Below are 144,179 nucleotides of genomic sequence, written 5' to 3'. Positions count from 1 at the left end.
TTGGATCGAGAATGGATTACTCTAACATTCTCTATCTCGGCCTGCCAGAGTATCTGCTTCAAAGGATGCAGGTCGTCCAGAACTCGGCTGCACGGGCCATTTATGGATTATCTGGCCGTGCTAGGGTTCCGGGCCTACTGCAGTCACTCCACTGGCTCCCGATCCGGAAGCGGATAATGTTTAAGGCGTTGACCTTGGCTCACAAGGCTTTATATGCTTCTGGAGCTAAATACCTTCAGAGAAGGCTATCCTTCTATCATCCGGCAAGGACTCTGAGGTCCGGATCTTTGTGCCTTGCTGTGGTTCCTCGGATAAAAAGGGCACGCATTGGAGGTCGGTCTTTCAGTCTGCTGGCTCCGCAGTTGTGGAACACCTTGCCAATGGCACTGCGTAGTACCTCCAATTTGTTGGCGTTTAGGAAGGGCCTTAAAACTTGGCTCTTTACCCTGTAGGTAGCAGTTTCTCTTTTTAGCTAGGTTTTCTGTTTATCTTTTCTGTTCTGTTTTTGCCTGTTATGTTGTGATTTCAGTTACAATAAAGCGCCGGGACACTCTATGAGTAGCCGTGCGCTATACAAGATTCAAATAACATAACAAATAACATAACAAGTGCCAAAGAGGTTTTGCGTTGAGTACAGACAAGCTGGATGGTCAATGGCAAGTTTCAATGTCCCAACCACTCGGGAATGTCGCCAGGGAAAAAGAAGCTGGACCTTGTGTACAGATTCACTTAGACCAGCACAGGCATGCAGAGAACTGGTCCGGATGAACAAGACCTATTGCAGCAGGAGACGCCGTCCCCCAAACTGCAAAACACCATACGGGATGCGCGATTAGGAGCGAAGGCAGAGGTCCTGTGCCGCGCTGTTGGGCCGCCCATGCAAAGCCACCAACTATGCATAACACTCCGCTGCTCAAATGAACATGACCGGGTACAGATATTCCCGACGAGCAATCTTAGCAGGGGTTTAAAGAAGTCAACACGAGACAAGATACCATTATGTAGGTGAGCCATTAGTTAGAATAATACCCATCACAAGGTTCTATCCTTGTACTGCTTGTAAGGCGTGTTAGAATAGCATAAAGGTTAAGGATTAATCTGATCCAGGCAAGAAAGTGAGATGGAGCATCAATAGATTTCTTAACAGCAACTCACATTTTGTGGTGTATTGCTTGGTTTGTCCATGCGGTTTCCAATATATTGGAGGTACAGTTCATCCAGTGCAGAAACGTATATTGGAACATGCACAGGCAATAACTAATCAGGATAATTCGTATCCAGAGGCCAGACACTTTGCTGAAGCCCACAGTTCTAGAAGTGACAAATTAGAATATTTCTGTTTGGATCAGGTCTTATTGGAAGAGAGGGGAGGTGATAGAGTCAAGGTACTGAGACAACTAGAGGCAAGATACATAGTTGAGCCACAGATTTGCGCACCCTGGGGGCTGAACAATGAGGAGGAACTGTGGTCATTTGTAGGTTGAGAATGCACAGTGGATCATGTGCCCATTCAGGGCGCTATCCAGCCGTAGGTTTCTCATGCACATATGTTTATTGTTGAATGCACTTTTTATCGTGTGGCAAATTATTTTTTTCTTTTACTAGAATGAGGATTGCAAGTATAAATCTATTTGATTAATGTGATTTTCAACCATTGTGAATTGGCCCTTACAGGGCATTATTGCATGGATTGAGTTATACTGACTCTTGTAACCGCTCAATGATGGATTTTGATCGATACATTTTTAATTGTCAAATTATTATGGTTGAACATTATTGGGTTGCAGAATATTTACATTTGTTAAACAATGAATCAATAATGCACCTCTGCATACCAGCTTATTATGATAAACCGGAGGCTGTTGATATACTTACAATGTTCTACAGGTATATTTAAAAATGGCCGACACTTTTGTCTGAAATGCATTACCCTTGTTTGATTCCTTTTATTATTTTCATCATAAATTATAATCCAATGTATTTGTTATAAGGTGAAACAACACAAATATATTCAAACAAAAAGAGAGGGAGGGTAATGGGAAAGTGGAACCACTCTTAGCCCCCCTAACAATAATATATAAACAACAGAAGAGTGATGCCACAAGCAGTAGAGCCAGTGAGTCAGGGGACTCAAGAAAGAATTATTTCTTTCTTTAAGGCTTTTTTCTGACCATATTGGCCAGGAGCCACAGTTATAAGCTAGGTCTAGGAACCCAAAACTTTGGGTTTATTATTTCTTGATTACACGTCTAAGGAGGGCGACCTAGTCTTGCGTCCTCCTCCTCCCCCTACTTTATGTACTATATATATATATATATATTCACTGAAAAAACCATAGGTTATAGACCATATATAGTTAGGAATTAGCATTTACAAAACCTTGAAAATTCACTGAAAAAACCATAGGTTATAGACCATATATCGTTAGGAATTAGCATTTAAAAAACCTTATTTTACCCACACAAAACCATTGAAATTCCATATATAGTTAGTTGCACTAACTATATATCGCGCACCCGCAATCCACTGCTGATGATGTCACATATTACATCATTCATGACATGGTCAGTGACATCACTGATGACATCACTGATGACATCTCAAATGACATCACTGATGACATCATCCAGTGACTGTGTGTTTCTGTAAAGTTTAAATATGTTTTACATATTGAAGAATGAGTAGATGTAGAAGTGTCTGGATGAAGGATTTAGTAGGTGCGTGACTGACTGTATGAGTGAGTGATTAAATGTGTCTCACTGAGTGCATGGGTTAGTGACTAAACTGTCTTAATTTGTGCATCATTATGTCTGTTGTTCTGTAAACTGCTGCATGTGTTGATCAGTAGCTATATGAGTAACTATATGGGTTATTGATTGATTGCCCAAGTATTTGTATGGGAGACTGAGTGTGTGTGTGGCTGGCTGGGAGGTGTGTGACTCTGTGCAGATCAATGTGTACTTGTATCAATGATTGTATAAGAGAGTAATTATGTGTTAGTATATGTTTCAAAATGTAAGGTGCTCTATGTTTAACTGTATAGATTAGAAAATGGAAGTTTGATTGATTCTTTACAGGACTGACTAGGTGTGTGACTAACTCCATGGATGAGTGACAGAGTGTGAGAGTCTGTATAGGTGTATGAGTGCATATGATAGTGTTGTAAAGATGAGTGATTGTATGTATGAATGATTGTATGGGTAAATGAGTGAATGTGTGTGTAAACATAGGAATCACTGAGTCCGTATGTAGTAACTAGTATTGGTGTGTCAATGGTTTAAAAAATTATACTCTGTATTTAACACTGGGTGTAACAGAGGTGATATTAAAGTGTGAGGAGATGCATTGTATTGTCACATGAATGATATCATCAGTGATGTGGTCATTGATGTCAAATGAGATGTCATCAGTGATGTCATCAGTGATGTCATTTGAGATGTCATCAGTGATGTCATCAGTGATGTCACTGACCATGTCATGAATGATGTAATATGTGACATCATCAGCAGTGGATTGCGGGTGCGCGATATATAGTTAGTGCAACTAACTATATATGGAATTTCAATGGTTTTGTGTGGGTAAAATAAGGTTTTTTAAATGCTAATTCCTAACGATATATGGTCTATAACCTATGGTTTTTTCAGTGAATTTTCAAGGTTTTGTAAATGCTAATTCCTAACTATATATGGTCTATAACCTATGGTTTTTTCAGTGAATTTTCAAGGTTTTGTAAATGCTAATTCCTAACTATATATGGTCTATAACCTATGGTTTTTTCAGTGAATTTCAATGGTTTTTTAATAGCAAATATCATAAGCTGTCGAATGTCAAGTACGTGGTACGTAAAAACATTTTCGTGTTTATGCACACTGATCTGCTTTGAATGCTGCCCCCCCCCTCATTTCTATTAGGAGTACTCTCTCTTTGCAGATAGTGAAAGGTAGTTAACGCAGGCCTTTGCCCCCGTTGTAATACGTTGTGCCTGCTTCTCTCTCCATTTGATTGATTGTTATCCAAGCATTTACTGTTTTAGAATTGGTTCTCTTTGGTTCATTCTCTATTTACAAACAAACACAGAGTCGCAATACTCTGTTTAGTCTTTGCAGATAACGAAAAATCGTGTAAAAAAACAAAAGGAATCGAGCAAAATCAGTAGGCCACTAATGGGATCTCTTTTTGACCTCGCTAAATTAGAAACATTAGGAACAACCCCTCATGACAAATACGAAACTAGTGAGATGAACTGAACTCCACACCATGATGGCTGCAATACAGCTCGGCTCCGCCACCCACCCCGCCCAAAATAACGATAAAGAGCGGCTGCCATGATTGCTCGCGGAATGGCCACGACGGAGCTACGAAATGGTGGTGCTCTCATGCTAACCCCAGCTTCAGTCTGAAACATCCAGAAACACTGTAGACTACCAATTCGATCATTTCCGGTAGCGCCCCAATGTAACCCGGTAGAGAAGAACTAGCCCTCCCCTCTTTGACTGATGGTTCTTGTTGCCTGTCCCTTCTGTTGTCATTTAACAGAACTATTTAGCCTGCTGAAAGGGGTTGTGTTCCGACCGCTGGTTGGTGGAGACATTTTGACTATATTCTGGACCTGCGTTGTCGCGTAATGCGTCATATGACGCGCCGCGTTAGCGCATCCGGAAGTCATCCGGGGCGCGACGCGCAGCGCGTAACGTAAGCATAACAGGTCATGTGACTTGTTAATAAAACTTTTCATTGGTTCATTTTACTTTTCTTATTCTAATGATGAAAGGCTTGGTCATATGACCTAAAAATTACGCTTTTTATTACTTCCGAACATTATTTTTTCTTAAATATATGTTATAATGTTCCAGGCTAATGTACTTTCCCGGAAAATTTACAACTGTCCTGCAAGTAAAATATATTCTTTTTTTTCGAGAAAAAGGGCGTTTCTTCGTCCCATGACGGAGCCGTTGAGCAAAAGAGGGTCGACCTGCTGTCTTAGTCGCCGATACGCCTGAATATGAGATTCTTATCGATCACTTTATGTTGCAGGAGTAGAAAACACAACAGCCCTTGACCATTTATCTTTACTGCGTTCCTGTGTATTATACCTTTTACCCTTCATGTAATTGGTCTGCTTTATTTCACTTGCCTTTTAATGATTCTAAAACAGTGACTATTATTAAAAACTTTACCAATGTATATACTACTACCATGTTTTCTTTTAAAAACCTTTATTGTGAAAATTTCATTAAACAAATACGAGCCTATAACCATGTGGGCCGGCCACGGAGCAAACTGTAATCGTATATGATGAGTAGACATTTACACTGTAGAGGAACGTAACGGGCGGGCCATTAGGTTGCAAGAACTAAGGTGTCTAACAGTTGCGGAATCGGTGGACGTACATTTTATAATTAAAATACGACAGGGCCAGTTACAATAAAATTATCTAGATATACATTTGCGGGCAAGTACCATGGGTGACGTTAATTCGAACTTTCAATAGTACAGTAATCAATAACACATCAGAACTTAATATCAATAGGGATGTCAAAATACTCAATCAATTCTCGTCCCTGCCCGCCATGTGCTTCAAAACTGCATACGTATCTCGTGATTTCAAGGTTCTGCAACAAGTACACAACAAGGAGTTACGAGTCCCATTTATTCCGGCGCCATTTTGGGCGAGGACGGACAGGTCCAGGATATAGTCAAAATGTCTCTACCAACCATCGACTATGATGATGTTCATATGCTGTATTTATAGAGTAACACTCATCTGTCCACATGAAATTAATTTGCCACAATCTAAACATGTCATTTTAATCTTTCCAAAGTTCTTCTAAATATTTGGGACCGTTTCCCTTGCCTCTGATGCTGTCAGTGCCACTTCTTTGATGAATGTACTGGCAGGTCGGGGGTTCTCCTCCAAATCTCTCTTTTATGCAGCACTATAATTAATTGGTGCCACCTCTCCATATGACGATGCATGGTATAGTTACCATAACTATATTTTTTTTCGGTTCCTCTGGAGAGTACATCGTGGCAGATGAAGCGTATAACGTACCGGGCATTTACCTTTTTTTGCATGTAGAGGAAAGGAAAAAAAAATCGAGCGTCCGAGTTCTAAGGTGTCCCAGGGCCATTTTAGTGGACCAGGCCCAAATCCAAAGAACAGGCCGCCATTTTGAGAGTCCTGTTGCAGCCGCCTGTCGCTGTAGCATCAAGAGCGGCCGAAACTCAGCTGAATGGCAACTGAAACGGTAAAGGGGCGCCCCACTACAGCAGACGAGCCTCCACCTAGGAAGGCCCGTTCACGCCGCCCCCCCCCCCCCCCTTCGGGCACCCCACGCCGTTATTCGGAGCAGTATTGTAGGATGGCCACACCAGTGCAGCAACTTGCTAGACACCACCTCGGTGGTAACCGAATCTCAGCGCCTTGTGGTGTCTTCTATTCAGAAAACATTGTTGTGCTGCCTTCGACCTATTCGCCGCAAGTGCGCACGCAACTCAGCTGCATAGCTTGCTAGACACCACCTCGGTGCTAACCGAATCTCAGCGCCTTGTGGTGTCTTCTATTCCAAAAATATTGTTGCGCTGCCTTTGGCCCCATTCGCACATCTGTCCGCTACTGACGCCATCTCACAGGCCAACGGGGCGCCCCACGCCGACTTTAAGCATTGTAGGATGGCCACACCAGTGCACCTTACTAGACACCACCTCGGTGCCATCCGGATCGTGGCATCTCAGCGCCTTGTGATGTCTTCTATTCAGAAAATATTGTTGCGCTGCCTTTGGCCCCATTCGCACATCGGTCCGCTACTGACGCCATCTCACAGGCTAATGGGGCGCCCCACGCCGAGTTTCAGCATTGTAGGATGGCCACACCAGTGCGGCAACTTACTAGACACTATTCCTACATCTATTCGCACATCGGTCCGCTACTGACGCCGCCTCACGTGCCAACGGATTTTCTACGCTTTTTATACCCTATGCCGCATAACAGGTCATGTGACTTGTTTATAAAACTTTTCATTGGTTCATTTTACTTTTGGTTTCCTAATGATGGAAGGCTTGATCATATGACCTAAAAATAACACTTTTCATTGGATGAAAAAAAATGTTTTCCCAAACGATGAAAGCCCCACCTTGTTTCTGGATGTTTCAGACTGAAGCTGGCGTCACCATGAAAGCACCACCATCTCGTGGCTCCGTCGTGGTCATTCCGCGAGCAATCATGGCAGCCGCTCCCCACCAGAAGCCTGCAGGAGTCGGGGGCCCCCAAAACTTTTGTTGAATCCTCAAGGCGGAGGGGACGCTTTCGAGAATGGGGTCCAAGACCTAGCAGACAAGCGTCCGATTTCCAAGGTGTCCCAGGGCCATTTCAGTGGACCAGGCCCAAAAAGGAAAGAGCCTGCCGCCATTTTGAGAGTCCTGTGACAGCCGCCTATCGCTGCACCGCAAGAGTGGACGCAACTCAGCTGAATTGCGGCTTTTGACACAGTGGACCAAAAGCGGACGGAATGGCAACTGAAACGGTAAAGGGGCGCCCCACTACAACAGACGAGACTCCACCTTGAGAGGCCTGTTCACGCCGCCTCCCCCACCCCCCCGGGGCGCCCCACGCCGTTATTCGGAGCAGCATTGTAGGATACCAAAACCAGTGCGGCAACTTACTGGACATCACCTTGGTGCCATCGTTCTGCTGCCTTGGAACTATTCGCACAACAGTTTGCTACTGATGACCCACCCCCCGCGACGCCCCACGCCGGATGCCGAAATCAGTGCGGCACCCAGGCAACATCACCTGGGTGCCGTCCAGAAATCTGGACGTTGTGCTGCGTTGGGACTATTCGCACAGCCGACCGCTACTTCGTTGTTTTTCCCTAAAAAATGTTTAAATGTTTTTACTGTTTTTGTTTTGTTGTATATATTTATAAGTTATTAAAGTTTTATAATCTTACTACTGTGTTGGAGTGCTATATATTTTTAATGTGACACATAATTGTAAAAACTTTGATGTACAAAGAGTCATCCCTGGAATCTTCCGCTTCAGGCTCGGTCCCCTCCCCAATCACAATACAGGATGGTTTTCAGATAGTAGGAACGCGTGTGCTGTGACGGATCTCATCGAGTGTGGGCCTTGATCTACTATAACTCCTTTGAAGAGGGGTGATTCTTTACAGCTGGGGCCATAAACTACATCTGCAGGGCTAGCTGATAGCCTAGGACCGGCCTGGACAATCGGACACAGAGGAAAAAGAGTGTCAGAGGGTGCGGTAGTGAATAGGGCGAAAGGGAGGTGTCGGGCGGGCACAGGGTGTGATTCTCAGGGAAGAGCAGCGCAGATGGGGGGAGGTTTATTACCCATGCATAAGACAGAGAACGGGGGTGACCAGTGCCTGGGGGAGATGCTTGCGAGGGTGGGGAGCCATGCTAAGGATCGACAGCGTGCAGAGAGTGGGTCTGGTCAAGGCATCTAAAATGACTGCCGTGCACGACAAAAGTGTGGCATTTGAAAAAAGGCAAGATGGCGCAGACAATGTTTTTCAACACTTCCTGATTTCCTTCGAATCGAACGTTAACAGACGTTGGGGCATATTACCAAAGTTAAGCGATATTTATCCCTAACGATGCTTAGCAACGAATTTTTTACCGCTAAGCATCGTCAGAAATTATCGCAGATAAACCTTGCTATTATCAAGGTTTATCGCAAATGCGATAAAAAACGACCGCAATGCATTAATATTGCTGAAAACTCAGCGATATTCATGCATTACCGAGCTAATGCTCTTAGCCATGTTATCCACCTCCCATTGGATAACATGGCTAAGAACTGCTCAGGGCAGGTGGTAGCTTTTGGAGATATTCGCGCTTATCCAAAAGTTGCCCACTTTGCATGTCATTAGTGATAAATATCACTGACATGCAAAGTGGGGCCCAAGATGGTCGCTATCTCCTACTAGCGGTCGCTAACTGGTGTTAGCAACAGCTAGGTAATACAGAGATAATTTTATCTCCGCGAAGCGGAGCGCTGTTACAGATATATATCTTTTTTTGAACGCTAATTTCTCAAAATCCACTGAAGCACATATATTGAGACCTAGCAAAGGCACATCGAGCTACCAGTCCCTACAATTTTGCCAAGTTTCGTGCAAATCCATTCAGCCGTTCGATTATTATTATTATTATTTTTTTTGCCCCACGGGGCCCTTTTAAAACCTCCACATCAAACTTAGGGGGTCAGGGAGGATCTACTATGCCCCCTTATGGTCATTTGCCCCTTCGCTTTGGCCTCCTCTTATCTCTCGATCCTACCGAGAGACAAGATGGCGGCCGCTACGGACTGTTTGGAATGTTTACAGACGCCGGAGAACCAATCAGCTTCGCAAAGCTCCGTTACGCGAAAAGTACGCGAAGCGGAGCGCTGTTACAGATATATATCTTTTTTTGAACGTTAATTTCTCAAAATCCACTGGAGCACATATATTGAGACCTAGCAAAGGCACATCGGGGTACCAGTCCCTACAATTTTGCCAAGTATCGTGCAAATCCATTCAGCCGTTCGATTATTATTATTTTATTTTTTTTGCCCCGCGGGGCCCTTTTAAAACCTCCACATCAAACCTAGAGGGTCAGGGAGGATCTACTATGCCCCCTTATGGTCATTTGCCCCTTCGCTTTGACCTCCTCTTGTCTCTCGATCCTACCGAGAGACAAGATGGCGGCCGCTACGGACTGTTTGGAATGTTTACAGACGCCGGAGAACCAATCAGCTTCGCTTCACAAAGCTCCGTAACGCGTAAAGTCCGCGAACCGGAGCGCTGCCTGGTCCGCTGTTACAGATATATATCGTTTTTTGAACGTTAATTTCTCAAAATCCACTGGAGCACATATATTGAGACCTAGCAAAGGCACATCGGGCTACCAGTCCCTACAATTTTGCCAAGTTTCGTGCAAATCCATTCAGCCGTTCGGGCTAAAAGTGAGGCCAACCGCCCTATGGAAAACTCAATGTTAAAAACACGTTTTGGGACCCCCCTTTTTTCTCGGCCCCCCCTTGACGAACCCCCCCCAAATTTTCAGGGGCTGCTCAGAAACAAAATGTTCCATTTTCCTGAAAATTTCAGCCAATTCCGTCCACAAACGCCAAAGTTATTAGATATAGAATTTTCAAAAATCCCATAGAGAAAAAATCCTAACTATATATACCTACTGGCGACCGCCAGTAGGTAATATATATATATATATATATATATATATATATATATATATATATATATATATATATACATAAAACAACAGCAACCAGAGACAACCGAAACGGCAACCGAATAAATTCTGGCGCAAATAAGTTCTGTTGCCACTGAATCATCTCCCAAAACAGTGATCAATCTAACAGAGGTGGTTCTTAATAAAGCGGAAGAACAACTGTTAGCTCTGGGACTGTCATTCTGTCCAGAGAGCTCTATCGACTACGCAGCTACCAGGGTAGACATTTATAAAAGTGTGCGGAAGCTGAAACTTCAGAAGCATTTTAAACAAATCAATGTGAAAGAAACTATCAAGATACCATGTATCATAGATAACACCATTCCGCAACCCAATGAGGATAACGTAGAAGCCAAGAATACAAGGGAAAAACAATTGGAAACTGTACTTGAAGCACTTTGTGAGGAGGGTGATGTTTCCTCTATTGACCGTGATACACAATTCTCTCCTGCCAATGTAAAAACTATGGTTCATACTCCCTTCAAACCGCCGTCTACCTTTTATCCAATCATGCTAAAAGACACTATCAACAGTTTTCAAGACCAAGTAGTGCAAGATTAAAAAAATGTAAACAAAAAAATCCAAAGCACCATTGCCTGCGGCACAAGAAAAAGGAAAGACACAAAGGTGCTCCAGTATCACCAATTAATGACTAAACTCAGTAAGGATAACAGTATAGTCATAAGGAGCGCAGATAAAGGCGGCAACGTCGTCCTATGGAAACGAGAGGATTATGTCCGCGAAGCAATGAAACAACTGAATGACACCGACTGATATAGTCGCAGTTGCAAACAAAGTTTAATGACAACACATGGAAGTTATAATTTGAAATTATCGGCCTGGAGAAGTACAGGATTGCTTTCTACGGATGAATATAAATATTTGAAAAACAACAACCCTGTGACACCTATTTTATACTTCATCCCGAAGATACAAAAGGATGCAATCAACCGCCCAGGTAGGCCGATAATATCAGCCAGACATAGTATTTTTGAACGAGCTTCAATTTATTTTGACTTTTTTCTTCAGTCTCATGTTCAATCCTTAAAGTCATATATCCGCGATATCGGGGACTTCTTACAAAAAATGTTTGATTTTAAATGGTGTGAAGACTTTTTGTTGATTACCCTCGATGTGACATCTCTTTATACATCGATTAGACGCAATGACGGCCTTAGAGCTATTAGGTATTACCTGGCATGTAAGGGGCCCGAATATAATGAACATACAAATATGTTGTTAAACATGATAGAGAGCTGTCTGACTAACAACATCTTTATCTTTCAGAACAATTACTATCAACAGGCAAGAGGTGTTGCCATGGGAGCCAGCTTCTCCCCCAGCTATGCTTGTTTGCATATGGGTTGGCGGGAGGAGCTGGTTCTCATGGTGAAACACCATGTATGTATGTATTTTGTATGTATTTTATTGCTTGTTAAGCGCAGCTGTCACCCAAAGGGCATCCTGGCGCTGAGACCGATCCAGAACCATCTATTGCATAACTACACTACCCTTGGAAACAAATGGGTCTTTAAGTCCCTTTTAAAAGTGAGTAGATCAAGGCTACTCCTCAATGTCAGAGGAAGAGTATTCCACAACTTGGCGGCCGTAAAACTAAAAGCACGTCCGCCCATCCTCACTCTATGTATCCTGGGGACCCTAACCAGGAACGCCGAGGAGGATCTCAGCGGTCTGGTAGCCTGGTACCACGAAAAGAGACTCTGAAGGGGTAGTGGTCCCAGTCCATGCAGGGCCCTGAAGACAAGGCACGCGGCCTTGAATGCAATTCTCTGCTGGACCGGAAGCCAGTGAAGATCGGCAAGCGCTGCCGATGAAGAAGAGGAGCGCGGGCGAGACAAGGCTAATTTAGCGGCCATATTCTGAATCCTTTGGAGTTTAAGGACCAGGATCTTCGGAGCTCCCAGAAGTAGTGCGTTACAGTAGTCTAACCTACTGAGGATGGAACTACGCACTACCTCTGCTCTGGAGCCCCGGGGAAGAAGTGGCAAGATTTTCCTAAGCGCACGAAGCAGGCCCATGCATGTCGCTACCGTCCTATTTACGGAGGCATCCAGCTGCAAGTTGGGTTCGAACAGAACTCCCAAATTGCGAGCCGATTCTGCCGCCTCCACCGAACCCGGGATAAAAGATGGCCAAAAATCAACCGGTAATGTACGAGAAATTCGGTCCGAGGAGCAGTACAATACCTCCGTTTTCGACCCATTGAACTGCAATGAGTTAGCTCGCAGCCATGCTGCTGTTGCCAACATGCAGCGGTGAAAGGAGTCCCTTGATATTGTCTCCGGTCCCTCGAAAGAAAAAAGCAACTGAGTGTCATCGGCATAATTGATGACTGATATGCCGAATGACTTTATCAGTGCTACCAAGGGACGGAGATATATGTTGAATAGGATTGGGCTAATTGCCGACCCTTGAGGGACTCCTTGATTCACCAGCCGAGTGGCTGATCGAAAAGGTGGTAGTGCCACAGCTTGTTGCCTATTATCCAAATAGGAAGTTAGCCAATTCAAAGCCAGACCACTCACTCCCGCACTCCGAAGACGGCCTAGTAGTATTTTATGGTTCACCGTGTCGAACGCGGCCGACATGTCAAGTAGCACTAAAAATGCAGACTTGCCCCTGTCGACCCGCGTTCGTAGCTCGTCCAGCACGGTGACCAAGGCAGTCTCGGTGCCGTGAGCCGGTCTGAAGCCAAATTGAACAGCATCCAGGCAGAGATTAGTTTCCAGGAAGTTGGATAAGGCCCTTGTCACCCATCTCTCAAGAATTTTTATCGCGAATGGTAATAACGAAATCGGCCTATAATTGGCCGAGCAGAGAGGGTCCAAAGAAGCCTTTTTCAACAAAGGTGTTACAATTGCCATCTTCCAACTGTCCGGGACTGTTGCAGTTGTCAATGATTGGCAGCAGATGGAATGCAATGGGGAAAATAGCTCATCTTGGAAAGCCTTCCAGATTTTATGAGGCATTGGATCGAGCGGCGACCCAGAGGATACGCCGTTGGCCAGGGTACAGAATTCCTCCAACGAGGGAACTGGAAAGCAGGACAGCTGAGGCAAATCATTTCCGACATTTGCCCCCTCGGATCCCAGAGTATGAGAAGGCTCCGAAGAGGGGGATGTAGACGACAAAGACTGTTCAGATCTAGTAAGTCCAGTCAAGATATTCCTGATTTTCTCCTCGAATGCAAGGGCCAAAGAATCGCACAGTTCCTGCGAGGCCGGTATTGTGGGCGCCATACAAGATGGATCAGACAAACTCTTAACAAGCCTGAACAGGGTCTGTGATTTATTAGAGGCCTTCGCCAGAGTGTCTTCTAGGAACTTGGCCTTTGCACTTCTTAGCTGGGCCTTGTATTCATGCAAGGCCGCTTTATAAGCCGCCTTATCCTGTTCCCCGTAACCCCTCCTCCATGTACGCTCTGCTTGTTTGCAGCGAAGTTTATGCTGCCCTAGATCTTCACTAAACCAGGCATTTAAGCCTCGAGGTCTGTCTCTCACCTTACGTAAAGGGGTGAGTGCATCCAGAGAGGATGTGATATAACGACAGAGAGATGTATAACTCTTGTCCACATTCTCCTCCACTGTAAACATTCCCGGTAGCAGGGCGGGTCGGCTCGATTCCCTAAGGAGACGGTTCCATTGTCGGTTCAGCTTCGTACCGCCCTGTCTGCTGGGTGTCAGCGGGACAGGCAAGGTGAGAGACATAACAATCAGTGAATGATCCGTCCAAACCTGGTCCACGACCTTCTCCACCACCACCAACTTCTCCTCCGCAAATACCAAATCTAGTATGTGCCCCTTAACATGGGTGGGTTCCGAAACCAATTGAGCAAGCTGAATATTGCTGCAGGCTTGGCAGAGTTCTCGAAAAGCCAAGTCATGTGGACCAGAAGGCCACAAATTAAAATCACCCAGTACCAGAAGATTAGTATGTGAGTTGGAGAGATCGTAGATCAAGTCGACCAGAGCTTGATGGGCCACTGAGGAAGGCGAGGGTGGCCTGTAGCATAGGAGGCCTGTTGCCAAAATACCTCCTTGGGCCGCGATAGAAAAGCCCATAAGCTCAAACCCTGCTACCTTTTTAACCACCAACTCGGACAGGGAGATTGAATCTCGAAAGATATATCCTATCCCACCACCCCTACCTGAGAGTCGGGGAGTGTGCTTTATAAGGTAGCCAGGCGGGCAAGCCCAACCCAGTTCCACGCTACAGTCCATTGTAGCCCAGGTTTCGGTGAGAAATAGTATATCCAGCCGAGATGCTTCTATCAGCAGCGCGATCTCAGCATGATGCTTAACAAGGGAGCGGACATTCAGCAAGCCGCAAGACAGGGTCATTTGCGAAGATGAATTAGCCGAGTGATTCTCCCCGCCCATAATAGGCTCCAAGGACTCAGGAGCAGCGGGACACGGGTTAGCCAGATGGTAAAAGGCAGGTGCGCCAGGGGCGCCCGGGACGCGAACGGGCGCAAACGGGCTTACCTCTGGCGCACCTCCGGCGCGTCTACGGCGCGTCCGCTGCGCGTACCCGCTGCGCGTCTGCCGGCACATGTCTACTTATCTTATTACGCCACGCGGACTTCCGGCTGCTGGAGCCTCTGCCCCCAACCAATATGGCGCCTGAGAGAATCCCAAGCGTCACAACCTACTCAAGATGGCGGACGGATCACTAGGACCGGGGACCCTACTACCTAAGTCCCGCAAAGAGCGGGTGAAGGCACAATTTAACTGCAGGTAAGCCTGACTATGCCCCAGGTGACAGCACTAGCAAGCGCCCAGCGAAAAATACAGCCAAAACAGCAGCGCAGTTACAGCGGCGCAATTTTAAAATAACAATCTAAGTGCAGTTAAAATCTCTGTAATGCGCGTGGAAGCTGGAAAGATCTGAAATACGTTGTCCGGGAGCTGCTTTAATAAGCTCTCCAATACGCGGACTTCCGGCTGCTGGAGCCTCTGCCCCCAACCAATATGGCGCCGCGACCATGATACCGTGGTCAAACATATTAGGGCCTGGAGGAGATTTATCGATGATCTCTTTCTGGTTTGGCAAGGCACAAAACATGAGGCAGAAGAATTCATTGAGAATATCAATGTAAATGACATTAATTTAAATTTCAATGCCTGCATCAGTGAGAAAGAGGTTAATTTTCTTGATATGGAAATCTTCATTGAACAGGGCAAACTTGAGACCCACCTGCATCGAAAACCTACTGCAGGCAATTGTGTTCTGCATGCTTCCCATGCCTATCCTGGGCACCTAATCCACAGTATCCCCTATGGAGAGGTATTACGTTTAAAACGTATATGCAGCAACAAACAAGATTTACTATTAGCCCCAGGCCAGTGCATAAAGAGATTTCAAGAGAGAGGCTACAGTAAAAAGTGTTTAGACGAGGCCCTCATGAAAAGTTATTCAGTTACTAGAGATGAACTAGTAACAACGAAACACAGTGATGTAACCAAAAGTAAATCAAATGAGGATTTTAGATTTATCCTAAGGTTTAATAAAGAAGAAGGTGCTGTTCGATAAATAATTAAGAAAAACTGGCACCTTATAAAACAGGACCCCATTATAGGCAAAACAGTTCCCCAACACCCGGCAATAACATACCGCCGTGGTAAATCTATGAAGGACACTTTGGTCAAAAATGATCCTTGTGAACCACCGATAAAAAATACATGGCTATCACAACGTACTGGCTTTTTTAAATATAAGACATGTAAGGCGTGCTAGCATGGGGTGTCGATGACCAAATACAAAACGCCCTTCAGTGAAAGAGAGATTGTCATCGACAAGGTATTAAATTGCAAATCAGACCATGTAATTTATGTATTAGAATGTCCTTGCAAACTAAAATATGTTGGGAGCACTGTATTACAATTCCATACAAGAGTGTTACTGCACATTAGAGCGATTAAGAATAACAACCCCTCCTATCCGGTGGCACGCCACTTCAATGAAAGACACAATGGGGATTCGAAGGAGCTACGTTACTATTTACTATATTCGGTCCCTATATCCAATAGGGATGGGGACAGAACAAAGGCCCTTCGTAAATTGGAGATGCTGTACATTCTCAATATGGACACCAAGTATCCGGGAGGCTTGAATGCAACCGGGGAATTTTGGTCCAGCCTTGAAACATAAATATGACCAGAATGGGATGATAGACTTGGTTATGAGATCTAGCTGTGAACATCGATTTAATAAGAAGGTGACTGCTGCATATGCATAGGTGTTGAATTTTAAATGTTTATTTATGGGATATATACATGTATATTTATATTGATATTTATGTTTATGTATTTATTCAACTAATTTTAGTGAGATAAAAAGTATATATTTATTGTTGCACAGTTTACGTATGCTAGCAAGTTTACATACTTTTATACCATATCCCCGGTTTCACAATACACTAGTTCAATGAACCTATCCAGTACTTAACAAAATCAACAAAATGAATATTTATATGTATACAAAAATGTAAAAATATTTGATGATGAGCAGTATGTATATATCTTACTTGGTTTTTTTTCTCTCTGTTTTCTCTTCTCTCTCTTTTTAGATTTTCCAAACAGATTTGAGCATTAATATCAACAGAGCAGCTGCTCCCTGTCTCAAATTTTTACAATTTCCAATTTTACACTGGGTTTTACACAGTTGACATTTAAATCACTTTTTTAATATATATCACAAGGGATCTTTATAATTTCCCGGACATTCAATTGTAATATATAAAAGTATTACAAATGTTTTAAATTATGATAAGAATAAATGTTGAGCGAATGAGGAGATGACCACAACAATAACTAACTGCATATATACAGATTATGAGGAGTTCCATTTTGAAACAAAGATCAATCCCAAATGATAGAAATGTTGTAAATTTTGGTGGACAATGATAACTACTCATTGACACATGGTGATTGATATGCATAGACCTATATCTATGAAATGTTGTAGATATCAACTAATAAGTATTTATGAAAACAGGATCATTTTAGATTAATTTTTTATATGATAAAAATGTATTTTTTATGTGAATTATTCATATGAATTGGTTGGTTGTAGTATTTTTACAGTTATTTTCATATATATATATTTATATGTATATTGTATAGCAGGTTAGGTCAGAATCTCCATGCATTCACGCATCAATTTTGATTTGAAACAAAAACAATTATTACAAAAGAAATTTTGTACAGGAATGTAATGATTGTACTATCACTTTAATTCACTATTTTGCACTAGCACTTTAAGGTATAAGTCACATGGTATAAGCATTAGAAAAAAACTTAAAGTATTTAAGCCAACTGTTGAACCATGAGCGCGTCATGTGATCACGTCCCCTGTGAGGGACGAAACGCGTCATGGCTGCTGCTGCGCTTCCTATGGAATACCAATAAAACCGCAGCTGACTAGCCACAGTGGTCCGCGCTCTTTCTTTTTCAAAAAAGAATTTTGTGAAGAGTTTTTCTATATATATATATATATATATATATATATATATATATATATATATATATATATATATATATATATATATATATAAAAATTCCCTTGCAGGCATAGAGTGACACATAAAGACTTTGCAGTACAAATGGCAAAAGACTTTGTCCATTTCTATCTCGCCGTGGATAGCACTGTTCTAATCCTATGCTTAAAAACTTTGATAGAAAAGCAGACATTTGAGGTGAGCAAATTTAGAGTGTCGGTGGTGTTGAGGGTGCTCTATACAGGAGCTGCCTTCCACCTAAACGTGGGAACTACCCTAAGTTCTCTCCCTCTTTTTTGCATAATTTATGCGTCACTCTATGTCTGCAAGGGAATTGTTTTGACTTATACTGGGTGCTCCCTAGTGTCTGGACAAAGCTAAACCTCTCTGAAGAGCTGTAATGACAGCGAAACACGTGTCAGGGGTTGCTTTTATTCATTTCAGGTTGGCTTGGATGGTATTTTACCAATCCAAAGATGTAATATTATGCCTGGAGTGGTAAATGGCTTTTACCATTTTACAGCTCGGCGTGGATAGCACTGTGCTAATCCTATGCTTAAAGACTTTGCTGTACAAATGGCAAAAGACTTTGTCCATTTCTATCTCGACGTGGATAGCACTGTGCTAATCCTATGCTTAAAAACCTTGATAGAAAAGCAGACATTTGAGGTGAGCAAATTTGCGCCATTACCTGCAGTCACATGTGATATTTTGTCAGCACTTGGCCTTGCCCGTATTACTAATGTACTGTATATTTTATTACAAGCTATGGTTTTAATGTTTTAGTCTCTGCTGTACAACCAATTTTTTGGGCTTTTTACTATTTATTTATATGTTTCATATGAGTTGGTGGTTTTAGGCTATTTATTGGCGTATTTTGCACAGATTTTAACATTGATTTAGTCACGTTTTCGACCTTCGATACTATTTATTGAGTATAATTACAGCTGTAACATCTGGACTAAGAGGCACCTCTTGGGGTTCATCTGGGGGGCTCCCAAGGTGAAGAGTCACATGAGACCTTATTCAGGATTGACCGTGCGTACACATAGGCATCAAAGCACACATTGATACGGTGTACATATATGATTAGATGCTGCTTTTTGTACATTGTATTTATTTTTCTTAATGGTTTCTTTCCCAGAGGGGTTTTTGTATTCTTCAGCACATAGCACTTTTTTCACTTTTAGGCTGTCAGCTATAGGTAAGGCAACTCATTTTTTCAATTGTTTTACTCAATATATGCTTTATACATTTTAACTGTAGTGGATGTTTATGACTGCTCATGTGCATCGGTCTATTATATTGAGTATTTGTACTGTATTTTTGTTGGTTCACATCAATTTATTCCAGGTATAATCTGCATCATGCCACCTGGATATAGTATTTGGACAGTTATCACGCACATTTTCTCCACAGAATGTTTCATTTATGTTGCCAGTGCCCCACATTTAAGAATTTAAAAACATTGATAGTATTTTTACTATGTCTACTTTTGGTCAGGTGAGAGCATGTCACATGGCAATCTGGGATGGTTTAAATATTTTCAAATCACTGGATTGGCGTTTATGTGAGCAAGGCGACTGGGATTGCCGAAACACATCATGACGGCTTTGCACCGATGGATTTAATTTAATAAAGACTATATTTCAACCTGCAACTTACAGCGTATCGAAGAGTCCGTGTTCTCTGTTTGGTGCCTGCAAGCATCTTGGAGTGTAACCTGATATACATATATATTTATATATATTGCACCTCTCAAGTAGTTACCCACAAGATTGACGAGACTGTGTCCTGGCCAAAGAAATGTATTTATAGTCAGCCCTCGGACGCGTTTCGCCTGACCAGCAGGCTTGTTCACCGAAGCTTCATTACATATTCCTCGCCATTTTAAACAACGTGTTTCACAAAATGATCATGTGATCCAAACTACTGGGAGAAGTAATAGTGAAGAAAGACTCGTAGTTTTACACAGAGCTTTTCACATACAAATAACTTATGTAAAGAAATAAAAGCCTGGCAAATTGAAGCATATTACGATGGCACATACAAAGTATATTAACTTCGTTTTCGTATTTCCAAATACTTTTTTTGGTACATTTTATGAAAGACAATTTTGACAAAACTTTATGTTTATCGTGTATGTCTAAATAACCTTGCAGTAAAATATATAACAGGTCTCAAAATTGTCTCACGCCATGATTATATTAAGTCAACGCGCCTTCAGGATTATTAATAGATTCAGCCCCAGTGGGCATGCATTTCTCTGTCTAATCATTAAGTATTACTATACCAGTTCGCCAGGTTAGTTTACCGTAATCTCTATTTACAAACTGCCCAAGTGGGCACCCAATCACTCCACATTACCCCCAGTAGAGTACCATGATATGTGCAGACATCGTACTCAGACATATTTGTGCAACATTTAACAAAAATTACATTAAAAATTGAGGTTATCACTGCTCTCTCTACATTCTCAACAAAACTAATCTACAGACTTTCAGTATCTATTGGTGCCTGAGACTAATCTTTTACCTCATACAAATGTGTGCTCAGATCCTCTTCTAAATTCAAACCTCCCGGGGCCTTCGAATTAAGCTCTAAAATGTATCGAGACTCGAGGCGTCTTAATTTCTTCAGCCTATCTCCACCTCTTACATTTCGTGGCACACAATCAATCACAAAATAGCAGAGCCCTGCCTCATTTTTGTTGTGTTTCATTTCGAAGTGGCGAGCCACTGGGTAGGCTTTGTCAGTATTGCGGATCGCTCTCATGTGTTGCAAGATTCTTATATGCACTGGATGAATCGTACTGCCCACGTACTTCAGACCACACGGGCACTGAAGCACGTAGACAGCATAGTCTGTCTTACAATTAAAAAAGCCTCTTATTTGTTTAATTCTTTTGGACAGGCCACCTGCATATGACTGCGTATTTACCCCTAACTTACAGGCTTTACACTTCGTGCATCTTAGAAACCCTGGTTTCTTTTTCAGCCAATCCGCCCCACCCCCCTTCGGTTTCTGCTTAGGTGGGAGCATGTTTGAGACAGGCATCTGTTTAAACGATCTCGCTTTTCTAAAGGTGATCGCTGGTCTCTTTTGGACTATTCCTTGAAGAATGGGATAATTCGCTATCAAATGCCAGTGCCTATTTAAGATTTTACTCACTTCTTTGTGTTTCTTATTGTAGGAGGTGATCATTCTGACTTGATTAGACTCACTTTGCTTTTTACTATGAGGTTGATTTTTATTAAAAAGGATATCTTCCTGCTGCGCTTTTTTGCCTTTTTAATACAACTGTTTATATTTTCTTGAGTGTACCCCCTGACTTCAAATCGAGACCTCAAAGTATTTAGCTCTTTGTCCAGGTGCTCTTGGTCACTACAGTTTCGAATAGCCCTCAAACTTTCCCCATACGGTATGCTTCTAACCAAACTGTTTGGATGGAAGCTTGCCGCATGCAGCAGCGTATTGCCTGCTGTGGGTTTTCTATAAAGATTTGAATGCAGTCTTCCGTTTTTACTGAAGATAGTAAGGTCTAGGAAGTTGAGGGAGGTGGGACTGATTTCACTCGTAAACTTCAGATTAAGATTGTTACTCTGAAGTTTATCGATGAAGTTTTGTGCACTTGCTTCCGTCCCTTTCCAGATTAGAAATAGGTTGTCGATATATCTACTCCAATGGAGGATATTGGTTTCCCACTCATGCTGGAATTCTGCTCGGACCACCTGCTCCTCCCACCAGCCCATATGCAAATTAACATAGCTGGGGGCGAAGCAGGTGCCCATGGCGGTTCCACAGATCTGTCTGTATAAGATGTCATCAAACAGGAAATAGTTGTTATTAAGATAGACTGCTACCATTGCTAATAGCATTTGAGTGTGTAGCCAAAGATTTATGGGGCGATTTTTCAGAAAGTGTTTGATGGCTCGAAGACCATCTTCATGCCTGATGCTGGTGTATAACGTTGTAACGTCAATAGTCACCAGCAAAAGATCTTCTTCCCATGGTAAATGCACTGCTGATGACGTCACATATTACATCACTCATGACATGGTCATTGACATCACTCATGACATCACTGATGACATCTCAAATGACATCACTGATGACATCATCCTTGTGAAACAGTGGCAGACCTCCTCTCACCCTAATATAACCTTTGATACACATATTCAAAAATAGAACCTAAAATTTTCAAAAAATTGAGATACCAATACCAGTTAGAACAACCTGTACAGTAATTCCAGAATTTCTAAGGTTTTTTAAATGCAAATTCCTAACTATAACGTGGCTGAAACCTATGATTTTTTCAGTGAATTTTAAAGGTTTTTTAAATGCTAATTCCCAACTATAACGTGGCTGAAACCTATGGTTTTTTCAGTGAATTTCAAAGGTTTTGTAAATGCTAATTTTTAAAAGTATTAATTGTTATATTTTTTTATACTCATTTACTACATTGTTTTAAAGTATTTATTTTTAGATATTTTATTGTTTAAATTACATTACATATTTTTGTCAAAGAAGGTTTTATTAAGTTTTTTTGTAAACAACTCATGGCACAATCCGCCCATGTTCCCTCACAGGGGCGATCTGGTCAAAGGCAAGCAATCAGACGAACAAAGGAAGAACCCAAAGATCTAGGTTTACGTACCCCGATCCCAATGCACGGCTCTATTTACAGGTTACAGAATCTGAAAGTAATGGGTACTACAACAAACCCTTCTCAGCATAATTGTCAGTGGGAGCTCACTTGGCTCTGGCGTTCTCCAGGAAGAGTCTGTGCTCCATATGGGTCCATCAGTGGGTAAAGTCTATTGTTCGTAAATAAGTAGGGATCGCCCCCTGGGGCACGGAAGAAAGAAAAAGAAAAAGCAACATTGGAAGCAACCATGAGGTAAAACAATTAAACTGAACTCCCTCCCTTCCCTCCCCCCAAAACCCTCCCCCCCACCACCCTGGTGGTGGCAGTAGCCCAATCTGGTGTCGTTAAAGTGGAGTTCCTAGAGTTGGAAAATATGTAAGGCCCGCACTGTGGGGGGACATACTGCTGAGGGCAAACCCTGAGAGAGAAAGGAGACCAATGGTCCCCACCTGAACTCAAAGTTCTTGAAGTCCTCCCGGAATATATCTGACATAAGCTCCATACTGAGTAGCCTCCAAAGACGGGAATGCCACAGGGACATCGCCGGTGCCTCTCTCTTCTTCCACGCCGCCGCTATAGTGAACTTAGCCGCCCCTATGCAGAGCCACATGATTCTCTTGTCCGCCCTGGTTTGGTGTTCTAGCATAGGGTCTCGGACACCCAAAAGAGTCTCAGCCATGGAAGTCGGTATAGGGTACCCCAATAAGTCCTTCACCTGAGCTAGAATTTCTTCCCAAAAGGGTCTGATAGAAGGACAGTCCAACCAAATGTGCTGGAAGTCTCCCAGGAAACCACACCCTCGCCAGCACCTATCCGATGTTCCTGGGAAGATTCGAGCTAGTTTAGATGGATATAAATACCAATCCATCATCGTTTTAAAGTGTGCTTCCCGCAGGTCCGTGGATTGATTGAATTTGAAAATGTCTGACCATAAGTGTGATCATATAAAGTGAAGGAGGCCCCCTTATCTTGTCAGTCTGGGACAGGGGAATAATGGTAAGGAACAAGAAAAGTACCCTTGGCTAACCATAAAAATAGCTATTGTTAATCTGGTGGTGCCCAATACATGTTTTTGAAAATACCAATCTCACAATAGATCTAAACCTCACAATTTGCAGCGACAAGCAAATCAATATATGTCAACACTGTACAGAAACTAATACATATCACATAAAATTACTCATTATTAATCAACCTTGTCTAAATTTGATTAATAATGAGTAATTTTATGTGATATGTATTAGTTTCTGTACAGTGTTGACATATATTGATTTGCTTGTCGCTGCAAATTGTGAGGTTTAGATCTATTGTGAGATTGGTATTTTCAAAAACATGTATTGGGCACCACCAGATTAACAATAGCTATTTTTATGGTTAGCCAAGGGTACTTTTCTTGTTCCTGACCATAAGTGTGCCCACTCTTCATCAGTAATGTCCCGTTGGGCCATCCCCTCCCACATTGTCATGTAACACGGACGGGGGGACGGTGTTGAGGATAGTAGGAGTTTATATAGGAAGGAAATGGCGCCCTTCACAGTCGAGGATCTAACCAGGAAGGACTCAAACTTAGTGAGGGGTCGGGTTGCCCCATCACGCACCTGGGGACCTAGAGCCCAATGTAGCATCTGAGTGTAGTGGAAGCATTCAGAGTCCCCTATGCCATAGTCTCTTTTACAATTTTCAAATGTGAGGGGATCATAATTGTGGAACAAATGGGTCAGAGCCAGACATCCCCCTTCCCTCCAGGCGTCAAAGGGTCCTTCTTGGAGTGCTGGGGGGAAGGCCGAGTTGAAATGGATAGGGGTGAAGGGCGAGGGAAAGGAAGACCAGTCCTCCAATGTCGCCACTGAGTCCCAGACTTTTAGAGTGGTACGCGTCGGGGTGCTAAGATAGGTGTTCTTGGGACTGTCTTGTTTCCCACGCCAGATGAGGTCCCAGATCGTTCTCCCCGCTACACTACGGTCCATATGGAGCCACTGTTTCTCAGATTCTTTTTGTGACCATTCGACAAGGATTCTGAGTTGGGCTGCTTTGTAATAGAGTTGCATGTCAGGAAGACCAGCTACCCCCTCCCTCTGAGGACGTCGAAGCATTTGGAAAGAGGATCGTGCACGCCCTCCCTGCCATATAAAGCGCAGGATCATTGCTTTCACACGTCTAAAGAAATCCTTGTCCAGCTCTATGGGAAGTGACTGGAACAAGTACAGCAATTTGGGAAGGAGAGTCATCTTTATGGCATGGATACGTCCCAGCCAGGAGAGAAAGAGCGGCTTCCACCTCGTGAGCTCCGCTTGGATGCGAGTTAGGATAGGAGGAAAATTGGCCGCATACAACTTCTCCACTTTCAAGGTGAGCTGCACTCCCAGGTATTGGATAGAGGAGGGCGCCCACGCTAGGGGCGACAGTGCTTTAAGGTGACAGGCCTCTGCCGGGGAGAGAGGGATATTGAGTATGTAGGATTTAGCTAGGTTGACTTTGAAGCCAGCCGCATTTTCAAAGTGACCCAGCGCCGTCTGTAGGTGCGGGAGAGATGCTATTGGGTTGGACAGGGACAAGAGGACGTTGTCCGCGAAGAGGGATATCTTATGGGACTCACCCGTGAAGGGTCGACCCTCAATTCCTGGATGCTCTCTGATGGCTATGGCTAAAGGTTCTATACTGAGGGCAAACAGTAGAGGGGATAAGGGGCACCCCTGCCTAGTACCTCGGGAATGATAAAAGGGAGCAGACTGAGCGCCATTCACCGAGACCCTAGACCGTGGGTGCCTATAATTAGCTTGAAGCATGTTTATGAATTTGGGGGAGAAGCCAAACGCCCTGAGTGTAGCCAGAAGGAACTTCCAATCGACGTGATCGAAGGCTTTTTCTGCGTCGAGCCCGACCAGGATAGCAGGGATTTTAAATTTGTTGGCCTTCTCAATTAGGTGTACAATGCGTCGGGTGTTGTCGTGTGTTTGGCGTCCCGCAATGAAGCCTGATTGATCTGGGTGGATAATGAGCGGCATAAGGCTGTTCAGTCTTTTCGCCAGGATAGAGGAGTAGAGCTTGACGTCGATGTTTAAAAGGGCGATAGGCCTATAGGAGGCGCAAAGCGTGGGGTCTTTCCCCGCCTTAGGGATTACTGAGATTACTGCTTCGGCCATAGAGCCAGACGTGTCTCCGTCAGCGGCCATCTGGTTGAACAGCCGTACTAAGTGATGACCAAGGTCGGCTGCAAATGTTTTATAAAAAATTGCAGTGTACCCATCAGTGCCCGGCGCCTTGTGGGGTTTCAGAGCCTTGATAGCAGAGAGCCCCCCTTCTAGTGTGATCGGAGCTGTTAGTTCGTCATTCCAGGCCGGGGAGACCTGTGGGATGGGTAGGTTCTTATGGATATCTTGCTGTGTGCTATAGTTCAAAACGTCTGCAGAGTACAGGGTCCTGTAAAAGTCCCCAAACAGATCCGCTTTGTCCTTGTCCCTGTGAATAAGCACCCCCGAGGGATCTTGAATACCACCTATGTACTCCCGTTCCCTTTTATCTCGCAGCTGCCTCGCAAGATGTTTCCCTATTTTATTGCCTTGGGTGTAGGATAGGTTACGCAATTTAAGGAGAGTGAATTCAGCTAGATTATTATAGATAGCCCGCAGCTTGCCCCTGATGGCCGTGAGGTTGCGAAGTGTTTGTCCGGTGGGTGTAAGTTTGTGGGCTCGTTCAACAGATACTAATTCCTCCTCCAAAAGTTCCCTATCTTTTGTCCTTTGCTTATTCAGGGCTGAGTTAAGCGCTATACACTTACGCCGCATCACAGCCTTAAAGGTGTCCCAAGTAATATATTCAGAGGTGTCTTCCGGTTTATTATGCTCATAAAAGTCCTTGATAGTCTCCCGCAGGAGGGTACACGAGTCCTTGTCCCGAGCTAGGGATGCCGGGAAATACCACTGGGCCGGTGATGGGGCATTGCCAAGCCAGGACAGGCATATTGAGTACAAGCCGTGATCGGATACCGAGATAGGGAACATCTTAGCCTCCTGAAGACTGCCCTGCAAGGACTGGCTGGCGAAGATGTAGTCTAGCCGAGAGTAGGAATGATGCATGTGGGAGAAAAAGGAGTAGTCTTTGGTGTGTGGGTAGAGGGCGCGCCATGTATCCAAAAGGCCCATATCTTGAATAAGCCTCTGAGTGTCAGTAGGGAAAGAGCGCAAGCCAGAGCGATGAGTATGTGTGCTGTCAAGTGAGGGGTGCCAAACTAGGTTAAAATCACCCAAAAGAAATAAAGGGCCCTCAGCAAAACCCGTCACCTTACCCAGGAGTGTATGTAGGAAGCCATTCTGCACACTATTGGGGGCGTAAAGCGTCACAAAGGTGCATAACTTCCCCTTCAGATGCCCTTTGATCATCAGCCATCGTCCGTCCTTGTCATTTAGTATACCCAGAGGCTGGAATTGAGTGGAGGAATGAAATAAGAGTGCCACCCCCTTGTGCTTGGTAGGAGCAGAGGACTTATAAACAAGTGGGTACAGTTTATGTTTCAGACGAAAGTCCTCAGATTTCATTAGGTGGGTTTCTTGGAGTGCTATTATATCTATATGATGGTCTAGGATGTACTTCCAAAGGTTCTTCCGCTTCTGAGAAGAGTTGAGCCATTTAACATTCCAAGTACCTATTGTGATCAGCATTGCATTATAGAACCCAGGGCTTCTATATTGAAAAGGCTACTCAAGCGCCCACTCACATACACCTCATTGCGTCTCCCCCATTCACCCCTCGGGTGTCGTCCAAGTGTCAACCCCATTGCTATGTCAGCATCCCCCCCTGTGTCGCAGCTAAAGTCTCCGTTGCATCCCAACCGCCCCGTCCTCCCCCCACCACTCTGCTCAAAAGAATCATCCAGCAAAGGTCAAATTAGGCAGCCTCCACCATCCCCCCTCCCCCTTCCCCAACCCCCAAAACTATCAACAGAATAAACAAACATAACAAAAATTTAGAGTACTGGATTGGTCGCCGCGTGGGGTGAACCACCCCACGCATAGACTGGTGGGGACTACGGGTCCTGGGACCCAGTCCGCGCAACACTTCAGCGGCATCAGCAAAGAGTCAATGGAACTTAAAGTCACTCACAGTTCAACCCAGACATCGTAGCGCTAGCCAACCATGCTAACGGTAGTGTCCTCGGGTGGCAGAGACAGCGTAGAAGTGTCCTCCATAGTGAGAGGGAGCCGACCAGGATCTCCGCGGCCTCCCTATAAGTTAGGAGAAATGCTCACCCGACCTCTTCTTCAGCGGTTTTTCTTGTTCGTGTTCTGCGACCAAGGCGAGGTGGAGGCCGTACCTCCCGGAGGGGTCTCTGATATGCCCGACGAGGGGTCTCCCTCCTCCGCCGGTAAACCCAGTAGATGCAGACCTTCTCCCAGGGTAGTGAGGTGATGTCGTTTGTTGTGTAGTTTGAAGCTAAGGCGAAAGGGGTAGGTCCACCTATATTTAATTCCGTCTTCCTGAAACTTAGATGTGACAGGGCGCAAAGTTTGTCTCCTCGCCAGAGTAGATGGTGCGATGTCTTGAAAGACGGAACACGTGAAGTTCTGTAAGGAGACGGAGTCCTTGGCCCTTGCTGCCTGCAAGACCTTTTCTTTCACTTTATACGAGTGGAATTTCGCCGCGATATCCAGAGGTTTCCGTTGTTCGCCTCTTGGGGGGGGCCCACTCTGTGCACCCTGTCGAGCTTTATTTTGAGCACCGTGGGATGCAGAATTTCCGCAAAAAGGCCTTCCATGAACGCCTCTAGGTCGGGCCCCTCCGCGCCCTCCTCCAGGTCTTTGACGCGGATATTTTCCCGCCGAGCGCGGTTTTCCAAGTCTTCGGTCTTCAGTTGCGTTTGCTGGAGCTGTTCCTTTAGAGATCGAATGTCGTCCTGGCATTCACCCAACGCGTGCTTGTGTGCTTGGTGGTGGGTTTCTAAGTCGAGCACTCTCGTACCCACTGAGTCCACATCACGTTGAAGCGTGGCCATGCGTTCCGAGATATCCGAATGCAGTTGGTCAATGGAAGATTTCATGTCTTGGCTCAGTTCTTTACGCAATTCCGACTTAAAGTCCTTAAACATGGACTGGAGGTCCGCCTTGGAGAGGGCCATGGCTGTCTTCTCAGTAGAGCCCTGGAGAGCCGGTCTGGCGTCAACAGAAGCGAAAAAATCTGATACCCTGCCAGTCCCTTTGTTTGTGCCTTTCTTCGGAGGCATAAGGAGTGGGGCTGCCCTCCACGCCTTTTCCAAGCTTACCGGAGAAAACTCTCATGCCCTTCAGCGCGGTGCCAGAGATAGAGGAGTGTAGCTGGTAGCCCTTCAGCAGTGGTGTAGCGTTCTCCGGTAGTCTCGCCACCCTCGGCCCCAGGTGTTATCTCCTCACCACCTCGCCAGTGTCCCAGGCAGTCAGGCCGCTAGGCGCGCAGTTCCCGAGGCATCCCGGCACAGGTCCACTCGAGTCTCCGCTGTTCCCAGGCCCCGCCATCTATCAGTGCTGCTGCCGCCCAGGCGTAATCAGAAGCTGCATACCTTTGCCAGTCTCTTCCATTTGGGCCAAGTTCTGGAGTGCAGGGAAGCGGCAGAGCCCCACGAGGTTGGCGCTTATTCAGGGTGTTCCAGCGCCGCCATCTTGAAGTCAGGCATCAGGAGAGCCGTCTCCGTGGGTCACGAGGCCAGCCAGTCGGTGATCGGGCATTGGTATTAGCCCCAAGGTCTCCGGCAGCACCGCCGACTCACTGCTCACCTCCTGCGCCGCTGCGGCCGGCGCTCCCGGTGGCCACGCCAGATCACGCGTCAGCCGCCATCTTGCGCCCAGAGCACGGCGCTGATCAGGAAGGTCGAAAAGCGGAGCTCCGGTGCCTCGAGGGTCATCCAAACGCCAACGCTACTTGCCTCAGCCGTTCCGACGTCCGTGGCGCTCCATAGCGATGTCGCTCTTTCCAAATTACACCTGGAAAAGTCCGCTGAGTGTCGCGCGGACCGGGAGCCGAAGCAGGTCACATCTGCTCGGCCATCTTGCCCGGCCACCCCATTACATATTTTTAATATAAATTGAAAATATTGAAATTGTAATATATTTTTTTATTTAATATTTTTTTTTATTTATATATATTTTATATAGCAGTCAATGATATCCTATGGAAGGAAATTCAAGTTACTGGTAAGTACAGTTAAATTTACTTTTCAGGAATAGTAGTGAGCTGAAAGATGCAGCACTGAGGTATCTCCTGATAACAGGTGAGTAAATTGGAATTCGTAGTTCGACTGATTTTTGAGGAATTTCTTTAAGTTCCAAAACTCCACACTTAGAAGAATTTCCAAGTGAAACCACTCAATTTTAGCCTAAGGAAGGTAATTCAAGTTACTGTAACTTCGATTAGAATTACTTTTCATGATCAGTAGTGGGCTGAAAGATGCAGCACTGAGGTCTCTCCTGATAACAGGTGAGTAAATCGGAATTCGTAGTTCGGCTGATTTTAGAGGAATATTTGTACGTTTCAAAAATAGACAGAAACTTTTCTGTTGAAAACCACACAATACATTCCTATGGAAGGAAATACAAGTTACTGGTAAGTACGCTTAGATTTACTTTTCAAGGTCCGTACTGGGCTCAAAGATGCAGCACTGACGTCTCTCGTGATAACAGGTGAGTAAATCAAAATTCATAGTTCCGCAGATTTTAGAGGACTTTTGTGCTCAATAGTGAAGGAAGGGGGCGGGGCCTGAGGTAACATGTGTGCAAACAAGCCCTGTGGCGCGTTTTAGATTGGGGAATTAATTCCTATTCAATCCTGAGGTCCCCTGTAAGCCAACTAGCCCACCAGGTACCTCCAGTATGCGCCAGGGAGCTGTGTTGCAGAGAGGTGTTCAGAGGGCACGCCCCCTTTTTACAACACGCTGCAACGCAGCTCCGTGGCGCTTAATGGGAGTACCTGTTGGACTAGTTGGCCCCTAGGGAACCTCTGGATTGAAGAGAAATTAATTCCCAACTTAAAACGCGCCACGGGGCATGTTTGCACACATATCACCTCAAGCCCCGCCCCCTACCTTCACAACTGTGCAAAAGCGCCCCATAGCGCGTTCTAAGTTGGGGGATTAAGTCCCCTTGCATACTGGGGGTCCCTGGAGGCCAACTAGCCCACCAGGAACCTCCAGTATGTGCCAGGGGGCTGCGTTGCAGAGAGGTGTAAAAAGGGGCGTGGCCTTATTACACCTCTCTGCAACGCAGCCCGCTGGTGCGTTTGCAGATGGAGAAGTAATTCCCCTTGCATATTGGGGGTCCCTGGGGGCCACCTAGCCCACCAGGAACCTCCAGTATGCGCCAGGGAGCTGCATTGCAGAGTGGTGTAATGAGGCCACGCCCCTTTTTACAACACTCTGCAAAGCAGCTCCATGGCACTTACTGGAGGTACCTGGTGAGCTAGTTGGCCCCCAGGGACCCCCAGTATTCAAGGGAAATTACTTCCCCCTCTGCAAACGCACTACGGGGCGCATTTGCAGAGCGGTGCAGAGAGGGAGAAGGGCTTGAGGTGATGGATTGCACAACTCTGCTAACGCGCCCCGTGGTGCGTTTGCAGAGGGGGAACTAATTCCCCTTAAATACTGGGGGTCCCTGGAGGCCAACTAGCCCACCAGGAACCTCCAGAATCCGCCAGGGGGCTGCGTTGCAGAGAGGTGTAAAAAGGGGCGTGGCCTCTTTACACATCTCTGCAAGGCAGCCCCCTGGTGCGTTTACAGAGGGGAAACTAATTCCCCTTGCGTATTGGGGGTCCCTGGGGGCCAACTAGCCCACCAGGAACCTCCAGTACGCGCCTGGGGGCTGCGTTGCAGAGAGGTGTAAAAAGGGGCGTGGCCTCTTTACACGTCTCTGCAAGGCAGCCCCCTAGCACATACTGGAGGTTCCTGGTGGGCTTCTTGGCCCCCAGGGACTCCCAGTATTCAAGGGGAATTATTTCCCCCTCTGCAAACGCGCCAGAGGGCGCGTTTGCAGAGTGGTGCCTTAATCTTTTTTTTGGCCTTGGGGGTCCTTGTGGGACCCCCTGAGCAGGCCTAGGGGGTCAGGGTATTTCTACCCTGCCCCCTTTTTTTCGTTTTCACCTTTGTTTCCCTGTTTTCTTGTGACTCGGTTCTACCGAAGCACAAGATGGCCGCCAACTCTATCTGGTTTCGAGTGTTGACAGACAGTTGACAGCCAATCAGCATGCAGCTCGCGCTCGTAATTGAACGGATCTCCATACGCGTGTAGAACTGAAGGGCATATTACCAGCGTTAAGCGATATTTATCGCTAACGATGCTTAGCAACGAATTTTTTAACGCTAAGCATCGTCAGAAATTATCGCAGATAAACCTTGCTATTATCAAGGTTTATCGCAAATGCGATAAAAAACGGCCGCAATGCATGAATATCGCTGAAAAGTCCGCGATATTCATGCATTACCGAGCTAATGCTCTTAGCCATGTTATCCACCTCCCATTGGATAACATGGCTAAGAACTGCTCAGGGTTTTTGGAGATATCTGCGCTTAGCGCGAATATCTCCAAAAGTTGGTAATAGGAGATAGCGATGTTAGCGACTGTTTCCAGTCGCTAACATCTTGGCACGCCCACTTTGCATGTCATTAGTGATAAATATCACTGACATGCAAAGTGGGGCCCAAGATGGTCGCTATCTCCTACTAGCTGTCGCTAACTGGTGTTAGCGACAGCTAGGTAATAGGGAGATAATTTTATCTCCGCTTTCTTGGCTTTTAAAGCCAAAAAAGCGGAGATAAACCCCCTTGATAATATGCCCCTCTGTCTCTAGATATCGCTATGATTTTACTTTTAATTTTCTCAGAAACTACTGAACGGATTTACACCATTTAACAAAAAGCACAATCTGCGAACCGAACTTTACCTCTCTGCCAAATTTGGTGTAATTCCGTTTAGCCACTCGGGCTGTAGCCCTGGCTAAAGGTCCCTATGGAAAATTGCATGGGGAAAACGCATTTTGGGACCCCCCTTTTTTCTCGGCCCCCACTTGATGAATCACTTTCAGGGAAGGAGTGGAACTGAGCAGGTCATTTTCTTGGAGAAATTCGCAAAGATTCGTCCACAAGAGACAAAGTTATTCCAAATAGAGTGTTGTGGATTTCCTATGGAAACTAGGTTTTAACTATAACTAGGTATATATATATATATATATATATATATATATATATATATATATATATATCTTCTGCTCCTGGTGGCCAGTGGGTAGTTATATATATAGGATTTGGTTTCCATAGACAAAGTTTATTTGTTGTGCTAATAACTTTGGTGCTGTTCGATGACTCTTCGCAAGATTTACTATACTAGTATGCCAATTACTTAGCTGCTGTCAAGTGGTAGTAGAAAACAATGAGGTCCCAAAATAGGGTTTCCCCATGCAATGTCCCATATGGTTATTAGACACAATGACAGCCCAAATCACTGAATGGAATTGCACCACATTTGACAATCTTGGTTCAGAGAGCATGCTTTTTGTAATGTTTGTTTACATTTGTTTAGAAGTATTGTAGGTATTAAAAAAATAAATATTTATAGATATCTAGGGATATGGATCCATTGCATCTATGCGCCACCAGCAATGCGGTGATTCGCTGGCCACAACTGGAAAAGAAAGTTGCAGCGGCGATTTTATATATCAAGACACGGTCCCAAACCTAGAGGTATGCTGACACCAGTAGTGTGCTAGAGGGGTTTGTGAGGGATCCCTAATGGGCAAGAAATTGCCCAATATTTTTTTTTAATGAATTAGGATCTGTGGGTTTGTCGCGGCGCTTAGCGCTTGCCTGTGTGAATCCATGACAGACCGGTAGATTCAGCGTCCAATTAAAAAACTATACCCACTCACAGACCCACCTTCATACCCACACAAGCACTCACACACCCATTGACAGACTCAGACAGCCACTCACATAACCAATCACATGCCATCAGACACTCACACACATCTACATAAGTGCTCACACACCTACTCACACACCCATCCAGGCTCTGACGTATCCACTCATAGACCAACATAACCACTCACACACCTATCCAGCCCCTCAGACACACACTCACCCATCCACTTAATCACCCACAGAACCACTCACACGCCCAGTCAGGCACTCACACACCCACTTATATCTCTATGTAGAGTCCCCAAGACCTCATCTATTTCAACTCATCGACGCAAACTACACTGGCTGAAAATTGAGAGCCGAGTAAAATTCAAAACACTCACCGATATGCAGAAAATTAAATCAGGAATTGCCCCTAGTTACCTTCTTGCTCTGGGTAAGTCATATATCCCCTCCCGTAATCTACGATTTGTCACCCAAGGAAGGTTTGTCATCCCTAATTTCAAACTGGCCCAGATGGGAGACATATTCTTTTCACATTTAGGGCCCTCACTCTGGAACTCAGCTCCCGTTACTCTTCGAAATGAGGCCAACTACATCACCTTCCGCAAGTCACTTAAAACTTGGTTGTTTGATAAATAGAATGCTCCAGTTTCTATTCTGCCTTGACCAATCTCTCTGCGTGGGGAAACCCTCATTGGGTAGCTGTTGCACAATACAAATTTTAAAAACGAACTAACTAACTAACTATATCAGTACTCACACACCCACTCATACATCCATCTGGGCTAGCACATCCCCACTCATGGGCCCACACAGCCACTAACACTCCAACTCCCAGACCCTGCAGACACTTAAACATTCATACCAATACTTACATACCCACTCCCACTCAGCCATTTACACAACCGCTTGCACACCCAACCTGGCTCCCCCAACACACACACACTTATACACCCACAGAGCCACTCATACACCTACTCACACACTCACTTACACATCGACACATCCACTCATATACCCGCTCACACACCCAGTCACACACTCCCTCTTCCACTTACACATCAACACATGCACTCACTCACTCACTCACCTATCTAGGCTCTCACACATCCACCCAGCCACTGAAACACCCACCTACAGACTCACAAAACTACTCATATACCCACTCACCTTAAACTCAATCACAAATCCACTCACAGACCCACATAGTGACTCACACACCAACTCACAGACCCCACACATACTTACACACCCACTCAAACATCCATACAGTCACCCACACAACCACTCACATACCCTCTCACACACCCACATAGCCACTCACACACCCACTTGTATACCCAGTCACACACTCACAAATCCTTACACATCCACTCAAGCACTCACTCATTCACTCACACACTCATCCAGGCTACCACATATCTACTCACACATGCATCTAACCACTGACACACCTAATCAGACTCACAGACCCACACAGCCACTCATACACCAACTTATAGACCCTTTATACTTACAAATCCACTCGCACACCCATACAGCCACTCACACACTTGCACGCACCTATGCAGCCTCTCACATACACTCAGACACCCATCCAGTGTCTTAGACACCCACTGAGACATCCATGCTGCCATTGATACATCCACTTACAGAGTAAAACAATCACTCACATACTGACTCATAGGCCAACACAATCAATTACATATCTACTCACAGACCTAAACAACCACTTATTTACTGACTCACAGACCCTGCATATACTTCCACAGCTACTCACATGCCCATACAACCACTCACATACCTACTCACAGACACTTGCATACTTATTCACAGACCCACAGAAGTTGTCACACTGCCACTCACTAACCCCGCAGATACCACATACCCCTTTAGCCACTCAGACACTCACTCACAGATCCACATTACCACTACTATATCCACCTACACACCCACACAGCCTCTCACACTTCCAGTGACACACATCCACATACACATCCACAGAAGCACTCCTACGCCCACTCACAAACTCATCAAGGCTCTCAAATACCCACTCACACACCCATCCAGCCACTGACATACCCACTCACAGTCCCATACAAACACTCACACACACACCCATGCAAGCACTTACACATCTACTTAGACTCACCATACTACTCACACACCCACTCATACACCAATAAAACCAGTGACACTCCCACTCACAGATCCCACAGCCACTCCCACACTCTTCCAGCCACTGAGACACACACTCAGACATCCATACAACCACTCATGGACCCTCTCACAGATTCACACAGACACTTACACACCCACTCACACACCCATAGAGCCACTGAAACACTAACTTACATACTCGGCAACTTACATATCAACTCATGGACCCACACAGTCACACTCACAGTGTTAAATGTGTTGTTGTTTTATATTGAATGTGTGCTTTTGCATGGGTTGGGAACGGATCTGCAGATCCGTTGCAGATCTGCCTGCTATATAGCTGGTATTCCTGCTGTTTGGTTCGAGATCTGCACCCACTCAAATAGTCAGGCAGGTACTTACACACCCAGTTACACTCCCGCAAAAGCACTTATGTACCCACCACTCATATGGCCAAACAGTGACTGACACACTCATGCACACACCTGTAATACTATTCATGCATCCACTTACACAGTCTTTCACATGCCTACACAGGCACTGACACACCCAATCACACACCTTTATAGCCATTCATGCACCCAGTTCTCAGACAGTCAGTTACACATGCACTCACACTCCCATACATTGAGTTACACACTTAGCCACCTACTCGTACAGCCACTCACATACGTATTTATAAAACCATACAGCCACTCACACAACTAGTCAAAGAGTGATACAAGCAGTTACACATCCATTCACACACCCACATAGCACCTATGTAACCAACACTAATAAAACCTGTTGCATGCACAGTAACACGCATAAACACTCACTAAGGGCCTGATTATGAGTTTGCCGTCCATAGGACAGCCGAACCTGTGGTGACGATCCAACCATCACCGCACAGCTGTATTATGACTGTGGCAGTCAGACCACCACAGGACCGCTGCAACCACCAGGGATTCCGGATTCTGCAGCATTCACACAGCAGTCAGAGGCAGAATAATACTGGCAGTGCCTCAGTGGCACCACCAAGCATATTTCAAGTTGCCTCACCACCACCCTTTTTATGGTGGTGAACCCACCATGAAAAGGGTGGCAGTGAGGCAACTAAGGGGGCCCTAATACAGCCCCCTTCTGCCTCAAGGCCCAGGGGGTGCATGCAATGGGACATATAGTGTCCCCCTGAGTTTGTATCTCCAGCTCCTGCACAGTGTGTCATGTATGCCACACCCTGCAGGAAGGTGCAGATGGTGCTCAGGAAGCAGCGATCTGCATGTTATGCTCTTCGATGAGCCTTACAAACCACCGCTGTCAGACTGCCGCACAACTGCCCGGCAGACTGGAATAGAAGTCCTACTCTAGCAGTCGGTTGCACCACAGGTTTGGCAGTCCTACAGCAGACGGAGCATTGCACTGTCCGCTGTAGGACCACCAAACACGTAATCGGCCCCTAAGAAAGTCAGTTACCAAACCATACAGCCATTTACAGATCCACTTAGATGCACATACTCAGACACTTACAGAGCCTATTACACATAGATATAACCATTTATGTAGCTATTCTGTTTCTTATACTGTGTAATCTAACAGTATGTAATTGTAAATTAAATGTATTCTACATTTGCTTTTCAGACTCTAACTGTGTTTAAAGAGTAATGGAAGATGGAAGGATGAAGAGAAAAAGATATAAAATATTATACCTCTTGACAGCATCCATTAAGTGAGCAACAGAAGATATACTTAGTTTGACTGGTATGTGACATTTTCCTCATTGAGACACCATATCTTACAGTTTGTGATGAAGCAGTAACAATGGTAAGTATCTGATCAGATGTGAAGGGTCCTACAGATAGTCCAACTGGTGATGATAATTCGCCACCTTCTGTCTATCTCATCATACTATGATACATCCTTGTATGTATGGTTTTCAGGTGTTCTGAAATAGATGATCTGCTGTGTGAACACTTATTCAATGTATGTCTTGGCAGTCTCTTACGGCATGTATTGATTTAGAACCTTTTTGGAATTACTAAGTGTTCCAAGATGCAACTTAAATACTCTCTTCTTTTGAAGGAAAATACACTCTACAGAGGAGCTCTTCTGCATAGTCTGTCTCCAGAGATATGTGAAACCTAAATAACTGATTTACGGTATTGTTTTTAATGTGTATTGGGGGCCAAATCAGTTCTGGCACCGCAGTGGATCTGCAGCTGCATCAAAGAAATTGAAAAAAAGGTTGAATGTGTAAATAGTTAAACAAGTCATGTTTTGTTTATTTGTTAATTGTCTGTTTTCAATTCTATTATATTGTTTTAATAAAATGTATTTATAAACTTATAAAAATGTACTTCGCTAAATTGAATTCATGCGTCAATTTGTAGTATAATTTATATTAAAAAACAGTGAAGTTCTCTAAAAAAGTAAAGCATATGGGGACATTAATTTTTGGAAATAGCATAAAAAATGCAGTAAATCACAGAAAAAAAAAACATTACAGGGACACTATAGTGAGGAAACACAATTTCAAAAACCTTAGAAATTCACAAAAAAAGAAAAGGTTACATGGATGTAATAGATAGGTTCAGATTTTACGTGGACAAAATTCACCAGTTATAGTTACCTGAGCTAACTATAACACTCCTGCAATGCACTGCTTATGATCTTACACACTGCATCACTCATCACATGGTCAGTGACATCACAGTTGAATATTATATATATTATGTATATATATTTTTTAATGATCATTATCCCCTTTTCCAGTCAGAAACTGACACAGTGATGTTCCTGACATTTTTCAAAAGTGACCTATCTTCGGAAAGTGGGCCGCTGAGATTGAGGTGTGCTAAAATTCCTGTGCCTCTAAAACCCAGGCATAGGAATGACGCATTGGCAGTAGCATATGTATCTGACCAGCCGAAGTGACTTGAAACAGTGTAATCTGCAGTCCAGTCACATCCCCATAACAGATAAGTGCACACATAAGGTAGGTAACACAGCAAATATCATATCACCCACCCTCACAGACTTGTATGCACTCACATTGTACTTTCACGTAATATGTCACGCATACATAGGCATAGTGGTACACATAAGTACACTATGCCGACTTGTATGCGTGACATCCAGGACCAAGGTAATAGAGTGCAAGGTGACTTTTCACCTTTGCACGCTCTATTACATTGGTACCCACACATGAGGCTACTTGTGTCAGTCAAAACGGACACATCTTCCATGATTTCTGATGCTTTGCTGTAGTTGCACCAGTCTTCTGACCAACTGCAGAATGTGCCATTTTCGCCTGATAGCCTGAGTACCCTTTGAACTAGTTCACAAATACTCTGTAGGATACAGCAGCTTTTTCTTTGTTAAAGGCATGTTTATGACAAAGTCATATTTTGTGTAACCCAGGCCAGGAGAAATACTACAGAGATCAGTTCAGACATTTTAAAACATTTATAAAGAAAATCCCAGAGCCCTGGAGCACAATGTTGTTTTTTAGATTTTAGTTAGTATTGGGTTACAAGTGCCCACAAATCACTAGCTAGGTGCATTGTCAAATAGCCTTCCACCCTCAGTTCCACAGAACACAACTGAATCTGGGTGAGATCAGGAGAAAAACAAGAAAAGGATACCAACTTTGTGGCTGCCGGCTTGCCCAATAAAGGATCGAAGAAGACTCTCCTTCTACTAGTACCCTTTCTTTGGAAGTCTTCACTAGGGTTTGTCTGACTGTCGCTCTTTACCCTTTAATACAGAAAATGATGAAGAAAGGGGCTTTACCATGGGAACACCAAGTGATTAGTTGGAGTTGGACTGAACTGGACTTTTCTGTAGCTCTTGCATAATTTGCTTCTTGAATCTAACATTGTTTCGGAGTTGCTTATACAGAGCATAAGTGTAGCTCTAAGGAAAAGCATGATGTTTTCTCTATAGCACCAATTTAAATAAACATAACGCATTTTGAAAAAGGGCAGGCTCCTGAATTAGCTCCTGAGTAGCTGTATTTTTTTGCATTGAAAAAGTTTATTGAGTTAGTTTGTGTGAATCCACATGCAAGCCACAGGGCAGAGACATCACAATCTTGAATGAAGTTAAGATGGAAGTCCCACACAACATCACAAGAAATTACCGCAAACATAAACAAGATACACTTAAGATGAGTATGTTTGGAATTAGCACCCTGGAAACACAATGAAGTATATATTATTAACATGACATCATAATGAACAATTTGTTTTCACTTTTCCCTTTAATTTGCTAAAGTTATAGAAGGGTTGTCCATGAACTTTACACTGTGGGAGGAGAGCATGTATCGAAAGTATGGTGAAACGTATTGCTGCCATTGCTGTAATTCCACTTTACGCTCACTTCACTCTTAAAGATGGATACTTGATTTTGTTACAAACATTTTATGAATAGGACCTAAAATAAAAATATATCTGGTTGTGAAAATAGCAGAAATATAGGGGAGTGCTTTAAAAATGCATAGACTGAATTGTATTTAAAGATAAACACCTGTAAGACATTGCTCCATAAGATGTACATATTTTCAAATAGAAGTGGCAATGCAAAATAAAGTAATAGATTCTGACATAATCAACAATTTAAATGCGTTACTATTTCATTGTGCGCATTACATTGACGTTTATGTAAGTGTGCACATCAACACATAAAAACCCTTTATATTTCTCTTCTGGAATCTAGGCCAATTCCAGTTTTGGATTGCAAATCGTCCACGTTGATTCTTGAGTTCTATCAAATGAATCTTTGCCACTCGCCTTTTCAGTAATAAATTGGAAACTTACATATGAAATGGGCATTGTTGTCAATTAAAGCTTTTTTTTTTAAATCTCAGTACCACTCACTAATGATTACCCTTGCTCACCAAGGGATACCTGTCCTGGAAGCAAGAGAATGCTCACAGAAAATATGTAATTTGTTTGTTACAAACCAACCAAAAAAGCAACCAATAATATTGGTAAAGAGATAGAAAAACACAAATCTCTAGGCAAAATATACTTCAAAGAGCAAAAGAAAAATCACACAAAATTAAGAAACTAGCCTATTGGGGTAAAAGGTCATACGGTTCTAATGGGATGAATGACCTCACTACAATTCATAGGAATTACATTTTATAAGTCAGCCTTTAGGAAAAGAGACAATTTGAAAACAATTGCTATGTGTCTTCATGGAGGTATAACAATGATCTAGACACCATGTAAGCTAAGTCACAAGAGCAGGCATTGAGAATTAGGTTGGAGGTTTGCCCCAGTAAAAAATTTTATGTTGACAATTGAAAGCATTTTTTTTAAAAAACATTTTCCAGAGCGGCATATCTGAAGTTATTGTCCAAAAGTGACTTCACGGTCTTGGATAAGCTGTCTGAGAACTCTCAGTGAACTCTGACCATCTGATTAAAAAAAAATTCAAGGGAGCAAGCGGGATGTCCACAACACAACAAATCCCCAAATATTCACGAGTCCCTAGTGCAGAAATTCAGGAATCACTCTTCTGGAGTCTCTTAAGCACGAAACACGAGGCTTCCACTCACCATGTGGAGAAATTCAATGTTCTTCACCTATCCTTTTGTGATCAAGTAGGCTGTGCATGGGTTCCTAAAGAGTACAAGGTACGCCAAAGTATTCGTGTTGGTAAGGGTAACCCCGCCATGAAAAGGTTGACTGAAAGGCAGGGAAAAGGGCCTTAAACAGAGCCCGGGCCCCAAGGCAATTTTGTGCATTATGCAAAGTGCATGTGGGCACATTTTGTGCCTTCCACTTCTTGCACTGTAGTGCGTACACTGTGTGCCATGCACAACATGGTACATGGTACACAGTGCACTCGTCGAGCAAGTGATGCTGCCACGGTGGTGGCATAATGTTCAGGCTCGCTATAAACCAAAGAATGCCACTGCTGTGGCTCCCCTGACACAACACTGCCAGCCAGGCAGTATAATCATAATACAGTGATTGGGATGCCGCCAGCTTGGCAGCGTTCTCCTGACCGCCGCAATGGCTGTCCCGCAGTCAGCCCGCCAATATCGTAATCATGCCAGAAGAACTGTTTAATAAGCAAATGAGTACAATGGAATTTTAGCAGTTTCCAATATAACCCAACAACATCACCAACTTAGGGTCTGATTCTGATGCGGTTAGGAAAGCATTCTGACCTAGGGCCTGATTCTGATGCGGTTAGGAAGACCTCCTAATAGCATTTGCTCCTTCCAAATCGGATCTGGAATGTGTCCTTCCGACCCATGGCCCAATTATGATGCGGTTAGGAACATATGCTCCAGTTGAAGTCAATAGGAGTCCAACCAAATCGTATCTGGAAGCATCCGGATGCATCGTACTCCGTCAGTCGGACTCTCCCGATCCGAGTGGGTCGGAAACCATTTCCAAACCGATTCGGTCGGGAAGCTTTCCAACCTGCATCAGAACTGGCCCAGATAAGGGAGCCAGTGAGCCTGTCATTACAACCAAACTTTCCAAAGTTATAGGCCATTTATACAAAGTGGTCAAAGCAAACAAGTACAAATTGGCTATGCGTTTAACTGAATGAATAACATCCAGTTCAAATTTGTGCTGGAAAGAAGGTCATTCTAAACTATTTGCATGCTCCAAATTGATTTTTCTCTGGCCCTGACAGTAGTTGTTTAATAAATTACCCTTTCTGCGAAAAGAGAGCTGAATTTGCTCTCCCATTTCTCAACCGCTATTAGAGATTAATAATTTTCATGCATTTATTGAAGCATTTCAGACGAAATGCCATATCTGCTCTAAATATGAATTAGGTATTTGGCAATGGAGCCGAGATAATTAAGCATATATGTAGCTGGGTTGGTTGAAATAGACTAATATACCTAGCCTGCAAAGTGCTCGCTATTAATACTTGGAAACTTCCGGTGACAGCCAGCTGACATGTTAAACTGGCCATTCCGCTTTTAACAGTGACTGGGCTTTGAGAGAAAAAATTAAAACCATCTCAACAGTACACATGTGGATAAGATCTGGCCCACAGCATTCAGAACACAGATGAGTAGAGAGGCCCTCATAACAAACAACTTGAGCAAAAGAGATAGGCAGATGTAACTCTTTGCATCGTCAAATAACCCTTTGATGCAATCTGCTGACTTATTTAAAGTTTCATTGTTTTGGGAAATCGGTGCCTTGTCACTTAAAAACATACGCTTCCAAATGTTTGCACTGTGATCTGGTTCAGAGGGCAGCATTCTATGCAGGCCACTGTTAACAATGCTCACAAAACATTCAGTCCTAGGTCATGAGGTCTTTCTTATCCTGTGAGTCAGGCTGGCCACCTTTGAACCTCATGTGGACCCTCTTGGCTCATTCCATTTCAGAGGAGTGATATGCGGAGAGTATGAGTCTCTTGTTCTCTGAGATTGGGCAGATGTCTCTTCGGTGAAGGAGCTCTCTTGGGTTAGATAACAGCAGTCTCTTTACCTAAATGAATTCTGTTTTGGAGAAGCAAATCTGTTGAGTGCGTTATTTCAGATCAACTGTCCCTGGAGCTAGATGGTGGCATTCTCTTGAGTTACATAATTCTCTGTTCTTGAAGGCAGTCTCTTAAATCAGGTGAGGCCTTTATCATTGCAGGCAGTATCTTCTATTAGGTGACATCCGTATTAATGGAGGCGCTCTCTTGCATTAGATGCTCTCTCTATCAATGGAGGCAGTCACTTGCATTAGGTAAGTCACTTACAGTAAAGGCAGCTTCTTGCATTCAGTGGAGACGGCCTCTCACTTAGGCATCTTTTTCAGTAAAGGAAGTCTCTTGTATTAAGAGTATCCTACTTTTGCTCAAGGTTGTTTCTGGCATTGGGAGAATCCTATTTTTCTTAAGGCCATCTATTGCATTAGATGAAGTCTCTGAAGGCAGTCTCTTGCATTAGGTGACGTCTCAACCAGTGTATGTAGTTTAGTGAATTCAGGAAAAGCTTGTTTTTAACAGCTGTATTCCGAGTAGCTTTATGGTTAGCATCTTGGCGTCAAAGTAGGTCTTTTACATTCCAAACTCCCATCATTTATTGCCTTCTTTCCCAAAATGTGTTTAAATCGCATTGATGCTTCTTACCCCCAGATGCATCAAGAACCCATTTTGCTATTCCTTAATAGCAAAAAATAACGATTCGCTATTAAAGAATAGCAAATCGCAATGCATGAAAAAATCACAAAAAAAATAGCGATTTCTTAAAATGTCTTAATTGCGACTCGCAAATTGCGAGTCGCAATTAAGGAATACCTTCCCATTCATTCCTATGGACCTAGAGGCCTATAAGAATGAATGGGAAGACATTCTCAATTTGCGAATCGCAATTAGCGAATCGCAAATGCAATTTCAAGCGTGCAGGGGTGTCCTTTGGACACCCTGTTGCACCCCTGAAATTGATCTGTGCACTTATGTTGCGCACACACATGCCCTTAGGGCATATGTGTGCGCAACATGAAACTTTGAAAAATGCATTTTAGTGCATTTTTCAAAGTTTTTGCAAATTACCATGAAGTTGAACTTCATGGTAATTTGCGAGTCCTATTAGTGAAATCGCTATTTTTTTAAACTTTAATGCATTGCATTTAAGGAATCTCAATTTGAGATTCCTTAAATACAAGTAATCGCAATTTTGCGATTTCTTAATTTGCGATTTTTGCATTTGGAATGATGCATTCCAAATGCAAAAATACCGGTCGCAAAGGGGCAGATTCTGAGAATCTGCCCCTTTGCGAGCGGATTGTACCTTGATGAATCTATGCCTTGGTATGTAACTAAATATATTAAAGTCAACAAGGGGACCCCAAACGAGTCAGCACAGGACCTCGGGGAACATATTATTTCAAAACAACAGTGGACCCATGCATACGGAATACTCAAACAAAATAAATATAGCACAGTCGGTTCTATATTCAATTTGACATGTCCAGCCGGACAGAGGTCTCAATCTTTACTCATTGAAAGATGCACAGAAAAAGATTCCTTCAGCAATTCACCGTGGTGGGGCACAAGCCTGTACCCAAACACATACAGATCAATACAGTGAGTGGAGCGAAGAACAGAACCCCCCCCCCCCCCTCCCAGCGCCTTGAGACCCTACGGGTGAGTAGTGCGCTCTACAAATGACCTGATTGATTGATTGATTGATTGATTGAACAGGGCTTTTAGGCAAAAGCAGCAATTTTCTGTAGTTTTACAGATACACAGAGTTTTCAAGCAGGCACTTTCACATATTCATAATACATAACATTTTTATGCGTAAAGTGCTCAAAAGGTCGACCGCGTTTCGGTCCCGCTTTTAAATCATGGGGACCATCATCAGGACATTATTTAAATGCCTAATAATAGAAAGCCTCTATTGCCGAGGTGGAAGCCTCGGAGGGCTCGGGTTGAGCCGGACGTCTACCTCGTGTAGGCAGCCTAGCTGGGTATAAGGAATGTGCAGCCCACAATCGGGTGCAGGTCTGGACCGCGATGACTCGTGGGTCAAAGCGCGGTAAAGTGGAAGTGCCGGTTCAGTCGGCTGTAGTAGCAATAATGAAGGGACCCCCTCAAAAATCAATAAGGCCAGGGAAGGGAGGGGAATGAAATAACACAACAAAGATACAATTTTCCCTCTATGGCCACACAAATCTAATGTACATATATCTCTAATTTATAACAAAATAATGGTGACAAGAACAGAGCAATTCATTTACTTCACAAGGTGAAAAGTTTATTTTATTTTGTCTAATTTATTCATAGCTTGTTTATATAAAGATGTCTTTTCTTCTTTTTTTATACATATATAAAAACATTTTTTTTACCATTTTATTAGAAAGGAGTTTAAGAACAAATGTTTGAGATATATACAATGCAAAACCATACATAAGAAAAAACTTTTATATACAGAAAAACCACCTAGATATATACGTCCCTGGTAACAAAGACTCAATCACACCATTCTTACACATTCACACCCTAACTGCATACATCACCATACTATCTGAAATAAAGATACTGGATCTCAAATGGCAGAGGATCTCTGCCAACAAAAAGGTCTCAAGAATGAATTTTGAGACCCCGCACTAGGTCGATGCGCGTTTCGGTGGCTCAAGGCCACCTTCTTCAGGACCTCTTCCAGATCGGACAATCCAGATATCCAGGGAACCTATAATATATGTAAAATATTGTCACCAAAAAGAACACCCTAATATTTCATTGTTGAAAACAACACAAAATATCCCACCGTGACCAAACACTAAGTGAATTGAGGAATCAGAAAAGAGAAGTACACATATATACATATGTACAACCTGGCAATCCTTTTTGTTTTTTAAAAACAACACCAAAAAATTAAGGAGAAAAATGATGTTATTGTAACAACTCTCTTCCACATATCTCCTGTTTAATATAGCTGGTCAATTCAAAGAATATGTGTAACAGCTAAATCTAATCTGTGTTATGAAAAAGATATATACTTACGAAAATGGGATATGTTTATATGTATTCAGAAAACGATCCTGCGATTAACTCCTATATTTATTGTGGGTTTCCTGAATGATGCCTCTTATAATACAGCATTCTGTGGGTAGAAATATTTAAGCAATAAGGCCATGATCTAAATATAGCTTGGTTTTTCATAGTTGATTATCCAATTTCCACATATATCTTACCCCTAAGGAGGAGGATGGAAAATCAAATAGAAACTCTTCACCAGGTAGGGTTGTTATATCATCTTCAACTAAGAATAAATTAAGAAAAAGGGGAATGAGGAATAAGAAGTGATAATAACTGCAACATAATATCTCCTATCTTGTTTGCGTCCAATCACCCGTACCAACCTGTTGGGGCCAGCTCGTTATCCTCTAGTTTTGGTATCTCTTCAATAAATGACTTCTGTGTCCAATAATACGTAACAATGTCCAAACGTCCATGTTCGAGTATCAGAACCTCCTATCAAGATAAACGTCAAGATCTTAACTCTAAGAAATTTAAAGCAAGTCATGGGTAGAACTAAAGACACTGCCTACTAAGCATGATAATTAGAAACTAAGTCCAGTTACGCTCAAGGGATCTTATTCATGTTAACGTTATATCGCAATGTTGTCGCCGATGTATATTAAAGGTAATGTCATTATCATGGTATGGTTACCAATGGCATTTGGTGATAATACCGATATCCATTTGAAATAAGATCGAACTAAAAGTAGTTAATCGCTGGCATGTAAATACGATATTTACAAATGCAATATTGCCCTTTCAGTGACTCAGGTTCTGTTGGCCGTTGCAATGTTATAAATAAAGTTTTTGCAACGAGACGTGTATCTCTAACCCACTGAGCACGCTACACAAAGTAGTAGAGATGTAACTAACAATGCGCTGTTGCCATCTCGAACTTACTTAGTTTCAGGACGTGAATACGCCGGCATGTTCCCGTACTTGTCACCCCGGTGAACGACGAAGAAACACTGCAATTTTACCGCGGTGTTTAAATCCTTGAATCAGGGACAAAGTATCGCGATGTCAACGGAGTTGCCAGAAATGGACCATGTGATCGTATGGGGGTCCGTGAACTAAAAATAGAAAATGGACTATAGTCCCGCCCGACTGGTGATCTTAACTGATGTTGCGGTACGGTATACATCATGATTATTTGGCAGTGCATGCTGCCACACATAGAGAATGAAAACGGACTATACCTGACAACAAAGTAATCAGTTTTAAGAACAGGGTTTATATATGAAGCAATTATATAACGTAACGCTTAGAAAAAAACAGAAAAAAAAGGATTTTTTATTTAACGATCACAAAGGGGATATTTACAAATAATGCACGGAAAAAGATTCCTTCAGCAATTCACCGTAGTGGGGCACAAGCCTGTACCCAAACACATACAGATCAATACAGTGAGAAAGCCTCTATTGCCGAGGTGGAAGCCTCGGAGGGCTCGGGTTGAGCCGGACGTCTGCCTCGTGTAGGCAGCCTAGCTGGGTATATGGAATGTGCAGCCCACAATCGGGTGCAGGTCTGGACCGCGATGACTCGTGGGTCAAAGCGCGGTAAAGTGGAAGTGCCGGTTCAGTCGGCTGTAGTAACTTCTTTTGCAATGCACGAGGCAGACGTCTGGCTCAACCCGAGCCCTCCGAGGATTCCACCTCGGCAATAGAGGCTTTCTATTATTAGGCATTTAAATAATGTCCTGATGATGGTCGCCATGATTTAAAAGCGGGACCGAAACGCAGTCGAACTTTTGAGCACTTTACGCATAAAAATGTTATGTATTATGAATATGTGAAAGTGCCTGCTTGAAAACTCTGTGTATCTGTAAAACTACAGAAAATTGCTGCTTTTGCCTAAAAGCCCTGTTCTGTTCTTCGCTCCACTCACTGTATTGATCTGTATGTGTTTGGGTACAGGCTTGTGCCCCACTACGGTGAATTGCTGAAGGAATCTTTTTCCGTGTATCTTTCAATTGGTATGTAACTAAAGTACAAAAACCTTTGGGTATACCTTTGTATATACTTTAGTGGTTCAGTATGTAACCGCTTATGGAGTTTCTAGGAACATCTTTGTATCCAAAAAAGTGACACATTACAGTCACTGAGGTTCGCAAGAGGAGACAATTTCCTTAATATTTATATTGGTGCAAAAATGGAGCAAAAATACTCTTTTGCTCTGTTTTTTACATTGCCTTTTAGGGAATGGTGCAAAGAAAGGTTTGTTCTAATTAGTGTTACAGAAATTGTTTTTTGACCAAATCACAGAATAGTGCAGATTTAATTTGCTCTATATATGTTTGGTTTACATTAAAGGAATGAAGCAAATGCGTTGTCTCCATATTTTAAATCTATTTTAAAGCAAAATCGGTTTGCTAAGGTTTTAATTAGCAAACTGTTGGGTGTCTCAAGTTGGCACGGGTTTGCACCTTTGTCCAAGTAGGGAGCCTTCCTTCTAGTAAGGACCAGGGAGTTACACTCCTAAAATAACCCCTGCTCACCCCCTTGGTAGCTTGGCATGAGCAGTCAGGCTTATGTTAGAGGCAGTGTGTAAAGCATTTGCACATAACAAACAGTAATACAGTGAAAGAACTACAAAAGGACACTACACCAGTTTAGAAAAATATCCAATATTTTGATATATCCAAAACAAGACCAAAAACCATAAAAATCCACTATACAGATCTCAGAAATTTTCAATAATCAAAAATAGACTTGAAATACAGTTCCTTGAAGCTGATAGCACCATCTGGGGCAACTACGGCGTCGTAAACAACAAATCCAAACAGTTCTGGCTGACCGCAGCATCGTGTGGCCAGCTACGGTGTCAAGAAGAGCCACAAAACAGTAACTTCAGAAATGCAGGGCTTTGTTGACCTCTCTATGAGGCCCCAAAACCAGCGTTTGCAGGTGTCGGTTCTGCAGGTTGGTGCAGGAGTTATTGGGCCCTTGACGTCATACGCGTTGCAGATCGAACTCCCTGCAGTTGAAGTCGGGAGAGATGGTGGGCGTCTGGGCTGTGGTGCGAAGTGCAGCGGTACTGCGTGCAGTACCCTCAGGTCGCTGTGCAGGCAGCAAGTTGGTAACGGTCTCCCAGCGGCATCGGTGAGACCAGCGCTGCGTGCAAAGTAATGCAGTGCTCGTCGCGATGCTGGCAGGTCACGGTGCAAGCAGCATCGTCGTTGTTCCTAAAACGCTGTCGTCAGCTGACGAACTGGAGTCGATGGCACCGGTGCCGGTGGGCCCAGACTGTAGTGTGGGATGAGGATAGTGCATTGTGTAACAATCGAGCGGTGCCCTCGAACCACGGTGCAAGCAGCAGTGTCTATGTTGGCATAGAGCGTCGTCATTGAGGATACAAAGGTGGCATTGTGAAGTGAGGTGGTGCAAAGTGCAGTGTCCACAGGTTGCGGTGCAAGCAGCAGCTTGTGGCAGCATCAGGTGGCATTGTCAGTGAGACCAGGGTTGTGGTGCGGAGTGCGGCTGGGCCCTCTGCAATGCCTTCAGGACACGGAGTCGGCAGCGGCGTCGTAGACGGCATCAGGTTGCTTTTTCTTCTGTTGCTGCACAAAACGCATGTACCTGATGGCAGAACAACTTGAAGTCTTTGCTCTACCTGAGACATCTTGACAAGGAGGCAAGCTCTACCTCAAGCACTTGGAGAAACTTAATAAAGAAGTTGCAGAAAGTGTAGTCCAGTCCTTTCGCTGCCCAAGACAGAAGCAGCCACTGCAGGCCAACACAGTAAAACACTCAGCAAAGTGGTAGTTCCTCCTCACAGCTTCTCCAGCTCTTCTTCTTGGCAGTCTTCTTGGTCCAAAAGCGTTCTAAAGTTCTGGGGTCTGGGATCCCCAATATTTATACCCAAAATTCCTTTGCCCCCTTAGGCATAGAGTGTCTGTTTTTAGTCCAAAACACTTTGGTCATCTCTGGGCCAGCTTCCCAGCAGGAGGCAGAGACAGCATTGTCTGTAGCAGACCAGGCTCATTCAGGTGCAGGAAAATCTCTGTCCACTACTCCAAATGCAGCCCAGGGCTATGCAGCCCAGCCCTGACTCATCCAGAATCTCTGGGGCCACTGCACATCCCCAGCCCCTGTCACTCCGAAGCCAGACAGTCAATACACATCCTAGCAGAGGCACACAGGATGGCTAAGCAAGAACATACTTAATTTCTAAAAGTGCTATTTTGAAACACAGAATGTAAAAATCACCATTACTAAAAGATGCGTCTTTAGATTCTGAGTTCAGGCATCTAAACTGCATTTTCTTATCTGGTCCCAATGGGAAGTTATATTTATAGGATGATATAAATTAACTCCCATGCTTTCCTATGGGCCAGATAGCCTTTCAATAGTGAAAAACAAAATTGGCAGTATTTCACTATCAGAACATGCCACTCACATCAGGGCATGTCCTACCTTTCACATACCCTGCCCACATGGGTACCTTGGGCCTACCTTACGGGTGACTCACATGTAAGAAAAGGGAAGGTTAGGGCTTGGCAAGTGGGTGCACTTGCCAGGTCAACATGGCAGTACTAGACTGCACAGAGACACTGCAGTGGCAGGTCTGAATTACCTTTGAAGGACTGCTTGTGTGGGTGGCACAACCAGTGCTGCAAGCCCACTAGCAGAATTTGATTTACAGGCCCTGGGCACACACAGTACACTCTACTAGGGACTGACTAGTAAATCAAATAACCAATCATGGAATCACCAATCCATAGCAACAATTTACAACAGGAGCACTTGCACTTTAACACTGAACAGCAGTGAGAAAGTGCGCAGAGACCCTAAACTAGCAAAAACAGAGTCAAAACTGGGAGTTCAGAAAGCAAAAAGACAGGGGAAACACGTGAAACGATGCCAAGTCTAACACAAACCAAGATAACTTTTGAAAAATCAGTCTGATTCAATTTAGTGCCTGATTATGACTTTGGAAGAAGGAGTAATGCCCATCAGGGTGATCGAGTAAATTACTACGTTGCATTGACAGGCATCCTGCTCCCAAATTTAGAGCTGTCTGTTGGCCCGTGGACATTTCTTAACATTGCCAGGAATCGCTACCATACATTTCCTGTCAATGTTGTAAAAAGTTGACAGATGATTCCATCAAACAGAAAGGCTGCCCATCAATGTTTTTCATTTTTCAAAGACAAACTACCCCAAACAAATAACTCCCGCGCCGTGGGACCTTTCTCCCAAGGTGCATGGTCATTTTTTTTTTTATTCCCTCCCCTCCTTCACCTGGCAGTGACAGAGAGCAACAATTGGCCAGGCGATCAGATGGCTAATCTCAGAGGGACGGATCTCCATCAGGCCTTTCAAGGAGTATATGAACGTCAAAGCCAGAGTAGGCTCTGCCATTGGCATACTTTCTGCCCACCTGCCTCGAAATCGTGTGGGCACAAGATGAACTTGAGAGAGACAGGTACTACGCTGTCTGCCAAACTGTACAGCAGCCCCTTACTAACATGATTATTCTCCGATCAGGCTTGTTTGGTGAAAATATGTTACACTAATGTGACATAAGCAATAGAGGGATCATTTATTTGTTTTTGTTTTAATTGATTCACAATTGCTCGATTCTTTGATATGAACCGTAGCACACGGTTTGGACCAATCTCAGCACAAACAGGAAAACAAACTTGTGCTGCATTTTCCTCCATGCCTACTTCAAGTTATTTCATTTTGAAGCCAGTATTTCTAAAGCCTGGCTTCACAAAATGAATACACTGTGCTTAACTTAGTAAACCACTTCATCTCTCTGTGCCCCGGTTCCCGAACCAAAAACACGAGAGTTTGTAGAGATAATTAAATGCCAACTTTGTGATGTATAAGAAAGGGCATTAATTCATTCAAGCATTAAACAGTCAAAACGAGCAAGGCATATGGGAACACAAGGCTTGCTACAGACCGACTCTAAACCAAGGAAAGAAGAAACGATCGGAAAAGAAGGCGAACAAAATTAAATTAAATAATAATGTACCCCCTTTTCTTAACATGACGCGCATTAGCTGCCGCGAAGGTCTTGCAGGCAGCTTGCCGCCTTCCCCTTGTCTCCCGGAGTCGGAGCAGGACGCTTTAATTGCCACATTTTCAATCTGATGCAATGCCGGCCATGTCTTAGTCATTATCTTAATGAGATCACACCTCTCCTGCTCTCAACCTGCTCATTATCGCGCCTCTTGTTCAAATCTCAAATGCAAGGCTCCGTTCTCAAGGAATACGCCTGGAGTCCTTGCTGCGCCAGTCCGACCGACTCCCTCACAATAATAACGTGTAATGCGTCTTTAGGCCCACAACTAATACAGGCCCAGGAGCAATTAAAGCGCGCCGAAGAGCCCTCTCCCAGAAGGGGGAGGTCGCGTTTGGGTGCCGCTTGAGGACTTCTGCTCTGGGTCTCGGTCCTGACCGCTGCCTGCTGAGGGGCCAGAGCGATTCATTTAAACGCCAGGGCCTGGGGACACATACGCACCACTTAGAGGCCCGCGGTAGTATGGGGACAGGATTAGGTGCAAATGGAGGCCTGTGCAAAGAGGCTGCGACTGAAGAGGGGGCAATATGGTACCCGGGACAGGTGGCATCTCTGTTTCCCTATTACGATCTGAATAGGTGTCAAATGGGTTGTTAATACGCTTTTGTACTATAAGCTGCACCAGCGGCGTGATTCGAGGCTACGTGTGCCCTCAACATCAAGCTGGTGTGTGGGACTTTTATCCAGCGACATCAGTAGCAAATGTGCACCTTTGTCCTTCATAGACACCTTCACAGTTACTTTCGAGATTCACAAAGGAAATTTGGTTCACATAGATGTATACCTAATCCTAGAGATACATCTGCATCTCATTGCAATTCATTAACTCCGGGTGGAGATTTCCGCCTAGTAGTAGGGCTGTGTGTTCAGATTTAGCTAATAATATGACAAAAGTCACTTCCAGTAACTTTAGGGCTTTGAGTATTAATCTGCCAGATGTAACTGTACTTAACACAGGCAGAGATCTACCGCCTACTCTAGGCAGAACTATGATTTGAAAAGAAGAGGGAAAGGAGTATCACTGAGGAAAATAATAAACACATGAAACATCACTAATGGGCAAGAAAGCAAAAGACACAACAAGGATGGGTGGAATGCGGAACAAATCAAACATTCATTCCCAGTGGAGATCTGGGTTAAATCCATCCTTCTTTTGCTCACAGAAGGGTATGCCCAGATGTGGTTCCCGTGGTCACCATGCCACTGGATTCAGGCTAGCCTGGCTGATGAGGGGTAAAACCCCGAAACTAGTCCCAGGATGCTTGTTTCCGGTCCAGGGTGGACCTTGCTTGGCAGTTCGGGCTGAACTGTTCCCATGGAGAGCAGGGCCAAGACTGATTTGTATATGGCTGGGTCTGAACTGGAATGGCGTGGTGAGCAAAAGAACGATGGAATTAGGCCCAAATCTCTGTACTGGGAGTGAATGTTTGACATTGTTTCAGCATTCCGTCCATCACGTATTCATTTTACATTACGAATGGGAGCACACAAACTTACAAAGAAACCTGAGTAAAGCACATCTGGCATACACATCTAAACAAGTTCACATGGGGTTAGTTATTTGCAAAAAAAAGTTTGTTTCAAAAAAGTATTTGAAAGTCCTATGTGCGCTCATCCACATATTGTGACAGCATTCAACATCAAGCTCCCCACATCGAAGTGGGAGCTATCCTTACAGTCAGTTTCTTGGTATGGTATGCTAAGAGTGTAGACATAACTCAACATGTTTGTGTGGAAATTTAACAATGCAAAGTTAAATTGTGTATGGGAGCGGCTTCTTGTCTGGTATCACTTTTATGTTTGTACTCCTGTTCATAAGGTTGAAAACAAGGAGAACTATAATCTACACCGCCCATATCTATGTGTCAAGATGGCCTACCGGTAAGGACCTCCGTCCGGGGGCTCCGTGGCTAGGGATTGCCTTTTGGCATAAATCCCTGAGAAAACCTCCCCATCAAGCCACCTCCAACCCCTGTGTTCTGTAGACTACGTTCCCGCGATTTCCCAGGGCCGCTCAGTGGCTATTGCTGATTAGTTGAAGCCGGCTACAGCAGCAAAAAAAAAACCAAGAAAGAATGCCCCCAGTGGAACCCAAGCAACATGGCCGAAGCTCGGTTGAGCTGCTTATGCAGCTGAGAGGAGATGGGATGGGGATCACCCCTCCGGTGCTATGCACGACCATCACCTACCTTCCAGGCATGGCCACCTTTACTCTGCATCCCGTTACGACTTCCTCTTTCTAGCCTCACATAGCTGCTGCTTTGGTGCCCAAGTCACTTTCCCCAGACAAAACAGTGAGTGAACACAGGGATACTGTCGCCCTTGTATCCCCGAGTGATCCCTTTAACGAACCGGGAGAGAGCAACGATTTCCTGTCTTCCCCCCTCTCGTCCCCGTGACTGCCACCCCCCTCCCCATCGTATCCAACACTCAGAAGTTGGTTTCTTCCCTGATTTGTGATTGGGGTTTAAAGGATCTGCAATTCCTCCATTTTATACTAAAGGTCTATGGGGCTGAGACCTGAGGCCTCCATCTTGGTGGCGTTAATCGGATGCAGAAATTGCCGCATGCAGCCGGTCTTTGTCATGGTTCGCCAGCCTGTGTTTCGCCTCATGAGAATCCCCCCCATCGGGACGCCTACAACCTATTGGCAAGGATGGTCGGTGCGAGACATCCATTTTGCCCTCTTCTTTTGGCCCTCTCCGCAGCCAAGGCACTCCAGCGCGGAGAGCGAAACCGACCCCGGGTGCTCTAAATTCCACGACCCTGACAGGACAAAGGCTGGGGCGGCCTTAGGCATGTGCAAGCTGTGCACCTGCACAGGGTCACCAAACGCCAGGGGCCACCATGCCAATATATATCCTTAAAATAATAATCCTTTGAGGATAGATACATATTTGCGTGGCGGCCCCCTGGGAGGGATTTGGCGGCCTCCGGCTCTGTTCCACTTCCAAATATCCTTACCCCCTCCTCTTCAGTGGCCTCCGCGCTCCGCCCCGCACGGACCCCCTCTTCCGGGGCCCCCTACCTACGCTCCCTGCCCAGGGCCGCCATGACCCTAGAGCCGCCCCTGACAAAGGGTTCATAACATTAACTTTAAAGTGTCTCCTGATGTTTATCCTTCTTCATTGCCGATGTGCCTGACTTGAACTAATTTCCAGCTACTAGCTCAATCCCCCTCCCCCACCTCCCTCTATGTTCCTTGTGACTTGTTTTTTGTCTTGTTTTGTTCTCTTATAACCGATGTAACTAATGTAACTATTTATTTACTCCACATCTATGTAAAGCTCTCTGATACCACCGGGTCTAGTTAGCCCTGTATAAAACTATACAAATTTCTCAGGAGTCGACATGTTTCAGTGTCATATGAGATGTGGCCATTTCATCAGGTCTAGTTTCAATGCACAACAAAGTATACATATACCATTGACCTCTTGTTGTGGAGCCTCAGAGCAGCTTCATTGGTACAAGGCGTGCAGCTCATAACTAATACTTGGAGAAAAGAGCAGGGGCCATGATGCAACTAGTGGACCTTCTATTGAAGCAGGTCAGCTCAAAGCATTTCTTGACAGTATTGTGACTTGTGCAAATAAACAAAAACATTAAACCTTTACATTTTATTGAAAATATCGTGGATGGCTTTTGACTTCAAACACTCACCTTTTGCGTTGCTGAGAGGTCATCAGGGCATTACTCTTCAGCTTCAAGGATGGCACCGATGAGGAGACGTGTGTTGAGTATGTTGCTGAGGATAGTGGAACAAAAGGACAGATTCGAATTTTCATAGCAACATCAAACTCACACATGTAGTGTGTCTTTACAGCGAAACAGATACGTGAGTTACCAAGGTCCGGATATTTAAGTCTCCTAGGGCCAGATGTAGGTAGGGTTTTACCGGTCGGTAACGGCCGAATTACCGACCGGTAAAAGGAATTTGAGATGTAGGGGGCAGAATCGGTAATTTTACCGTTCTGTAATTTACCGATCTGTAATTTTACAGAATCTGTAAATATACCGGTCGGTAAATTTACAGAACGGTAAAATTACAGATTCTGTAAAATCGATATGTAGGTGGGACTCTGATGAGTCCCACAAGGCCTAAGAAATCGGTATTTTACCATCAAATTCAATTTGATGGTGAAATACCGATTCAGGTGAGCATGCACATGTGTGCATGCACACCTGTGCCATATGACAGGCAGACCTGCCCTTAGGGCAGGTATGCCTGCCATATGGCCCCCGAACCTTTTTTGGGGGTGCTAGAGGGTGTCAAAGTGACACCCCCTGCACCCTTGCCAAAAATCTGTATTTACCGATCGGTAAATACCGACCTGTAATGCCCCATTCATTCCTATGGGCTTCAAAGCCCATAGGAATGAATGGAGCATTACAGGTCGGTATTTACCGAATCGGTAAATACCGACTTTTAAAGAATCGGTAAATCCACATCTGGATTTACCTACATCTCGGTACATCTATTTTACCGACTCTTAAATACCGAATCGGTAAAATTCGGTATTTAAGTGTCGGTAAAATAGATTTACCTACATCTGGCCCCTAGTCTTTGAGAATGATAATAGCAGGCTTGTTGTGTACACTATGTTTGAGTTACCAAAAGGCACCAAACCAGATATAATTATTGATTTAACTGATATGAATATATATTCATTTATAATGATTTAAGATTGAAATATTTCCAGCTCTTATCCTTTTGAACCCCACAAATATATAATACGTTTCGGTGTCTAGATGTTTAGGTGTTAAATGCATGTAATTTCCCCCTGAACACATTAAAAGAACAGTTCAGGAGACTGATTTTAGAAAGATCTTACAGAAATTATGTTTAGGTCATTCATAGTTTGGGAATAGAGATGTTTCTAATGTCCATTTGACACCTCGGTAAAATTATATTTTTACAATTTTGTTTTCCCTATGGAATATTCGGTTATTATCCTACAGTATGATAGCCAGGATGCCTGTCGCAAAATGTCTTGATTTTAAAAAAAATTTCTATCATAAGTTTCCCACCAGATTACATTTCTTTCTTCTTTTCCGTTCTTGACAGAAAAATGTGAGTCTGAAAGTATCAGCAACATATCCCATAGCCAGGTCGTTTCTTTAAAGTAGAGGACAACATATGTAGATTTTCTTTAGGTTTGTATTTGCTGTATTTGTTAAACCAAATGCCTCACATGTGAACCATTCCAGAAAAAAATGGTGTAGTAAACTTTTGGACATGCCCAGTGCCGGTCAGTGCAGTACCCGAAGGGCATGCACTGTGGCAACGCCCTCCAGCACTTTTGCTATGTCCTTTCTTCAGTACACATGTTCCCATTTCATTATGTCTGAAAAGCTTAAATAAGTAGAGCATACATTCTGGCCATGCCCTGTGACAGCTATGCACGTCGTGGTTTTAGGTAATTCCCTGTGTTTAGTAACCCTTTTAACCATGCCCAATGTACATTTCTTTATTTTATCTATTTGCATAGGTTCTGTGAACATCAATATAGCAGGTGGAACCCTGAGAACATTTTATGACATCCTTAAATGTACATTTGCGCCTGCCCTAGGTTCATGAAATAGGTTTGAGGTCCACGGAGTCTACAAGCAAAAATGTACTTTTTATTTTTAAGTAAGACCCTTTTCAACATTTCGGAGGAGTGCCTGTTTCTGCTCGTGGAGAGAGTGTTTTTAACTTGTTCCCAGCAGTAAGTCAAAACTGAAGGGTGTCCTTGGACCCACCCTTGGTCCTTTGGTTTTGGCCACTAGACTCTAACAAAAGGAGTTGACCCACAGCACAACAAAAAAGCGTCACATTATAGATGTCCACAGCACCTCAGACACACACAGCCCAGTTGCACATCATCCAAAGTAGGAGATGGGGCGAAGTTGGGAGGTGTTTTAGTGCGATTTAACTCTAAATTCATTACTGTTGTTTTCATTTCCACAGATTTAAGTGACTGTGTCTCTCTTGTTTGTTTTGTGATCTTCATCCTAGGTTTTCATTCCCATGGGTCATCCAATAATGACAGTGGATTAAGTCCATCAGGTTTTGTGTTGGCCTGCTGATTGTGGAAGGTTGCTACAACTCTAGCTACCAGAGGTGAGACTTCTCAGAATTTCTTCCACCTTATATGGCATATGAAGATTACAAATAATGTGTATATGCCAGACATATATTCTTTCTTTTGACTAATACATATCGTATTGTGGATGAAAGAACAATCGCAAGTGGCAGGAAGAACAGATCATTTAAAGAAATGTACTTTCAAGTATCAAGCAGGCAATGAAAGGAGAAAGCGTAAAAAAAAGGTTGTACCAAGTACAGGAGCCTTGCTGTGCAAATCATCAGATAAAGACATTTGGTAAGTGTGAACAATATAGTTTATGCATTAGTTAAAACGAAATTTTAGTAAAAAACGTAGATTTTGCCTTTGTTTATGTGTATTATTGAATGTAATATATATATAAGAAATATTAGGATTTAAAATGGGTACAGGATAGTTATTTAAGACAATGGTTACAGTTTTAGTTTGCTGGTGTGATAAAAATATATCACCTAAACTATTATTTAATTTCCTCCTCTCCACTCTATTATGTTCTCTAGTTGTGGTTGTAAGATGTATTGTCATGTAAATGTAATTTCCACCGTAGTAGATTTTATTTTTGGTGGAACGTATGGTACATGCAATGGCAAACCTGTCCAGCACTGTACAGACACTCAGCCTGATAATTATGCATGCATCACTTTCTGATAATTCTGGCAAAGAAAACTATGGGCTTGATTCACAAATGAATGCACACGCAATTGTATAAGTTTACTCTTTTTCAGGCCAACCATTTTATGCACAGAGTTCTCCGTCGGACTGGGAAGTCTCAGTAGTCATAAAGCTACAATTACATTGCCGTTTTGTGAATACCAAAAAGAGTAAACTTACACAAACATGTAAGTTTATCTTTGTGAATAAGTCTCAGTGTTGCCTTATTCCTACTCCTTTTAGGTTGTGAAATACACTGACAGAGGAGAAAATAATAGGGAAGTTGTTGGAAGAGCAACCTGCTCAGGAATATAATACTATTGAATTTATATGTTTTGGAATAACATTTGAATACGCAAAAATAACAAGAATGTACCAATGAAGTCACTGTCATATGGCGTGTATAGTTATAGCAGATATGAGAAGCTGGCATGTGAATTTCATTTGGGGACCCAGAGAATATCTGAAGCTGACTGTGAAATATCATAACACCAGACACACAAAGGTGATGAGAGGAATGCATGTAATTTTGCCCGGCCACTGGCAATCACTTGGGGCAGTACTCCAACAAATCGTGCTTTTGCCCACAATGCCACTTCAGATCAGACCCAGCCTTATGCAAATCAGTCTTGATCCTGCTCCAGTAGGAACAGTCTAGCCCAAACTGCAAAGCCATGTCCTCTTTGAACCAGAACACAAGCAATTGTCTGATCAGTGTTTTTACTTTTTCTACTCATTTAGTCAGTCTGTAGTTGCATCACACAGAGCATTCGTTTACTAAATATACTATAAGGATTATACAAATGCCACTAAAATATTGTTAAACAATGTTCTTCATTTTTAATATTAGCGGCAAGGCTAGTTTTATTGTAATTTTGCAACCATGAATTTAATTAAAACAAATTAAAGGTCATGGATAACATTACAATATTTGTTTTGTAAATTTAACACATTAATTACAGTTACAGTACTTAGGAAGAATGTATTGATGAACATGCAAGCAAATGTTTTTATTTAAATATAGGGCTATTTGAGCATGGGGTGGAATGTGGTGTATACATTTATTTGAGCATATATTAATTTAAGGATGGGTAAACATTAATTGCACGTATTAAAGTTAATTTAATGTAACTCCTTAGAATTTAACTAATGTTCAGGTTATGGATTTATTCATAATTGTCATAGAGTAAATCATTTTTAAATGTCATTCTATTGATATAATAACAATAGGGGTTGCGTTTGAATTAATCTATTCTAATCTAAAATAAAACATTTGAGATATTTTAGACTAGCTGAGAATTGGGGTTCATGTTAGAATAAAGTAACCTAATATTTAAATTACTTTAAAAGAAATACACTTAATTTAGTTAGATTTACAATGAGGGTGAAGATTAGTATTAATGTAATGTAATTAAATTAAAATTACATTACATTTAGGCAAATGGTTAGCACTAGAGTGAAGTTATGGATGAGGGACATAGTAAAGACAGGATAAGAAAAACAGGACAATGTAAATGGCATTTTAATTTTGAGAATAGTTGGGTAAAGTAACTGTATGATGAAGAAGACAAGGGTAAGGTCTGGGGAAGCAAACTGAGCCTGGTCAGAAAGTTGTTTGGTGCCCTCACTGTTGCAACCACTTTCATGCAATCAAGTAAAGTAGCTGCAACGGGGTCAAGAATCACCAAACAATAGGTGATCAGTATGCAATTGCTTCCATGCATCTCTGTCAGCAGCCTTCTCTTTCACTGCACTACAACACAAAGGGCCTCATTACGATGGCGAAGGCCCACCTCTAGCAGCCAGTCGTGGCGGGCCCTCCGCCATTGTACTGCTGTTTCCCCCCGCCATCATAATATGGCGATGGTTAGGCATGGTGGTCATAAAGACCACCCACCATGTTTTTGACAGGCGGCCCTTTTCCGACTGCCTGTCTAAACAAAAGCATTGGCTAACATTGCAGTGGTGCCTTGCAGGCACTGCCGTAGGGATTATGATATCCTTTTCCTCAGTTTGTTTTGTGACGGTCAACCTGCCGCAAAACGAATGGCAGAAAGGGATTTGGGGGCTGGTAGTGAGCCCCCCTCAATCCCAGGTGCAGGGAAATGTACCACGGGGGCACCTATGGTGCCTCCCTACATATCCCTGCCCCATGTGGCAGGCACCGCAGGGTGCCTGCCTGTAGTGCTGGGATGTGTCTGCACCCTTTATTTTGTATTGTGGCGGGGCTGCTGACTGCATTCCCACCACAATGCAAAATATAGGTGATGCGACCACCGTGGTGACAGTCGCATCGTGATGAGGATTGTGTGGAGGCTGCCTCATAGGCGGCCGTTCCCAAATCCGTATCAATGGCGGACAGACTAAAGTCCGTCTGCCATCGTTATGAGGCCCAAAGTATTTATTGTAATCAGGCATTCCCAATGCTGGTGCCCTGCAAAGGTTTTCTTGCAGCACAGTGAAGGCCGTCATACAACTGCCATCCCAAGGTACCAGATCAGACTCATCTTTGTGTGTTAACCTCTGAAGATGTTTGGCTGTCTAAAAAAAGTTTGGGGGTAGATTTACAAGCCCCTTGCACCACTGGTGCATCACTTTTTGTGTTGTACCAGTGGCTCATTTTACTGCTCCATATTTACAAGGACAGAAAAAGCCACCCTGCGTGACTTTTCCTGTCCTTGGAAATATGACCCCTTTGCACGCAGCACTTTGCGAGAAAGGGGTGTTCCATAGTTGTTGCTGTGGGTGTTCCCACGTAACACCCATGGAACCAGACACATTTTCAGATTTGCGAGGACTCGTAACTCTAGAAATGCGTGTGAATGTTACGCCTCCACAGAAGAGGCATAGTGAGGCTCAACGAGGCAAGATGTATCCATTTCTCCTCATTCTCTTTTCCTCTTTCTATGCGTGCTGCATTTTGCAGCACACATTGAAAGAGGAAATCACCTCTAATGACTGTTTATGTACAGGAAAGGTTCCCTTCCTGCACATAAACAATCATTGAAACACTGATGCAGCACACAAAACTGGGACCCTGAGTCGATAAAGTACGCCGCCATTAAAAGCGCGATAAAAAAACAGGTTCGCCTCTTCTCGCGCATCTCGGATCTGGAATCATTGGAAACCAGAGGCTTCCACGAGTCTTTAAAACTCCCACATACTGTACAGAATGCCAAACTCCACCTTACCCAGGCGGTGGGCAAACAAGCGTTAAATAGGATCTTAGCGCTCAGACTACATCCTCTCCCTCTCAAAGAACTTTACCCCTCGAGGTCATCCTGGACAAAGCATCCGGAGTGTCGGCTATGTAAATACAAACATGATAGCTTTGCTCACATCTTATTTTGCTGCCCGGCGCTGTCCTCTGAGCGTAACCTCTACCTAAAGCCAATCTTACATACATGCGGGATTAGATCAATAAAGGAGGCTGTTCATCACCTATTTACAATGGAAACAGTGAAAGATATGGCTATGTTCAGCTAATTCATCCAACAGTCCCGGCGGAAATTGATGGTCACCTACAGCTAGGCCATAGACCAACTCACATACCATCAAGCCTCACCAGCCCTTCTGAGTGTGACCAGGCAAGACTGACGGACAAGTACAAATGGTCCAATGAACTTTAGGTTTTAAATAAGTCTACTTCTTATCCATTTTAACCCTCCTTTTATTTTATAACACTGCCTCTTTTTTTTGTAGTTTGTTGTCTTATATTAATGGTTTTGAGTAACCACAAATAAAATTTAATTAATTAATTAATTCATTCATTCATTCATTCATTCACTGATGCAGCACACATGGAAGTTGAAAAACAGCATTTTAGATTCTTTTTGTGCTGTAAGGGAACCTTTCCTGAACAAAAACAATCTCCCTATGACACAGGCTCCCTTGCACCATGGTGCACGGGTGCCTGTACAGGGCAGCAGTTTGTGCACCGGCGCAGGGGAAGCACAGAGATGCAACATATTGTTGTAAATATGTCACATCCTTGTGCTTTGAAAGTGAATCAGCACGGCGCAGCCAAATGGCTTGAATCACTTTCTTGTAAATCTGCCCCTCAGAATCTATTGCCTACAGTAGCCCAGCATGCAGACTTGTTGGATGGTTCATGTTAAGAACTGCTGAGATTCTTTCCTGTGACTCTTTCCTCGCTCCTTTCTCAATGTGATGTCCTAAGTGCAAGACTTCTGTTTTACAAAACTGTGAATTAGTTGTGGATATTTTCTGTCGATTCTCTGCCAAGTGATTCAGTAGTGCTAAAGTATCAATCCGGCAAGCTTCTTTCATATTTTATGCCACCCGTAGGTTGTCAACGCACTGCACTAACAATGAATGCTTTGGCATTTCTAAAGTCTCAAGATTTCTTTGTAAGTATCTGGTTAAAACTTGAAGGGCTCTCCGCATGCCCTTGTGGGACTTGGCACCAAGCTAAAACATGACTGCCGAAACTGAAAGCAAAAAAGTATTAAATGGAATTGAGAAAAAAAGCCTGACATAATTCAATAACGGAAAACCATTCGGCTTCACATAGATTTTGGAACAATATCACAGCTGGATTTGGTACCACAGGACAAGATGGAGCAACAATTGAGTTGAGGGGGGTGAATTTCTGCCGAATCCAAGCCACACCGGACTGGGAGACTCACCTGTTGGACGCCACTTAACTCCTGGGGCCCTGACGCTGTGGTCTCGCCGCTGCCGCTCTACTCCATCTCACGGCTGGCGGCGGCTGGAGACTACAGCTCCCAGAGGGCTTAGCGTCCACTTCCGGCCACTTCCTGCCGCTGCGCGCCCGGAGGCGCTATAAAACCGGGACGCTCCCTCGGTGGAGCGGGGGGTGAATTTCTGCCGAATCCAAGCCACACCGGACTGGGAGACTCACCTGTTGGACGGCACTTAACTCCTGGGGCCCTGACACTGTGGTCTCGCCGCTGCCGCTCTACTTCATCTCGCGGCTGGCGGCGGCTGGAGACTACAGCTCCCAGAGGGCTTAGCGTCCACTTCCGGCCACTTCCTGCCGCTGCGCGCCCGGAGGCGCTATAAAACCGGGATGCTCCCTCGGTGGAGCGGGGGGTGAATTTCTGCCGAATCCAAGCCACACCGGACTGGGAGACTCACCTGTTGGACGCCACTTAACTCCTGGGGCCTTGACGCTGTGGTCTCACCGCTGCCGCTCTACTCCATCTCGCGGCTGGCGGCGGCTGGAGACTACAGCTCCCAGAGGGCTTAGCATCCACTTCCGGCCACTTCCTGCCACTGCGCGCCCGGAGGCGCTATAAAACCGGGACGCTCCCTCGGTGGAGCGGGGGGTGAATTTCTGCCGAATCCAAGCCACACCAGACTGGGAGACTCACCTGTTGGACGCCACTTAACTCCTGGGACCCTGACGCTGTGGTCTCGCCGCTGCCGCTCTACTCCATCTCGCGGCTGGCAGCGGCTGGAGACTACAGCTCCCAGAGGGCTTAGCGTCCACTTCCGGCCACTTCCCGCCGCTGCACGCCCGGAGGCGCTATAAAACCGGGACGCTCCCTCCGCGTGGCGGGACGCGCGCGGACGGAGCCCGGGCAGAGGGCGGGCCGTCTGTGGCCGTCCGGGGACGACCAGGGACGGGACGGGCCACCCCCCTTAGCATCACTTGTGAGAACGGCCAAGTGGTAATCTGTGGAACTAACCTTGATTTTAAATTATTTGCTGTTCGTGACTGCTGAACTACCCCCATTATGTCTATCCAATCCACTCTACCAGATAACTATTTACTGAAAGTAGTTAACAGAATTAATAGCGACAGAAGGAAATAGCTAGGTAAAAGTACTTTGCCAGACCTCCCTTTGGTTATGCCTCTGGACCCCCATAATGATGGTATAAATACGACCGATGACACTGTTACCGCAGCTGAGGCTGATAATACCAGTATCAATGTCGAATCTATTGAGGCCCCTGATAACGTGACAGTGGTGGAAGATGATCCAGGTGAGACCTATGAAGGTACCCCTCAACAGCCCACCAGGGCCACAAAATATATGAGAGCATGTAGGAAAACAGCTCCCAAACGGGGAAATCATCATTCTGGCAGAAAAAACAAAAAAGACATCATACACAAGGAGAACATTGAGGAAATAGGGGCATCATCTAATGACAGTTGTGTTTCTATTAAGTCAGATCAAATAGACTTGTTAGTGAGTACTATCGACAACAAATTGAAAATGATTGTAGAGCCCTTGTTAGCAAAAATTGATGGTCTGTGGGCGGAAGTATTGAGATTAAGGGATGTGGTGGACCAGCATTCAGTTAATCTGGATAAAACCATATCAACTATCAAAGATACAACGTGCCCAAACTTAGTTCCAACACAGGATAGGGTACAACCACGAAATATAAATAGTGCCCCAGCTACTGCTATTACTGGGAAACAATTACCCAAAGAATTACCTGTATTAACACGCCCATTAGCTCAGGATGTGGGTCGACCTTCTCAGCTGCCGGTAGCAGGGCTAACTAGTGGTGTGACGGCTATCCCTAATCCGGATGTAAGATCATTATCAGCATCAAATAGGGAAAAGACAGTTTTGGTACCAGCTGTACCAGCTGCACCAGCCGCCACAGGGGGGACTAATAGGGTACCTGTAAGGATAAGCAAGCGTCCCGTAGACCTTCCCCCTGAATGTGTACCCTATGTTGTGGTTTTAACTAATGTCCCGACCCTAACTCAGGCCCTATATACCCAAGAGTTGGCGGACTCTCTAAAAAATAAAACAATATCCTGGCTAAATTGACACTGTGGTTATCCTGTTGGCTACTCTGATCAAATTATTTCTATCAGAAGAGTCAATTGGATAGGTAACACTAGGAAGACCTGTGGGGGTGACTGCGTGATTATTAACTTTAAACATCCGCAACACGTTGCGACGGTCCTACTTAGAGCGGCCTCACTCACGCAGTACGAAACAGATGTCGTTGCAAGACCATTGGGCTATTTCTACAACCATCTTAATAGGCTGCCCTCTGTAAGTAGCTGGGAGGGGGCAAAGAACAATAACAATTACCCATCAATTGTAAATACATCTGGGTTATCTACTCTTTGTCCCGGTCCCCAGGATGGCACACCTATCCCGCCGTTGCACATGTTGAATCTTGCCCCTGGCGGGAATAGATTTATAACACACGCCCCTATTTTCTCCCCAGCATGTGATAGTACTTTTTCACCTGTTAACGGGATGTTTTACCAAGTCCCAACCCAGAATAGGTACCAGTCGCTGAGTTTTCTGGGTACATATACTAGGAGTCAAGAGGGAAGTACAGGACTAGGTCGCCCTCCACTCGGTCAATCAACAATCACAAAAAGACCTAGTCCTTAGGGCAGTTTATCTTATGGACCTGTGAACATCTATGGATAGTCAAAAGATCATTCCAGCTACACCTCTAATTCTAGAGATTATTACCATGTTCCAGTCTATTGCCAAGATAAAAGATAGCCATTCTCTGATCAACATGTAACCGGACAGCACAGGACATACATTCACTAGAAGGACAACATTTGAAAAAATGTGAATAGCTAGATGACACCTCACGGGCGCACCACCAATGGGACCCCTGGTTGGTACTCACCAGGATGGCCCTGTTCTCATCATCGGTGCCACCTAGCTTAACGTAAACGTGTCCGAAACCCAAAGGAAAAGAGACAGTGAATGGTGCAGTGTACGCAAAACTTATATGTGACAAGGACTAACAACGTTCAACATATAACAAAAAAACTACTGTGCAAACAAGATACAGAAACCTTTTACTCGCATTCTCTTGTTGCAAACAGTAAACACATATACATAAAAAGGAGAGATGCGAATACTACCTATCGATTCGCACTCTGCTCACAGCCGACATGTTTCATTGCCTTGGTCTTTATCAGGCAATTTCTTCAGGGCAAACAGTATTGAGCTGCCACTGCCAGAGGCACTGTGCTTTGAGTGCTGTAAATCAAAATAGAAGTGTACATATGAGGGACTGCCTGTAGTTCCACTGTGTAGTTAACACAGCGCAAACTTTTTTGAATTACACCATAATGGACAATAATTACCTAGTTGGCCAATTTTTCTTTCATACCGTTCAAGAAACACCACTTTCTAAAATCAAGTTACAACTCCCAATCGGTGAGTGTGGTCTTGTCTCCCTTCAATACTTTTATCTGGGAAAAAGAACGCCACACGGGCGGTAGTTAAAAACGGTATTTCTAGTCTCACCAAAGTTGTCTTATATTACCCCACCAAATCTGTCCGTTTCGCAGCGTTTACCAGTGGAGAATACTCGTTCGGCGTCTTCTCAGCACCGGAACGCCGAGCGAGTGATGTCCGCTCTATTTACTTTCCAGACGCCGGCCTTACTCGGCTCTGATTGGTAGATACAGTCACATGGCTTGCGTGACTTAGGTTCGAGCTTTGCCACAATATTTACATATCTTTTCCTTAGCATTTAGTTTTATCAATAAAGCGTGTCCAGGTACAAGAAGCGAGTAGTACACATGGCTGATCGGCGTAATGTTTACTAGTGCCGATCCTGTCCATTACCGGCAAAACGAATAAAGTCAGTTAAATTGTGCGGCCATCTTGGAACGGTCTAGCGAGAGTGAAAGTTAGTGCTGTGTGTCCCTGCAACCCACTAATTACACTAAAGCCAATATCGACAATCTCATAGCTGTATTGAGTATGGATTGGAATCATTGAGACTGAGTACTCCAACGAGTGCACGTGCTTTTACTTCTTAATGTGGGAATTTACTTCTTAATGTGGGAATTTAACATGCAAAACCTCTTGTATATTTAGGGATTCAGGTAGTGAATATATTCACAGGTTAATCGTCACTCTTTTAAGCATATCGCTAATGGTCATTCTCTTTCTAGATATACCTCATTAATATGCAAATTAAATTTAAAATTATGCAGTGTAAATCATTTTCACGCTAATGCATGCTTATTAAGGCTATGTCCCTAAGTTTATAGGAGTAATAGTTCAAGGTATATTGATTCACGTTGCAAGGTTTAGACAGCTAGGCCAACGATATAGAGGGTGTTTAATATCAGAATTGAACAGTAAACCCATTATGTTATATGTTTGAATACCGGGCATTAGATTGCTGAGCCATGGAACATCTGTACAGGTTGTTCAACGTAACTTATTCCATTCCAATAGTTCATTTAATCCTCGCTGTTCGCTTCGTTCCTGGTATATCCAGCGTGCTTCTTTTGTTACCAGGCGTCTTTCCATAGACTGCGCCTCGCCTACCACTCTTTCCAGGACCACCCAAGTGAAAGAGTGTTTATTGCGGTGGCAATGTTGCACCAACTTGGTCGTCAGTTTACCTTGTCGTATTGTACTCAAGTGCTCTTGTATGCGGAGCTTGATCTTGCGTGTCGTCAGTCCGATGTACTCAAGACCACATTCACATCTCAGCCTATACACTACATTAGTAGTATTACAATTACTGAAATGATTCAGTGTCCATACCTTTCCCGATTGTAGCACAACTGTAGTACTTTTGTTCGTAAGGTGGCAAACCGAACAATTCCCACACGGATAATGTCCGTTCGGTACAGTTGTTGTTTCTGTTTGTGTTTTCTCTATCATTCTGGTATGGACCAGTTTGTCCTTAAGATTGTGGGCCCTTCGGAAGGCAAAGCGGGGTGGAGGCATCTTGTGATCTGGCGTGGAAAGGATGGACCAATGCTTTCTGATGGCCTGGCGAATCTTCGAAGCCATAGGGTCATAAGTCATGACCATAGGTAGACATTCTGATTTCTCTTTACTTTGAGATTCTAAAAGGGCTGTCCGAGGAGTATTCAAGGCCCTCTTGTTCGCCTGACGGATTACTTTGCATGGATAATCCCGTGATTTTAACCTACTACTCAGTTCTTTGGCTTGTTCTTTATAGACCTCAGTAGAAGAACAATTCCTCCTGTATCGCATGAATTGGCCCACTGGGAGGTTGTCCCTGAGGGCCCTCGGGTGGTATGATTGGTAGGCCAGTAATTAATTCCTGTCAGTAGGTTTTTGATGCACGCTGGTGGCAAACTTTCCTTCAAAGGCCTCAATATCCAAATACAGGTAGACTGCACTTGTGTGATGGTATTTCCACGTGAACCGTAGGCTCATGTCCTGCGTATTTAGCCAGTTAAGGAACTGAAGGAGAGAATCTTCTTCTCCTGACCAGATGAGGAGACGTCATCGATGTAGCGCCTCCACAGGCGTAGATGATCTTTAAAGGGATTATTATCAGATTCGATGACGTGCTCCTCAAACTGTCCCACATAGATGCATGCCACGCTTGGCGCCATCGTGGCACCCATTGATGTTCCCGTCACTTGAAGGAAGAGGTCATTTTTGTAGCAAAAAAAGTTTCTTGTAAGCGCCAATTCGACGCATTGTAGGATGAAGCTCTGCGGCGCATCGTAAAACCATTCCTGTTTTCTTAATGCTTTAGCGATTGCCACAAGGGCAGCCTCCTGTGGAATACATGAGTATAGGGACTCGATGTCGATAGTCACGATATACTCAGTGTCCGGGTCAAAAGACATGGAGTCAAGGACGTTAAGAATGTCTGTGGTGTCCTTCACGTAAGATTTTTGGGTTATCACCGATTCGCGAAGGTAGTAGTCTGCGAATTGGGAAAGAGGTTCCAGAATGGACTGGATACCCGAGACAATTGGCCTGCCAGGGGGGGGCCTAGCAGGCTTGTGTATTTTCGGGAGGATGTAAAAGGCCGGAGTCCTCGGGGTGGTATTAATGAGGAACTCCGCCTCCTTCGCACTTATCCATTTCTTTTCCTTCGCAGTCCCGACAAGTTGTGTGATGATATCCTTCAGTTCCGGAGTGGGGTCTCTAGCAAGGGGTTGGTAGTTAGTACTAACGTCTAAAAGTTTTCGTACCTCCACTTCGTAGTCAGGCGTATTTAAAATCACAATTGCACCGCCCTTGTCGGCGCTCTTTATAGTTATTTTGTCGTTGTTCTGAAGGGACTTAATGGCATCCCAATTCTCTTTCGTCATGTTTTTGAACCCCATTGATTCGCTCTTATTTTCTATAACTCCAATCTCTTCTAAGACCTTTGCCTCAAAAACTGCGACTTCGGGACCGATCGTGGCGTTAGGAGGACAAAAGGTGGAGGGTTTTCTTAGGTTGGAGTTAAATCCCTTACTTTCTTCAGACGGTTGTTTCAAGAAGAATTTCTTTAATTTGATTCTACGCATCGTCTCGTGGAACTCAGTTCGACATTTGAAAGCATCATGGTTAGGCGTGGGCACAAAGCCTAATCCCTTATTTAACACCTTCTCTTCTTCAGGTGTCAGAAGGTGATTAGATAGATTGACTACAATGCTCTTCACATTGGTTTCTTCCCTCTGCTCCGCGTCATCCGTGGTGAGGAAGTTTGCCATTGTGGTTGTGGTCGATTGCCCCGTCCTCTCACTCTTCCTTGTTGTTGTTGGAATCCCGGGCCTTTGTTGGATGCTTGGCCCTGCTCTAAAAAATTCCTCAGGAGTGTATTTAAATCGGTGTTAGATGGTTCTGATTGATTAAATCTCACTCTATTAGTACTAGGGCCTGGTTCAGGATCTTCTTCGCTTGACGTATTAGCAAACAACCAATTTGAAGGTGTTATTTTATGCTGTTGGAACCGGGCCCCCCTGCCACTTCTACTGCCCCCAGTATGTTGTTGTTGTTCTTGGGCTGGTTGATAATGTGAGTCGTTGATGTAAGGGAAAGCCCACTCGTGTGTGTAGCGTTGAAGGTTACGTTGTAGTCCTCTGATTTTCTGTTTCACCATGTATTGCTTATATTCTTCCAGATCTATTTTGATCTTTTCTAGATGTTCCTTGGCATCAACAAAGCTACTGTCACGATTAATGGTTTCTTCTAGTTCAACGATTTCTTTCAAAACCTCTTCGCTTAGTCGCTGGGCTGTACTAATTATGAGAATTAACCAGTCCCTGGTACACTTATTTGCGATATAACTCCAATCGCATCGGAATTGTTTATCATCCAAAAAGATGTGTGGTTCGATTCTAACTATTAGACTAGCAGGGGAAGCTCCCGCTTGATAATATTCAGACATAAGGGCTCCATGTAAAGCAATTCTTATATGCTTCTTTTTTAGATTACTTAGTTTCTCCCATTCTTCCCTTACTTTATTGGTCCCTGTTAGGGGGTCATCACCAAAAAGGGAGGGACCTGCTAGAATCGCTGCAATTTGCGCGTCCGAAAAGGCCAGGCAATTCTTATCCATTACAAGTTACTATGTCAGTGTAATAAAATTCGGCAGTTTCAATGAAATAACAGCACTACTAAAAATCAGAGCAAACACATATGGCTATTAAGGAAAAAACTCTCACGGCTAATCCGCCGTACTCAATGTGTACATATACTAGGAGTCAAGAGGGAAGTACAGGACTAGGTCGCCCTCCACTCGGTCAATCAACAATCACAAAAAGACCTAGTCCTTAGGGCAGTTTATCTTATGGACCTGTGAACATCTATGGATAGTCAAAAGATCATTCCAGCTACACCTCTAATTCTAGAGATTATTACCATGTTCCAGTCTATTGCCAAGATAAAAGATAGCCATTCTCTGATCAACATGTAACCGGACAGCACAGGACATACATTCACTAGAAGGACAACATTTGAAACAAGCATTGGAAATGCAATAGGTCTCGCATTAGGAAAGTTTGACTTTTTTTATTTATGTGTTGGTTTTGAAAAATAGCAAAATTAATAGCTTTGTCAGTTACAATGTCAATAGTTTTAACTTTCGCAAATGTGACACCTATAGCATTTGTAATGCAATGTGTGTTGGATTTACGTGACTTAGATGTATTGATATTACAAATAACAATGGCTTTTAATTTTGTGAATAATTATTACTTACATAAAATGTATTGTAATTTATAATGGCAATAGCTTAAACGTTTGTAAATATCTTTTGTGAAGATTATGTTCAGTGTATTTTATTGTGACGAAAATCCAAGAACCTTGCATTTGCACCTCCACACACACAGAGCGACATACACACACACACACACACACATATAGATGTGGTGGTGGTGGATCTGGGGGATATGGTGGTGGTGGATGTGGTGGTGGTGGTGATGGTGGATGTGGTGGTGATGGGGGTGGATGCGGTGGTGTTGGTGGTGGATGTGGGGGTGGATGTGGTGGTGGTGGATGTGGTGGTGGTGGATGTGGTGGATGTGGTGATGGTGGATGTGGTGATGGTGGATGTGGTGGATGTGGTGGTGGAAATGATGGTGGTGGGTGTGGTGGATGTGGTGGTGGTGGATGCGGTGGTGGATGAGGTGGTGGATGTGGTGGATGGGGTGGTGGTGGATGCGGTGGTGGTGGATGTGGTGGTGGTGGATGTGGTGGATGTGGTGGTGGAGGTGGTGGTGGATGCGGTGGTGGATGTGGTGGTGGATGTGGTGGATGTTGTGGTGGACGTGGTGGTGGGTGTGGTGGTGGGTGTGGTGGTGGGTGTGGTAGGTGTGGTGGATGTGGTGGTGGATGCAGTGGTGGTGCATGTGGTGGATGCGGTGGTGGTGCATGTGGTGGATGTGGCGGTGGATGTCATGGTGGATGTCGAGGTGATAGTGGATGTGGTGGTGGATGTGGTGGTGGATGTGGTGTGGATGCGGTGGTGGATGTGGTGGATGTGGTGGATGCGGTGGTGGTGGTGGATGCGGTGGTGGTGAAAGTGGTGGTGGATGTGTTGGAGGATGTGGTGGAGGATGTGGTGGATGATGTGGTGGATGATGTGGTGGTGGTGGATGTGGTGGTGGTGGATGTGGTGGTGGTGGATGTGGTGGTGGTGGATGTGGTGGTGGTGGATGTGGTGGTGGTGGATGTGGTGGTGGTGGATGCGGTGGTGGATGCGGTGGTGGATGCGGTGGTGGATGCGGTGGTGCATGTGGTGGTGCATGTGGTGGTGGTGCATGTGGTGGTGGTGGATGTGGTGGTGCATGTGGTGGTGGAGGATGTGGTGGTGGATGCGGTGGTGCATGTGGTGGATGTGATGGTGGTGGATGCGGTGGTGCATGTGGTGGATGTGGTGGTGGTGGATGTGGTGGTGGATGTGGCGGTGGATGTCATGGTGGATGTGGAGGTGATTGTGGATGTGGAGGTGGATGTGGAGGTGGATGTGGTGGTGATGGTGGATGCGGTGGATGCGGTGTTGGTGGATGCGGTGGTGGTGGTGGATGCGGTGGTGGTGGTGGATGGGGTGGTGGTGGTGGATGGGGTGGTGGTGGATGTGGTGGTGGATGTGGTGGTGGTGGTGGATGGGGATGTGGTGGTGGATGTGGTGGTGGATGTGGTGGTGGATGTGGTGGTGGATGTGGTGGTGGATGTGGTGGTGGATGTGGTGGTGGATGTGGATGTGGTGGTGGATGTGGTGGTGGATGTGGTGGTGGTGGATGTGGTGGTGGATGCGGTGGATGTGGTGGTGGACGTGGTGGTGGGTGTGGTGGTGGATGTGGTAGGTGTGGTGGATGTTGTGGTGGATGCAGTGGTGGTGCATGTGGTGGATGCGGTGGTGGTGCATGTGGTGGATGTGGCGGTGGATGTCATGGTGGATGTCAAGGTGATAGTGGATGTGGTGGTGGATGTGGTGGTAGATGTGGTGGTGGATGTGGTGGTGGATGTGGTGGTGGTGGATGTGGTGGTGGTGGATGCGGTGGTGGTGGATGCGGTGGTGGTGGATGCGGTGGTGGATGCGGTGGTGGATGTGGTGGTGGATGCGGTGGTGGATGCGGTGGTGGATGCGGTGGTGGATGCGGTGGTGGATGTGGTGGTGGTGGATGCGGTGGTGCATGTGGTGGTGCATGTGGTGGTGGTGCATGTGGTGGTGGTGGATGTGGTGGTGCATGTGGTGGTGGTGGATGTAGTGGTGGATGCGGTGGTGCATGTGGTGGATGTGGTGGTGGTGGATGCGGTGGTGCATGTGGTGGATGTGGTGGTGGTGGATGTGGTGGTGGATGTGGCGGTGGATGTCATGGTGGATGTGGAGGTGATGGTGGATGTGGAGGTGGATGTGGAGGTGGATGTGGTGGTGATGGTGGATGTGGTGGATGCGGTGTTGGTGGATGCGGTGGTTGTGGTGGATGTGGTGGTTGTGGTGGATGGGGTGGTGGTGGTGGATGGGGTGGTGGTGGATGTGGTGGTGGATGTGGTGGTGGTGGTGGATGGGGATGTGGTGGTGGATGTGGTGGTGGATGTGGTGGTGGATGTGGTGGTGGATATGGTGGTGGATGTGGTGGTGGATGTGGTGGTGGATGTGGATGTGGTGGTGGATGTGGTGGTGGATGCGGTGGTGGTGGATGTGGTGGTGGATGCGGTGGATGTGGTGGTGGACGTGGTGGTGGGTGTGGTGGTGGATGTGGTAGGTGTGGTGGATGTGGTGGTGGATGCAGTGGTGGTGCATGTGGTGGATGCGGTGGTGGTGCATGTGGTGGATGTGGCGGTGGATGTCATGGTGGATGTCGAGGTGATAGTGGATGTGGTGGTGGATGTGGTGGTGGATGTGGTGGTGGATGTGGTGGTGGATGTGGTGGTGGTGGATGTGGTGGTGGTGGATGCGGTGGTGGATGCGGTGGTGGATGCGGTGGTGGATGCGGTGGTGGATGCGGTGGTGGATGCAGTGGTGGATGTGGTGGTGGTGGATGCGGTGGTGCATGTGGTGGATGTGGTGGTGGTGGATGTGGTGGTGGATGCGGTGGTGCATGTGGTGGATGTGGTGGTGGTGGATGTGGTGGTGGATGTGGCGTTGGATGTCATGGTGGATGTGGAGGTGATGGTGGATGTGGAGGTGGATGTGGAGGTGGATGTGGTGGTGATGGTGGATGTGGTGGTGGTGGATGCGGTGGATGTGGTGGTGGTGGATGCGGTGGATGTGGTGTGGTGGATGCGGTGGTGGTGGTGGATGCGGTGGTGGTGGTGGATGGGGTGGTGGTGGTGGATGGGGTGGTGGTGGTGGATGTAGTGGTGGTGGGTGTAGTGGATGTGGTGGTGGTGGGTGTGGTGGATGTGGTGGTGGATGTGGCGGTGGATGTGGCGGTGGATGTGGTGGTGGTGGATGTGGTGGTGGTGGATGTGGTGGTGGTGGATGTGGCGGTGGTGGATGTGGTGGTGGTGGATGTGGTGGTGGATGTGGTGGTGATGGTGGATGTGGTGGTGGATGTGGTGGTGGATGCGGTGGTGGTGGATGCGGTGGTGGTGGATGCGGTGGTGGTGGTGGATGGGGTGGTGGTGGTGGTGGATGTAGTGGTGGTGGGTGTGGTGGTGGGTGTGGTGGATGTGGTGGTGGATGTGGTGGTGGATGTGGTGGTGGATGTGGTGGTGGATGTGGTGGTGGATGTGGTGGTGGATGCGGTGGTAACCACCGGCTCAAATTATGCCCCTCTCCAGGTGCCTGCGTTACGCCCCTGGGTTAACAGAACCCCAAAAGCCTGGAGTGTAGACACAAAAAACACTCAAATAAGTTGTAAAAGAAGAGACACACGGTAAACAGCGTAAATTCGTAAAGGCGAGGACGGGGCAGTAAAGGCAGAGTAGGCAGAAAAAAAGAGAGAGATGGGGGGGGGCAGAGTGTGAAGGGAGCATGGGGCCGAGAGAAGGAGTGGGTAAGGGAGGAGAAGGTGTTGGAAGGGAAGAAGTAACAGGGAGAGAAGAGCCGATGAAGAGGGGAGAGCATGTGTGTTAGGGGGAGTGTAAGAGGTAAAGCATGTGGGAGATACCTTGGAGGGTAGGACATTGTTAAAGGTTGAGGAAGGTGGGAGGAAGCAAGCGAGTACGATGGATGGAAGGCTTGGGCTGTGTGTGAGGGGGTCGTCGAATGACAAGTCAGGGAGATGAGGCAGAGGGAGGAGATGGGAAGGGAAAGCCGGAAAGATGGGACTAAACAGGTATAAATGTGAGAGGACGAAGAGGAGTCCGACAGGTGAAGGAGCAGGGAAAGCGAGTGAAAGTGTGGAGAGCCTGCGTGAGAGGGTGTAGTGTTAGAGAGTAGGGAAGAGTAGAAGTGCAGACGTGGAGAGTTGAGGCGTGGGGGGTAGCAGTTTGTGGTACAGAGCAATTTGCGCAGTTAGTTAAGAATTAACAAGCTCTTGGCACTGCTGTGGGGGGCATGGCGGGAGCGCATTGCTCCAAATGGTGGGTTGTGACGTGGCTGTTGTTGTGCTGAAACAGTTTCACCGACCAGAGACTTGGAGACCAGAGTTCGAGCCTAGGCGTTGGCTCAACGTTAATCTCCTAAACTACTAATTTAAATACACAAATCACGGGAATCGACTAATTAAATAAAAAATAAAAAAATAACAGCGATCTCGAAGTGTTGGGGTTAGGGGGAGACGAAGTAAACAAGCATTGGCCATGAAAGAGACAGGCCTTGAAAGTGCGGCCTTGAGACTTGGTAAAAGCTTGCGAGAATGAGAACAAAACAAGGAGAGCGAGGGATAGAGAGGAGGCGGGGCGGGGAGCAGAGCCGGGGAAGTACATGCGAGTCATGGCCTGCGGCCGTGAATAAGTGACGGCTCAGGATCGGGGCCGGAGTGGTGCCGAAGGGTGTGAAGGAGGGGGGTGGGCGGGGAGCGTAGGGATGGCTCAGGCTTGGGCCGAAGTAATGACAAAGGGTGTGAAGGATGGGGGTGGGTGGGGAGCGTAGGGACGGCTCAGAGGCCTGAGGCAGAGCGCACCATATGGAGAGGGAGGGGGGTGGCAGTGGGATGGTGATTGATGGGTGGGGCAGTGCTGGGGAAGCCTTTGATGTGGCCTGGCGGCCGTGGAGAAAGTGCCCTGAAGAAATGCGACACGGCAGACAGGGGAGGGGGCGGAGCGGGGGTGTGGGAGGAGTGCGGCTGAGGGAAAAGACATGCAAGGCAGGCGGCTGGGGGCATGTGCACGAGCTTTTAATGTCAATGCGCATGCGCATTGAGCTTGAATTTCACGGGCACTGCAAGGAATCTGACATTTGAAAGCATCATGGTTAGGTGTGGGCACAAAGCCTAATCCCTTATTTAACACCTTCTCTTCTTCAGGTGTCAGAAGGTGATTAGATAGATTGACTACAATGCTCTTCACATTGGTTTCTTCCCTCTGCTTCGCGTCATCCGTGGTGAGGAAGTTTGCCATTGTGGTTGTGGTCGATTGCCCCGTCCTCTCCCTCTTCCTTGTTGTTGTTGGAATCCCGGGCCTTTGTTGGATGCTTGGCCCTGCTCTAAAAAATTCCTCAGGAGTGTATTTAAATCGGTGTTAGATGGTTCTGATTGATTAAATCTCACTCTATTAGTACTAGGGCCTGGTTCAGGATCTTCTTCGCTTGACGTATTAGCAAACGACCAATTTGAAGGTGTTCTTTTATGCTGTTGGAACTGGGCCCCCCTGCCACTTCTACTGCCCCCAGTATGTTGTTGTTGTTCTTGGGCTGGTTGATAATGTGAGTCGTTGATGTAAGGGAAAGCCCACTCGTGTGTGTAGCGTTGAAGGTTACGTTGTAGTCCTCTGATTTTCTGTGTCACCATGTATTGCTTATATTCTTGCAGATCTATTTTGATCTTTTCTAGATGTTCCTTGGCATCAGCAAAGCTACTGTCACGATTAATGGTTTCTTCTAGTTCAACGATTTCTTTCAAAACCTCTTCGCTTAGTCGCTGGGCTGTACTAATTATGAGAATTAACCCGTCCCTGGTACACTTATTTGCGATATAACTCCAATCGCATCGGAATTGTTTATCATCCAAAAAGATGCGTGGTTCGATTCTAACTATTAGACTAGCAGGGGAAGCTCCCGCTTGATAATATTCAGACATAAGGGCTCCATGTAAAGCAATTCTTATATGCTTCTTTTTTAGATTACTTAGTTTCTCCCATTCTTCCCTTACTTTATTGGTCCCTGTTAGGGGGTTATCACCAAAAAGGGTTGGGACCTGTTAGAATCGCTGCAATTTGCGCGTCCTAAAAGGCCAGGCAATTCTTATCCATTACAAGTTACTATGTCAGTGTAATAAAATACACGAGCACTTGAGTACAATACGACAAGGTAAACTGACGACCAAGTTGGTGCAACATTGCCACCGCAATAAACACTCTTTCACTTGGGTGGTCCTGGAAAGAGTGGTAGGCGAGGCGCAGTCTATGGAAAGACGCCTGGTAACAAAAGAAGCACGCTGGATATACCAGGAACGAAGCGAACAGCGAGGATTAAATTAACTATTGGAATGGAATAAGTTACGTTGAACAACCTGTACAGATGTTCCATGGCTCAGCAATCTAATGCCCGGTATTCAAACATATAACATAATGGGTTTACTGTTCAATTCTGATATTAAACACCCTCTTTATCGTTGGCCTAGCTGTCTAAACCTTGCAACATGAATCAATATACCTTGAACTATTACTCCTATAAACTTAGGGACATAGCCTTAATAAGCATGCATTAGCGTGAAAATGATTTACACTGCATAATTTTAAATTTAATGTGCATATTAATGAGGTATATCTAGAAAGAGAATGACCATTAGCGATATGCTTAAAAGAGTGACGATTACCCTGTGAATATATTCACTACCTGAATCCCTAAATATACAAGAGGTTTTGCATGTTAAATTCCCACATTAAGAAGTAAATTCCCACATTAAGAAGTAAAAGCACGTGCACTCGTTGGAGTACTCAGTCTCAATGATTCCAATCCATACTTAATACAGCTATGAGATTGTCGATATTGGCTTTAGTGTAATTAGTGGGTTCCAGGGACACACAGCACTAACTTTCACTCTCGCTAGACCGTTCCAAGATGGCCGCACAATTTAACTGACTTTATTCGTTTTGCCGGTAATGGACAGGATCGGCACTAGTAAACATTACGCCGACCAGCCATGTGTACTACTCGCTTCTTGTACCTGGACACGCTTTATTGATAAAACTAAACGCTAAGGAAAAGATATGTAAATATTGTGGCAAAGCTCGAACCTAAGTCACGCAAGCCATGTGACTGTATCTACCAATCAGAGCCAAGTAAGGCCGGCGTCTGGAAAGTAAATAGAGCGGACATCACTCGCTCGGCGTTCCGGTGCTGAGAAGACGCCGAACGAGTATTCTCCACTGGTAAACGCTGCGAAATGGACAGATTTGGTGGGGTAATATAAGACAACTTTGGTGAGACTAGAAATATCGTTTTTAACTACCGCCCGTGTGGCGTTCTTTTTCCCAGATAAAAGTATTGAAGGGAGACAAGACCACACTCACCGATTGGGAGTTATAATTTGATTTTAGAAAGTGGTGTTTCTTGAACGGTATGAAAGAAAAATTGGCCAACTAGGTAATTATTGTCCATTATGGTGTAATTCAAAAAAGTTTGCGCTGTGTTAACTACACAGTGGAACTACAGGCAGTCCCTCATATGTACACTTCTATTTTGATTTACAGCACTCAAAGCACAGTGCCTCTGGCAGTGGCAGCTCAATACTGTTTGCCCTGAAGAAATTGCCTGATAAAGACCAAGGCAATGAAACATGTCGGCTGTGAGCAGAGTGCGAATCGATAGGTAGTATTCGCATCTCTCCTTTTTATGTATATGTGTTTACTGTTTGCAACAAGAGAATGCGAGTAAAAGGTTTCTGTATCTTGTTTGCACAGTAGTTTTTTTGTTATATGTTGAATGTTGTTAGTCCTTGTCACATATAAGTTTTGCGTACACTGCACCATTCACTGTCTCTTTTCCTTTGGGTTTCGGACACGTTTACGTTAAGCTAGGTGGCACCGATGATGAGAACAGGGCCATCCTGGTGAGTACCAACCAGGGGTCCCATTGGTGGTGCGCCCGTGAGGTGTCATCTAGCTATTCACATTTTTTCAAATGTTGTCCTTCTAGTGAATGTATGTCCTGTGCTGTCCGGTTACATGTTGATCAGAGAATGGCTATCTTTTATCTTGGCAATAGACTGGAACATGGTAATAATCTCTAGAATTAGAGGTGCAGCTGGAATGATCTTTTGACTATCCATAGATGTTCACAGGTCCATAAGATAAACTGCCCTAAGGACTAGGTCTTTTTGTGATTGTTGGCTGAGTTTTCTGGACCAAAACGATTGACATGAGATTAATTTGGTTCAGGGCAGAGATGACACTGGAGAGTTAACTATGTCCGTAAATGAACTGGTTAATAATGCGAATGTGGATTGTATGTCTGTTGGGGGAGAACTTAACGTATAACATAGAGCTTTTTAACCTAGATGACAACATGTCCGTATCTATTGATGGAATGCCAATTGCCAGCCATGTTAGGGAAAGGGTAACCTGTTATATCGCCAGCTGGAATATTGCAGGCCTGATGGCCAAGGAGGATATGCTAGGATGGAAAGATTTCATCGGATTATTTGACATCATTTGCCTACAGGAAACCTGGTGTAAAAATGTTATGGGCAGTGATGGTTTTGTATCCTATGAACTTCCTGCCTTGGCTTCGCCCCATGGTAGAGCAAAAGGAGGGCTGTTAGTTCTGATTTCAGTAAAGTTACCTATTTCAGTGAAAAAGCATGTAAAAGTGGGGGCTCATTCCCAAATTCTATGGCTAGCACAAGAAGTGGGTAGAAATATACTTTTGATTAATTTCTACAATAACATATTTGATGGCACTAGGCACATAGCTATTAATGATTTAGATAAAGCAGTGTGTAATCTTGTGAAAAATTTTAACGGTGTTTATGAATTTATTTTTGTGGGGGATTTTAATATTTCAGTTTGCCCCTTATCATCTCAGAAGTTATGTGGTGTCTATAATCGTTCAGGGGATGCTGATGTTCATTTTCCCCACCATTTGTATGGTGAAACCCTGAATAACTTTTTGATAGATTATGACATGGAAATCATGGAAAATGTAAAGGACAATCTGGGAGAAAAAATACCGACTTTCAAAGGGAGGGGGGCCAATACTGTAATTGATTTTATATGCTTGTCTACTAATTTAATCCCCATGTGCTCAGAGCCCAAGGTGGTTGACGTAATGTTAAGTGATCATAACTGTTTAGTTACTGAAGCAATGATTTGGAAACCTGTCCCTACACCTGATACGGGTATTATTGTCAATATCGAACCCCATAGACCAAATGGTTACAGGTTGAGGTGGAAAGGAGAAAAAGCCTATGTAACATCCGATTCTATCATCAATAGTTGCTTGATGGAAATTACGGCAATCTTCGAACAGGTTGAGACTGTGGCTGTCAGTATTGATCACTTTGATAGAATTAATTCAATCATCAGCAAGAAGTTCACTAAAGAGGTAGGGCACAAGAATAGACAAAAAAGGGGATGGTTTAACCTCGCCTGTTCTAATGCCCGGAATGATCTTAAAGAAGCTTTAGCAGTTAAACCAAGAGACAAGAGTCTAGTGATTCAACTTAGGCAGGATTATAAACTGATCCTTAAACGCAGAAAGGCTGAACTTCAGCAGGAAGCGTGGGACAATCGTAACCAAGCAGCAGAACTAAAGAATTGTACTTTGTGGTCATGGCTAGCATAAGAGCCAGTAAGGGAGGGAAGGCCCAGGGACCCTATGGGGTACCCATAGATGTTTATAAGACCGCCCCGGAGATTTGGGGCCCGTTGTTGGTCAAGATTTTTAATGCAGCATTTAGCTGTAAAATACCATCTACCTGGGCAGAATCAATAATTATCCCTATCTATAAGAAAGGAGACCGGGGCGATGCCAAAAATTATCGACCAATATCCCTACTGGACTCATCTGTTAAAGTTATGAGCCGGGTCCTTTTAGTCAGATTAGAGGAATGGGCGGAGACTAATGAGATTTTAACTAACAGTCAGTTTGGGTTCAGAAAAGGTCGTGGTACCATTGAACAGTGCTTGAATTTAGAACTTTTGGTCGGGAAGTATACCCTGGCAAAAAAAGGGTCACTATATCTATGCTTTGCTGACCTAAGCAGTGCTTTCGATATGGTAGACCACGCCATATTGTGGGCTAAACTGATTGAAATGGGAGCTCCCAAAGGTATAGTCTATTTTTTGGCCCGCCTGTATGAAAAACTTAGCACCAGTATTCGGTATGGACCTAATGGGGAATGTACGAGCAAGTTCAGGATCGGGAGGGGAATTAGGCAGGGGTGTGTTTTAGCACCCCTACTTTTTACACTCTTCATAAATGAGGTGGATTCTGTCCTGCAGACAGTTACGGCAGACGTACCTAGAGTTAACAACCTTAACATCCCTGTGTTACTCTATGCGGACGACGCTGTGCTGCTGTCCAGGACCCCCCTGGGTCTCCAACGCTTGATGGACAGGTTTGTGCAGTTCATCAAAAGTAGGAAACTGGTGATTAATAGGTCGAAAACCTATGTGATGGAGTGTGGGCCAGGACGAGCCAAAACGAAAGTTAATTCTCATTATTTTATAGAATCTGAACAGGTTCAAAAAGTTGACAACTTCTGCTATTTGGGGATTAATTTCTCAAAAAATGGTAGCTGGGATATCGAACATAAAGCAGTTAAAACAAAAATGATCAGGAGTGCTAATGGGGTTTTTGTATTTGCCAAGAAGTTGGGGAATAGACGCATTAAGGACATGTTAAAAAAAATTCAATCTAGATGTCTTTCTGCGGCCCTTTATGGGGCTGGAGTTTGGGATGTGACACCAGCCGGGAGTCTACAGGTGGAGGAGAATAATTTTCTGAAAAGGCTCCTGTGCTTGCCCAAATCCACCTCCAACAACTTGGTCCATAAGGAAACAGGGACCCAATTCTTGAATGATTTGATTATGTTAAGACCCCTATTATTATGGCGCTCTGTTTGGCTGAATGATGGCACCTCATTGAATAGAGCTATTATTGAGGATTGCCTCTCCTTGGACCAGCACCTAAAGATCCCTTGGATCAAATATAATATCGACCATTTTCAAAATGTTTTGGGACTTGATGTGATCAAGGATCGATATTGTGCCTCTGATATCTCCAAGTCAAATTTGAAAATTAATTTTTTGACCTTTTGTATAGAGAGGCGTGCTTTGGAAGAATCTAAACTATCTACATGTAAGCTGTACAATAGCATGAATGATTTTACTGGATTTCATCCTTACTTGACACAGGTGACCAGAGTTTCGCACCAGTTTGTACTAACCAGAATGAGGATGGGAACAGTACATCATCTGGTTGCGTGCCCTAATGTAAAAATGCGCCCTACTGGACCTTGTGCTTGTGATAACATTACGGAACAGAGCACTACGCACTTTCTCTTTTCATGCCAATTGTATAGCGGACTACGAAAAATCTTCTTAAAGCCCATGTTGAAAAGATTTGGAGTTAGAACAATTACTGACTCTATGAAGCTGCTTTTTAATTTGCACCATCCGGACATTTGTTTTTTTATTGCCACTTTCCTACTCAAGGCAATCGGTGTTAGGAAAAGCATGTGTTTTTAATTATTTTAATTATTTATTCCATCCCGCACTGGATAACAAATGTATTACGTGTTCCTTTCTTTTAATTAATGAAATGTTTGTATCTGAAATTGTATGTGCTTTTACGGACATGTTTTTTAAATGCTCCGAATAAAGCTTTATGAATTGAATTGAGTTTACCCTACGTAATTCCTGCACACTACAATACTTGTCATTCATCTTTCGTAAGCGCATAGTGGGACAGTTACATGGACGTCCTATTACCTCCTTTAAGATCCCTTGCTCAATCATTAAGTCGATCACAGGGGTATTTTTCTGGCAATGGTGTCTAGGGTCAAATTGTATTGTGGGATTCTCAGGAATTCTGCATTTAGTTTAACAGTGATTCAGACTGGTTCAGCACTTTTGATCAGTCTGATATCTTTACCTGTAAAGTCCCAGACTTTAGGCAACACTGTGTCTCTCAATTCAATGGGCAAATCCTCACTCATCAGGCTAGGATACATTCCAGCATTGGATTTATGTCGGACAAGTTTAAGACAATGTCCCCATCATTTGTGTGAAACTTGATACATCTTGGTGTGCCAAAAATGGAGCAATTTAACTTACACAGTTAGTCAAGTCCAATAAGGTTCACTGGACTTGTATCACCCGCAACAAATCGATGTCGATACTCAAAGGATCCTACTTTAATATGAAATTGGAGTGGGCAGCTTTTTGTTCGTAACTCCTACAACTTGGATACTTTCTCTCAAGAGAGGCAGGTTAGGAACTTTAGCTGTTCTCACAGTAGAGTGGGTAGTGCCAATGTTAACAAGGAATGAGACATGATCTCATCCACTTCTCCATCCACATAGGACCCACTCTGGCCCACCTCTAAGGCAGCACCAAATACGCTGTCCTCCTCCCCTCTCATGCACCATCAGGCTCATGGATACTGGCCAAAATGTAAATGCAAATGTTTTTGTACTTGTATAGCGCAGAGCTACCCGCAGTGGGTTTCCCGGCGCTTGTACGAATACCGCAAGGGAACCCTTCCTGGCTTTCCCTGTGAAGTGTCCACTCCTGGCACCCCCATGGTGCAGACCAGGCATCCCTCGCGTTGTGGAGACTAAGCAAGCTATTGCCCAGAGTTGCAGCGTGGGACCCATGATCAGAATAGGCACTGAGGCAAGAATATCCGGTATGGGGAATTAATGAGCCAGAGACCCGCCGAGGCGGGAATCAAACCCTGGTCCCTGGCCAGAGCTCTGCATCGAGGTCTGCCTGCTCTAACCATTGAGCCACACCTCTCCACATCTAACTGATTCAAATGCTGTTGCACTTCATTCTGGTTCTGGAAAGAATTTCAGTTTGACTTCTGATTCTGGTTTACATTTTACCTTTGTACCTGAACATCCTGTTGAGGCATCACGCTCGGGGCATTTGCCGTGACTGAGATATATTAGTATTTTGCATTCGCTGACCTTGTGCCTGCTGAGTCTGTGTCATGTCATTTCCTTGAGACTGTACATATTCTACCTTCTGCATCTGATTCCATGTATTATTAATAATTGATTTACACTCATATTTCCAATGCCCAAATTTTCCACAAGCATGACGTGGATTCATTTTCTTCAAAAGTGATAAATCAACACCAGTTCTTGCATTTACTGAATTACCGCAACCTCTACCCTGTGACAGAAAATTTTGTTTCTGTAAACCACTTACCCCCTGCATCATCAGAACTATCAGAACTTAATTATATCCTCCCTGTACGGGAGTTGTGTTCTCAAAACACATCTGATTTTGACCTTTCTGCATCACTGTTATCTGGGCAACCATCAACAATTCCTTAAGCTCCTTGTGCTTCATTTCAATCTCATCCCCACAATATTTAGCATACCACAAAATCTCATCCAATGGTTTTCTTTGCTTACGAACAAATTCCAGTTTTAATCTCGTTATTTATCTCAGGTGTCAAACCATGCACAAATCTGTAGACAAAATGTCCCATATCATTATCAGCAACATTATCCAATCCAATATATTGTTAGAAAGCCTGTACCAATCTCTAATAATAAGAATGTACTGTCTCCTTCAGTTCCTGGGTTGTTCTGTCAATCTGTATCTAATCAATCTCTTTAAGGGAGATCTTAGTCTTCAGGTGGTTTATTACGTGCTGGTAGTACTACAATACCACTGGAGATGGTGCTCATGTACTAGGATCTCTTTCTAGTTCTGTCTCAGTCCAATCCATAGTAACTTTACATTCGCCCCACAAATCTCCTTGAACCACAATGTCAAAGAGAGTATCCAAATTAAAACACAAAACCTTTGCAATCTTCATAAATCTTTCACTATAACTGTACCATTCTACAGAATTTTCTCTCAATTTCAGGAAATCATTTGTAAATGACAAAATATCAGGTCTAGTCCACGGGACATAATCTCTACCAGGTACTTCTCTCATTGGGAGCATCTGTATTTCTCCAACACTTCCATCCAAGGCATCAGGTAATGACTGCCCGCTAACTCTTTTTTATCTCCTTTTTATTGACAATCTACCTTCCCATTTCTTTCTCTTACTCCAGTTCCTGATCAATGTCATCAGTTCTTTCATCTGCAATTTCATTCCAGGAGCTCTCAAATTCATAATAACTTTGTCACTAAACTCTAATCTGTCTGACTTGTAAAACGTTAGATTATTTAATGTCTATATCATATTTTTGAGCAAATTCAGTCAATTTCTCATTTGTCAATCTTGCTTGTCAAGTAATGTCTTTACAGAGAAACAGTAGTTACTCCTGCTGGTATGCATATAGTCGCGAAGGACTATTTGTTCCCAAAATCACTTCTTCCAACTCCACTTTTAACCTATTCATATCAATCAGCTTTCTATTTTCCTGAACTGAATTTCGGATCAAACTTGAACTTGGAACTGAAATCAAAGCTGGAGCAGAAAAAGAAATTGGACCTTGTACTGGAACTGGATCTAAATTTGGGACTGGAGATGATACAGAAATGTTTTCAGCATTCTGATTACTAATCAGAGTAGTATCTCCTTTAGGCCATTCTTCAAACTCTTGAGGAGTAAATTCTGATTGCTCTCATGAAGTATTTAAATGAAATCCTCCATTTTCAAATTTGCATTTGTTCCAGGTTGCATATTTAATGCAGATGTATCTATAACTGAATGTCCCATTAGTACGGTCATGTCAGAAGCATGATAATTAATTCCAAGAGTTCCACTCAATCAGAGGCATTAAATAGACGGACACCTCTGAAACATTCTACTTGTTTGGTCAAATTGAGTCTGATTTGGAATGTAACCTACATTTCTAGCATCTATAGTAGTATTGCTTCAAGTTGGAACCATAGGCATCTGAAGTAATGATCTCGTTGTCAATCCTTATGAATTATCTTGTGCTGTATTTATTCCAGTATGCAAAAGAAAAAAATGGGGAGTTGGAGGGATCAATCACTCTTTTGTTTATGTACAAGGCACCATCAATTACCCTGATGTTTTCAATATTTTGCGATTATAACTATCAATGATTCTGTTAGATACACATTTCATTTAGCGGGATTCTAATACAAAAGTCAATCACTTATGTAAAGGACATTAAACATAAAATCTGTACAACGTAAACAAATACATAATAGTCAAACACAAATCATGTTCCAACAACAGTACAATACATTTACACAATATATACAACATATAAAAACACCCTAATTAATACATATACTAATGTACACTCCTTATTCCGAGGTAGTCCTCTTAGCGCCAGAGGTTTCACACCTCTCTCTCATTTATTTATATGCGCCTATAATCTAAAGCCAAATTCAAAAGTAAATGGACTCCTCATATATCTGTCTACGCAGTCGTGGTCGCGTTTCAGCCCACACTTTCTTTCGGCTTCTTCAGGACAAGGGTACAAAATGTCTGGAATCTAATCCAGACTCAAAGGGTCAAGGAGAGTCCTATTCACCGAGGTAAATGCTCCTCGTGTAGCACGTATCCATACTTCGGATTGATACCTTCAATATTCATGTCTGCCTCTTAAATAGACAGGAGTAGCCCTCCGGTTATCGGCCGTTCCTTAACTTCTCTACCTGCCGTAAGGGTCCACCGACACAAAAAACAATCCTCCAGTAGGTACAGCCAACTTATGAACAGTATTTACCTGTAACCCAGACTAGTAAAGATGTACAACAGGTCCAACAGTAACTGGAACCGTTAAAGTGTCTGGTGCATTCAAATCAATTGGGTTCATTAGAGCTGGTAATTCTGTCCTCCCTTTTACAGGAGTAACAAGTGTATGCTCTTAAGGTACATTTGGAACCTAAGCCATACCAGTGTTTATCAAACCCTCACTCTGAGTCTCACTGAAAGGTGGAGGCTGATTCATCAATAAATCATTTAAAAGTTTGTCATCTATGGCACTCTCTTCTCCTTCTTCCCCTGTATCATTGTTTTCAGTCTCTGTATGTTTTTTTTCTCTTTTCTTTGTCCCTTATCTTCTCCTTCAACTTATAACACAGGATACAATCTTGAGCCATGTACAATATTTGCTCTCCTTGTTTTCTGTAGTGCATCCCATCTAGCTCCTGCATAATGATCCATAGTTCTCCTGTATATCCCTTGGTATACTGTTCCCTCTTTCTAATGAGCCATGTGTTCCCATGCATTTAATGCTTTCATTATGCTAGGTCTAGGTGGTGATTTCATTTTGTACATTCTTCTCCTTCAGTTGTCAAAAATTCAAATATATTTGAAATTTGTATTTACAAATGCTGATGTAAAATCCTGGAAATTAATTTCTCCCACATTAATTTGTTCAGCTATCTCAGCTAATATCAATGCAACTCTTATGACTTAGTCAACCAATCCCAGTGCAACTTTACACTAACCAATCAATCACAGCATGACACACTGTAACATTGATATCATTCTCTCAAGATCTTAGACCATCACAGACCCATTTACAACATCAACTTCTTTGCATCTAGCACCACAATCACAAATGGACTTCAAACATATGAATGTTAACCATTTCACTCCACTCAACAACACACAGTCATTTCAAAATCTGTAATTTTAGCATAACCACCATCGACCACCATTAAAAGGACAGGGATGGTTAATTTCTCTAACAGCAGCCAAAGATTCTAAATAAAAAAGAAATCAAATTAAAGTCCACTAAATGAGAAACCATGAGCGTGAGCAAAAAAAGGAGAAATAAGGCAACATCACATAGTATGGCAAAGAAGGATTCCAGCTCACTGCTTAAGGCAGCAGTGTCATCAAAAAGGCAGTCCAAAAGAAGAGCTCAAGGATGGTTTGTAAGTCATAAGAAGAGCATTCAGCCCTCTCTCATAGTTTCTTTTTTTACAGCATTTATGATGCTTTAGTGAGGTAGTATCACTCCACTAGTCAGTACATTGCATGACTAGTTTAAGTATGAAAGACTAAATACAATTTGGTTATTCCTGCATACTTTCCCATGCTGATCAATAAAAAAGAACTTGCTTTGTGTGCCTCACAGTTTTGTTAACGGTAAGAAGTTTATATTGTATCCATCCATGACATCAAGTTATGGTCCACATTCACACCAGACTATTTCTCAGTGAACTCTAAAAGAACATCTTTTAAGCATAAGATGATCCATGAACAGAACAAATAAAGCAACATTTTTAACATTGTCAAGTGACCATTGTAATGGGCTAAGGGAAACATGCAGATTTAGGAAAGAACACCTTTAACAGGCCTTAATATATACATGTTATCTGTAAATGTATTGAACACAATTAGAATCAATACAATGCATTAAATTATCATTTCATAATAAGAGAAAATTAGCAATGCTTCACCAATGTATGATTACACAAAATTGATTAACGTTAACTATGGCCTAAAGCTACAATTGTTGACATCCATACATGTATATTATTCTTAAAAATCATTTTAGTATAATTGTTTCCTGTTTTCTATAACCATTATGGTCTCTACTATCACATTTTTACATTTTAGCTTACTAACTAATTTTATCTCACAATTGCACCACAATCTATTCATGATGCATTTCAATGTAACAGCAAAACACACAAGATGATGGATGGAATGTTGCACAATGGCAAAACACTCACCCCCAGTTACAGATCTGGGTTTGATCCATCGTTATTTTGCTCACCAAGCCACCCCATTTCAGACATGGCCATATGCAAATCAGTCTTGACCCTGTGCCTCATGGGAACAGTCCAGCCCTAACTGCCAAGCCACGTCTTCCCTGGACTGGAATCAAGCATCCTAGGACCGGTTTCTGGCTATCAGCCGTCTTCAGCCAGGAAAGCTTGACTCCAGTGGCTTAGTGTGCACGGGACCAACGTCTGGGCATACCCTTCCCACATAGGGTGAACTGCAAAACATTTCTATGTAAAGCAATAGAAATGATATGCCACCACATTAAATTCATTAGTTTAATCAGTAAATGAATCATAAAACATAATTTTTTATAAGTATTCTTGTTGCGGATACTTATTAGTAAGCATTATAATCAGTTAAGTGATTTTTTTCTTTTTTCTAGTGTTTTCAAGCATGATTTGACAGTGCTGTTACTTCACTTGACTCAACTGCTGTATCACTTCATTTAACACGTGCAATGTGCACATTCATGTTACTATGACTAAAATCAGTAAATGTATCATGAAATGAGTTTTGAAATATCTAGCGTCATCACAACCAATGTTGGCAATGTGATTGCAACAGTTTAGAAATCTACAAGGGGGTATATTGGATTACAAAGCTGAAGGAGTGAATCCATCTGATGTTGAATCCAGCAGAACGGTATGGTCCTCATGAAATCATGGTAATAGGGAGGTAAACATGATAGTGGAAGAATGTTTCCCCTGGGGTTTATCTTCTGATTTAAGCGCACATTTGATGTTTTACAGGAATGTGGAAAACAAAGTCCAATAATCGGACTAGTGGTAATTTTCTTGCCATGTTGCTTTAATTAAGCATTGACAGTAATTTCTGTGACACGTCACGGTTTTAACAGCAATGTTCAATACCAGTTACATGCCAGCGTAAAAACAGAGAGAAACGATTCTGAGTTTACTGGTGCTAACTTGATTACTGCAGGTCATTCTCCAGTGTTTGCCACAAACCCCTGAATCACTGCTGAGGACAGCACTAGATCTCTGTTTCACAGGCAAGCTTTAAATGAGGGCGCTGCCAATTTCCATGCAAGAAGTAATTATAATATCTGGTAACTCTACCACAGTGTTTTGAACAAAGCAATCTAGTATAATTAGCTTAACAGTTTACACTGCTTTTAACTAATACCATTCTGAGCATTGTTAGATATTTGCTGGGGGGGATATTGGGGAGTATTGTAGTTTGTGACTCTGTTTTTGGGTTTTATCATTTATTTTCTAGGACATCCAACTTCCTGTCCATTGTTGTTTTTCGGTCGTGATTGGTGATTCAGGCATTTAGGGGCGCCATTCCAGCAGCTCTATCTTAGAGCTACGCTCTAGTCTTCATGGCTTTTTCTCTTTGCAAATGTCATATTCCCAATAATAATGGATGCAATGCACGGACGTAGCATAATAATTTACACTGCTTTTAACGTCTAAGTTTCAGAGCAATGTTAGATATTTGTTCAGTGTGCTGGGGTTTTATTGGGAAGTGTTATAGTTTGTGACACTGTTTTTGTTTTTTATCTTTTATTTTGTAGTGACATCTGATCTCCTGCCCCTGTTTATTTATGGTCTGGGATCTCCCTCAATCTATGGCACTTAAGCAAGATCTATTCAGATTTATTAGCTTGAACTGTCGTTCATTTGCTAAACATAATTTGGAACCATTAAATCTCACAGTCAACTATAGACTTGATGCAATCTTTTTTAATGGAAATGTGGCATAATGAGTGTTCAAAACATGACATAGCCATAGCTCTCCTTTCGGCTTTGGTGTAGGTAACTGTGATAGTTGGGATAAAAATGGAGGCGGGTAAGAGATCAGAAGCAGCTGATAACCTTTGAAAGTGGTAAGGTTCGCAGACTGCTCTACTGCTGCCCAAACAACATAATAAACCCCCCCTCCAAAAGACCAAATTAAATCACCCCATACATCCTCATTTGCCATGTTTTGCTTTTCTTGATCGCCCCGTCTCCCTGGTTACCCGATATGCAAACATGAACCTGAGAACCCTCCTTGAGCCTGACCCTCCTCGCCCACTTAGGCTCCCTTAGGGTGTGCTCGATTGTACCACTTGGTGTACAGTCTTTGCTGCCATTTATACTAGAACTCATGGTATCCAGTCATTAGCAGTAGTACCAGACGTATTGAGACAAATACAAATGAGTACAGCGCACAGAGTGCTCTGAAATTAAGGATGAAGTTACTGGTAACTATGCCCAGGTATCAGCCATAATATTTGCTTATATTAAAGGGGAAGCATCTTCAGTGAATATCTGCCAACGCCTTAGGGAGTTCAGTCCTTTAGAACAGGAATCCGAACTACCAAAAATTATTGAAACTGCATATGCAGAATTAGGCAGAGACAGTTTGGGTGGGAAAGCTTTAAAACCACAACTGATGGACAGTACTGAAAAGGACACTTAAAGCACACACCTGCTCCAACAAAAAAGAATTGGTACAATAAGATACAACAAAACTTTAAAGGAACTAGATCTCAATCCAGAGGTAGATCTCCTCCACAGGAGCCCTCTGAAAAGAGGTATTGCCCTAGGAATAGGGATAATTTTAGGAAACCTGACAGGTATCAGGATACTAATACACATTCCTCTCATTCCTTTCAGGGTTCATCTAAAAACTCCAAGAGGAAAGAACGGTCAGACAGACGAAAAGAGTGTAAAAGTCCAGGGACAAGCAGCACGCTCAAGATTACACTTCTAAAAATGAAGAGAAACCAAAGCAAAAGCCACAGTTCAAAAAGAAGGTTGCAGGTCTAAAGATCAGACATGCCCAGAATTCTGAGGACTCGACTACTGAATGGGGAATGGGCTCTGACAATGCTAGATAGTGCGGCGAAGTAAAAATAGCTAGCCAGAACCTGATGGAATTACTGGTGACAGCTGACTTGAATTATTATATCACGGTAGAAACACCTGATACTAGGGTAAGTGTCCCACATAAAGTGTATGAACTAATGCTCCAAATGGAAGGGGACAAATGTAGGACAGTTAGAGTTCTCTTTTGGGAGAACCTGTTGTTTGGCTATGACATTTTGTAAGCTGAACAAGATTGGCCGCCAGTATTCGTCATGGATTGCCCTAAAGGGGAAACAGTAATTTTACTGGCATTCTCAGACCATATTCCCAGGCACCTGAAACACACATATGTGCAGGAGTGGACAGTGGCCCACGCCCCTGTATTATACAAAAACAATGTTGGATGGGATGAGGATTCAACCCACCACATAATTCCTTTTAAAATTACTCCATCTGCATAAAGACAGTAGCCAATAAAGCAACAAGCTAAATAAAGTCAAGGAGATCTTAGATCAACTTCAATACCAAGAGGTGATCGAATATTGCACCTAATCAATGAATAATCCTTTGTTTCCGGACATGAAACCTGACAATTCATATCGTTTAGCTTTAGATTATAGACATTTAAACTCTTACACTAAGACATTTGCAGTCCAAAATGCACACAGTGCCCCATTAATGAATAACATTGTGCGGAAAAAAGATAAAACAACACTTGATATCTCAAATAGATTTTTCTGCCAAAATATAGCACCTGAAAGCAGGTATCTAACAGCATTCTCAGTGCTAAAATTCCTATGGCAAATTTGTCAACTCCCCCAAGCGTATGAGAACAGCCCGGGGTTGTTTTTGGCCAGAGTAACTGAGTTACTTCAAAATTTTGATGAAGAGGCATTGTCTTATGTGGATGATATTTATCTAACAGACGATGACCCAGAGGAGCACTTGAACAGAGTGAATACCATAAGTTTTGGATTTGCAGCTGAGGGCTACAGATTGAACTTTAAAAAATCAAAAATGTGTCCTGTTTTTAGGATATGAGCTTTCAAGTGAAGGAAAAAGTCCAGCAGCCGATTTTTTTGAAAAATGTGTGCTGCTCCAACCTCCAAAATCATTACAAAATTTACAATCAGTCCTGGGATTCCTACATTTTGGTAGAAAATACATTTTGGATTACGCAGAAAGTGTAAAACCTTTCTACAATTTAATAATAGCCTGGATTTTCTGTAAGACAATGGACACAGGAACACACAGATACACTTCGTTTCCTACAAGCTGACATGATAGCTTCCAAATACTTACAGACACATGTGAACGTACGCAAGCTAGTGATCCATTTAGTTGCAGGTCAATCTGGGTACACTTATCTAACATATAATGAAGCTGAAACAGTACCAATTGCATACAAGTCACATTTGTACACTAATGATGAGATGCGCTTCGCATCTACAGAAAAGATTCTGACAGCAGTACAAACTGCTGTAGTAAGAGAAAGAGCACTGGCACAGGGGATACGAATAATAGTAGTGACTCTAGTTCCGCTCGCAGCAGTTGCCTGATTCTTGGACTCTGTTTACCCTGCCTGGTGAAACTCCAAACTCCTGCCGAGTTACCTGACATTGGAGGCCGAGAGGCTGGGATTGCACGGGGAAGTTCCTGACTGCGAGGAGCCAGCGCGGGCGCCCGGGACTGCGAGGACCAGCATTCTCCCTTCCATCCACAGCTGGTGCCTCTTCCCGGGCGTGCTCCGCCTTCTCCTCTTCTTGTACTTAATTGAATTCCCAACGCGCATCGCGGGACGCGCGCGGGACTCGGCCCGGGCAAAGGGCGGGCCGCTTGTGGCCGTTAGAGGCCGGGAGATTCCAGACCGGGCCACCTCCCTATGTGTTTTCTCAGCAGGACACCCTAATTCTACAATTTGCCTGGTTCCCGCGAAGTACGGTGTTGTTGAACATGGCAACCAGGGAAACAAGGAGCAAAGCGGCCACCCTGGTAACAGGTACCCTGGACAGTTTCCTTGTTAAGGCAAATACTGTGGTAAATAAGGGTCTTACAGCCCTAGAAAAACAATTAGCAGAAGGGCTGGAAAGCTCGCACCTAGTTTCCCCAGGGTCATCTATGAATGTTAGATCCCTAGAATTGCTGGATGCTACCCATTTATCTCTTATGGATAGCATCGATCAAACAATAGAGTCAGTGCTGCAGCAGTTGAGGACACCGTCTATCTCAAAAAGGGATCGAGACTCAGTCCATACCATCCATGAGTCGACGTCTCTCCCGATATCCCTTATAGTCTCAACTCGGGAAGAGGGGGATGTCTCTACTGCAGCACATCATAGGGGTCTTCGGGAGGGTGCGGTTCTGAAAAGGAAAAGACCTAGGCAGTCCAAAGGTGCTAAGAGGGCCAAAGTAGATTACATTCCAGACACCGTTGGTAACAGCACGGATGTCTCAGGAACATCTTCTGCCGTGATCGCCACCGAAACGGTGAGCCCTTTACACCCTGTCCATAACCACATACCTCCGCATACTGGCCCGTTCCTTTTTGGAGGGGGACTCTCTAACACCTCGGACCACATTGTTTGCTCTTTTACTGACATCATTAAAAACCTGTTGGACCCCCGGTCGGTTAAACTCGACTGTATTGAGGCTAGACTTTTAGCCATAGAAAAATTAAGTGGGGGTAGGGTGGACCAGCAAGGGTTACGACCAAGTACTAATGGAGTAAATGGGACAAATAGTGGGATTTCCCTTTCGCCTAGTGCTTCTACTGCTGTGATTCCAAATCTGCCCACTTCCTCCCTCATGGCGAATGTCCCCATAGCTACCCCATCCCAATCCGTCCCATTACCTCTCCCCAGGCAACTCCCTCCGGTGCCTCTTGTTAGGAAGTCGAGGTTGCCCACTCCGGCTACCACAAAGAGGCAGGAGAGAGTGCCCAATGTAACGGCTGACCACCCTAACCGGATTAGCAATAGCCATAACCGGCAAATAGCAGTTAACTTGCCACCAGAGGCGGCGGCTTATACTGTAATCCTGATTGGGGTACCTGAGCTCTCTAACAACGCGGTGGAATCTTTTGACTCCCTACATAACAAAGTTATTAGCTGGTTAAATGTCCACAGGCCCCTACCACCTAATCTGAGAGGAGAAGTATTGATGGTTAGCAGGGTCCCATGGGTTGGTACACTGTTAAGAAAAAAGGGGTAGACTGTATCCTTGTAAGCTTTAGGAATTCCCAGATTGTGCCCCACATATGCAATTGGCTCGGGAGTTCAGGGAACACATCTGTAGAATTGGTCCCGCTGTAGTTTTTTTATCCTAGTGGCGGAGATCCTACCTTGGGGGAAGACGACGGCTGGACCAGGGTGGGATTTGCTGTTGATGGGTCAAGGTATAGGCCCCCTCATCATGATACTTCTGCCTATAGCAATTATGTTCACTCTAATAGATACAGCTGCCTTGACCAGGTTGACTGACTCCCGATGGATGCATGTGATGGGGATATTGAAGGGGTAGTTTCCGTTACTGCTTCGCTGGGAACAGGGACAGTTGCTATTGTTAACACCAATTATGACCCTGTCGCACCACTATTGAAGAGTACAACTACCACTAGTACCCAGGGTTATCCTGCCAATCTATCCCGAGATCACTCCATTGTAACTTAACACCTCAAGCTCCAATTGATCTGGGAGCCCCTGTGGGGCGAGTATTACCGTATAGGTCTGCATTACCATCTATAGATAACGCTGCTGAGAGGACGAGGGGAATGGCATTTAATACACCCTCAGGATCCATGAAGGTCCTCTCCTGGAATGTTTCAGGCATTGCCAACAAATTAGATTCTAATGATTGGGATTCTCTAGTAGGCAGCAATGATATCTGTCTCTTTCAAGAGACTTGGGCTAGGGAACCCTTTCCCAGGGCGGGTTACGCAAACCTTCTACATCCATACCAAGTGGAATGGTAAAGGGAGGCCTTCCGGTGGACTCGCTATCTGGGTGGCCAGTCATATTGGCTGTAGAGCAGAGATAATACCAACTTTCTTGGAGTACATTCAATGTGTTCTTCTTAAATGGCCAAACGCCTTCAACTTGGCGATTGTCAATGTGTACTCGCGCCCAGTTAGTGCATCCATGGAATCACCCACCTTGGATGATTTATCTTCATTTTTGGGGCAATTACCCGCAGATTGCAAGATACTGATGGGCGGAGACTTCAACTGCCACTTCGAACCACTGAATGGTTTGAAGGAGGGTGCCCTAACTGCTGAAGACGATTATTGGGGGATTCCTCCCTGCCAATCCCCTAATCCAAAATCATGGTCCCTTCTAGCGGTGCAGATTATGTCCTTAACCTCGAACTTCGCCCTGAGGGCCTGTAATGGGCGTACCCCATCTGATACCCCTTTGTCGTGTACCTTTAATAGGAAGGACCACGAATCGCGCCTGGACTACATTTTTGTAGATACAGGCATGTGGTCCAAGGTCGAGGACTTCAGGGTAATAGAAAGATCAGATAGTGACCATAATGCCCTCTGTTTAGATATGGTTCACCCTGCCCCCGAAGCCGGGTCGCCACCTACAGACTCAAGTGAAGACTCAGGGAATCTGGTCTTATGAAACAACAGACGTAGGGTAAGATGGGGGAAATGGGTAAGCTCAACAGAGCGCATTACAAAAATCTACGAACTGGCACTCCCAAAGTTAGTCGAAATGGACGGTTTAATTAACAAACCTAGACCCACTGATTTTAATGAGAAATTAGCCCAAATCCATACAGATTTAGTGGGAATTTTAGGAGAGGTTTTTTTACCCGGTGGTGGGGACCAGGAAGAAGAGGACTCCAACCTCAGCTTGGTACAACTCCACTTGCAAAAAGATAAAAACCGAGCTGATCTCTATGATAAAGTCCGGCACCAACAAGGACAAGGTAGTTGAGCTGAGACGTAAATATAGGGAAGCCATCGCCCAGGCAAAGTCAGAATGGGATTGGGACAGATGGCAGGACCTATCTCTGGCACTGGAAACCAGGGACTCCAGAAAATTCTGGTCTCTGGTCCATACAGGTACAGGCGAACCAAAATCAGCAGTGGAGCCTAACATCGCTGCCTCCGTATGGGAATCCCATTTCAGCAAATTGTATCAAGACATTCCTGAAACTGCCAATGAGGTGGCCCTTGACACTACATCTGAGTCCGCAGACAAATTAGAATTCACACTGGGTGAGGTAGTAAACACCATGGAGAGATTGGCGCTGCGGAAGGCCCCGGGACTTGACAGACTCCCTGGAGATTTGTTTAGATACCATCCAGAGATCTGGGGCCCGTATTTCTTAATTATATTTAATTCTATCTTGGGAGGGATGGAGATCCCCTGTACTTGGCTGGGGGCAGAGATAGTACAGATTTTCAGAAAGGGCTCTCCTCTGCTCCCAGCCAACTACAGGCCGATCAGTCTTATAGACGTACCCCAAAAACTTTTTGCCCGCCTTCTCCTGGACCATCTTCTTGACTGGATGGAGGACAATGCGATCCTTAGTCCCCTCCAGGCGGGCTTCAGGAAAAACACGTCCACCATGGATCAGATTTTCCGCCTCGTCCTTCTTTACTGGAAAACAGTGAGGATTGAGGGGGGGAGTCTGTACATGGTGTTTGTGGACCTGAGGTCCGCATTTGATTTGGTTCCCGTAAGAAATTATATAAGGTCCTTAAGGACTTGGGCGTTCCACCACAACTGCTACAGGCTATAATTAGGCTCCACGAAGGTAATTTTGTCCAGGTTAGGTGTGGGAGGGATGGAGCGTTGTCCTCTAAGTTTCCAGTTCTCAGAGGGATAAGACAGGGTTGCGTTCTCGCACCGACCCTGTTTTGCCTCTTCGTCAACAGTGTCATTTTCCATCTTGACAATGTCAGGGACAACGACGCACCTTGGTTGGCAGGCAGGAGGGTTCCGGCTATTATGTTTGCCGATGATACCCTCCTGCTCTCCAAATCCCCGATGGGGATCCAACGGATACTGGATGGGTTTGGGGATTTCTGCAGTGCGCATGGCCTGGAGATCAATGCAGAAAAAACCAAAATTCATGGTATTCAACCCCTCCACTACAACTAGGCCCAATCCAACCCTGGGATCCGAAAGGCTGGAAAGGGTAAGAACGTTCCAGTATCTGGGGGTAACTTTACACGAAAACTTATCATGGGGTCCACAGATAGCTAGATCCCGTTTAAAGTTATCCCAAATGGCGGGGGCAATTCTGAAGGTCGCGAATTCGTCGACCTTTAAACCCATCAGTCCGGCCCTGGAGATGTACAAAACCCAAGCCAAAGCAGCCTCATCCTATGATGGTGAGCTGTGGGGCCATAAGGCCGGGACAGAACTTGTCAAGGTAGAAAATAATTTCCTTAGACGCCTCTTGGCTCTTCCCCAAGGCACACCCTTGCTACCTTTGAGATTAGACCTGGGGCTCCCTTCCATAGGGGATGAATTGGCATTAAAACCACTGAGGTTTTGGCACAGGCTCTGGTCTACTGGTGAACTTGCCCACTACAGGGAAGAGCTCAAGCATGTTTTGAACCTTAACCATCGTGACAGAATTCCGTGACTGGCTTACATCAAACGAGAATTCTATCGTTTGGGACTTCCTGAGTTGTGGGAGGTTCCTGAAAGAGGTTGTCAAGGGGTGGCACGCAAAAGGCTCGTTGAGATCTTTAAGGACAAAAGCCTAGTTTCGCTTGTGTGTGCGTCTAAAATTGGCACCCTAACTGAACAATTTTTGAACACCAAAAATTCTTTTTACTTTGAAGGTTTTATGGACATTATATTTCCTATTTTAGCAAGGAAACTGTTCATTCAATGGAGGCTAGGCACTCTGCCCCTTAAAACTTTTACTAGCAAATGGACAGCGTTGGACGATAAAATCTGTCCTGGGTGCAGTGAGAATGAGGAGGACGAACCACATGTGTTGTTTTTTTGCCCTGCCTACACTAGACCGAGGAAATATTGGCTAATACCACTGTGTAGGAACTTGGGCATTAGAAACTACTTACATTCATACAGAATTCTGAAGACAAGTACCCTGCACTATATAGTATTTGCAGTTGCCAAGTATTTAATGGCCATGTGGCAGATAAGGGGAAAAATATTAAAAAATTGATCTTCTGTTAAAACGTGCTATGAAATGTAATGAAATAGAGTTAATTGCCTCCTCATGCCTAGATCCTACAGGGAATTGAACTAGCTGTGTAAGGTACCCAGCCTTGTTTTTATTGTATGATTGATGTGTTTTAAATGTTTTTTAATGAATCTTTTATGGTCTCAAATGGCCGAAATAAAGAATTTTTGGATTGGACTCTAGTTCCAGCCTTAGAGGCTGCGACAAAAGCAAGCGTTCCTAATGAGCTAATTCCCTCACTGCAACAGATGTAGAATACAGGTACGACCCAAATCTAAAGACACATTGATTTCTGCAATATGAACAAGAATATCCTCTACCAAACGAAATAATGCCTCTAGATCAGTATGAATATATAATTTACACTGATGGCTCTGCTCAAATGGCCATATGAAGTAAGCAACAATATAGCGCGGCATGCACAATCGTTAAAGGTCCCATGCGGGTTGGAAAGTTCCACCCAAGTTGCACAAAAACGCAATCTCTAGGAGACGACACGGCACAGCTGGCATAGATAAAAGCCTTGATACTGGCACTGGTAAATACGGATCGAGAAATCCCCACACTAATTGTGTGCGATTCATTTTACTGTGTACAGTCATATAATGAATACTTGCAATACTGGGTTCAAAACGGGTTCAAAGATGCAAAAGGTGGCACAATTAAGCATAATATGCTATGGGAACAGGTAGTGGAGTTGAAAACCGAACTACCAGAGCTCAGGTGATACATACACTGAGGCATCAGCGTGATGGTGTTTACATTGAATTAATTCATTGGGTGATGAACCCGCAAAGGGGGTTGTTTGCACGGCTTCCGTAGCTGCAATCACTCATTCTAAAATGAGAATAGACGGTGAGATTATGGTGGCTGTCATTGCTTCTTGCAAAAACAGCAAAGCAGTACCAAAAAGGTTTCCACTCAAGAACTCCTACAAGTTAGATGCCAATAACATTCCATTTGCTCAGATTTCTGGAGTGGGGAATATAATTCCAAACATGGATCGCAGGTTAGGTTTAATTCTCGCAGCACACGAAGGAATAGGTTCTGTACATGCAGGAGTTACGGCGACTGTTTCTTTATTGAAACAACGCTATTGTTGGCCAGGGTAAACAAAGCAGACTAAAGACTATGTCTTGAAATGCGACATCTGCCAGCAGATGAAACATTCCACTTTAACACGTCCAGCACAGACACCAATTGCATACAAGTCACATTTGTACACAAATGATGAGATGCGCTTCGCATCTACAGAAAAGATTCTGACAGCAGTACAAACTGCTGTAGTAAGAGAAAGAGCACTGGCGCAGGGGAAACAAATAATAGTAAGGACTCCAGTTCCAACCTTAGAGGCTGGGACAAAAGCAAGCATTCCTAATGCTAAATCCTTACATCCGAGATGGATACGATGAGCTAATTCCCTCACTGCAACAGATGTAGAATACAGGTACGACCCAAATCTAAAGACACAAGCATTTCTGCAATATGACCAAGAATATCCTCTACCAAACGAAATAATGCCTCTAGATCAGTATGAATATATAATTTACACTGATGGATCTGCTCAACCGGCCATATGAAGTAAGCAACAATATAGCGTGGTATGCGCAATCATTAAAGGTTGCATGCAGGATGGAAAGTTCCACCCAAATTGCACAAAAACGCAATCTCTAGGAGACTGCACGGCACAGCTGGCATAGTTAAAAGCCTTGATACGGCACTGGTAAATACGGATCAAGAATTTCCCACACTAATTGTGTGCGACTCATTTCACTGTGTACAGTAATATAATGAATACTTGCAATATTGGGTTCAAAACGTTTTTTAAGATGCAAAAGGTGGCACAATTAAGCATAACATGCTATGAGAACAGGTAGTGGAGTTGGAAACCGAACTACCAGAGCTCAGGTGATACATACACTGAGTTATTAGCATGATGGCATTTACGTTGAAGGGAATTCATTGGCTGATGAAGCCGCAAAGGTGGCTGTATGCACGGCTTCCATAGCTGCAATCACTTGTTCTAAAATGAGAATAGACGGTGAGATTATGGTGGCTATCATTGATTCTTGCAAAAACAGCAAAGCAGTACCAAAAATGTCTCTACTCAAGTACTCCTACAAGTTAGATGCCAATAACATTCCAGTTGCTTAGATTCCTGGATTTGGGAATATAATTGCAAACATGGATCGCAGGTTAAGTTTAATTCTAGCAGCACACGATGGGATAGGTTCTGCACATGCAGGAGTTACGGCGACTGTTTCTTTATTGAAACAACGCTATTGGTGGCCTGGGTAAACAAAGCAGACTAAAGACTATGCCTTGAAATGCGACGTCTGCCAGCAGATGAATCGTTCCGCTGTAACACGTCCAGCACAGACACCATTATTAATATCAGACAAACCACTAGCATGGTGTTTACTTGGACCACTGCAGTCCCCCAAACAAAGAGATGGGGCTTACAGGTATATCATGGTTGCAGTGGATGCCTGTTTACGATTCTTATGGGTGTGGTCCCAATGCTCGGCTGACACTTGAACTGTTGTAAAAGATTTACGAGTCTTTATTGGGACATATGCCATTGGCACACTACATTCTGGCCAGGGCCCTGAGTTTAGATCTTGGGCTTACAAGGAAGCCATGCGTGGATTGGGTGTAGCATTGCGGTACTCCTCACCATACCATCCCGAGATAAATTTGGTCATGGAGAAGAACAACCGAGAGTTAAAGCAGTCTGTAAAAGCTAAATAAATAGGCATGGGTGAGAGTTGGGTAAAACATCTGTATGGAGTGCAGTGAGCAATGAATAACATGCTAAGAAGTTCTCTAGGGGGGTTTCAACCCATGTGTGGTCCTATTTGGGACACAAATGTGGGTCTTGATTGTGAAGGCGCAGTGGAGGATGAAAAGCCTTTTGACATACATGGTCGTTTGGCTGTTTTACAGGATCTAAATGAATCCAGGACACAACAAAGTAATGTCCATCTGAAGCAGACCGCCACTGGGAAGTCAAATCAGTCACGGCAAGACCTGTCTGGATCCCAAAAGTTGGGGATCTTGTCAAAGAAAAAATAGCGGACAAGAAAGAATTTGGGCCATAATACAGAAAGCATGTAAAGGTCCTCGCAGTTGAAGGAACAAAAACTGTACTTCTACCGCCTCTTGCCGGAAAAAAGGAGAAAAGATTTGTCTCAATCGACTTAAACAAACCATACTATGTGGCTGATACTGAGTAGTAGGGCACATGGATTCCAAAGTAGCAGACGCCCTCCTCTTGCTTCAATTCAAGAAGTTCAAACGGAAAGATTCATCACGTTTGAAGAGATCCCTACACGGAATGATGGACTATGCAATAATGCTATGGAACTCGTTCCCCTTGAACCTGAAGTTCAAATTCAGAATCAAAATGAAAGACAAATTTCAATTTGACCCAATACAGATGTCTACATCAACATGCGTCAACAAGAGCAAACTATGATTTCCACAAATCCTGATGCAATACCAACAATTGATCGAACTGCTTCTGGCTACTTCATAAACTTAGATACATTTTCTTTGGATCCAAGTGAACCTGAAACAATGCCAGCCCAAAAATCATGCAAGCAGCAAGTTAAAGACTTCTTGAACTTTCTTAGAAAGACTTACCTGGTATCACCGTGGGTAGAATGATGGGTAATTACCGGGATACTTTTCTTTCTTTTTTAGTTAGGCTTAGTAAGAGTTTTTAGCATGCTTGTTAATGGAAAAAACCTTCGACAAAGTTCTGCAGCCCAAAAGGTGAATTTAATTTTAAAACCACACCAATGATCTTATCGAGAACAAAGAGACTTGTCATCAGTGAACATTACAGCAGTTCCTATACCTGTGGGTATAGTTTGGGACATGGTTGATTTTTATATATTTGGTCCGACCGAACCTTTAAGAATTCCTCATTTATTTAAAATATATTTGAGTGATATCATTACCTCAAGAACATTTCCGATGACTGGGATTTTGAAACTGTAAATAATATGTTGTCTGATTTGGAAAAATCTACTGCATTTTCTAATAGCGGAACATTTGAAAGCACATCAGATTTTGAAACAATGTATTGTTACCAACATTATGGGCATAATTTTCTGCATAACTCTGCTAATCCTAGAAATGTGTTCACATACCACAAGTGGGAACATTGTCCAACACCGCCGAAAGGCAGTTCAAAAACATTTACACAAAAGTTTACATATTTTTCAGGGTTTAATATGTATGACCAGCCTCATATTATTATAAGGTTGCACCAACATCAGCACAGAAAAATATGTTAACTAACCCAAATAGATTTGTTCTGCTTCCTTTAGTGCCCAGTTGTCTGAACAAGGTTTTTTTTTACTTATGGAAAGACACCATAGACTTAAAATCAGTCTGGGGTTCTAGAGAATGGCAAGTTCAGGGAACAGGAGCTTTATTTAGAGCATGCCCTATCCCTCAACACATCATATTTTTGAATGAGACAGTGCAACAGACATCTAGCCTTGACTAGCCAAGAACAAAGACTTGAACACACCTCAGCTGCCACTTCCTTCACACACGGTGGGTAACATAACATCGCAGAAAGAGATTACATTGACTGACATTATACAATACAAAGGATCAGACCCCGATTGGAAGAAATGGTTGATTTGACCCACAGACACCAATAGTTGTCAGGCGAGATTCATGGGTAAAATCAAAGGTTCGCTATCCATAGGCCAGATCCAAGTTATGTATAGAGAGAACATCCAGTGGTAGTATCATCCTATAGTGTTAGGAAGTTGTGCCTTGATAGGCTAAAAACTCACCACTCACAAAGGTAAAACAACACTTATCCTACTGTCACAGGTTGTGGATCTCAAGGATTTTTTACTCGGTCCCAAGAAACCACGTCCAAAACATTTAATTTATGCTGTCTACAATGAAATATAGGAAATATCCCAACATGAGGCCGCAGAGAGATTACGTGAACTAGACCGTATACATCTAGAAAAAACTCTTGCAGCGGTAGACAATGGGTTAATTACATTGACCTCCAGGATATGTTCCTTAGGCAACATTGTATCATCTGCGATAGACAAACTAGAACAAGATTTGGCATTATTAAAACACTGGAAATCTCAAATACGTTCTATTATGTTGTTAAGCTGGACGCTACAATCTTTGCGTGCAGGCTATGTGCCTTGGTGTTATATTAACAACACATCTCTGTTCTCTGAATACAATCTAACAGTCAAGCAGATAGAAATGGCACAAAGGGGAACAAAATATACAATGCTGCGATCGAAAAACTGGATAGATTAGCATTTAAAGTGGCAGAATTAACGTCCACAGAATGGCTAATCCATGGCCACATAACTCTACCAGTCACTACTTTCCAGTTTCAGTATTGCCTTGAACAAAAGCAGGCAGGCAAATATGAAGAAATGGGTACAGAATACATTAAGGAATCACAGGTATTACCATACAGATTTCGATGCCGGAGTGGGGATCGAGAAGTGTTTCTAAGCGGTACAAACTGTGAGAATGCTTTAAGTGGATCACTCATATGCCAGGATATAATGGTGCCCGGGGCTTGTACTGGTTCTGTAGTAAACCTGTCCAGCCATTTGAGGGGTGCCCCAGCTGCAGTGATTACTCCAGCATTCTGGCTACTTTCAAATGGGAGTTACTTGATGCTGAACAGTCAAGGCTGCTGCAGAATGCTCCTGGGCATTGAATATCTAGTAACCATGATCTCCAGGGCTACTTGTTGTATGCAAGTATTGTTTACACTGACTCAAACAGTCAGGGAGGCACCATTATGGCCATCACTGAATGTTTCTTTGATACAGTTTGATACTCTAAGCAGAATGAAAGCCATCCTTTTACAGAAGTCTGTGCCCTTAACCTCCACTCGAGAGACTTTTGATCTCCAGATCACAAGGTCTTCGGCATAGATACAGGCGCTTATTCATACAAATTGCCTTTTCCATTTCACAAAAATGGTAAATCATATCTTTAACATATATTTAAGAACAGGACTTCTGCTAATCCTGTTTCTAGTAGCAGGAATCCTGATTATTTTCCATCTGCTAACCAATGGACATCCCAGTCACCAAGGAGATGGAAAAAGCACTCCTGGAGCATAAACACCGTGACCTCATGATACAACATCTAGGCATGCCTCGCCTAAGAGAACTAAGTGCATCTTGGTTCTTGTCATTTCGACAGTCTGGATGGACTGCATCTCACCTGTCCTCTGATGCCTGTTTTGCAGAGAAGAATGTGTGTTAGACCTTTGTTTGAAACTCCCATCATGTGCGCAACTGGACGTGAATGCTTTACTGGACCCGATAATGGCCCCTGTTCTGCAGTGTCCTTAGCATATTCCCATGTTGATGGTGGCATTCCTTGAGCCCCCACAGGTAGTAATAGCACCTTTTGATATGGACACTGGCTCCTCCTCTGACACCCAGGCATTGGACGGCGCACAGGTGGCCCCAGCACCGGTTGCAGAGAGTATGGAACATCATCTGTGCTCAACTGATGTACTCTGGGGCCGTCTACTGCGGAAGCGAGCAACAAAAATGTTGTGTCTAATAGCCAGGACACATAAACATTTGACTCATTTGGCTCATTGTGTGCTGATAGAAATGTTCCCTTTTAAAAACAATTTCCAACTTAGAGTGATTCAGACTATAATTATGGACACTTTAGAGCTATGGCTTGCAAAATTGTTTTTTGAAAAACATTTTAAAGTTTTTTTGAATTTTTTTTGAAGTTTTAAACATTTTAGCAAAACAAATGTTTTTATAAACGTTGTGCGTACCAATATCTAGTTAGTCTAGCAGTACGGCAGTAAGGTACATATGTCGTCCAGTTGGAAGAGGAGTGGGTTTTATATTCCATATAGGTACCCTATATAGGCACTGGTAACATTGCAACCGTTCACCTATATTCTTCCCTACATTACATACATAACAGTTCTTCGCTGCTGACCTTTTACCTAGATTCAACACTGCATTCAGAACACAGGTTTTTCATTAGTTCGAATCTTAAGCATTATGCATGAGGCTTCTTGGAAGAACTGCAGGAATAACAGCAGGACTAACTTCTCCTGTATAATATCTCTGTATAAAGTTCAGGCCCAACATCATCCTTTAGGCCAACACAGTAGCACAGCAAGGTAGGACCCCTGGGGAGACCTATGGCTATGTATACATCATATATTGCTTAGAAGGACAGAGGAGATCGAGACTTCCCGGCTGCCAGACTGACCAGAGACACTGAGATTCCTGCATGGAGATGCTCCAGCTCACAGTGGTCTAACATCCCTTGCGGGGTGTCCAACTGATGACCAGGACGGGGTCCCATATTCTCTCATTCTCAGGTAAAGGGCTTGACTAGATCCTACAGGGATTCTTGGCATAACACCTACACAGATGCTAGGTAAATTTAGGTATATCTAACTAGGGAGGCATAAAAGGTGGACACAATTTTTATCATGTGTTTTATGCACTTGCATATATTAATGATTACTGCAAGATGGTAGAACTTTACCATCCCTTTACTTTCATAGTACTTCTAATCATATATCTCTGCTACTGTCTAATGGTTGTTGCAGCTCATCTATTCTACACTAGAATAACAACTGTTCAATAAGTTCTTATTGAAAACGCCCAGCCTTTTTATTCTGTGCATCTCTCTGCGACAAACTAAGTGAGCATGAGTAACTGAGCGAAAGGTAGTATAATTTTTCCACGATTCTGAGGGATCAGGATTGTCATGTTCTGAGGTTGCCATGAACTATTCTCTCCTCAATAAGAGGAGATTCTAGTGGCACTGTGAGCTACATGATACAGACAGGCTAACCTACCGGGTGGGGGTGCACGGAATCAGTCTGCCACCAATCCCACAGTTTATGTTATCCAAATGCGCAGATCCTGTATAGGTTATATAGGAACTACTCAACACTCCATGCTGCCAGGCAGGAACAGACCACACCCCACATGTCTCATGGCTCGGAGACACAGCGATGCACACATCGGTTAAAAATAAAATGGAAATTAAATTATTTTATTTATTTTTATACGTGCGGATCGCAGTGAGCAGGGTGTGACGCTTCCATGCCCTTGTGGAGAAACGGCTGCGGTATTATCTCTGAAGACTTGAACACTCTTTTATTAGTACTATAAGTATGATCTTCCACGCATTCTGCAGGTCATATTTCAGACCTTATATTCTCCAACCTGCCCTCTCTCTCTGTTGATCCTCCCCTTCTGTTACCATGGAGAGACCATTTTGCTGAATGTGTCCGGCTCAGCTGCAGCTGTGCCAAGTAAGGCCTCTAGGCACATTAGTTGGGCCTGGTCTAAGCTTAAGTCTACTGCATTTTGCAACCTTCTTTTGAGTAGGGCTTCTGGAATTCTCCATTGACAACTGTGTGAGGAAAGTGGATAACTGGGTTACAACAACTCTAGATGTACTCTAACCAAAGGCTTTGGCCTCAAAAGGTGAGGCGCTTCCACCAGTCCCATAGTTTAATCAGGAGCTCCTATTACAGGAGAAGAGCTGTAAGTGCTTGGAGAGCACCTGGTGTAAACATTATAATGGTGATGACATAGCAAAATATCAGGAAACCTTTAAACTGTGTCACAAGGCCTGTTGTGTTGCTCGTGTGACCTTTTGTAAAGGAAAACATTTCCATGCCCATAATTCCTCTAAAGAGCTTTTTCAAGTTGTTAGATCTCTGATGGATCTGGCTTGCATGACGCCATGGTGCAATGAACTTGCCACTTCTACTTTAAGAAAGTAGCTGACAGCCATACCTCCCTTGTGACAGTTCGACCAAGTAATGTAATGTAATGTAATGTAAAAAATTCTTATAAAGCGCGACTTACACCGGACGGTTTCTTGGCGCTGGGGGAGAGGCACAGCGGGGAAAGGAAGAATGCCTATGTGTAGATGCTACGGAAAAGGTGAGTTTTGAGGAGAGACCTAAAATGGGGGTAGGAGGGGGAGAGTCTGAGTTCCGACGGTGGTGAGTTCCAGAATGAAGGAGCCAGGAAAGAAAATCTAAGACCACCATGTTTCTTGCGCCTAAACCTAGGCGTCTGGAGAAGCGCATGGTGAAAAGATCGGAGGTGCCTAGAGGGAACGTAAGGATGTAGAAGGAAGGCTCGATGCCGGCCAGAGATTTGTGGGTCAGGCATCCTAATTTAAACTTGCAGCGTTCCGATACAGGGAGCCAGTGAAGAGCTACAAGCAGGGGGCGGACGTGATGATGTTTCGGTTGATGGTAGATAAGGCGAGCTGCCTGATTCTGTACTAGCTGAAGTCTTTTGATTTGGTATTGTGGGATACCTACATACAGGGCGTTGGCACAGTCAATCCGGGAGATGACTAATGCCAGCAGTGCCAAAGTGAGGGCTTCGGTAGTCAGGAAATGAGCTATTTTCCGGATCTTCCTTAATTGGAAAAAACAGGAGGACACAGTGGCACTGACCTGATGCTTCATTGAAAGATCATGGGAAATGTAAACTCCCAAGCTTTTCACCTTGTCCGCGGGACTGGGAGAAGGGCCAAGGGAAAGGGGCCAGAAGGGTTGGATGGGCCTCCGACAAGAACAAGCTCAGTCTTGTCGGGATTGAGTCTAAGGTGGTGGGCGCCCATCCAATTACTGATGTGACATAGGGTAGACTGAAAGTCCTGGGCCGCTTCATCCGAGGAGTCGAGGTTGAAGACAAGCTGAATGTCATCTGCATAGTTAAATGCAGTGACATTCCTTCCCCAGGAGGGAGCGGATCAGGGGGGTAAGGTACAAATTAAATAGGAGTGGTGACAGGGACGAGCCCTGCGGAACGCCGCAGGTAAGCTTCGTCCTATCGGCAGAGAACTGGGAGAGTCGGACAGATTGGTGGCGGTCCGTCAGGAAGGAGCGGACCCAATTAAGGGCCGTCCCACTGATGCCCGCCTCCTTGACACGGTCGACTAAGATGGTATGGTCGACCGTGTCAAAGGCCGCCGACAGATCCAGAAGGATCAGGGCTTGACTAATGTTGGAGTCGGCACCTCTACAGAGTTCCTCCATAACAGAGAGGATGACCGCCTCCGTGGAATGGGCAGGTCTAAAACCTGCTTGCTGGGAGTCCAGGAAATTGGAGTCCTCAATGAAAGAACTGAGGACTCTGGTTACATGAGTTTCAAGTACCTTACTCAGGTAAGGGAGGAGGGAAATAGGACGGAAGTTGCCCAGGACCGCGGGGTCGGCGTTAGGTTTTTTTAATATGGGGACCACCTCAGCGTTCTTAAACTGGCTGGGGACCTCACCGCGCAAAAGAGAATTATTCAGGAGGGCCAGGCGGAGGGGCAGGGCAAGCCGAAAAGGCAGCACGGAGGATCACAGATGGGCAACAATCCGTGGGGGAGCCAGATGAGACTTTATTAAGCAGAGAGAAAAAGTCTCCTTCTAGTATGGGTGGAAGCTGGGTCAGGGAGTGAGGGTTAAGAAAGGGAGTAGCCTCTGTGGGGGACATCACGGGGGATCCAGGGGAAATGCTGTTTTTGATTTTACTGATTTTATCTGTAAAGAATTGGTTGAGGGAATCACATAGTGCCTGAGATGGGAGGGGTTTGATGGTCACCCTGTCCGGGTGGGAAAGCTCCTCTACAATGGCAAAGATTTCCTTAGATTTTTGCGCAGAGTTAAGAAATTTTGTAGAGAAGTAAGCAGTTTTAGCGGCCGAAATTGCCTGTTTGTATTCTCCAGATAGTCCAAGGATGAGACTTGCTCTGTAATCAACCCTTTTCTGGGGTCTACACTGTCTTTTTTCAGTTTACTTGATGATTCAAATTTTGAGGTTATTTTGGCTACCATTAAGTTGGGGTCACTTTCTGACCTGGTGCCTCTACAAATCTTAAAACACAGCAGCAAAATTATTTTTCTGATATGTATTGATCTCCGGACCATGTCTATTGTGCAGGTCATCAATCCTTCAATGCAGAAACATTCTATAATTGTGCCCCTGCTTAAAAAGCCATCCTTAGATTTGCTGAAAACTATAGCCCTAATTCACTCTTGATGGAGCTAGGAAAGGTGCTTTATAAGCATATTCATTCATATTATCTATTCATTTAGAATCCTGTAATCTTCTTCATGGTTTTCCATTGGACTTCTGTCCAGGTTACAGCACTGCATCTGCCCTTTAATGGTCACTAACGATATCAGAAGATATGTTGGATACAGGAGGGATGCCTGTCTTGATTCTTTGTATTTGAGTGCAGCTCATACCATGTGTCTTAGTAGGCTTTCTGACAGCAGAATTATCGACTATGTTCTCCAGTCTATTTTTCTTTTCTGCAAGGATGTACCTTTAAAATCTTATTGAAACATTTTCCTTCCACTGTACCGCAAATACCATTTGGGGTCTCACTGGTATCCTCCCTGAGTCCCATACATTTCAACATTTATGTCCCGTATTGGCAGACAATAGTGGAGGCCTTCGGCCTTATGCTAATTTCATATGCTGACAACATACACATTATAATTTCCTTGTCTACTTAGGAGGACAACAGACTTTTTAATCTGAGACCCTGCCGATTTACTGTGGTTCAATGGATAAAAGAAAATTGCCTTAAACTAAATGGCAATAATATTTACGTTTTGGTCATGGGAAACCAACCACATCTTCAGGTCCCACAATTGCAACTGGGGCCACTCTCTATTCTGAATCACCCATTGAAAGACCTGGTGATCATGCTTGACAGCAAGCTCTTGATGGATCATCAGACAAACAAGGTGTCTGCAAGTTGGTTTGGTCTTCCTAAATTCCTGAGAAAGATTATTTGTCTTCTTCTTATTTTGAAGCAAAGGACCTTTGTTCAAGATCTTATCATCTCGTGCCTAGTCTACTGCAATGTGCTCAAATTGGGAGCCTCCGAGTCTCTGCTAAAAAGGCTTTCAATTGTTCAGAATGCTGTAGCCCGAATCCTTTTCTGTGTCCCACAACATCTTGTGGTGTCGATTGATCTGTGAAGCCAACTCTGGCTTATCATTGATAAGCGCATTAAATTCAAGCACTATGCTTCATGCATAAAGACATGACTGAAACTTGCACCAAATATCTAAATAATCTAGGGCCAGATGTAGGTAGCCCAATACCGGTCGGAAACGGCCAAAAATATAGATTTTCATCTGTTTCCGACCGGTATTGGGCTATGGAGATGTAGGGGCTCAAAAAACATACAGAATCGGTAATTGTAACGAATCAGTAATTTTACCGAATCGGTAAAATTACAGAATCGGTAAATTTACCGATTCTGTAAATTTTACCGATTCGGTAAATTTACCGACCAGTAAAATTACCGATTCTGTATTTTCAAATGTAGGTAACACTTTTAACAGTGCTACAGGCCTTTCAGGATTCGGTATTTACCATGTAATACAATTGCATGGTAAATAACGAATCCCTGTGTACATGCACATCTGTGCATGTACACCTGTGCCATGTGGCACACAGACATGCCCTCAGGGCATGTCTGTGTGTCACATGGCACACAAGCCTGAAACAGGGGTGCAACAGGGTGTCAAAGTGACACCCTGTTCCCCTTGACAATTCGGTAATTTTGCCGATTCGGTAAATACCGAATCGGTATTTGGCATTGATTCCTATGGGCTTCAAGGCCCATAGGAATCAATGGCAAATACCGATTCTGTAATTACAGAATCGGTAAATACCGATTCCTACCCAATCGGTAAAAAATACCGATTTTTTATCTACATCTCATTTACCGAATCTAGAATACCGAATCTGTGAAATTCGGTATTTAAGTGTTGGTAAATGAGGATTACCTACATCTGGGCCCTAGTGCTTTAATATGTCCCCAAGTGTCTTCTTTGCTCCAGTAATCTGAATTGAGTTACTCCCCTTGTCAAGTTGCTAAGACATGGAGGACACTCTTTTAAATATCTAGGACCGAAACAGTAAATGTGCTGCCCCTCCAACTAAGACTCTGCACTTTTATGGAGAGTTTTCAGAACCATTTGAAGATATGGTACTTTAATTTGGCTGATCTAGCTCTGTTCTGTTTATGCTAGTGCTGGGAAGCCAGCTGGGACAACCATGGGCTTTATAAAGTCAGAAATATAAATAGAATTACCACCAGGCTTTTACTTATGAACGCGGAATTTGTATTTTATTCACTTTACTACATTGTTACCACAAAACTAATGAATTTTTTCCAATTACCTCAAAACTTTTCTAAATTGAACTGGACCCTAAAGGCGTTTATTGAGATTTTTCCAGTTGATTCAATAAGATACTCTATTTTAGGTGCATACAATAAAGAATTAACACCTATTAAGACAGTTTAATTCTGTATGACTACAATTGAATGTTACTGCATAAGGTTTCATTAAGAAGTCTTTTAGAAATGTTTGATGTGTGCTTTTGGATGGTTAATTCCTCATTGACAATTCTCAGTCCCTTAGTAGACTTCACTTAAATTTGTGTGAAAACTTAACAGACAGGAAAATGAAAATGACCGGGTGGGTAACACTTCCCCTCCACTTCCAGTTTCTTCATTCACTATCCTTCACATAGTTTGGTGCTATTTCTTAGTGCACATTTGTATGAGACCTTTAAGCTTGTTCATTCATTGTTTGTATAAAGTACATTCACAACTAAATATTTCTGAAATGCTTTGACAATATAAAGTCAGTGAAATATTTAGCATATTTCAAAAGATTTCAGAATTCAGGTGGATGGGAAGACACATATTTAAGTGGCTCTATGTAACATTGAAGAAGTCACTTGTGGGGTGAAACCTTCAGTGGAGAATCCACCTATGTGCACTTCACAAAGTGGAATATTGATCACTAAATGTGACACTGCAAATGTACCCCATAAGTGAGAGTACAATACCGGAGCTCACATTATCTAATCCATGTAACATTTTGGCAGTGTTTCCTGGTATTTAAGGGAAACTAAGTTTAGGTTCTTTTCTGACAGTGACCCACACTTTACATGATTATCTTTCACAAAACTATCATCAATAGATACTTTGGTGGATCAGCCACTCTGAATTGGATGGCTGATCTACTACCTTTTTGGTGGAGGTAGCTCTGCATCTTGAAAAACCAAGTGCATAACAAGATAGTTTTACCATGTCTACTATTTCACTATTGTTGCGTAATGGCAGTCTCTTAAATAGTACTGTTTGCAAAAGGATGAGCATGAGGAAAAACTTGCCAGTGTCAGTTCTATTCTGCGCAGTGGTGACACTGCATTGATTTTGCAGCAAAACAGCTGCAGAACCCACATTTGAGACCCTGGAATGGAGGGGAAAACTCAAGCAAGGGTAGGACTCACAGATGGCAGAATCCAGCTGCACCAGCAGAGTTACAAGAAGTATGTTATGAACCTGAGATTTCAGAAAACAAGAAGATAACTAGAAAGCCATTGGAGTCACTATGAGTTCAAATGAGATGGGCCCAGTCCTTGTCCACAGCTGGGCAGAGATCAGCAGGCAGCAGGGAAGTTCAGCACATCAGTGAAGCTGTTCTTTAGAACAGTTAGTCTAGGACTGTGGCAAACCTTGTAGCACAGCAGTCCTTACTCCTAGCACAGTTATTTACAGGTCCAGTAGTATACTGATTAGGTGGGGTCAGAGCACCAGTACCTATACCCACATATGCTGTTGAAGTGGAGGTGATTTCAAAGCTGCTCCTTGAAGGGCACAGTTTCCCTTTCATCCCAGCCCACTCTGCCAGGCAATCTGTGGGGGTGTAATCAGCCCTTTGTGTTGAGACAGGACACAGCCTATTCAGATGTAATTGCCAGCTCCCTCTCCCACTTACTGCCCAGGAAGGCTAACATAATGCAGATGAGTCCTCTGTCACACCCACCCTTCCTGTGATTGTGGTTGTCTAGAGGGAATACACACAATGTAGCTGTCACCCAGCCCAGAAATGGATTGAAGACAGTATGCAAGGTACATACAGCAGTAAGAACAGAGAAATTTCAACTTTCTAAAAGTGGTATTTCTAAAATAGTATTGTTAAATACAACTTTATGTATTAAAGAGGATTTATCATTACCATTCCAAAGATATGAAATATGATGTAGCTACTTGTTTATAATCAAGATTTACAGCTTTAAAGTGTTTTAAGGAATTCCCAGTGCTAGCCTATGAGAGAAATAGGCCTCACAGTAGTGAACACAAATTTAGCTGTTTGTCACCACTAAGACATGTGGAACTTAATGGTACATATCTAACCTTTTACTTACACAGCATCATGTCCATAGAGCTGCCTTGGGCCTACCTCAGGGGTGACATATATGTAATAAAAGGAGAGTTTAAGCCTAGGCAAGTGGTTTTAAATGCCAAGTTAAATGGTAGTAACGTGTACACGGGGCCTTGCAATGGCATGCCTGAGACAGGCTTAAAAGGCAACATGGGTGCCATAATCAGCGCTGCAGGCCCACTAGTAGCATTTAGATTACGGGCCCTGAGTATATGGTATACCAGTTTCCACAGGACTTATAAGTTAGCTAAATATTCCAATCAGGTATATACCAATGTCAACATGTTTAGGGGACCAGCACATACTCTTTAGAACTGGTTTGCAGTGGTAAAGTAGTCAGAGTCATAAGGCCAACAAAAACAAGATCGGAAAAAGAGGAGGTGAAAGGTAAAAGGTTTGGGGTGACCCTTCACAGATGGCTACTTTCCAACAGTGTAATTTATGGAGCAGGGGATCCAGGACAGCAAGCAAAACCTCTTTAGATATCCTATCTATCACTTCCACAGTTCTCCTGACTCATTTAGAGGTGGAAGAACCAACTGTTTTCTGCCATTCAAAATCTCTGTCCAGTAAACCAACTGTCTTAGATATCATTCCTTTCACATAATGAAGTAAACAAAAAGGTGATGGGTGGAAATCTTAAGTTAGTTTTATCCACTGGTAATTACTCAGAGCCTCATGCCAGTTCATCGTTATTATGCCCACCACACAACCTGAGGTTAGATCCAGCCACATGGAAATCAGCCTTGGTCCTGCTCCAGTAGGGAGAGTCCAGCATGAACTGCCAAGCAAAGTCTTCTCTGAACCAGAAAACAAGCAACCCAAGTCAAGTGCAACTTGTTTCCTGTGGCAGAGTGGAATTGAGACCCACATCTGGGCAAACCCCATTGTACATAGGGGGGGCACACTGTAGTAAACAAAACAAGCATTGGCATAACCAATAGGTTTTGCTTTTGGGACCTACTAAGTATGTTATGCAGCACAATATCCTTGGTGCAACAACATCAACTGTTGCGTGGCTAATAACTTATAAGGTCCCAAAGGTGAGACCTTTTGGCTATGCCAATGTTTGTTATTTTTTGTTCTTGGGGGTAACCGGGCTAGTGCCAGAAGGGTCAAGGGTGAGTGGCAGTGAGTTGAGGAGTGAATGCCAAGAGGGACAAGGGTGACTGTCAGGCCATGGGGGTGAAGGGTGAGTGCCAGAGAAGTGAGGAGTGAGTTCCAGGGAGATGAGACGTAAGAGTCAGGAGGGTCAAGGATGAGTGCCAGGGAGGGGAAGGGTGAGTGCAGAGAAGGGGGAAGTATGAGTGCCAGGGGTGAATGGTAGCTGCCAGGCCAGGGGGTGAAGGGCTAGTGCCACAGAAGTGAAGGTTCCCAGCGAAGATGCTTGAGATACATCTAAACAAGCATCTCGCTGCCTTTGTGGAAGGTTCGGGCTGTCTGGACTTTTCCCAGCATGGATTCAGGAGGGAACACAGCACCGAGTCGGCCCTCACCATCGTGCTTGATAAGATCCGCACGACAGTGGATGGGGGCCAGACCACCCTCCTGGTCCTGCTGGACCTAACTGCGGCCTTTGATACCCTCTCCCCCTCAGTACTTACATCTCGGCTGAGGGAAGTGGGGGTGAGGGACGCAGCTTTGGACCTTCTGACTTCCTTCCTCGATGGCAGGGTACAAAGAGTCAAGCTGGGGAAGTTCCTATCTCCATCCCGACCTGTGCGATGTGGGGTCCCACAGGGGTCGGCCCTTAGTCCGACCCTATTTAACATTTATGTGACCCCACTAGCCAGACTAATAAGATCTTTCGGGATGGAGGTAGTCTCTTACGCGGATGACACCCAAATCCTCGTCTCTCTCTCCCATTCAGATGTACATACTGCCTCCAAATTTAGATCTTGTATGGAGGCGGTCGGTCAGTGGATGATCATGAATTCACTTAAGCTGAATGGGGAGAAGACCGAGGTGATGGTGTTTGGAGGGAAAGAGAACATCTGGTCAGCCAGCTGGTGGCCTGACTCGCTAGGAGTGTGTCCTTCTCCCACAACATCGGCTAAGAACCTCGGGGTGATGATAGACCCTGCCCTGGATATGGGCAACCAGGTGAGTAGAACCATCTCCACCTGCTGGGGCCTGGATGCTCCTAGACGCTCTTCGGCCACGTTGGCCAGGAAAGCGTTGCATTGGCTACCGGTAGTACATCGAGTTCGGTTTAAGGTTTTATGCATGACCTATAGAGCCATTGCAAAAAATAGTGACATGGGAGTTGGGTCCATCATTTCTCACTATATTCCTGGAAGGAACTTGCGTTCCTCTGGGAAATTGCTCCTGACAGTCCCCCGGATCCGAAGAGCCAAGTGGGGTGGCAGGGCTTTCTCCACCCTGGCCCCCAAATGGTGGAATGATCTTCCTCTGGATCTTAGATCTCTACCGTCCCTTCAGAAATTTCGAAGGGCTCTTAAAACTCGCCTCTTCTTGCAAGCCTATGTGTAAGGATGTACGTCTCAATTTTGATATGATTGTTAGGCGCCTTGATACCTGCGGGTTATTGTTTTTGCGCATTATAAATTTTTATCAAATCAGGTTGAGTGCCAGGTCATGGGGATGAAGGGTAAGTGCCAGGGAGATGAAGGTTGAGTGCCATGGAGGTGAGACGTAAGAGTCAGGAGGGTCAAGGGTAAGTGCCAGGGAGGGGAAGGGTGAGTGCAAGGGGGGAATGGTAGCGGCCAGGGGGATGAAGGGCTTGTGCCATGGAGGTGAAGGGTGAGTGCCAAGGGGGTGAGTAGTGAATGCCAGGAGGGACATGGGTGAGTGTCAGGGAGTTGACAGTTGAGTGTCATGCAGAGTCAATGCTGAGTGCCAGAGAGGGAGAAGGGTGAGTGCCAGGTGCGAGGAATGACCGCCAGGCATAAGGGGTGAAGGGTGAGTGCCAGGGAGGTGAGGGGTGAGTGACATACTGCAAACAGTAGTGAGCTGGGGTCTAGAAGGAGGTGCGGAGATCATCACCCGGTGTGTGCCAGGCTGGGATGCACCAGTGCCAGGCCAGACTTGGGTGGATGCAAGAACCTCTGAAAGGCAGGTGCCAGGCCACTCGTAACCTTAGTATAGGATTGGGGTGCTCAGGAGAGAGTAACATCTTAAAACATGAAACTATTGAAAATCCTGAATACTCCACTTTATGGTCTTGCAACCTTATGTGGATAATAATTAGCAAATTAATGGGCTTCTGTAGTAGACTTGCAGCTTGTTACAGCAACTCATAGAGATTAAGTTTGCACTGCAAATAAGCCAAAGCGAACACAATTTGAATTAGTAACGGTAAGATCCGCAATGAACTAGAGACAAGTTAAAAAAGCACCCAGAATTGAACTGAGGATACAGAATAATAACATTGGGAGCAATATTGGTCTCCTTTTCACAGCTGACAGACAAAAAAACTGGGTGTAGTGGAGGAATCGGATTGTGGGTGTGGTTGTTTGTGTTTGTTGGTGGATGTGGTTGTGTGTGAGTGTGGTTGTGTGTGTGTGGTTGGGGGTGTGGTTGTGTGTGTGGTTGTGTGTGATTGTGTATGAGGTTGTGGGTGTGGTTCTGGTTGTGGGTCTGGGTGTGAGTGTGTGTGTTCGTGTGTAGGTGTGTGGTTGTGGGTGTGGTTGTGTGTGTGTATGTGGTTGTGGTTGTGGTTGTGATTGTGTGTGTCGTTGTGTGTGTGGTTGTGGTTGTGTGTATGTGGTTGTGGTTGTGTGTGTGTGGTTGTGTGTGGTTGTGTGTGTATGTGTGGGTGTATGTGGATGTGTGTGGTTGTGGGTGTGGGTGTGGGTTTGGTTGTGTGTGTGTGGTTGTGTGAGTGTGTTTGTGGTTGTGTGTGTGGGTGTGGTTGTGTGGGTGTGGTTGTGTGTGTGGTTGTGTGTGGTTGTGTGTGTGTCATTGTATGTGTATATGTGTATGTGTGGCTGTGTGTGGTTGTGTGTGTAGTTGTGTATGTGGTTGTGTGTGTGGTTGTGGGTGTGTGTGGGTGTGGTTGTATCATCCAATCTGACAGATTTTGTGTTACTTGGGAATATAGGGCAAGATGTATCAAAGGGTTTTAACCATTCTGTGTCTATGGGAAATATGTTCGTACATATCGCCCATAGTTCCTTCTACCTATGGGGAACATAACCCCATTGAGGTTTTGCTTATTCTTCCCCGTAAGAAAGCTGAGAGAGGAAGGTGGAGCAACTCATTTGCAAACATCTAGTGATGGTTTAAGACTGAAGTAGAGAGCTGTCTAGCCAATCTCATTTTTTATTCCATGTTCATAGAAACCTATTTAACCGATAATGACTCTGAATGTGGTCCCAGCTTTTACCCAGCTGGGACCCAGCTCTGTTCGAACATCATTAGCAAGCAATTGTATCCACCAGGTGTGCCCATCACCAAGTCCAGATGGTTTAGCCATGACTGTTCCGAGGCTAATCACCAATTGCGGACACCACTTACAGTTACCCATAGAAATCCATTGGAAGTGGCACTCCAAAGTAAGGAGTATAAGGAGGCTACTACCAGGAGAAAGCAGGAAATGCAGCACCATCAATTGGATACTTTGGCATTGTCAGTAGTAATGAAGATGGGTAAACTTTACTGGAGGGCTGTATCTGACATGAAATGTCTGAGCCAAGTAGCTAACACAATAACCTGCCATAGAGCTAAAGGAATCTGGGAGGCTCACTTCACTCAAATGTATGCAGCTACTGAATCCCCAAATTCCCGGGATGAGGAGTATGTCGTCAGGGAGTTTCAGGTATCCCTGAGTGAGGTGGCAGATGCTATTGGGCAAAGCATAGGGGACAATGCTCGAGGCCCAGATGGAGTCTCTATTGACTTAATTAAGCACAGTCCTGAGTTTTGAGCACACTTATTGTTAAATGATTTTAATGGTTTGGAAGCAGCTGGTAGGGTTTGAAGGATTTTCAGATATGTTAGGCGCTCTACCTAGAGTTTACGTTACACTCCGTAGGGAAATGATGTCTATGGCGTGGTGCGTAAAGAGCGAACGGGATAACCCTAAACCGTTCCAGGAAAATCAGAGAGACTTTCACAAACTATAAGAAGCAATGCTCTCGCAACCACAATACAGTGTAAATCATGCAACACAGTAATAACAATAAGGTAGCAAACAACAGCAGATCTTTATGTTCTTATTCTTTTTCAAAAGACGGGTCCTGTCTGTAAGTTGACAGGTGTACAATTTCTTTCACATCCAGAGAACCCTAATTCCGGGTTTTTGAGCTATAAGTAAAACTGCTCCGCTAACGATAAAGCCCAATGAGGCTCGTCAGTACCAAAATGAGACTAGACATGTGTGAGTGTCTGACTGTACCGGGAGGGGATCCAATTTTAAAATTAGAGCTGGTTATTAGTTCGGTTTCTCTGTAGGTTAAACGAACTGTGGCTCGGTATCCCTCCTCTGTGTGTTCCCGGTCGCCGTGTTCCAAGGACGGACCAGCTCTAATTTTAGCGGAGCAGTTTTACTTATAGCTCAAAAACCCGGAATTAGGGTTCTCTGGATGTGAAAGAAATTGTACACCCGTCAACTTACAGACAGGATCCTTCTACCAACTACACTCACGTTTCGCATCGACCCGTAGATGCCTGGGTCTATATACCAGCCCTCAAGAGTCGTGTCGACTCCACTTTTGAACACGACGAAACACGTGTCGGCTGAATGTGGATCCAATAAAACGTCTTTTGAAAAAGAATAAGAACATAAAGATCTGCTGTTGTTTGCTACCTTATTGTTATTACTGTGTTGCATGATTTACACTGTATTGTGGTTGCGAGAGCATTGCTTCTTATGATTTTAATCGTTTGTCCTGTTTCCCAATACCCAGCTCATGGACAACTTCCCTTATAGTGCCGAATTTAAAAAAGGCAGACCGGGCCAAGCCTAGTTGCTATAGGCCCCCCTCTCTGATTGACACCACAGTAAAGATCCTTGAGAGGGTATTATATAATAGAATTAGAGAGTGGGCAGAAGAAAAATACATTTTGTACCCATGGATATATGGCTTCAGGAATCGAGTTGGAACCATTGAACAGTGTATAAATTTAAGCCTCTTCTTTGGGAAATATCTTGTTGCTAAACAACTGCCTCTATACTTGGCTTTTACGGATTTAACCTCAGTGTTTGATTGCATTGATTGGTCAATGCTGTGGTCAAATCTTCTCGCATAGGAGCTGGAGGAAAATTAGTGTACTTTATTGCGTATTTGCACAGGGATATGAAGGCCAGGTTCCGATTAACTGCAGGTAGAGAGGTCAAGTCAGATATAGGTGGCATTCGTGGATTAAGATAAGGATGTATTTTAGCGTCACTTTTATTTATCTGGTTTATTAATATTCTCCATCCGTTTTTAGTAAATATCACACCAGATGCACCAAAAATTAAAGGCTCCACATACCATTACTCTATATGCAGACAATGCAGTCTCGATGGCATGCACACCGAGAGCCCTGAGAATTTTATTTCAAGGCTTTGAGGATTTTATGGGTTTCCTTGACCTGCAGACTAATTTTACTAAGTCATATATTATGGCCTGTGTCCCTAAAAAACTTTTTGTATCTACCCTTTTAATAGGCGACCGCACCATGACCTGCACTTGTACTTTCTTGTCTTTGGGAGTTACATTCACTGCCACCGACTCTTGGATTCAGTAGGACAACATTTACAAAGGCAATTGGCACCTTATCTACTCTCCTTCAACCTAAGGGAGGGGGTGCTATGCTGCCCCTCCTACAAATTTATAAAACTCAAAGCATTCCCGCTGCAACATATGGGGATGAAGTTTGGGCCAATCATAAATGCAACATTCTTCAGACTGAAGAAAACAGGTTCTGTAGAAAGGTGTTAATGGCACCCATCTCTTCCTCCCATCTAGTTTGTCTTAGTGAACTGGGCATTTCATATACAGAAAATTATATTAGAGCTTGCCCATCATTATTATGGCTCGCTGACTGGAAAAACAAGGAGATGACTCTCACTAGAGATATCATTATAGACTGCATTAGTTGTGACAAAGGTCTTAGGATCCCTTGGCTTGCCAGTGTGGAATCTAGTCTACGCTCAGTTAGTTTGAGTTAGGTCTACTCTGCACCTAGAGGCATCTTAGTATTACCAAAAGACCCTATTGCTGGCTTTGAATGACTTAGCTATCACAATGAAAGATGGAAAACAAGTGTTGCTGCCTACATAAAATCTGTATTGCTTGCCAGATAGCGTGATACATGATCAGGACAATAGGGTGCTGCAAAGAGTGTATTGTTACAGTATAGAGCTGGTATAGTGAAGTATTAATTATGTTTCCCATTGGGATTTAACGCTAACCTTGACTTCTTGCCATGCTCCTGTGATGGGAATTCCGGTCAAACAATGATGCCTTTTACGTTCTTTTGTTGATTTAATGTAATGTATACTCAGCTTTTTCTGATTCCCCTTATGAGGAAATGAGTTATTCATAATGTCAGAAAAGCTTCAAATGTTCTTTTTCAATTAATGGATGAAGATGTGATAACCCATGTAGGTGCTTTTCTGAGAGTGTCGGCTAGGGCTTGTAGCTCTATGAACACTGACTATATTTGTTTTCATTACTGGAATACTACCCTAAACGTGGTATTCGATGAATTTAATCCTTAACTTTTTTATTGTTTTTATTTATCTTATTTTATTTTAGTGCATTTTATAGAACAAGCTTGCACTTTTATGGATACCTCCAGTTTTCAAACAAAGTTTGCAATTGAATTGAATATTCCCAGTGAATGCCATGTGGAACATGTAAACACAGATTATTTCATTTTAAAGAACATCATATATACTTTATAATTATATGTAGAAAAACAAAAACATATTTTCTTTAAGGGGGTTTTGGTACCTCTCTACTCTATCGTTGATAAGTTCCATGAGTTGTTCAGATATTATTTAGAAACGTTGTAATGGGATACCATAAAGGTTTTCCTTTTATTAAAATAGAAACTTTATGGTCTCCCATTACAACTTTTCTTAATTGTATTTAATTCTTAATTTTTGCTATTGCAAATGATGTATATTAAATATAAACTTGATCAAGCCTGTGATTATAACAGATACCATACCACCAAATCTTATAAGAAATAACTGCAGCAACAATATCAGAGGACTACCCTTTATTGAGGATTGAAAAACTAACTTAATTTGATTCCATAATTTGATCCACAATTCATAGATAGGTGGACATGTTAACAACCTATATTTGAGACCCACAGAGCTTTGTTTACAAGTCCAGCAAATGCAGTGTTGCAATTTATTTACTCATTTGTTAGGCGCACAAATCATCCCCAAGGGGATCTTTCAGCACCCAGAGAAGAAGGCAGTAGGAGGAGAGGTGACTGTTCCCTCTTTAAATAGCCAGGTCTTGAGCAGCTTTTTAAATTGTGCAAAATTAGGGCAGGCACAGAGAGATTCGGCAATAAGTTCATATTAGCCAGTGACTGAGAAATAAACAACAATCCATTACAGATTAAAAATAAAGTCTGCGGGGGCGTGGCTGGCGCGCCAGCTGGTGAGGACGGCTTCTCTGTGAGCTCAGCGTCAGACTTTACCCGCGGATGCCGTGAGAGCGCATTTTCCCGTTTTCTGAATGGTTGAAACGGCTCCAAGGTTGACGGAAGGCTTCGCGACCCTGATGTTGCTGATGCGAGAGGATTTCTGCCTTTGGGGAGTCTTTTATTTACAGAGGTAACTTTTCCTTTTCCTGAGACACGGGCGGCCGCCATTTTGGCCGCTGAGCCCTTGTCGGTGTTTTCTTCACCGCTTCGACTCCCCGGCTGTTTATTCGGCAATAAATAGTCGCACTGACATTTTTCCTTGTCATTATGGTGTTTTCTTGCTGGTGCTTTACCACATTCTGCCCTTCCTCCATTTTTAACGCCTAAAATTGTATACTGTGACAGGACGAGGTGCCGCCATTTTAGAAATGCCGAATTGGAAATTACAGTTTGTTTCTCTCTTGCCACATATGCCACAGTGTCTTAGCAATTGCTGTTTTGGCTTTACTGCTCACTACCCTACATGTGCTGCTCCTTATTAATGCACCCTATGAGGATGGATACTTTTCTTTTCAAATCCTATTGCGACATTTCTCTGCCATTTTACCTCACAGTTCGTTGACATCTTGTCATGAGTGCTGCGTTTCATCCTTTCAGCCTCTACTATCCAGTTTGCTCCTTGTAGCCACTCCCATTAATATTTGATAACTTCTGAGTGAGGCCCTGTCGCAACTATTGTCACGTCCTACTCTGTGCAGTATCCTACTTATTTATCTAACCTTCGCCACGCCTTTTGGCTCCTGCTCACGCTATTACCATGGCCAATGACTCCAAATTATCTCAAACTGGTACCAAACCTAAACGGCCTAAGAATGATACGCCCTCCCCCATTAAGTCTTCCTCAAACCCTGTTCTGGACTCCATCCTTGAGGAGGTTCGCGGCCTCCAACCGTTCATGGCTGCTACTAATGAAAGGCTTAAACAGATTGAAGATCGCTGGGTTCTTATGGAGGGCAAAGTCTTAAATTTGGAGCAAAGGGTTAGTGACATTCAAGATGCCTCAACTAAAATCCCACTATTAGAGCAAGATATCCACAAACTCAAGTTGCACACGGAGGATTTGGAAAATCGTAATCGCAGAAACAACCTACGCGTTTATGGTATTCCGGAAAATGTGGAAGGTTCTGATATGGTGTCTTTCTTACGTAACTTTTTACAGGAACTTTTGGATCTCCAACCTACGTCACACCCCCTTAACATTCAAGGGGCTCACCGCCTGGGTCGTATTAACTCTCACTCTAACAAACCTCGTGGCATTATCATGCTCTTTCTAGAATTCACGGAGTTAATGGCTGTTCTCAAAGCTGCCAGGCTTAAACTACGTCTTCAGTGGTCTGGTCATAACATCTTTATCTCACAGGATCTCTCGACTGCGACAAATGCCCGGCGAAAGGAATTCTTGAATCTACGGCCTCTTATGCGACAGCTCAACATTCAATATGGCATCCTACATCCGTGATTTTGCAAGATCACTCATAATGGTCGGACCCGCTCATTTGATGATCCTCAAAAACTTCATGCCTACCTACAGAGTATTTCTCCTTCAACGATGGACACTGCTAACTAATATTACTTACTGTTACTTTTCATAGTATTCTTCCATGTAGCTCTTTTCCTTCTCACTGTGGTTCTTTTCCTCTTCCTATTGCCTTCCCTTGACTCTTTTTTTTCCGTCTTTTATTCATATTCTACTGTTTTCGCTCTTACACTTTTTTCTCTTTTTCTTTATATGACCTTTTTCTCGGTAGCTCGTGGGGATATGTCCCCTATCTGGTGTATCCTTGCCCCTGATGTTTTGGTTGTTCTTTGTTTCACCGATCAGGCTTCTGTGCCTTGATCTGTTTACTCTTTTCTCTCTTTTATCTGTTCTCTTTTCTACCTCTCCTCTTCTTTCTTTTTTCTTTTCTTCTTGCTGGGTTTTTGTCCTATTCTCCTCTGCTCTATATTTTTCGTTTCCTTTGCAGTCTCTTCCTCGATTTTTCTTCTTCATGGTGTATTTCGTCATCTTGATCAGATTTTACTTTTGTGTTACGAGTGTTTTGAGAAATCCCTTAACACGTATTTTATGTCTTTGTTGTTTCCTCTTCTGCCATGTGTTCTCTCCATGTGTCGCCCGTCACCCCTTTCCTCAATGGTGTGTAATTTTGTCTCATGGAACGTGCGTGGTTTTGGTCACCCTGTCAAGCGTCAAAAGGTATTGTCTCATTTATCCAAACTTAATTCTCAAGTCGTTTTTCTTCAAGAAATGCATTGTTCTGATGTTGAATCACTCAAGTTAAAGAGACAGTGGGTGGGTCAAGTTGTTTTTTCTCCTGCTCTTCTTAAAAAAGGGGGGGTTGCTATTTTATTTAACAAAGCTTTAAATGTACAGATTATTTCCTCTCAACATAATGATGAAGGATGTTGGGCAATGGCTAAGGTTATTATCCATAATAAGACACTGGTTCTGCTAATGGTCCGGTTCGCCCTGACCCTAGGTTTTGGAATGCTATTAAAGCCCTGATTTCTTCCATTGATTGCCCCGATTTTGTTATTGCAGGTGATTTTAACCAATGGCCCCTTCTCTGATAGATTATCCTCCAGTAAATTCCAACCTGACAAATCTCATAAGAGCTTCCAATCTGCCATTGCCTCATGTCCTTTGTATGATTCTTGGAAATTGTGTAACCCTGATGTGTTGGAATATACCTTTTTCTCTAATGTTCATCACACCCGTTCCAGGATTGATTACATTATGGTTAGTAAATCTTTACTCCCTTCCATTAAAACATCTGCAATAGGTTCCATATTTATTTCTGACCATGCCCCTGTTTATACCACACTTGATCTTTCCCTTATCTCCTCTAAATGTAGTAGTTGGAAATTTAACGCCTTTCTTTTATCTGACTCAGTTTTTTTTAAAGAAAGTGTGGAGTTTTTCAATGAATTCTTTTCCTTTAATAATCCCTCCGACACCTCCATTCCAAATAATTGGGATGCTTTTAAAGCTGCTTTCCGAGCGTTTACCATGTCCTATGTTGCGAAGAAAAAGAAACTTAATAGGAAACAATATGACGACCAACTTCGGAAAATCAAAAACCTTGAACATTTGTATTTTTCTTCTAAATCCTCCTCTACCCTTCAAGATTTAATTTTAGCCAAAATAGAGCTCAATAAGATTATTACTAATGAGGCATGTAACACTCTCCTTAAAATCAAATCCAAATTCCATGGTGGCCAAAATAAAGCGGGAAAAATGTTGGCAAACTATTTGAAAATTAAATCTGAATTTTTAATGACACTCTAAATAAATTAGTTTTATCGGATGAAGACATCGTTGAAGTTTTCCATTCCTATTACCACTCCTTATACACTGATGACACGCACCCCTCTGATGTTACCTTATCATCCTTTTTTCAAGGCCTTCCATCTCCCCCGTCCTTACCGGATGATTTTGCTCTCCTGGAAGAAGAAATTACTCTTCAGGAGGTAACTCGAGCCATTAACTCACTTAAACGTTCAAAGGCTCCGGGGTCCTGATGGCCTACCTATAGAATTTTATTCCTCGTTTCATACCTTTTTTGCTCCTAAACTCCTTCAACTCTTCAATTCCTTTATTTCAGATGCGAAGGCCTCTGGGACCTTTTTGGATGCACTAATTATCATAATCCCGAAACCTGATAAAGATCATTCCCATTGTAAAAATTATCGCCCTACATCTCTAATTAATTACGATTGCAAAATTTTTGCTAAAATTCTTGCTTTACGCCTTGATTCCCTTATCCCCCGTCTAATCAAAATGGGCCAGGTGGGCTTTGTGAAGGGTAGGCTTGCTGCGGACAATCCACGTATGTTCTCCAATGTCATTGCCCACAGTAAACATCTTAAAGTCCCTATAGCAGCACTCTCCTTAGATGCTGAAAAAGCTTTTGATCGTATCAACTGGCAGTTCTTGTTTCGTACCATGCACTGGTTTGGCTTCGGTCCCTCTTTTATTTCAATGGTCAAACTCCTCTATTCATCTCCTCGTGCCAGTATTTTTGTTAACAACCAATTTTCCAAGTCTTTCTCCTTATCTAGAGGCACTCGTCAAGGTTGTCCCCTCTCTCCCCTATTATTTATTCTATGTCTCGAACCCTTTCTAGAAAGGATTCGTTCTAATCCTCAAATCACTGGTTTTAAATTGTCTTCCACTGAAACTAAACTGTCTGCATATGCGGATGATGTGCTAGTATATATGTCAAACCCTGAATCCTCCCTTCCACCTTTTATGGATGAGGTCCAGTTGTATTCCTCTATATCAGGATATAAATTGAATCTATCTAAAACGGAAGTCCTCCCACTTAATTCGCTCTGTTATCAATACATGTTTCATAATACTGACTTTGCTTGGTGTCCCTCTAAAATTAAGTACCTTGGTATTTGGTTTGCACCCTCCCTGAGAGACACCCTTAAGCTTACTCTTATAAAGAAAATCAAATCCCTTCTTCAAATTTGGTCCCCATTATTTCTTTCTTGGTGGGGCAGACTGGATACGATTAAAATGATGACTACTGATGGAGCGAGATAGAAAACAAAATTTTGTTTGAACTCGCAAAGTCACATTTCCATAACATGAATAAAATTATTAATGATTTGTGATATGTCGTGCTAATACAACTTAGATTAAACTTTACACGTGGGGGGACTAACATGTGTGCTCATAAACGTGCATAAATGTTGCATCTTTTTGTTCGTACAAAATAATAAAATAATTTATTGTTTTCGTTTTTGTCATTACTAATTGCTGCAAACTTAAAAGAAGCATGTGCTTGTTTTGCTTTTCCTTGTCTGTGTGATGTCATTTCTACTATTCTAGGTGCATATGGGTCTCATGGAAAAACGGAGACTGGTAAATATAAACGCTGCTTTATTTGTTTGCAATGGCTAGGTAACATTTAGATTAATCGGGTGGGTTAATTAATTAGTAAACCATGGGGTGGATACAGAATCTACTTTATTTCTTACATTAATACTTTTCTTGTGTTTGTTTTATACTAGAAAATATAAGTTGCCTGCTTTTGGGCCTAGTCATTTGAACCGCAGAAAAAGAGCTGACATATAATTCTGCAGAAAGTCACGAGACGCCCATTCTGAATTAAAACGTTTATTGAAGCTGTATTCACAAAGCAAAAACTGATGAGCTGACATCATTCTGTCGGACATGGCCAAGGTCGAAAGTGAACATTTTGTCAGTCCTTAACTTGGCATCCGCGGAAGTGTAATGAAAGTCTATGGAAGCTGCGAGGATGACTTAATACATAGTTGCAAACGCAGGAAGCTTCTGGCTTCACGTGGAAGAGACAATGGTCTTTATGAGACATGATGTGATGGAACTTTTTGAGAAACGGGTGACATGTCACTTGTCACTCTCAGCCAATGGGACGTCGAGGATTTCTGAAAACTTTCCTTTGCTAGTTTAGTTAGCGTAGAAAGGTATAAAAAGTCATGCCCTTAGGGTTGGGCTGGCTGCTGCTTTCTGACTTTCCGATGAGGGTGATGTGCTACTGGACTTTGCGTGGAGCACGTAAGAATCCTCAAAGAACTTTACTATAATTTCTATCTATTTAGCTCAGTTAGGGAATTAGGTTTTAGAAATGCTAAACTTTATAATTTTATTTTAAATTTGATTTAATTGCTTAAATTGTGTTTTTCCATATTTCTTTACAATCATGCTTGCTTTATTGCTAATAAATTTCATTTATAAAACCTTCAACTTATATACCATAATTTAAAAAAATAAAATCTTACTTTTGACAAACAAGCTGGTCTTGGTTATTCAGAAGTGTAGGTTATTATTAGCTAGATCACGTCGCCTATGGTGGTCATTTAAATGGTTGGGTTTTATTCTAATGACAATATTCTTTCTGCAAATATATAAATATGTATATAGTTTGTAGATAATGTGTATATAGATTTATTCTGACCACCTGATTCAGTAGGCCCAAAATATATCAGGTTCATAAATGGGTCCATATTTAGTATAGAATTTTGTTTATAGGTTATGAAGTTGGGTAGCGTTGTTTATGATATATTTTCTATAGCCCGCTGGATCAATTCTCTGGTAGCAGAAATTGATGAGAGCTAAGAGGTAACCAAGGTAATATGTTGGTTGCTAGGGGTTACGTAATGGTATGGAAATAGGATCGATGTTTTAACACATGTTGAGTTCGTTTTTCGTGCTATCTGTAAGCTATACCGGTATAGATTGTGTGGCGAGAAATTAGTCACGCAAGCCATCTGTTCTGTTTGTAGTGATATCGCCGAGTATCACAAGAGGTATCGCCGTGTACCATAGTGTTGTCGCCGAGCAGCACAGTTTTAGGGCTAGGTCTGAATCTTGTATAGTGAGGGTTTTCTAAGAAATTAAAGCAGCATGAGAATAGGGACAAAGCGCCTTCCATAAAACTCACTGTGATGAGAGTATTAGTTATATCCGAGCTTGAGTGAAGGGTAAAATTAACGTCGGTGCATGATTATCTATAAACAGGTTAGAGTCCTGTACGGGTACATGTTTCATATCTATAAACAGGTGAGAGTCCTGTACGGATTTCATGTGTGTTTGAAATTAGGGAATTTTCCGTGTAAAAGTGCGAGTTTGAATTGTATTTTATGTTCAAGTGGAACTCTTAGAACTTTCACTTCGCGGTGGGTTCAGAGCAAAGCGAGTTCATAATTATACGTGTTAGAAGGGTGGGGTAAGGTTACTCTACTGACAATTGAATATTATCCTTAGTGTGAATAGCGCCGCCTATTCCGAAGTGTGGATACTTGAATGTATGGAAACTATCCTAAATAGTGAAACGAACAGATGTTGTCTTTATAGTCATTGTTAAGAATTAATTTACACTGAAAAGTGTCCTTAAAATGGCGCTGTGAAAAGATTTTGTGAAGGAGGGGTAAGCGCCAGGAGTGAGAAACGAGAAACCGCAGCTGCTGTGTACGTCACAGAGCCGCGCTGGGATTGGGTGACCTACGTCACAAGCTGTATTCTGATTGGCTCTTAAGTCTCTGACGGCCTGTGAGCTGATTGGTCGTTCGGAAAAATTCTAAAATTATTGGTTGAGCAGAAAAGTGACGTAGCTCAACTGTCATTGGCTTGTTGGTGTGTTTCGCGCACGGATTGGTTGTTTTGCGGAACATCCCGGAAATATTTTACGAACGATTTTGTGAATTAAATTTAACTTTTAAAAATGAGTTATCATTTTAAACATGTCGATAAAAAGACAACATTATTTCAGAAATTCAAAAATTTATTTTCACCTGACAAGAAAATCGAAACGCGAGGTGGTAAACTACTTCATAAGTATAAAACACCTGCAGCGTACATGGAAGGTGAATACGGATATCATACTGTCTTATGGTTCGACAGTTGGAAACGTTATACTAAAAACGACGGTGTTTTAGCTTGGCCTGATGATGGTTCATTTAATGTAAGAGTTTTAAGAAATTTACGAGAGAAAATGAATGCTCTTGTTCCAAAACCGAGACCAACTCAATTTGAAGCTTTAGTTGAGTGGGAAGACGAAATGTATCAATTACAAAGAGAAGCTAGTGGAATTAAAAGACCTTCTAAAAATCCATCTTGGAAAAGAGAAACTCATGAAGATAGATTGCGAATGTGGAGACAGGGAAACATGAGTGAAGGATTGTATTTAATTCATGAAATGGTAATGGGTTCTCCTACAGGGAAATCTATGGAAAGTGAATCTGAGGATGCAGTTATGGAAGAAATATATACAACTACTAGAAAGAATCAGCCTAATCAGCCTTTGAGACCTCCTAGATCATGGTCTACTCCGGTGGTTTCTACTGAAACTTCACCGAGTGCACCTCCAATTAGTGAAGCTCCTAAACTTTATCCAAATAATTGTGAAATTATTGAAACTCCTAGAAGATCAGAATTCGAGAATGCTCGAAATGAAGGTAGACATTTTACAATGACTCCAAGAGCAAGGGAACCTCCAAAAGATTATACAAGAGAGACAAGAAATGTTGAAGATGTTGATTATAACGAATATTTAAGATCTAAAGAAGAATTAATTAAAAGAATGACAAAAGGCATGGAAGCTGTCACAGTTCCAGTAACAATTGGTCCTGTTCAGCCTGTATTTGATCAAAAGAATGCAAACAAAAATGGATTAACTATTCCTTTAAATACAGAAATTCAAAAGGCTGCTGAAAAATTTTATTCAGATTTAACGGAATTAAACACTTCTAAATCAAGAATGCCTGATTTAACTTTTAATGAGGATTTATCTCCAAAAACACCAATGGGTGCTATGTCAGATATAGGGAGTCCTGAAGTCAGGGTAACCACACCAAAACTTGATGTGGCCAAATTAAAAGCGAATATCGAAGAATTAATAATTGGAACAATTGGCCCAGATAGTTTAAATTACTATCGGGATGATGAACTACTATTCATTTGCAAAAGCATTCAGTGGAAAACGAAAAATAAATATGATCAATTAGAGGATCTAGCTGCAGAACTTGAAATCGATGTGAGTAAACAAAAGAATTTTGCAAAGCATTACAGATTAGACTTTTCAGAAAGTGACATTGAGAGTTTGAACTCAATGGGAAGAATAGTTCACATTAAAGATTTGATTGTCTATATCAAAAAGCTAGGAGAACTGAATAAATGGAGAGTAAAATGGACGAAAAAGAAGGAAGATGAAAGATTGGATAAATTGTCAAAACAATTTCCAATGAGAGAAGTTGCGGGTGGAGGATATGTTCATATCCCGTGGTCGAGACAGGACATTCTGTTATTTACAAATGACTTTCCAAAATTGAGGGAAAAACCAGTCGAGTGGTACAGGCAAGTTGATAGATTTATCAAAGTGTCAAAAGTTCTGTGGATTGATTTAGATGGATTTTTTGACATTGTAGTTCCATCTGATCTTTGGACAGAATGTAAAATATCTATTAGTTGGCCAAAAGCAGAACCTGAGCGAATTAAAGAAACAGGTGCTCCAAATCCACTTGTAATGGATTTTTATGAGAAAGTAATTGTTTGGATGAAAAACAAAATTCCACCCAAAGAAGTTGATTGGGTTAAAATAGAAAGAACAGAACAGGAAACAAAAGAATCAGTTCATTCTTTTTATGAAAGACTATTGTTAATCTTTAAACAATACAGTGGTTATGAAAAATTAGATGAAAAAGACATGAGTCATTTTATCTATAGATTTGTTTATGGACTAAAACCTGAAATTGGAGAAATGATCAGAACTAATATTGTCGGATGGCAATCACTATCTGTAGATGATATTCTAAGAAAAGCAAAATATTGTAGCGATGAAATAGAAGTAAAACAGAAGAAGCTGAAGGAGAAAGCCATGTGGGCTCAGGTAAAGGTGGCTGAGCAACAGATTGCCAGCATGGGAAATAAGAACACTAATTTTGTTCAAACTGGAAATACAAACCAGATACAAGGAAAGTTTAAAGGTAATAATTTCCCAAAGAAATTTAGCCCAAAGATAGAAGAGCTGAAACAAAGATTACCTTGTTTTAATTGTGGCGAAATTGGACATTGGAGGGACGAGTGTCCTCATCCTCCTAAAAACTTAAAGAATCCCTTATTGAATCCACAGATGCAGAATGGTGTTAACCGGCAGCAACAGCTACAGATGCAACAGGGGTTAAACGAATTTAACATTCAGCGACAGTTACAACAACAGCAACAACAACAGGTGAATAATCGTCAAGACCAATTGCCACAACCACCTTTTCCGAATTGTGGGGGAGTTCAAAAATATAATCCAAACGTGGGATTTCAGGGAAGTGAACAGGTAATAAAACCACAAAAACAGCAAAAGCAGCAAAGGGTTCAAATGCAAAATGCTTCACAACAATTTTTATTAGCAGAAAGTCAAGACAGTGATACTGATGATTATTGCTGACGGTGCCCGAGAGAGGAGGAAGAGTGTGTCGTTGGAGCCACTCTTGAGGTTGACCAGTCTGGTCCTTATGTAAACGGGAAAGTTAATGATGTAGACATCACTTTTCTAGTGGACACTGGTGCTACCCGTTCTACTGTTAGATCAGTGGAAATTGAAAACCTACCTCTCTCTGGGGATACCATCCAAGTTGTGGGAGTAAGTAATCAGCAAATTAAAACAGATTTAACTGATCCAATACCAGTTGAAATTGGAAATTACAGAGACAAACACAGATTTGTGGTTTGTAATAGTAGTCCAGTAAATCTATTAGGCAGAGACATCCTATGTAAAATGAATTGCAGAATATACTGTTCTCCTGAAGGAGTTGAGTTACAAACAATGGAGGAAGATGGTTTGTACAGAATGACAATGATGATGATAGAAGCAGAAGAAACAAAATTGTTTCCTGCTTTTGAAGAAAAGGATTTACCTGAAGAACTAAAAGAAACAGTGAAATCTGAAATATGGGATTTTACTGGGAATGAGATGGGTCTAATGAAAAACGTAGATCCTGTAAAAATTGCATTGAAACAGGGAATAGAATTTCCAAACACTCCACAATATAAAATGAAAACAGAAACAATTGAAGGTATTACACCTATAATTGAAAAATTAATCAAGCAAGGTGTATTAAAGGAAATGAAGAGTAGCTCTTGTAATTCACCAATTATGGGAGTTAAAAAGTCTAATGGAACATTTAGGATCGTACAAGATTTGAGAAAGGTTAATCAAATTGTTGTTCCATGTTGTCCTGTGGTTCCAAATCCAGCAGTAATTCTATTTCAGATTCCACATGATGCTGAATGGTACACAGTCATTGACCTTTGCAATGCATTCTTTACTGTTCCCTTACATCCAGACAGTTATGAAATCTTTGCTTTCAGATTCCAAGGTAAGACCCTTGGATGGACAAGAATCCCTCAGGGCTATACAGAAAGTCCTTCAATCTTTAATGAATTGTTAAAAAGATCATTAGAAGATTTAGACTTACCAGGTAGGTCTACGTTGGTGCAGTATATTGATGATTTGTTAATAGCTGCAAAGACAAGAGAAAATTGTGTAACAGACACAATAATTCTGTTAAATCGCCTTGCAGAAGAAGGACATAAAGTGTCCCCAGCAAAACTACAGTTTTGCAAACAAGAAGTAAAATATCTTGGTCACAGAATTGCAAAAGGAAAAAGACAAGTAACAATAGAGAGAATAAAAATGATTCAAGCAATGTTACCGCCAAGAACACAAAGACAGGTCAGAATGTTCCTGGGAATGGTAGGTTACTGTCGACAATGGATAAGTGGATTTTCAGTAATCGCAAAACCACTACAAAGATTGACAAAGTCAGATGTAAAAGATCCAATTATTCTCAATGATGCTGAGATGGAATCTTTTGAGAACCTGAAAAAGAGCTTATGCCAAGCTCCTGCTTTAGGTATGCCAAATTATGAGAAAGATTTTGAACTGTATTGCAGTGAGAGAGAAGGATGTGCATTATCTGTATTAATACAGAGACATGGAAATTTAAAGAAACCTATTGCATACTTCTCTGCAGTTCTTGATCCAATTGCAAAAGCATTACCAGGTTGTTTGAAAGCAGTTGCAGCTACAAGTATCAGCCTCGAACAAAGTGAAGGAATCATTATGGGATTTCCTGTAAAAGTTTTTGTGCCTCATTCAGTTGAAATATTACTGACAAGAGGTAAGACTCAACATTTAACAAGTAGCAGATTGACAAAGTATGAGAAAATCATACTGGGAGCAGATAATGTTTCGATTTCAAGATGTTTGAATCTGAATCCTTCTACATTACTGCCTGATTCTGAAATTGTTGATGACATTGAGACAGAACATGAATGTTTAGATGTCATGGAATTCTGCACTAAACCAAGAAAAGACATCAAAGACAGACCTTTGGCTGAATCGGATTTTGTCTACTTTGTAGATGGCTCATGCTTAAGATCCGAAGGAGGTGTCTTGAAAGCTTCATACTCAGTTTGTACAGTTGTAGATGTTGAAGAAGCATCATGTCTTGAAGGAGTTCGTTCAGCACAAGTGGCTGAATTGATTGCTTTAATTCGTGCATGTGAAATATCAAAGGATATAAGAGTTACAATCATTACTGATAGTCAGTATGGGTACGGAGTTGTGCATGATTATGGACAACTCTGGTCACAGAGAGGATACATGACATCAACAGGATCACCAATTAAAAATGCAGTTTTCATTAGAAGATTAATTGAAGCAATACAATTGCCAAAAGAAATTGCCATTGTCAAATGTGCAGCGCACACTAGAGGAACTGATTATATTTCCAAGGGAAATGCCTTCGCAGATGAAACAGCAAAGTACTGCGCAAGGAAAAATTATTCATACAATCGGGAGAGGAGTAAAGAAACTGATTCAAATTCATTAATGCTAACAACTGTTGTAGAAACATGGCATGAGATTAGAGATTTACAAAACGAAGCAGATGATGAAGAAAAAGACCAATGGTTAAGATCAGATTGTAGACCACGTGAAGAAGATGGAGTGTGGGTTTACAAAGATGGCAGAGTAGTCTTACCAAATTGCTTAATTGCTGACATGGCCAGATTATATCATGGTCCTGCACATTTAGGAAGAGATTCTATGGTCAGACTTTTTAGAGAAACATGGTTCAATACCAAATTTAGAACCATTGCTGAATCTTTTTGTCAAAGGTGTTTGTCATGCCAACAAATGAATCCAAACAGAAAATCAGTGGTGGGGACAGGAATAATTGGTCGAGAGGGTGGTCCCTTTACCAGGTTACAAATGGATTTCATTGAAATGCCCTTACACAACTGTTTGAAATATGTACTTGTAATTGTATGCTTATTCTCAAGATGGGTAGAGGCTTTCCCTACACGACATTGTGATTCAATTACAGTAGCAAAACTGATGCTCAGAGAAATCATCCCAAGGTACGGTTTTCCAGTCACTATTGAGAGTGATGGAGGAAGTCATTTTGATAACAAACTGATGAAGTTAATTTGTGAAGCTTTGAGCATTGAGCAGAAAATACACTGTGCATACAGACCAGAGGCATCAGGTGTAGTTGAACAAATAAATGGAACAATCAAAAACAGAATTGGAAAAATGTGTCTTGAAACAGGTATTAAGTGGACTGATGCTCTTCCACTTGTTTTGATGTCATTAAGAAGTACACCAGATAAAAAGACAGGTTTGAGTCCTCATGAAATTTTAATGGGAAGAGTTATGAGGCAAGCTTTTGTACCTGTAGGTAAACTGTTGAGCATAAATGACAGTGCAATTTTGGATTACTGTAAAAGGTTATCTGATATGGTAACTTCTGTGTCTAATCAGGTGGGAACTGAAGCTCAATCAAATGAAAAAGTTTTGACTCATGATCTGAGACCTGGCGATTGGGTCAGAACGAAAGTACATCGGAGAAGGAATTGCCTAGCTCCTAGATGGCAGAAACCTAGGCAGATAATCTTGATCACTACTAATGCTGTAAAGTGCAGAGGATTGAAACGTTGGATACATCCTAGTCATACTATTCCAGTACCAACTCCTGAGAGTTCTGATGTTGAAAGTGATACTACAGATGATTCTGATTCTGAAGCAGAAGACAGAACAGAAGGTGAAGTAATTCCAGATTCTGAAGATCGACAAGAAAGTCGACATCTGGCAACTGTGCCAGTGAATGGAAATCTGACAAGAAAAGACTTAGAAATAATTGAAATAGATTCTGAAGGTGAAGAGAATCTGTTAAAAGGAAAGATAACTGAGGATTCGGTTGTCTCTATTGAAGACAAAGAAGCTGAACCAAAAGAAGTTTCAGACCAGGAGAGTATCGAAAGGCAGAGAACAAACTCTGAAGTAAGGAACAAAAATCCGAAATCTGGGAAGTTAGAGGTAATTGAGGAAGAGGAGGAGAACGAATTACCGAGTACCAGTGATGGAAGACAAAGTGAAGTTCCTGAAGGAGTGAAATTGCCGAATAGAGAAGTTCCTGAGTCAATTGAAATTTCAGACTACGAAACTGAAGAAAGTGACGTGGAAGGTGGAAGTGAAAACGGAAAGAAAAGGACTTGGAAGTCAGAATCAAATAATTCTGAACCAAAGAAGAAGTACGTGAGAAAAGCAGACTACTGGCCAGGTGGAAGATTGAGAGTTAGATTGATCAAAAAGCCAATAGAACAAGTAGCGGAAATAAGTAGTCAAAAGAGTCCAGGAAAAGAAGTTGGAGTTGGAAGAAAAATTGAAGTGATATCGAGAAAAGGGAAGAGAATAATAAGACCAAACCAGAAATACAAGTCTCCTGAGTGGACTTACTTAGTAATTCCACCTGTTATTGACATATATGATAGTAGTGAAGAAGAAAACGAAATACAAGAAATTAGTGACAATGATTGAAGTACAGAATTATTAAATTGGCAAAAGGCTGAAGAAAATCTGTTAGTTGACACAAGGTCGAAGAAAAACTGTTTAGTTGAAGAAAACTTATGTATGACATAAGGTCGAAGAAATCTTGTTTAGGGTTATAAAAGAAAAATATATTTTAAAAGGGGGGTGTATATAAATTTTAAAATTTATTTTTATTTTTGAGGCTAAAACTAACCTAAAAATGCCTTATGTTAAGGAGAGCACTTCAAAGTGTTCTGTTTTTAAAAGATGCTGTAAGATGACTCTGGTATGTCTGCTCATTTTAGTTCTGCTCTGGTTGGTACTAGCTGTGATTATCCCTTTAGAAATGAATAGAGAATTACACAAAGTTAACATAACAAGCAAAGCTCTGGTTAGCCAAACTAAACATAGTACATCTGCAAAAGTTATTGATCATCAGCCTAACATTCATCAAGATAAATCAATAGGTGATTTTTCAAGTAATACATTCACAAAGCTATTGAGTGAATATGTAAAGGTAATGGATGCAAAAGACTGCTATGTCTGTGTTAAGTTACCTGCTTCTGTTTCTGAGGGAGTAACATATAATATGCTTCCTCTCACTTATGCTGTAACATGTAGTGTATTAACTAGTTTATTTTATCAAACTGGTCGTTTAGAATATTACTATTCAAATTATGATGAAATTTTTGCTAATGTTAAGATTGATAATGCTTTAAATAAGCATAAGAAAGCAAAACAAATGAGAGAATATTTCCTTGTTACTAACGAACTCACTTACGAGTATGCTTACAAGAATAATCTAACATGTAAATTAAGTGCTGAAGGAAAGAAATTCTTGAATATGGTTGAGGAGAGAAGAGCAATTTATAAGAGGAACGAATTAGTCAAACAGACTAAGTCAGCCTTCTGGCAAAAAGAGGATGAGAAATTAAATGGCAAAATGCTTGAAAATATTGCAATTCACATAGACAAACCAGTTAGTGGAAAGCTTTGCATTAGAAGAGATAATACACTTTTTGATAATTATTTTGTAGGTGCAAGTAACTGTGAAGATACTTATCAGATTATGGGAGGTTGGGGATTTAAAGGTGGAAAAGATCCTATCTTTCCTGGAATTTATTTTGTTTGTGGTGACAAAGCCTACTACAACCTTCCAGACCATTGGTATGGAACTTGTTATGTGGGAATTGTTTTTCCTAAAGTGTTTCATGTTGACAGAGATTCAGAAGGATTGTTTAAAATTCATAATTATGTAAATAGAGCTAAAAGAGAAACTTTTACCGAAGTTCTGGGAGATATTTTTCAAGCTGTAATACCTTTTGTTGGTATAACCCTAAATGCAGGGAGAATCAGAAAATTGTCCACTATAGTTGATAGATTATCAACTGACACTGCTGATGGGTTTCAATTAGTGAATGTTGAAGTTATTGCAATTAGATCCATGGTAATTCAAGATCGTCTTGCTTTAGACATACTCCTAGCAAAAGAGGGAGGAGTCTGTGGCATTTTACATGTCCAACATTGCTGTACATATATACCTGATGAAAGTAAGAATATTGAAATGTATATTAAGAATATTACACAAATGCATTCAGAGATAATTCCTTTAGAAGAAGAAGATTTTACAGGGAAACTTTCAAAAAGGTTTCAAGCAATTAAAAACTGGTTTCATAATATCGGAAGTTCAATTCTTGGCAAGATTCTGGCACCTTTGATTATAATAGTATTCATTTTTATTTTGACCAAATTAGGTTGTTTGTTACATAAAAGAAAGAAACAGTTGAAAGAAAAGAAAAGAATCTATAAACTCAGAAAAGAAGAGGAAAGGGAGATCGAGTTACAGGAGTTACATAGAGAGCGTCATGTTAATTGCAAAGATTATGCAGAAACAGACTTTTAGGTTTACTGATACAAATGAATTTGAATCGATTTCTTAAAAATTTAATTTACCAAAATTTTGAGTGCTGGTGTGGTGATTTGTTAATCACCAGATGAGGGAGTTGATGGAGCGAGATAGAAAACAAAATTTTGTTTGAACTCGCAAAGTCACATTTCCATAACATGAATAAAATTATTAATGATTTGTGATATGTCGTGCTAATACAACTTAGATTAAACTTTACACGTGGGGGGACTAACATGTGTGCTCATAAACGTGCATAAATGTTGCATCTTTTTGTTCGTACAAAATAATAAAATAATTTATTGTTTTCGTTTTTGTCATTACTAATTGCTGCAAACTTAAAAGAAGCATGTGCTTGTTTTGCTTTTCCTTGTCTGTGTGATGTCATTTCTACTATTCTAGGTGCATATGGGTCTCATGGAAAAACGGAGACTGGTAAATATAAACGCTGCTTTATTTGTTTGCAATGGCTAGGTAACATTTAGATTAATCGGGTGGGTTAATTAATTAGTAAACCATGGGGTGGATACAGAATCTACTTTATTTCTTACATTAATACTTTTCTTGTGTTTGTTTTATACTAGAAAATATAAGTTGCCTGCTTTTGGGCCTAGTCATTTGAACCGCAGAAAAAGAGCTGACATATAATTCTGCAGAAAGTCACGAGACGCCCATTCTGAATTAAAACGTTTATTGAAGCTGTATTCACAAAGCAAAAACTGATGAGCTGACATCATTCTGTCGGACATGGCCAAGGTCGAAAGTGAACATTTTGTCAGTCCTTAACTTGGCATCCGCGGAAGTGTAATGAAAGTCTATGGAAGCTGCGAGGATGACTTAATACATAGTTGCAAACGCAGGAAGCTTCTGGCTTCACGTGGAAGAGACAATGGTCTTTATGAGACATGATGTGATGGAACTTTTTGAGAAACGGGTGACATGTCACTTGTCACTCTCAGCCAATGGGACGTCGAGGATTTCTGAAAACTTTCCTTTGCTAGTTTAGTTAGCGTAGAAAGGTATAAAAAGTCATGCCCTTAGGGTTGGGCTGGCTGCTGCTTTCTGACTTTCCGATGAGGGTGATGTGCTACTGGACTTTGCGTGGAGCACGTAAGAATCCTCAAAGAACTTTACTATAATTTCTATCTATTTAGCTCAGTTAGGGAATTAGGTTTTAGAAATGCTAAACTTTATAATTTTATTTTAAATTTGATTTAATTGCTTAAATTGTGTTTTTCCATATTTCTTTACAATCATGCTTGCTTTATTGCTAATAAATTTCATTTATAAAACCTTCAACTTATATACCATAATTTAAAAAAATAAAATCTTACTTTTGACAAACAAGCTGGTCTTGGTTATTCAGAAGTGTAGGTTATTATTAGCTAGATCACGTCGCCTATGGTGGTCATTTAAATGGTTGGGTTTTATTCTAATGACAATATTCTTTCTGCAAATGTATAAATATGTATATAGTTTGTAGATAATGTGTATATAGATTTATTCTGACCACCTGATTCAGTAGGCCCAAAATATATCAGGTTCATAAATGGGTCCATATTTAGTATAGAATTTTGTTTATAGGTTATGAAGTTGGGTAGCGTTGTTTATGATATATTTTCTATAGCCCGCTGGATCACTACCCCCGATGTTTTATATATTATTTCTATGCTCCCTTTCAAAATTCCCTTTTCCTATTTTTCCCGCATAAACGCCATTTGTTCTAAATTTTTATGGAATGACAAGCATCCCCGAATAGCATTGCATAAGCTAATTCACCCTAAATCTGAAGGTGGAGTTCGATTTCCCAATTTTAAAATGTATCACTCCACTTTCTTGATTAAACAATCCTTTTCTTTGGCCTATGATTTTAATGATACTCCTGTACCTACCTGGGTTCTCCTAGAACGCTCTCTTCTGAAAGATTTTTCATTTCAACATATTGTTTTTATGTCAAACTGCTCTTTTTTAACCAAATTCCCTATCTTAAAATACTCCCAATAGGTGTTGCATAATGTCTTCTCTTCTAACCTATCCCCTTTACAATGTTTTTTAATGTCTGTTGTATGGTATAACAAATTTCTTCGATATAAAGGCAAATCGTTTTATTTTAAACATTGGAAAGAAAAAAATATTTTATTTGTTCACCAGTTTTTTGATAATGACTCTATCATTACGTTTCCGAATTTGCAAAATGTATTTAACTTGCCTCCATCTTATGTTAATGAATACACCATTATTACGTCTGCCATTCAAACACACATTGCTTCCCTCTCATTGCCTGCGTTCTTACTTTCTTTTGTTCCTACCTCTTCACTTTATCCTTTATTCTCTATTCAACAACCCAAGGCTGCCCTTGTTTATACATTGTTGATGTCCACTGTTACAAATCGTCCTAAATCAATTGTTGAGACTGCATGGGAAAATGACCTTGATATTTCTTTTTCTGTCTTGTTGTGGGATCGTATATGGTCCAAACTGTTTAAAGTATCTCCTGCTGCTCGTATTACCCAATCTTTATTCTTCATACACCATAGAGTCCTTATTACCCCTGTTAGTATCCATAAGTTTTCCCAAACATCTTCTTTACTATGTTGGTCATGTTCTAAAGACACTGGGACATTTAAACACCTATTATACGAATGTCTCCCTGTTTTATCGTTTTGGAAGAAAGTTTGGAAGATATGTATGCAAATATTTTGTTGTACTGCTCCGCTATCTTTACAGAATGTTTTTTTAGGATCGTTGTCGTCTGAAGTTGATATTATCTCTTTATCTGCAAAATTGTTGGACTTGTTTATTTCTCTTGCATTTAAAGTTATTTTATTATGTTGGAAAGATAACTCTGCAATCTCAGTTCACACTTGGTGGAATTTTGTTTGCGATGAATATAGGATTACTATCGCTTCCTCCTTTTCTATCCCTCTGAAAATTAAATCCGATCTCCTTTGGCTCCCTTTCACCTCTTATCTTTCTTCCAAATCTCTTCCTTGAATGACTCCTAGTTTTCCCACTTACTTTTACCTTCCCCTCTCTTTCTTCTCCCTTTATCTCTCCTGCCTTTTCTTTCTTTTTCTTTGTGCTTCTCATCTCTTTTCTATTTCACATGTTTCTCTCTTTTTCCTTTTTCTTTTTCTCTGGATCCTTTTTTGTTATTTGTTTATCGCTCATTGCATATGTTTTGTAATCCTTCTTAATATGTTTATTTTTCCACTAATTTATGACATTTGTATTGTATTTTAATTCAAAATGCTAATAAAACTTTCTTAAACAAAAAAAAAATATAAAGTCCGAGTTCCATTATCTTTAGGTTATGTTTCATGCGTGTTTGCCCTTAATGAGTCTCATATATGAGTTGACCAACTGAAATTCCAGTTTTGTAACCATTGCAGTTCAATTTTTTATGTTAGTCTATGAGTTCTGGGAGATTAAAAAAAATATTGTTTACATGAAATACTCTAGTCAAAATATTCATTAAGTTTTACCCAATAATGTAAGGGAATTCTGTATTTTTCATTAGAGAATAAGCACAAAAATAACTGGATATAATTATTTTCAAATGAAAATTTTAATTTAATTTCAAATTTTGGAAAAGGGACAATAATGTGGTTAAATTGAATGTAATAATGAACCCATATTACAATTTTTCCCATGTGCTCTAGTAAAATGTTCTATTATTTATCTTAATGCATTTATTTTACTATATAGTTAGATTTAAATGCTCACATTTATTCTGAATATTGTGAATTTATACAGATATTTGTAAGATTTGTTGTGACATTGAGTGTGAACTAATCATTGAGCTGACTAAATTTGGTGGCATAATGCATATTATCTGAGCAATTACTTTGTCTATAGCCCAACAGTAAAGATGTTGGAGAGGAAAGATTGGAGGCACATACACATTCACTTTAAAGGGTAGAACATAAAATGTGGTTTTCAAGTGAATTTCCAGTAACCTATGACTAATAGACTAGATAGTTACTGTATATTGAAGAGTTTAAGTCAACATTTCCTTGGATCAGCCAAGAGGGTGAGAATGTCTCTCCTGAATACCTCTCAGGCCAGCGTTATAGGGAGATTAAAAAGAGGAAAAGTGAGGTCAGTAGCTATACAGAGAGCTTCTACAGTAAGACTAGAGATTCTGCATTGCTCAGGGTGTACATCTAACAGCCGATGAAGATTGCTCCTCATATCTGGAGCAGCTTCTAGATTACTCTAAATATCTAATTAAAGAGAAAGCCTTCAACTTTAAGGAAAGCTTGAACTTACAGACCTCAGAGCCTTTAAAGACTTCTGGATGTCACGTTAGGGCTATCTCTATGTTCCTGGCCAGAATTATAGCAACAGTGAAGAATTTAGCTCACCTTTGTCCAAGAACAGGAGGCATGAACCAAAATTAAGTATGGGCAAATTTTGCAGATCTGCGGTCCGCGAATTTAAAAAAAAGAAAATCGTGGATTTTTTTGCGATTTGCACTGGAGTACTTTCTACTGGCTAATCCAGTAAATGCTACCTCGGTGGGTAAATATATAGTGCTTTTCCTACACTGCAGCTGCGTAAAGGGCCAGAAGATTTGTCTCCACTGACCATGTGTGCCTGTAACTTTGCCACCGTGCCAAAAGGCGCCGAGGTCCCTTGAGTGAGTTGTCCATCATAGTTGGG

This window comes from Lissotriton helveticus, chromosome 1_1 (assembly GCF_964261635.1).
Source record: "Lissotriton helveticus chromosome 1_1, aLisHel1.1, whole genome shotgun sequence".
NCBI lineage: Eukaryota > Metazoa > Chordata > Amphibia > Caudata > Salamandridae > Lissotriton > Lissotriton helveticus.
Note: the sequence above shows the minus strand (reverse complement) of the source record.